Source organism: Carcharodon carcharias (assembly GCF_017639515.1).
Source record: "Carcharodon carcharias isolate sCarCar2 chromosome 37 unlocalized genomic scaffold, sCarCar2.pri SUPER_37_unloc_1, whole genome shotgun sequence".
NCBI lineage: Eukaryota > Metazoa > Chordata > Chondrichthyes > Lamniformes > Lamnidae > Carcharodon > Carcharodon carcharias.
Window position 1 is genome coordinate 198,484 of NW_024470758.1, and position 106,403 is coordinate 304,886.

The 106,403-nt window shown below is 51.9% G+C and overlaps 1 protein-coding gene across 3 annotated transcripts; it reads right to left on the reverse strand.

Moving 5' to 3' along the window:
* Positions 1–36,009: 36,009 nt before the first annotated feature.
* Positions 36,010–80,482, reverse strand: LOC121274596 (cathepsin F-like). Of its 3 annotated transcripts, none has more exons than XM_041181931.1 (11): positions 80,395–80,482; positions 76,250–76,316; positions 74,011–74,124; positions 72,360–72,499; positions 69,899–69,998; positions 68,342–68,419; positions 67,743–67,859; positions 65,372–65,436; positions 63,933–64,014; positions 62,593–62,651; positions 36,010–37,066 (listed from the first exon to the last, which is right to left on the reverse strand). In XM_041181931.1, the coding sequence occupies exons 1-11, from the start codon at positions 80,395–80,397 to the stop codon at positions 36,995–36,997; spliced, it is 897 nt and encodes a 298-aa protein (XP_041037865.1). In that variant the 5' UTR covers positions 80,398–80,482; the 3' UTR covers positions 36,010–36,994. The 3 variants fall into 3 exon arrangements, with proteins under 3 accessions (XP_041037865.1, XP_041037864.1, XP_041037863.1); XM_041181930.1 differs by lacking the exon at positions 80,395–80,482 and adding an exon at positions 76,767–76,877 and having other exon boundaries at positions 76,250–76,313; XM_041181929.1 differs by lacking the exon at positions 80,395–80,482 and adding an exon at positions 76,767–76,877.
* Between the last annotated feature and the right edge of the window lie 25,921 nt (positions 80,483–106,403).

Genomic DNA, 106,403 nt, shown 5'->3' on the forward strand with positions numbered 1-106,403 from the left:
GAGAGGGCAACAGGACATGGTGCGAGTTAGGGCATGGGGCATTACGGAGGTCGGGGGTGTCGGAAGCGGCCGGGAGCGCGTTGGAATCGTCAGGTCCCGTTGGGGCTGGGAGGTGGGCACCAAGGCATAGGTGAGGGCTTCGGCAGTGGATAAGCTGAGGCAGGGCCGATGTTACGGAGGTGGAAATGGGTGGCCTGTTGGAGGCCCGATACTCAATCCTGGGGCAGTGCGGGCTGGACACCCCGCCTTCCAGCTTTGCCTGGGATCTGTCAGCCCCTCACTCAGTGATGGGGAATCCAGGCATTCACTGCGCTGTTACTCACTGCGCAATGCGACCTCTCCAACATGGGCGCAGGCTCTGAAAGATGAGGCTGACACTTCACCCCAGCCCCACCTACAGCTTTCAGAGCCCACGGATCACACTGCAGCTTTGCAGATTCCCCAAAATTAAACTGGACTTCAAGGTGTTAAATGACAAGGGCAGCTCACACAGGCTAGGCTTGTATTCCCTCGAGTACAGAAGAGGGAGGGGTGATCTAATCGAGGGGGTTTAATATTATTAAAGGATTCGAGAGGGACGATCGAGAGAAACTATTTCCTCTGGTTGGGGGCAGGGTCCAGGACAAGGGGGCAGAGTCTTAAAACGAGAGCCAAGCTGTTCGGGGGCGATGTCAGGAAGCGCTTCCTCACACAGAGGGGACCGAGTACCTGGAACTCTCTCTCCCCAAATGGCCTCCTCCTCTTTGTGTCTAATAAGGCTCGAGGGGCTGAATGGCCTATTCCTGTTCCTGTGTACCAGGCCTGAGGGGCTGAATGGCCTCCTCCTGTTCCTGTGTAACAGTCTTGTTGGGTTGAATGGCCTCCTCCTGCTGGACAGGCTCGAGGGGTTGAATGGCCTCCTGCTATTCCCAGGGTAAAAGGTTCAATGAGTTAAATGGCCTCCTCCTGTTCCTGTGTACCAGGCTCGAGGGGCTGAATGACCTCCTCCTGTTCCTGTGTACCAGGCTCGAGGGGCTGAACGGCCTCCTCCTGTTCCTGTGTACCAGGCTCGAGGGGCTAATCACCTCCTCCTGTTGTTGCGTACCAATCTCGAGGGCCTGAATGGCCTACTCCTGTTCCTATGTGACAGGCTCGAGGGGCTGAATGGCCTCCTCCTGTTCCTGTGTACTAGGCTCGAGGGGTTGAATGGCCTCCTCCTGTTCCTGTGTACCAGCCGCGAGGGGCTGAATGGTCTCTTCCTGTTCCTGTGTACCAGGCTCGAGGGGCTAATCACCTCCTCCTGTTGTTGTGTACCAATCTCGAGGGCCTGAATGGCCTACTCCTGTTCCTATGTGACAGGCTCGAGGGGCTGAATGGCCTCCTCCTGTTGTGTACCAATCTCGAGGGGCTGAATGGCCTACTCCTGTTCCTGTGTGACAGGCTCAAGGGGCAGAATAGCCTTCTCCTTTTCCTGTGTACCAGGCTCGAGGGGCTGAATGGCCTCCTCCTGTTCCTGTGTACTAGGCTCGAGGGGTTGAATGACCTCCTCCTGTTCCTGTGTACCAGCCGCGAGGGGCTGAATGGTCTCTTCCTGTTCCTGTGTACCAGGCTCGAGGGGCTAATCACCTCCTCCTGTTGTGGTGTACCAATCTCGAGGGGCTGAATGGTCTACTCCTGTTCCTGTGTACCAGGCTCGAGGGGCTGAATGGCCTCCTCCTTTTCCTGTGTACCAGGCTCGAGGGGCTGAATGGCCTCCTCCTGTTCCTGTGTACCAGGCTCAAGGGGCTGAATGGCCTCCTCCTGTTCCTGTATACTAGGCTTGAGGGACTGAATGGCCTCCTCCTGTTCCTGATGTCCATTGCCGCCTAGTTCAGCTGAAGGCTGCTAGCTCAGCCCGGAGCAGTGCCTTAACTGGGCCTGATCCTGCTCCAGGATTAACAACAGCAGCTGACATAGCGCCCAGCTGAGCCACTCTCAGCTTTCCATCACTACCCAGGGATCACTGACCTAGAGTTCAACAACACGGAAGATCTTGCATTTCTATAACGCCTATCCCAACCTCAGGACATCCCATTAGGCTTTACAGCCAATGAAGGCATGTTTGAAGGTTAGACACCGCTGTAAAGTAGGAAACACAGAAGCCAGTTTGCACACAGAAAGCTCCCACAAACAGGAGTGTGATGATGGACCAGTCACCTGTTTTACTGATGTTGGTTGAGGGATAAATATTGGACACTGGGAATAACTCACCCCCTGCACTTCCAGTACTGGCTGTGGGATCTTTTACAAACATCTCAGAGGGCAGACGGAGCCGTGGTTTAATGTTTCAACCTGAAGATGCAACTGTGACAGTGCAGCACTCCCATAGGACAGACCCTACAACTGTGCAGCACTCCCTCAGTTCTGCCCCTCTGACAGTGCAGCATTCCCTCAGTACTGACCCTCTGACAGTGCAGCACTCCCTCAGTACTGACCCTCTGACAGTGCAGCACTCCCTCAGTACTGGCCCTCTGACAGTGCAGCTATCCCTCAGTACTGATCATCTGAAAGTGCAGCATTCCCTCAGTACTGACCCTCTGACAGTGCAGCATTCCCTCAGTACTGGCCCTCTGACAGTGCAGCACTCCCTCAGTACTGATCATCTGAAAGTGCAGCATTCCCTCAGTACTGACCCTCTGACAGTGCAGCACTCCCTCAGTTCTGCCCCTCTGACAGTGCAGCATTCCCTCAGTACTGACCCTCTGACAGTGCAGCACTCCCTCAGTACTGCCCCTCTGACAGTGCAGCACTCCCTCAGTACTGGCCCTCTGACAGTGCAGCTATCCCTCAGTACTGATCATCTGAAAGTGCAGCATTCCCTCAGTACTGACCCTCTGACAGTGCAGCATTCCCTCAGTACTGGCCCTCTGACAGTGCAGCACTCCCTCAGTACTGGTCCTCTGACAGTGCAGCTCTTCCCTCAGTACTGACCCTCTGACAGTGCAGCGCTCCCTCAGTACTGACCCTCCGACAGTGCAGCATTCCCTCAGTACTGGTCCTCTGACAGTGCAGCACTCCCTCAGTACTGGTCCTCTGACAGTGCAGCACTCCCTCAGTACTGGTCCTCTGACAGTGCAGCACTCCCTCAGTAGTGGTCCTCTGACAGTGCAGCACTCCCTCAGTACTGGTCCTCTGACAGTGCAGCACTCCCTCAGTACTGACCCTCTGACAGTGCAGCACTCCCTCAGTACTGACCCTCTGACAGTGCAGCACTCCCTCAGTACTGGCACGGCGAGTGTTGGCCCTGTTAACGGGCTCCAGTTTCCCAAGGGGTGTGTGGACCCATCACCTTCTGACCCAGTGAGTATGGACCGAGCCAGGGCTTGTACGAAAAGGTTGGGACTGGGCAGTGAAGCACAAAGCTTGACCCCAGCGGGTGCCAGCTCACTGATAACCAACGGGGTTCTGTGTGGCATGCTGTCAGAGGGTCAGTACTGAGGGAGTGCTGCACTGTCAGAGGGTCAGTACTGAGGGAGTGCTGCACTGTCAGAGGGTCAGTACTGAGGGAGTGCTGCACTGTCAGAGGGTCAGTACTGAGGGAGTGCTGCACTGTCAGAGGGTCAGTACTGAGGGAGTGCTGCACTGTCAGAGGGTCAGTACTGAGGGAGTGCTGCACTGTCAGAGGGTCAGTACTGAGGGAGTGCTGCACTGTCAGAGGGTCAGTTCTGAGGGAGCGCTGCACTGTCAGAGGGTCAGTACTGAGGGAGTGCTGCACTGTCGGAGGGTCAGTACTGACGGAGTGCTGCACTGTCAGAGGTTCAGTTCTGAGGGAGCGCTGCACTGTCAGAGGGTCAGTACTGAGGGAGTGCTGCACTGTCAGAGGGTCAGTACTGAGGGAGTGCTGCACTGTCAGAGGGTCAGTACTGAGGGAGTGCTGCACTGTCAGAGGGTCAGTACTGAGGGAGTGCTTCACTGTCGGAGGGTCAGTACTGAAGGAGTGCTGCACTGTCAGAGGGTCAGTACTGAGGGAGTGCTGCACTGTCAGAGGGTCAGTACTGAGGGAGTGCTGCACTGTCAGAGGGTCAGTACTGAGGGAGTGCTGCACTGTCGGAGGATCAGTACTGAGTGACAATGCTCACCATTTAGTGGCCAGACCCCCGACAAGAACCAGGAGAGGATGGAGCGGAGTTGAGGGGGGCTGTGTGTGTATCTGAGGAGAGGCCGGAGGGCTGATGTATTGGAAAAGGCATGGGAGCAGCATTTGTTGAGAATGTCGAGAGATCCCAAGACTGCACGGTTATTAATGTCTCTGTTATTTGAGACTGGGTTCAAGTACCTCTTGATGGACAATGGCAGACAGTGAAAGTCACAGCCCAGATATAGCACTGGCTGATCCATCGCAGCATGTGCCACACCAGGTGCAGCAGGGCCAGGCTCCATCATGAGCAGGCGAGAGCAGGAATAACCAAAACCACGTGGCAGCAAGGAGATTAAAGGGCAATAGAAACCAGAGCCAATCTACCGTACTCCTCTGCTGATGTGTCGCAATCCCTAACAGGGCGACTGAGTCTCAATTCAGAAACCGAACCCCCTTCAATTCATGCAGACCTCACAAAACTGCACTGTCGGAGGGTCAGTACTGAGGGAGTGCTGCACTGTACGAGGGTCAGTACTAAGGGAGTGCTGCACTGTCGGAGGGTCAGCGCTGAGGGAGCGCTGCACTGTCAGAGGGTCAGCACTGAGGGAGTGCTGCACTGTCAGAGGGTCAGTACTGAGGGAGCACTGCACTGTCAGAGGGTCAGTACTGAGGGAGCGCTGCACTGTCAGAGGGTCAGCACTGAGGGATTGCTGCACTGTCAGAGGGTCAGTACTGAGGGAGCGCTGCACTGTCGGAGGGGCAGTACTGAGGGTGTGCTGCACTGTCGCAGGGTCAGTACTGAGGGAGTGCTGCACTGTCGGAGGGTCAGTACTGAGGGAGTGCTGCACTGTTGGAGGGTCAGTACTGAGGGAGTGCTGCATTGTAGGAGGGTCAGTACTGAAGGAGTGTGGCACTGTCAGAGTGTCAGTACTGAGGGAGTACCACACTGTTAGAGGGTCAGTACTGAGGGAGTGCTGCACTGTCAGAGGGTCAGTACTGAGGGAGTGCTGCACTGTTGGAGGGTCAGTACTGAGGGAGTGCTGCATTATAGGAGGGTCAGTACTGAGGGAGTGTGGCACTGTCAGAGGGTCAGTACTGAGGGAGTGCTGCACTGTCAGAGGGTCAGTACTGAGGGAGTGCTGCACTGTCTGAGGGTCAGTATTGAGGGAATGCTGCGCTGTCAGAGGGTCAGTACTGAGGGAGTGCTGCACTTTCGGAGGGTCAGTACTGAGGGAGTGCTGCACTGTCGGAGGGTCAGTACTGAGGGAGTGCTGCACTGTCGGAGGGTCTGTACTGAGGGAGTGCTGCATTGTGGTATGTGACGTCTTTCATCTTATACATTGAACCAACGCCCAGCTGCTTTTTTAGGTGGATATGAAGATGCTGTGGTCTGTATGGTGCAGCAGGCGAGTTCTCCCTGGTGTCTCTGCTACCTGTCCCCTCCTTTCCACTGCCCATTTTACCAAACTGGCAATCACCTGTCCCTCATATCTCGGTGGCTCGGTGTCCAAAATCCTTCGAGACTACCCCTGTTAATCACCTTGGGACATCTTACAACGCTAACGGGGAGCGAGTTGCTGACCTGGACATGACACTGACCCCGCCGACCGTTGAGGCCAGAGCAAGAAAACAGATCGCCTGGTTATTTAGAGCAGGCTGCTGGCTTTGGGATCTTGCTGTGCCCCCTGCTTTTCCTGTAACTGGCCCTTGTAAGATGTTTCGAGGTTGTGACAGGCCCGGAGCTTTTCAGACTGCTCTCTTTTTCTCTCCCTGCAGGTCGTCGGACCCCCCCCACCCCACCCCCCAGCTTGCTGACAGGGGCGTTATTTTCGGCTTTCTCCGCCTCCTGCTCGTCCTCGCTCCGAGACAGGGAATTTCCTGTCAGGTGCAAACCGCACCCCACCACCACCGTCACACCCCCAACCAGCTCCCCCCGCCCCCACCGGACTTACAAACCGTGAGGTGAAAGAGGAAGTGGGGTGCCTCTCTTCCTTACACAGCTGGCCGGCGGCCAGGGCGCCGGTGGGTGGGAGGGAGGCCTAGCGACGTTTCAAAAGCCTGCCCAAGGGGAAATGCGGAGAGATGGGAAGCTCGGGGACTGGGGGTGGGGTTGGGGGGGTGGGGGGCGGAGGGGTGGGGGGGTGGGGAGGGGTGGTCACTGATCCACAGGCTCAAGAGAGAAAGAGAAACCACAGTCAAATAATGATCAGCTTGGCAGATCCGTGAAAGAAAGAGCTGCATTTCTATAGCGCCCCCCACCCCCCACCCCCCCCATGGCTTCCCCATGGGCTTCACGGACGATGAAGTGCTTTAGATTTTCAGCCCGGTGGCTGCTGTAATGCAGGAGACCCGGATGAGTGGGGGGCTGGGCCAATTTGCGCAGAGCAAGATCCCACATGTGAGATCACTGTCGGGTCATCTTGTTGCTGGTGTTGGGCGCAGGGTTTAATATTGACCCCAGGGCACGGGGGAGAACTCCCACTCCCCGACACCCACCCTTCCCTGACACACTCATCACCCAATCACATCCAAGGGATGTTTTACACCCACCTGAAAGGGCAGACGAGCCCTCGCTTTAATGTCTCATCTGAAAGGCAGTGAAGCGAACGCTCTGTGCTGGCACTGGGAATGTCTGCCTGGGTTCCAGGCTCAAATCTCTGGAGAGCGACTCGAACCCACCACCTGCTGACTCAGATAGAAAGCATCTATTCCCCAGGAAACAGTGAAATTCAGGCCTTCAGCGGCTCCAATGCTTCATTGGAAAACCCAAAGCAGCCATTTCCTGTGTGGGACCCGTACCCCAGTGAGAGTCAGTGTGTGCGGGACCCGTACCCCAGTGAGAGTCAGTGTATGTGGGACCCGTACCCCAGTGAGAGTCAGTGTGTGTGTGTGGGACCTGTACCCCAGTGAGAGTCAGTGTGTGTGGGACCCGTACCCCAGTGAGAGTCAGTGTGTGTGCGACCCGTACCCCAGTGAGAGTCAGTGTGTGTGCGACCCGTACCCCAGTGAGAGTCAGTGTGTGTGGGACCCGTACCCCAGTGAGAGTCAGTGTGTGTGGGACCCGTACCCCAGTGAGAGTCAGTGTGTGTGCGACCCGTACCCCAGTGAGAGTCAGTGTGTGTGCGACCCGTACCCCAGTGAGAGTCAGTGTGTGTGTGCGGGACCCGTACCCCAGTGAGAGTCAGTGTGTGTGCGACCCGTACCCCAGTGAGAGTCAGTGTGTGTGTGTGGGTCCCGTACCCCAGTGAGAGTCAGTGTGTGTGGGACCCGTACCCCAGTGAGAGTCAGTGTGTGTGCGACCCGTACCCCAGTGAGAGTCAGTGTGTGTGCGACCCGTACCCCAGTGAGAGTCAGTGTGTGTGGGACCCGTACCCCAGTGAGAGTCAGTGTGTGTGGGACCCGTACCCCAGTGAGAGTCAGTGTGTGTGGGACCCGTACCCCAGTGAGAGTCAGTGTGTGCGGGACCCGTACCCCAGTGAGAGTCAGTGTGTGTGGGACCCGTACCCCAGTGAGAGTCAGTGTGTGTGTGCGGGACCCGTACCCCAGTGAGAGTCAGTGTGTGTGGGACCCGTACCCCAGTGAGAGTCAGTGTGTGTGTGCAGGACCCGTACCTCAGTGAGAGTCAGTGTGTGTGGGACCCGTACCTCTGTGAGAGTCAGTGTGTGTGCGACCCGTACCCCAGTGAGAGTCAGTGTGTGTGGGACCCGTACCCCAGTGAGAGTCAGTGTGTGTGGAACCCGTACCCCAGTGAGAGTCAGTGTGTGCGGGACCCGTACCCCAGTGAGAGTCAGTGTGTGGGGGACCCGTACCCCAGTGAGAGTCAGTGTGTGTGGGACCCGTACCCCAGTGAGAGTCGGCGTGTGTGTTACCCGTACCCCAGTGAGAGTCAGTGTGTGTGGGGCCCGTACCTCAGTGAGAGTCAGTGTGTGTGGGACCCGTACCCCAGTGAGAGTCAGTGTGTGTGGGACCCATACCCCAGTGAGAGTCAGTGTGTGTGTGTGGGACCTGTACCCCAGTGAGAGTCAGTGTGTGTGGGACCCATACCCCAGTGAGAGTCAGTGTGTGTGGGACCCGTACCCCAGTGAGAGTCAGTGTGTGTGGGACCTGTACCCCAGTGAGAGTCAGTGTGTGTGGGACCCGTACCCCAGTGAGAGTCAGTGTGTGTGGGACCTGTACCCCAGTGAGAGTCAGTGTGTGTGTGTGGGACCCATACCCCAGTGAGAGTCAGTGTGTGTGGGACCCATACCCCAGTGAGAGTCAGTGTGTGTGGGACCCGTACCCCAGTGAGAGTCAGTGTGTGTGGGACCCGTACCCCAGTGAGAATCAGTGTGTGTGGGACCCGTACCCCAGTGAGAGTCAGTGTGTGTGGGTCCCGTACCCCAGTGAGAGTCAGTGTGTGTGGGACCCGTACCCAGTGAGAGTCAGTGTGTGTGGGTCCCGTACCCCAGTGAGAGTCAGTGTGTGTGCGACCCGTACCCCAGTGAGAATCAGTGTGTGTGGGACCCGTACCCCAGTGAGAGTCAGTGTGTGTGGGACCCGTACCCCAGTGAGAGTCAGTGTGTGTGGGACCCGTACCCCAGTGAGAGTCAGTGTGTGTGTGTGGGACCCGTACCCCAGTGAGAGTCAGTGTGTGTGGGACCCGTACCCCAGTGAGAGTCAGTGTGTGTGGGACCCGTACCCCAGTGAGAGTCAGTGTGTGTGGGACCCGTACCCCAGTGAGAGTCAGTGTGTGTGGGACCCGTACCCCAGTGAGAGTCAGTGTGTGTGTGTGGGACCCGTACCCCAGTGAGAGTCAGTGTGTGTGGGACCCGTACCCCAGTGAGAGTCAGTGTGTGTGGGACCCGTACCCCAGTGAGAGTCAGTGTGTGTGGGACCCGTACCCCAGTGAGAGTCAGTGTGTGTGGGACCCGTACCCCAGTGAGAGTCAGTGTGTGTGTGTGGGACCTGTACCCCAGTGAGAGTCAGTGTGTGTGGGACCCATACCCCAGTGAGAGTCAGTGTGTGTGGGACCCGTACCCCAGTGAGAGTCAGTGTGTGTGGGACCCGTACCCCAGTGAGAGTCAGTGTGTGTGGGACCCGTACCCCAGTGAGAGTCAGTGTGTGTGTGGGACCTGTACCCCAGTGAGAGTCAGTGTGTGTGGGACCCATACCCCAGTGAGAGTCAGTGTGTGTGGGACCCGTACCCCAGTGAGAGTCAGTGTGTGTGGGACCTGTACCCCAGTGAGAGTCAGTGTGTGTGGGTCCCGTACCCCAGTGAGAGTCAGTGTGTGTGGGACCTGTACCCCAGTGAGAGTCAGTGTGTGCGGGACCCGTACCCCAGTGAGAGTCAGTGTGTGTGGGACCCGTACCCCAGTGAGAGTCAGTGTGTGCGGGACCCGTACCCCAGTGAGAGTCAGTGTGTGTGGGACCCGTACCCCAGTGAGAGTCAGTGTGTGTGGGACCCGTACCCCAGTGAGAGTCAGTGTGTGTGGGACCTGTACCGCATCGAGAGTCAGTGTGTGTGGGACCCGTACCCCAGTGAGAGTCAGTGTGTGTGTGTGGGACCCGTACCCCAGTGAGAGTCAGTGTGTGTGGGACCCGTACCCCAGTGAGAGTCAGTGTGTGTGGGACCCGTACCCCAGTGAGAGTCAGTGTGTGTGGGACCCGTACCCCAGTGAGAGTCAGTGTGTGTGGGACCCGTACCCCAGTGAGAGTCAGTGTGTGTGTGACCCGTACCCCAGTGAGAGTCAGTGTGTGTGTGTGGGACACGTACCCCAGTGAGAGTCAGTGTGTTTGGGACCCGTACCCCAGTGAGAGTCAGTGTGTGTGGGACCCGTACCCCAGTGAGAGTTAGTGTGTGTGGGACCCGTACCCCAGTGAGAGTCAGTGTGTGTGGGTCCCGTACCCCAGTGAGAGTCAGTGTGTGTGGAACCTGTACCCCAGTGAGAGTCAGTGTGTGTGGGACCCGTACCCCAGTGAGAGTCAGTGTGTGTGGGACCCGTACCCCAGTGAGAGTCAGTGTGTGTGGGACCCGTACCCCAGTGAGAGTCAGTGTGTGTGCGACCCGTACCCCAGTGAGAGTCAGTGTGTGTGGGACCCGTACCTCTGTGAGAGTCAGTGTGTGCGGGACCCGTACCTCAGTGAGATTGAGCCTATGAACCGAGCGATGAATAGAACGAGTGAAGATTGTATCTGTAGTGTCAGCCTGTATGAAAGCATGCTTGCGATCTGCACTGTTGTTACCAGGAGTTACCCCATCAAACTCTGCCCCCAGTCGACCAGCTTGAAACGCTCGGTCCCGCCGTCAGTGCTGCATTAGCACCTCTCAGTGTCACAGGGCTGCAGGAGGGCCGGGGTACAGCAGTAGCTGCTGAATTCCGCTCCCTGACACCCTCCCAAACCCCCGGACCCTCTACCCCAGTCTCTGGAGTCGCCGGGTCTGACTGAGCTGTGATTATGTTACCGTGCTAACAATGGGAGATCCCCCGTTCGAATCTCCACAGCGACACTCTGAGACCTGGAATTCACGATATAAGACGTACAGGGGAGTCAATTATCTAAATAGTGAACATAAAATGGTTGGCATGACTGATAATCCCCGTTTACACCCCCAACAACCCCCCCATGTGAAGGGAATCAGCTGTCCTTACCTGGTCTGGGCCTGGTGTGACTCCAGTAGCTCGCCAGCGGCTCACCCTTAACTCCCCTCCGAAATGCCTCGAGAGTCACTCCATAAAACCGTCCAACATGGGAGGGCCACTCAGCCCATCGTGCCCGTGCTGGCTCTTTGAAAAGAGATATCCAATCATTCCCACTCCCTACCGCTCTGTCCCCAGATACCTGCAGCTTTCCCCCCCTCAGGTATTTATCCGATTCGCCTTCTGGAATGTTCCGATTGAATCTGCTTCCGCCGTCCTTTCAGGCAGCGCCTTCCAGATCACAACAACTCGCTGTGTAAAAAATAAAATTCTCCTCATCTCCCCCCCTCTGGTTCTTTTACCGATTCTCTTCAATCTGTGTCCCCCTCTGGTTACCGACCCTCCTGCCACTGGGAACAGTCTCTCCCCTTCAAAATTTCAGGGCAATCCACATCCTCCGAATCTATGACAAAAGCAAAATACTGCGGATGCTGGAAACCTGAGACAAAACCAGGAAATTCTGGAAAACCTCAGCAGGTCTGGCAGCATCTGTGGAGAGAGAATCAGAGTTAACATACGGACTCGAAACGTTAACTCTGTTTCTCTCGCCACAGATGTGACAGGGCTGCAGAGGTTTTCCAGCATTTTCTGCTTTTGTTCCTCAGAAGCGACAGGTGACATAAGGTCAAGAAGCAAATCACCAGAGAGACCAATCAGCCCGTCATGGTCAGAGGGTCAGTACTGAGGGAGCGCCGCACTGTCAGAGGGTCAGTACTGAGGGAGCGCTGCATTGTCGGAGGGTCAGTACTGAGGGAGTGCCGCACTGTCAGAGGGTCAGTACTGAGGGAGTGCTGCACTGTCAGAGGGTCAGTACTGAGGGAGTGCTGCTCTGTCGGAGGGTCAGTACTGAGGGGGTGCTGCACTGTTGGAGGGTCAGTACTGAGGGGGTGCTGCACTGTCAGAGGGTCAGTACTGAGGGGGTGCTGCACTGTCAGAGGGTCAGTACTGAGGGAGTGCTGCACTGTCAGAGGGTCAGTACTGAGGGAGTGCTGCACTGTCAGAGGGTCAGTACTGAGGGAGTGCTGCACTGTCAGAGGGTCAGTACTGAGGGAGTGCTGCACTGTCAGAGGGTCAGTACTGAGGGAGTGCTGCTCTGTCGGAGGGTCAGTACTGAGGGAGTGCTGCACTGTCAGAGTGTCAGTACTGAGGGAGTGCTGCACTGTCAGAGGGTCAGTACTGAGGGAGTGCTGCTCTGTCGGAGGGTCAGTACTGAGGGAGTGCTGCACTGTCGGAGGCTCATTACTGAGGGAGTGCTGCACTGTCGGAGGGTCAGTACTGAGGGGGTGCTGCACTGTCAGAGGGTCAGTACTGAGGGAGTGCTGCACTGTCAGAGGGTCAGTACTGAGGGAGTGCTGCACTGTCAGAGTGTCAGTACTGAGGGAGTGCTGCACTGTCAGAGGGTCAGTACTGAGGGAGTGCTGCTCTGTCGGAGGGTCAGTACTGAGGGAGTGCTGCACTGTCAGAGTGTCAGTACTGAGGGAGTGCTGCACTGTCAGAGGGTCAGTACTGAGGGAGTGCTGCTCTGTCGGAGTGTCAGTACTGAGGGAGTGCTGCTCTGTCGGAGGGTCAGTACTGAGGGGGTGCTGCACTGTCAGAGGATCAGTACTGAGGGGGTGCTGCACTGTCAGAGGGTCAGTACTGAGCGAGTGCTGCACTGTTAGAGGGTCAGTACTGAGGGAGTGCTGCACTGTCGGAGGATCAGTGCTGAGGGAGTGCTGCACTGTCGGAGGATCAGTGCTGAGGGAATGCTGCGCTGTCGGAGGGTCAGTACTGAGGGAGTGCTGCACTGTCAGAGGGTCAGTACTGAGGGAGTGCTGCACTGTCGGAGGGTCAGTACTGAGGGAGTGCTGCACTGTCAGAGGGTCAGTACTGAGGGAGTGCTGCACTGTCGGAGGGTCAGTACTGAGGGAGTGCTGCACTGTTGGAGGATCAGTGCTGAGGGAGTGCTGCACTGTCGTAGGATCAGTGCTGAGGGAATGCTGCGCTGTCAGAAGGGTCAGTACTGAGGGAGTGCTGCACTGTCGGAGGGTCAGTACTGAGGGAGTGCTGCACTGTTGGAGGGTCAGTACTGAGGGAGTGCTGCACTGTCAGAGGGTCAGTACTGAGGGAGTGCTGCACTTTCGGAGGGTCAGTACTGAGGGAGTGCTGCACTGTCGGAGGATCAGTGCTGAGGGAGTGCTGCACTGTCGGAGGATCAGTGCTGAGGGAATGCTGCGCTGTCGGAGGATCAATACTGAGGGGGTGCTGCACTGTCAGAGGGTCAGTACTGAGGGAGTGCTGCACTGTTAGAGGGTCAGTACTGAAGGAGTGCTGCACTGTCGGAGGGTCAGTGCTGAGGGAGTGCTGCACTGTCAGAGGGTCAGTACTGAGGGAGTGCTGCACTGTCAGAGCTGCCCACTCCAAGACCAGGGCCGTATCTTCCGCGGTGCGACAATCACAGTCGGATTCCCACCCCCTCACTTTGGCGTCCAACCCCAGCCTGGTGGGGAACGTGCATCTCCGCAGCTCTGGAACGTTCCAGCAGCATCGGATGCCTTGAAACCACACCCCCTTTTTACAGTGCCAGCTGTCGTAAAGCGGGTCAGCCTGCAGGTCCCGGCCACTTTGACAGGAAGGAGGCTGCAGGGGTTGGAGGGCATGGGGGGGTGGGGGCGTTGAGGGGCGAGAGTGGGCCAGGTGGTCAGGAGGGGGTTTCTGGTCAGCCTGTTTGGGGGGGGGGGTGGGGTCTGTGTGGTCAAAGTGGGGGTCGGGCGTTCGTGGCGTGTCAGGTGATCGGGGGGGGGGTTTCTGGTCAGCCTGTTTGGGGGGGGTGGGGTCTGTGTGGTCAAAGTGGGGGTCGGGGGTTCGTGGCGTGTCAGGTGATCGGGGGGGGCGTTTCTGGTCAGCCTGTTTGGGGGGGTGGTGGGGTCTGTGTGGTCAAAGTGGGGGTCGGGGGTTCGTGGCGTGTCAGGTGATCGGGGGGGGTTTCTGGTCAGCCTGTTTGGTGGGGGGTGGGGTCTGTGTGGTCAAAGTGGGGGTCGGGGGTTCGTGGCGTGTCAGGTGATCGGGGGGGGTTTCTGGTCAGCCTGTTTGGGGGGGGTGGGGTCTGTGTGGTCAGTGGGGGGGTCGGGGGTTCGTGGCGTGTCAGGTGGTCAGGAGGGGGTTTCTGGTCAGCCTGTTTGGGGGGGGGGTGGGGTCTGTGTGGTCAAATTCGGGGCTGGGAAGTCAGGGCGTTGGGGGCGATGGTTGGGGGTTCCGGAGCCGTTGGGAGGGATCAGTCTGGGTTTGGGGAGGGGGTGTTAATGGGTGTGGGGGAGTGTCGAGTGTGGGGTTGGTTTGTGGGGGGTGGTTTGGGCAGTAATATAGTTACCCCGGGGGGTGGGTTCGGGGGGGCGGGTGGGGGAGTCAAAGGGGTTTTAATCCTCCTCACATTTCCTGGGTAACTATTGCGCTGAGGGAATGGGAATTGTCCGAAGCCTCCAATTGGACCCGGAGTCTCGGAGGGTTCCCGGTGAAGGGCAGTCGCTCATCGGAGGTTGAACCTTCCAGGGTGGTTCCTGTTCAATCCTTGTGTTGGGTCTTCAGTGGAGATCGCACACCCAGCGCACCTTCCAGAGCACCTCCAGTGATCCAGCGGCTCGGGTGTGGGGCGTGGGTGGGCTGGGGTGTGGGTGGTGTTGGTGTTGGTGGGGGTGGGGGGCGGTGGGGGGGGGGGTCGGATATTCTGGGCTCTGGCCCCTCGAAGGGGAAGTTCGGTCTGTCGGGCTGTTGTTAAACAGGGTGCGAGAGGGAAGCTCACCCCCAGGCTCAGGCTAACGCCATTGTGGAGCTCACCCCCTGTCCCAGAACCTCACCCACCTGAACCCCCCTCACTGGCAGCAATCCGTCCTCCATTTTCCCCTTCCTTCCATCTCTCTCCGTTTGTCTCTATTTCTATCTCTGTATCATTCTCCCTCTGTCTCTCCCTTCTCCCTCTCTCACTGTTTCTCTCTCTCTATCTCTCCTTCTCCCTCTCTCACTGTTTCTCTCTCTCTATCTCTCCTTCTCCCTCTCTCACTGACAGTCTCTGTCTATCTCTCCCTCTGCTCCTTCTCTCTCTGTCTTTCTTGATCTCTCCTTCCCCTCCTTCTCTCGTTGTCTTTCATTCTCTCTCTCCCTTCTCCTCTCTCTCTCACTGTCTGTCTTTCTCTATCTCTCCTCCTCCTGCCTCTCTCCCTCTTTTTCTCTCCATCTCGCCTCCTCCTTCTCTCACTGTCTGTCACTCTCTCTCTCCCTTCTACTCCCTCTCTCGCTGTCTTTCTCCCTCTATCTCTCCCTTCTCCTCTCTCTCTTTCACTGTCTCTCTCTATCTCTCCCTCCTCCTGCCTCTTTCTCTTTTTCTCTCTGTCTCTCCTCCTCCCTCTCTCACTGTCTGTCTCTCTCTATCTCTCCCTCCTCCTGCCTCTCTCTCTCTTTTTCTCTCTGTCTCTCCTCCTCCCTCTCTCACTGTCTTTCACTCTCTATCTCTCCCTCCTCCTCTCTCTCTCACTGTCTGTCTCTCTCTATCTCTCCCTCCTCCTGCCTCTCTCCCTCTTTTTCTCTCTATCTCTCCTCCTCTCTCTCTCACTGTCTGTCTCTCTCTATCTCTCCCTCCTCCTGCCTCTCTCCCTCTTTTTCTCTCTATCTCTCCTCCTCTCTCTCTCACTGTCTGTCTCTCTCTATCTCTCCCTCCTCCTGCCTCTCTCCCTCTTTTTCTCTCTATCTCTCCTCCTGTCTCTCTCACTGTCTGTCTCTCTCTATCTCTCCCTCCTCCTGCCTCTTTCTCTTTTTCTCTCTGTCTCTCCTCCTCCCTCTCTCACTGTCTGTCTCTCTCTATCTCTCCCTCCTCCTGCCTCTCTCCCTCTTTTTCTCTCTATCTCTCCTCCTCTCTCTCTCACTGTCTGTCTCTCTCTATCTCTCCCTCCTCCTGCCTCTCTCCCTCTTTTTCTCTCTATCTCTCCTCCTCTCTCTCTCACTGTCTGTCTCTCTCTATCTCTCCCTCCTCCTGCCTCTCTCCCTCTTTTTCTCTCTATCTCTCCTCCTCTCTCTCTCACTGTCTGTCTCTCTCTATCTCTCCCTCCTCCTGCCTCTCTCTCTCTTTTTCTCTCTATCTCTCCTCCTCTCTCTCTCACTGTCTGTCTCTCTCTATCTCTCCCTCCTCCTGCCTCTTTCTCTTTTTCTCTCTATCTCTCCCTCCTCCTGCCTCTTTCTCTTTTTCTCTCTGTCTCTCCTCCTCCCTCTCTCACTGTCTGTCTCTCTCTATCTCTCCCTCCTCCTGCCTCTTTCTCTTTTTCTCTCTATCTCTCCCTCCTCCTGCCTCTTTCTCTTTTTCTCTCTGTCTCTCCTCCTCCCTCTCTCACTGTCTGTCTCTCTCTATCTCTCCCTCCTCCTGCCTCTTTCTCTTTTTCTCTCTGTCTCTCCTCCTCCCTCTCTCACTGTCTGTCTCTCTCTATCTCTCCCTCCTCCTGCCTCTTTCTCTTTTTCTCTCTGTCTCTCCGCCTCCCTCTCTCACTGTCTGTCTCTCTCTATCTCTCCCTCCTCCTCTCTCTCTCACTGTCTGTCTCTCTCTATCTCTCCCTCCTCCTGCCTCTTTCTCTTTTTCTCTCTGTCTCTCCGCCTCCCTCTCTCACTGTCTGTCTCTCTCTATCTCTCCCTCCTCCTGCCTCTCTCTCTCTTTTTCTCTCTATCTCTCCGCCTCCCTCTCTCACTGTCTTTCACTCTCTATCTCTCCCTCCTCCTCCCTCTCTCACTGTCTGTCTCTCTCTATCTCTCCCTCCTCCTGCCTCTCTCTCTCTTTTTCTCTCTATCTCTCCGCCTCCCTCTCTCACTGTCTTTCACTCTCTATCTCTCCCTCCTCCTGCCTCTTTCTCTTTTTCTCTCTGTCTCTCCTCCTCCCTCTCTCACTGTCTGTCTCTCTCTATCTCTCCCTCCTCCTGCCTCTTTCTCTTTTTCTCTCTGTCTCTCCTCCTCCCTCTCTCACTGTCTGTCTCTCTCTATCTCTCCCTCCTCCTGCCTCTCTCTCTCTTTTTCTCTCTGTCTCTCCGACTCCCTCTCTCACTGTCTTTCACTCTCTCTCTCTCCCTCCGCCTCCCTCTCTCACTGTCTTTCACTCTCTCTCTCTCCCTCCGCCTCCCTCTCTCACTGTCTTTCACTCTCTATCTCTCCCTCCGCCTCCCTCTCTCACTGTCTTTCACTCTCTATCTCTCCCTCCGCCTCCCTCTCTCACTGTCTTTCACTCTCTCTCTCTCCCTCCGCCTCCCTCTCTCACTGTCTTTCTGTCCCTTTGTCTCCCTTTCCCCCTGTCTCTCTCTCTCTATCTCCTCCGTCCTTTCCCTCAGTTTCTTCCCCCCACCGCCATCCTGCTCTACCGCCCCCCCACGCCCCCCCACCTCTCTGCGTTCCCACCCCCACTCACCCCCGGGTGGCCGAGGGCCGCAGCCTGTCTCGACCCCTCTCTCCGGCGCTGCTGCAACCTCAGGAGTGGGGGGATTGGCAGCTCATGTCTGGTCGAGGCCGGGTTCCCAGCAATAAATCTCAGCCTGCCCTAGGGGACAGGGCTCTCGCCCCCTGCAGCACCGGAAGACCGAGGGAGACCCAACACCGGCTCCGCACTGAGCTGCAGGCATAAACTGCGAGTACCTCGCAGAATCCCGCTGTCCCCACCCCTCCCCATCAACACCCCCTTCCTGTCCTCTCTCCCTCGTGTGTCAGTCCAGCTTCCCCCTTAAAATGCATCGACACTGTTCACCCCAACCACTCCCCGTGGGGAGCGACCCCCACATCCTCCCCGCTCTCTGGACTCCCAGGTCCTCCCCGCGCTCTGGGTAAAGACGTTTCTCCTGAATTCCCGATCGGATTTATCAGCCACTGTCTGAAACCGATGGCCCCCCCACACCCCCACTAGCTCTGCTCTTCCCCGGAAGTAGAAACGCTCCGTGCCAATACTGTGTTCGAACCGTGTCATCGTTTTGAAGATCTCTATCTGGGGTTACCTCCCACCCCTCAGCCTTGTCTTTTGTAAAGCAAAGATCCACAGCCTGTTCAGACCTCTCCGACAGTATAACCGGGGTTACAGCCAGGACAGCAGGAGGGTTAAAAAAAGCACAGGGTATCCCTTATTAATAGGGGCATTGAGCACAAGGGCAGGGAGGTTATGCTGAATTTGTACAAGACACTGGTTAGACCTCAGCTGGAGTATTGTCTACAGTTCTGGGCTTCACACTAAGGAACACATCGGAGAGAGAGCAGAAGAGGTTTACGAGAATGGTCCCAGGGATGAGACACTCCGGCTGTGAGGGTAGATTGGAGAAGCCGGGGCTGTTCCCCTTGAGGAGGAGGAGGAGGCCGAGGGGGGAGATCTGATGGAGGTGTTCAAAACCGTGACTCGAGTCGATAGGGAAGAAATGACCCCGCTCGTCCGAGGGGGCGAGGACGAGAGAGGTGGGGTGGGGGGGGGGGCGGGGCGCAGGTTGAAAGCGGTTTGCAAAAGGAAGTGCTTCGGGAGAAAAATCTTTCTCATGCGGCGAGTGGTTGTCGGGGGGGTCTGGAGTCCGCTGCCTGGGAAATGTGGCAGGGGGCAGGTTCGATCAAGGCTTTCCAGAGGGGGGAAGGGGGGGCACCGGAACGATTATTCGAACAGAGAAAAAAAAAACGTGCAAGGGGCTACGGGGAAAAGGCGGGAGAACGGCACTGAGTTGTAATGCTCGCTCGGAGGGCTGAATGGCCTCCTCCTGCTCCACGACGGTCTGGTCATTCCGAACGCGCAGCGGCCGCAGGCTGGACAAGCGCCTCGAGCCTCGAGCGCCAACGGCTGACCAGCGCATTCCTCACGAAAGACACGCTCGCTCGCGTGGCAAGGTGAGCCCCCCACCCTTTCACATGCCCCGATAAGAAACCCGCACACAGCCTTCACTCCTTTAAACCTATTTTCCTCTTCGAGTGCAAATTCCCATTGTTTCACTATTTCTTTGGACTTTACCTCTCTAATAATAAAAATCTCTCATAGCGCTTATTTTACCAGCAAACTTTGGGATAAATAAACACACTGGGGAGAATGTTCTGTATGTCAGGTGGGCTGGTGGGGGGGCGGGCACAGGTGGGCACAGATATGAGGGGTCGGGCGGGGGGGTGGGGGGGGTTAGAAGTTTACAGCCGATGTCGCGGTGGGGGAGGGGCCTTAAAAAGCGACAAGCGTTTCAAAACTCGGCAGGACCGTAAATCCCGCCCTGTGGTTCCGGTGTTAATCCTGGTAAACTGCTTCTCCTGCACCAAGCGGCTCCGCATCATTCCTATAATAAAACCACGGACGGCAGCTCCACGCGTGAACGAACCAACAGGATTCCCTCTGGCTCCTCTTTCGGAGTTACGTTCACCTTTGGAAACACTCGCTGTCGGTACCGATTGGAATCGCCGGGGGCACTTGTACCAGGATTATCCGCCCCTTCCTTTTACCCGCTCCCCAGCGCTCAAAGAAACCGCCATTAACCCGAGTACGTGCGGCCCTCGCTCCTCTGCTGACCCGCCGTCCCTCGACCTTGCCTCCTGCCCGGCAGCGCGTCGAAGGCTTCCCCCGAAAACCCTGGCACCTTCCGCCCGCCGGTCCCCGCTGCTCAGTGAGGGCCGCAGAGCCACTGTGCCCCGGGGAGGCGGAGATGGTCCAAGACGCCCGCCGACCCTCCTGGCTTCTGCCCCCCCAGCCCCAAGGAGATGCAACGGGCGTCGCTGAGGGAAGGGACGTGTCGGAGCTTTTCGCCTCGCACTCATCAGGACACTTTGCGAGAATACCGATGCAAGGGGAAAACAACAATTTGTACTGCATGTGAAGAGAGTGCTGATTGGTTGGCAAGTGAAATCTGATTGATAGAGGCATTGTCATGGAGAATGCACCAGTAATGGTGACTGACAATTAACTGCCAAACATTGTTTGAAATTTAAACCTAGACAGCTCGACCCTGATTGCTCAAGGCATGGCCCTGAGGAATGAACCAGTGAATGGCTGTCACTTAATTTGTTTAGATGTGTGTATGCATTCTTTCTTTCTGCAAAGAACAGGGTCCCGTGTACTAATATAAGTAGCTTCCAGTCCTTGTAAATGCATATTGCTGCGAGCCTGAATGTCTCAGCTCCTGACCTCGGCTCACCCAGAGTTGATGGTCACATTGGGTGCTGCAGAAACATTAGCTCTGTTTCTGTCTCCAGTAGAAGCTGCCACCTGCAGAGTTTTTCCAACATTTCCGGTTTTAATGTCAGATCTCCAGCATCCCACAGTCTTACATTTTTATTTGGGGGTGGGGGCGTCAGCTCGGACCCCTAACCCTCCAGCAGTGCAGATTGGGAGAGTGTCCTTTCTTTTGAAAACTGGAAGGATCTGGGGCTAGGATATCACTCAGAAGTGCAGGCTTCCATAAGGACGCCCTTTACTTGTTTGGCACCCCATCAACCGCCTTCAACACTCACTTCCTCCACCACCGACGCACAGTAGCAGCAGTGTGTGTACCACCTACAAGATGCACTGCAGCAACTCACCAAGGCTTCTTCGACAGCACCTTCCAAACCCACGACCACTACCATCTAGAAGGACATGGGCAGCAGACACATGGGAACACCACCACCTGCAAGTTCCCCTCCGAGTCACTCACCATCCTGACTTGGAAATATATCGGCCGTTCCTTCACTGTCGCTGGGTCAAAATCCTGGAATTCCCTCCCTAACAGCACGGTGGGTGTACCTACACCACAGGGACTGCAGCTGCTCAAGAAGGCGGCTCACCCCCCCACCTTTCTCAAGGGGGCAATTAGGGATGGGCAATAAACGCTGGGCCCAGCCAGCGACACCCACATCCCCGTGAACGAATTATTAAGAATCATGGAGATACCTTCTAAAAGGAGGTTATTAAGTTGCTTTCCGGAACGTAAGTCTAGCCCCCGTCAACACGATAAAGAGGGAGTTTGTAATGGAGTGGTAATCGGACAGGGCTCGTAATAGAGAGGCCAGGAACGAATGATCGGGGTTCAAAACCCACTGGCGCAGCTGGGGAAGTTTAAGGTCAGTTCATGAGATGAAATAGGGATTTGAGATCTGAGTCTCAGTCATGGGGACCAGGAAATGGTTGTGAAAACCCATTTGCTTCATTGATGCCCTTCAGGGAAGAAAATGTGCCATCCTTGCCCCCGCACCGGCACCCACGTAGCTCAATAAATGATGCTAAATGTGGTGCCCCATTTGGAGGTGGCAGTGTGGGCGAGTGAGAGGCTGAAGGGAAGGGGCCGCCATCCTCCATGCAGGCAGCAGGGGGCAGTGTCAGGCCACGGCTGCCCAGCAGAAGGTGACCTGCCCAAAGGGGGAAACTTCAACTCTCAGCAGGCCATGATGGAGAGCTTGGAATGGAGAATCAGCTCGGTCCTCACTGGCCCTCTCGGCCTCCTTCTCTCCTCTCTAGAGTGAGAGCTATTCAGACCCACACCAAAACACTGAGCCCATATCACAGGCCGGAACTCTCAATTTGGTACTAAGGAAGTGTTACACTGTCGGAGGGTCAGTACTTATTAAGTGCTGCGCAGTCAGAGAGTAAATAGTAAGGGAGTGCTGCACTGTCGGAGGGCCAGCACTGAGGGAGTGCTGCACTGTCGGAGGGCCAGTACTGAGGGAGTGCTGCACTGTCGGAGGGCCAGTACTGAGGGAGTGCTGCACTGTCGGAGGGCCAGTACTGACGGAGTGCTGCACTGTCAGAGGGTCAGTACTGAGGGAGCGCTGCACTGTCAGAGGGTCAGTACTGAGGGAGTGCTGCACTGTCGGAGGGTCAGTACTGAGGGAGTGCAGCACTGTCGGAGGATCAGTACTGAGGGAATGCTGCACTGTCGGAGGATCAGTACTTATTGAGTACTGCGCAGTCAGAGAGTCAATAGTGAGGGATGCAGCACTATCGGAGGGTCAGTACTGAGGGTGTGCTGCGCTGTTGCAGGGTCAGTACTGAGGGAGTGGTGTACTGCCAGAGGGTCAGTACTGAGGGAGTGCTGTACTGTCAGAGGGTGAAGACTGAGGGAGCGCAGCACTTTTGGAGGGTCAGTGCAGAGCGAGGGTTGCACTGTCGGAGGCACTGTACTGAGGGAGTGCTGCAGCTTTGGAGGGTCAGTGTTGAAGGAGTGCTGCAGTCTCAGAGGGTGAGTACCGATGGAGTGCTTCACTGACTTATTGTTAGTACTGAGGGAGTGCTGCACTGTTGGAGGATGAGTACTGAGGGAGCGCTGCACTGTCAGGGGGTGAGTAATGGGGGAGAGCTGCACTGTTGGAGTTTCAGTAATGAGGGAGTGCTGTACTGTCGGAGTTTCAGTACTGAGGGAGTGCTGCACTGTCGAGGGTCAGTACTGAGGGAGTGCTGCACTGTTGGAGGGTCAGTACTGAGCGAGTGCTACACCGTTGGAGGGTCAGTACAGAGGGAGTGCTGCACTGTCGGAGGGTCAATACATTGTTAGTGCTGCACTGCCGAAGGGTCAGTACTGATGGAGAGCTGCACTGTCGGAGGGTCAGTACTGAGGGAGAGCTGCACTGTCGGAGGGTCAGTACTGAGGGAGTGCTGCACTGTCGGAGGGTCAGCAATGAGGGACTGCTGCGCTGTCGGAAGTTCAGTACTGAGGGAGTGCTTCACTGTTGGAGGGTCAGTACTGAGGGAGTGCTGCAATGTCGGAGCGTCAGTACTGAGTGAGAGCTGCACTGTCGGAGGGTCAGTACTGAGGGAGTGCTGCACTGTCGGAGGGTCAGTACTGAGGGAGAGCTGCACTGTCGGAGGGTCAGTACTGAGAGAGTGATGTACTGCCAGAGAGTGGATACTGAGGGAGTGCTGCACTGTCGGAGGGTGACTACTGAGGGAGTGCTGCACTGTCGGAGGGTCAGTACTGAGGGAGTGCTGCACTGTCGGAGGGTTAGTACTGAGGGAGTGCTGGTCCGTCGGAGGGTCAGTACTGAGGGAGTGCTGCACTTTCGGAGGGTCAGTACTGAGGGAGCACTGCACTGTCGGAGGGTCAGTACTGAGGGAGTGCTGCACTGTCGGAGGGTCAGTACTGAGGGAGTGCTGCACTGTCGGATTGTCAGTACTGAGGGAGTGCTGCACTGTCAGAGGGTTAGTACTGAGGGAGTGCTGCACTGTCGGAGTTTCAGTACTGAGGGAGTGCTGCACTGTCGGAGGGTCAGTACTGAGGGAGTGTTGCACTGTCGGAGGGTCAGTACTGAGGGAGTGCTGCACTGTCGGAGGGTCAGTACTGAGGGAGTGCTGCACTGTCAGAGGGTCAGTACTGAGGGAGTGCTGCATTGTCAAATGGTCAGTTCTGAGGGAGTGCTTCACTGTCAAAGGGTCAGTACTGAGGGAGTGCTGCACTGTCAGAGGGTCAGTACTGAGGGAACGCAGCACTTTTGGAGGGTCAGTGCAGAGCGAGGGTTGCACTGTCGGAGGCACTGTACTGGGGGAGTGCTGCAGCTTTGGAGGGTCAGTGTTGAAGGAGTGCTGCACTCTCAGAGGGTGAGTACCGATGGAGTGCTTCACTGTCTTATTGTCAGTACTGAGGGAGTGCTGCACTGTTGGAGGATGAGTACTGAGGGAGCGCTGCACTGTCAGAGGGTGAGTACTGGGGGAGAGCTGCTCTGTTAGAGGGTCAGTACTGTGGGGGTGCTGCACTATCTGCAATTCAGTAGTGAGAGAGTGCTGCACTGTCGGAGGGTCAGTACTGAGGGAGTGCTGCACTGTCGCAGGGTCAGTACAGAGGGAGTGCTGCACTGTCGGAGGGTCAGTACTGAGGGAGTGCTGCACTGTCGGAGGGTCAGTACTGAGGGAGTGCTGCACTGTCGGAGGGTAAGTACTGAGGGAGTGCTGCAATGTCAGAGTGTCAGTACTGAGGGAGTGCTGCACTGTCGGAGGGTTAGTACTGAGGGAGTGCTGCACTGTCGGAGTTTCAGTACTGAGGGAGTGCTGCACTGTCGGAGGGTCAGTACTGAGGGAGTGCTGCACTGTCGGAGGGTCAGTACTGAGGGAGTGCTGCACTGTCGGAGGGTCAGTACTGAGGGAGTGCTGCACTGTCAGAGGGTCAGTACTGAGGGAGTGCTGCATTGTCAAATGGTCAGTTCTGAGGGAGTGCTTCACTGTCAAAGGGTCAGTACTGAGGGAGTGCTGCACTGTCAGAGGGTCAGTACTGAGGGAACGCAGCACTTTTGGAGGGTCAGTGCAGAGCGAGGGTTGCACTGTCGGAGGCACTGTACTGGGGGAGTGCTGCAGCTTTGGAGGGTCAGTGTTGAAGGAGTGCTGCACTCTCAGAGGGTGAGTACCGATGGAGTGCTTCACTGTCTTATTGTCAGTACTGAGGGAGTGCTGCACTGTTGGAGGATGAGTACTGAGGGAGCGCTGCACTGTCAGAGGGTGAGTACTGGGGGAGAGCTGCTCTGTTAGAGGGTCAGTACTGTGGGAGTGCTGCACTATCTGCAATTCAGTAGTGAGAGAGTGCTGCACTGTCGGAGGGTCAGTACTGAGGGAGTGCTGCACTGTCGGAGGGTCAGTACTGAGGGAGTGCTGCAATGTCAGAGTGTCAGTACTGAGGGAGTGCTGCACTGTCGGAGGGTTAGTACTGAGGGAGTGCTGCACTGTCGGAGTTTCAGTACTGAGGGAGTGCTGCACTGTCGGAGGGTCAGTACTGAGGGAGTGCTGCACTGTCGGAGGGTCAGTACTGAGGGAGTGCTGCACTGTCGGAGGGTCAGTACTGAGGGAGTGCTGCACTGTCAGAGGGTCAGTACTGAGGGAGTGCTGCATTGTCAAATGGTCAGTTCTGAGGGAGTGCTTCACTGTCAAAGGGTCAGTACTGAGGGAGTGCTGCACTGTCGGAGGGTCAGTACTGAGGGAGTGCTGCACTGTCGGAGGGACAGTACTGAGGGAATGCTGCACAATCGAATTGTCAGTACTGAGGGAGTGCTGCACTGTCGGAGGGTCAGCAATGAGGGAGTGCTGCGCTGTCAGAGGGTCAGCAATGAGGGAGTGCTGCGCTGTCGGAAGTTCAGTGCTGAGGGAGTGCTGCAATATCAGAGGGTCAGTACTGAGGGAGTGCTGCACTGTCGGAGGGTCAGTACTGAGGGATTGCTGCACTGTCGGAGGGTCAGTACTGAGGGATTGCTGCACTGTCAGAGGGTCAGTACTAAGGGAGTGCTGCATTGTCAAATGGTCAGTTCTGAGGGAGTGCTTCACTGTCAAAGGGTCAGTACTGAGGGAGTGCTGCACTGTCAGAGGGTCAGTACTGAGGGAGCGCAGCACTTTTGGAGGGTCAGTGCAGAGCGAGGGTTGCACTGTCGGAGGCACTGTACTGAGGGAGTGCTGCAGCTTTGGAGGGTCAGTGTTGAAGGAGTGCTGCACTCTCAGAGGGTGAGTACCGATGGAGTGCTTCACTGTCTTATTGTCAGTACTGAGGGAGCGCTGCACTGTTGGAGGATGAGTACTGAGTGAGCGCTGCACTGTCAGAGGGTGAGTACTGGGGGAGAGCTGCTCTGTTAGAGGGTCAGTACTGTGGGAGTGCTGCACTATCTGCAATTCAGTAGTGAGAGAGTGCTGCACTGTCGGAGGGTCAGTACTGAGGGAGCGCTGCACTGTCGGAGGGTCAGTACTGAGGGAGTGCTGCAATGTCGGAGCGTCAGTACTGAGGGAGTGCTGCACTGTCGGAGTGTCAGTACTGAGGGAGTGCTGCACTGTCGGAGGGTCAGTACTGAGGGAGTGCTGCAATGTCGGAGTGTCAGTACTGAGGGAGTGCTGCACTGTCGGAGTGTCAGTACTGAGGGTGTGCTGCACTGTCGGAGGGTCAGTACTGAGGGAGTGCTGCACTGTCGGAGGGTCAGTACTGAGGGAGTGCTGCAATGTCGGAGCGTCAGTACTGAGGGAGTGCTGCACTGTCGGAGTGTCAGTACTGAGGGAGTGCTGCACTGTCGGAGGGTCAGTACTGAGGGAGTGCTGCAATGTCAGAGTGTCAGTACTGAGGGAGTGCTGCACTGTCGGAGTGTCAGTACTGAGGGTGTGCTGCACTGTTGGAGGGTCAGTACTGAGGGAGTGCTGCAATGTCAGAGTGTCAGTACTGAGGGAGTGCTGCACTGTCGGAGTGTCAGTACTGAGGGTGTGCTGCACTGTTGGAGGGTCAGTACTGAGGGAGTGCTGCACTGTCGGAGTGTCAGTACTGAGGGTGTGCTGCACTGTTGGAGGGTCAGTACTGAGGGAGTGCTGCAATGTCAGAGTGTCAGTACTGAGGGAGTGCTGCACTGTCGGAGTGTCAGTACTGAGGGTGTGCTGCACTGTTGGAGGGTCAGTACTGAGGGAGTGCTGCACTGTCAGAGGGTCAGTACTGAGGGAGTGCTGCACTGTCGGAGGGTCAGTACTGAGGGAGTGCTGCACTGTCGGATTGTCAGTACTGAGGGAGTGCTGCACTGTCGGAGGGTCAGTACTGAGGGAGTGCTGCACTGTCGGAGGGTCAGTAGTGAGGGAGTGCTGCACTGTCGGAGGGTCAGCAATGAGGGAGTGCTGCGCTGTCGGAAGTTCAGTGCTGAGGGAGTGCTGCAATATCAGAGAGTCAGTACTGAGGGAGTGCTGCACTGTCGGAGGGTCAGTACTGAGGGAGTGCTGCACTGTCGGAGGGTCAGTACTGAGGGATTGCTGCACTGTTGGAGGGTCAGTACTGAGGGAGTGCTGCACTGTCAGTGGGTCAGTACTGAGGGAGTGCTGCACTGTCAGAGGGTCAGGACTAAGGGAGCTCTGCACTGTTGGAGGGTCAATACAGTGGGAGTGCAGCAATGTCAGAGGGTAAGGGTTGAGAGAGTGCTGCACTGTTGGTGGGTCAGGACTGAGGGAGTGCTGCGTTGTCAGAGGAACAGTACTGTGGGAACAATGCACTGTTGGAGGGTCAGTATTGAATGAGATCTGCACTGCCAGACGGTCAGTATTGAGGGAATCCTGAACTGTCGGAGTTTCAGTACTGAGGTAGCGCTGCACTGTCGGAGTGTCATTACTGAGGGAGTGCTGTACTGTCGGAGTTTCAGTACTGAGGGAGTGCTGCACTGTCGGAGTTTCAGTACTGAGGGAGTGCTGCACTGTCGGAGGGTTAGTACTGTGGGAGTGCTGCACTGTCGGAGTTTCAGTACTGAGGGAGTGCTGCATTGTCGGAGGGTCAGTACTGAGGGAGTGCTGCACTGTCGGAGGGTCAGTACTGAGGGATTGCTGCACTGTTGGAGGGTCAGTACTGAGCGAGTGCTACACTGTTGGAGGGTCAGTACTGAGGGAGTGCTGCACTTTCGGAGGGTCAGTACTGAGGGAGAGCTGCACTGTCGGTGGGTCAGTACTGAGGGAGAGCTGCACCTTCGGAGGGTCAGTACTGAGGGAGTGCTGCACTGTCGGCGGGTCAGTACTGAGGGAGAGCTGCACTGTCGGAGGGTCAGTACTGAGGGAGTGCTGCACTGTCGGAGTGTCAGTACTGAGGGAGTGCTGCACTGTCGGTGGGTCAGTACTGAGGGAGTGCTGCACTGTCGGGTTTCAGTACTGAGGGAGTGCTGCACTGTCGGAGGGTCAGCAATGAGGGACTGCTGCACTGTCGGAAGTTCAGTACTGAGGGAGTGCTGCACTGTCAGAGGGTCAGTACTGAGGGATTGCTGCACTGTTGGAGGGTCAGTACAGTGGGAGTGCAGCAATGTCAGAGGCTAAGGGTTGAGAGAGTGCTGCACTGTTGGAGGGTCAGGACTGAGGGAGTGCTGCGTTGTCAGAGGAACAGTACTGTGGGAGCACTGCACTGTTGGCGGGTCAGTATTGAGGGAGATCTGCACTTCCAGACGGTCAGTATTGAGGGAATCCTGAACTGTCAGAGGGTCAGTACTGAGGGAGTGCTGCACTGTCGGAGTGTCAGTACTAAATGGAGAGCTGCACTGTCGGAGGGTCAGTACTGAGGGAGTGCTGCACTGTCGGAGGGTCAGTACTGAGGGAGTGCTGCACTGTCGGAGGGTCAGTACTGAGGGATTGCTGCACTGTTGGAGGGTCAGTACTGAGCGAGTGCTACACTGTTGGAGGGTCAGTACTGAGGGAGTGCTGCACTTTCGGAAGGTCAGTACTGAGGGAGAGCTGCACTGTCGGTGCGTCAGTACTGAGGGAGAGCTGCACTGTCGGAGGGTCAGTACTGAGGGAGTGCTGCACTGTCGGAAGGTCAGTACTGAGGGAGAGCTGCACTGTCGGAGGGTCATTACTGAGGGAGTGCTGCACTGTCGGGTTGTCAGTACTGAGGGAGTGCTGCACTGTCGGAGGGTCAGCAATGAGGGACTGCTGCACTGTCGGAAGTTCAGTGCTGAGGGAGTGCTGCACTGTCAGAGGGTCAGTACTGAGGGATTGCTGCACTGTTGGAGGGTCAGTACTGAGGGAGTGCTGCACTGTCAGAGGGTCAGTACTGAGGGAGTGCTGCACTGTCAGAGGGTCAGGACTGAGCGAGCTCTGCACTGTTGGAGGGTCAATACAGTGGGAGTGCAGCAATGTCAGAGGCTAAGGGTTGAGAGAGTGCTGCACTGTTGGAGGGTCAGGACTGAGGGAGTGCTGCGTTGTCAGAGGAACAGTACTGTGGGAGCACTGCACTGTTGGAGGGTCAGTATTGAGGGAGATCTGCACTGCCAGACGGACAGTATTGAGGGAATCCTGAACTGTCAGAGGGTCAGTACTGAGGGAGTGCTGCACTGTCGGAGTGTCAGTACTAAATGGAGAGCTGCACTGTCGGAGGGTCAGTACTGAGGGATTGCTGCACTGTCGGAGTGTCAGTACTGAGGGAGAGCTGCACTGTCGGAGGGTCAGTACTGAGGGAGAGCTGCACTGTCGGAGGGTCAGTACTGAGGGAGAGCTGCACTGTCGGAGGGTCTGTACTGAGGGAGTGCTGCACTGTCTGAGGGTCAGTACTGAGAGAGTGATGTACTGCCAGAGAGTGGATACTGAGGGAGTGCTGCACTGTCGGAGGGTGACTACTGAGGGAGTGCTGCACTGTCAGAGGGTGACTACTGATGGAGTGCTGCACTGTCGGAGTTTCAGTACTGAGGGAGTGCTGCACTGTCGGTGGGTCAGTACTGAGGGAGTGCCGCACTGTTGGAGGGTCAGTACTGAGGGAGTGCTGCACTGTCGGAGGGTCAGTACTGAGGGAGTGCTGCACTGTCGGATTGTCAGTACTGAGGGAGTGCTGCACTGTCGGAGGGTCAGTACTGAGGGAGTGCTGCACTGTCGGAGGGTCAGTAGTGAGGGAGTGCTGCACTGTCGGAAGTTCAGTGCTGAGGGAGTGCTGCACTGTCGGAGGGTCAGGACTGAGGGAGCTCTGCACTGTTGGAGGGTCAATACAGTGGGAGTGCAGCAATGTCAGAGGGTAATGGTTGAGAGAGTGCTGCACTGTTGCAGGGTCAGGACTGAGGGAGTGCTGCGTTGTCAGAGGAACAGTACTGTGGGAACACTGCACTGTTGGAGGGTCAGTATTGAGGGAGATCTGCACTGCCAGACGGTCAGTATTGAGGGAATCCTGAACTGTCAGAGGGTCAGTACTGAGGGAGTGCTGCACTGTCAGAGTTTCAGTACTGAGGGAGTGCTGCACTGTCGGAGTGTCAGTACTGAGGGAGTGCTGCTCTGTCGGAGTGTCAGTACTGAGCGAGTGCTACACTGTTGGAGGGTCAGTACTGAGGGAGTGCTGCACTGTCGGAGGGTCAGTACTGAGTGAGAGCTGCACTGTCGGTGGGTCAGTACTGAGGGAGTGCTGCACTGTCAGTGTGTCAGTACTGAGGGAGAGCTGCACTGTCGGAGGGTCAGTACTGAGGGAGTGCTGCACTGTCAGAGGGTCAGTACTGAGGGAGTGCTGCACTGTCGGAGGGTCAGTACTGAGGGAGAGCTGCACTGTCGGAGGGTCAGTACTGAGGGAGTGCTGCACTGTCTGAGGGTCAGTACTGAGAGAGTGATGTACTGGCAGTGGGTGGATACTGAGGGAGTGCTGCACTGTCGGAGGGTGTGTACTGAGGGAGAGCTGCACTCTCGGAGGGTGACTTCTGAGGGAGTGCTTCACTGTTGGAGGGTCAGTACTGAGGTAGTGCTGCACTGTCGGAGGGTCAGTACTGGGGGTGTGCTGCACTGTCGGAGGGTCAGTACTGTGGGAGTGCTGGTCCGTCGGAGGGTCAGTACTGAGTGAGCGCTGCACTGTCGGAGGGTCATGCTGAGGGAGTGCTTCACTGTCAGAGGGTCAGTACTGAGGGAGTGCTGCACTGTCGGATGGTCAGTACTGAGGTGCTGCACTATCAAAGGGTCAGTACTGACGGAGTGCTGCACTGTCAGAAGGTCAGTACTGAGGGAGTGCTGCACTGTCAGAGGGTCAGTACTGAGGGAGTGCTGCACTGTCGGAGGGTCAGTACTGAGGGTGTGCTGCACTGTCGGAGGGTCAGTACTGAGGGAGTGCTGCACTGTCAAAGGGTCAGTACTGAGGGAGTGCTGCACTGTCAGATGGTCAGTACTGAGGGAGTGCAGCACTGTCGGAGGGTCAGTACTGGGGGAGCGCTACACTGTGGGAGGGTCAGTACTGAGGGAGTGCTGCACTGTCGGAGGGTCAGTATTGAGGGATTGCTGCACTGTCGGAGGGTCAGTACTGAGGGAGTGCTGCACTGTCGGAGGGTCAGTACTGAGGGAGTGCTGCACTGTCGGAGGGTCAGTACTGAGGGAGTGCTGCACTGTCGGAGGGTCAGTACTGAGGGAGTGCTGCACTGTCAGAGGGTCAGTACTGAGGGAGTGCTGCACTGTCGGAGGGTCAGTACTGAGGGAGTGCTGCACTGTCAGATGGTCAGTACTGAGGGAGTGCAGCACTGTCGGAGGGTCAGTACTGGGGGAGCGCTACACTGTGGGAGGGTCAGTACTGAGGGAGTGCTGCACTGTTGGAGGGTCAGTACTGAGGGAGTGCTGCACTGTCGGAGGGTCAGTACTGAGGGAGTGCTGCACTGTCCTAATTGCGAACAGTTGCGACATTAGAGTGAAATGGGCGTGAAAGATCCCATGTGACCTATTGAAAGGGGTGCATTGAACTTTCTCCCCCATGTCCTGGGGTGACAGGTGTTTGTCCACCAGAGGTATTAAAGGACCTGGGGGATAGGCGGCAATATAGAGTTAGGTCTGAGCTGAGCTGTGGGAATGGTGGAACTGCTGGTCTGGGCCGAACGGCCTCCAGCGATTTGAATGGCTGTGTCATCCGCTGATTAGTTGTGGCGATGTTTAATTAGGGAACTGTAATGAGATTGATCTAGATTTAATTAGAAGTATGTTACCAACGTTTTCTGGCTTGTGGTTGGGAGCAGATTGAGACACCAGATGCCAGTTTGATGAGTACATGTCGGGTGACAGTGCACTTCGTACTTTCTCATTCAGGCTCATCGTCCGAAATCAGCAAAGCTCCTGCACCAAGGGGAAGGAAGTAACCGGGGAGAAAGGAGCCTTCCATTGAGCTCTATCACCGCTCCATTTCCCTCATTTTCCCTCCATTTCCCTCCAAAATGATCAGACGCACTCGCATTTCTAAATCACCACTCGCTGAGTCAGAACACCCCAAAGCACTAGTGAAACCGAGAAAACACTTTGTGAACTGGATCAACTGTTGTAACATGGGAACCATGTCAACAAATAGCTACCAGCAAGCAGCCTCAGTACTGATCCTCCGACAGTGCAGCGCTCCCTCAGTACTGACCCTCCGACAGTGCAGCGCTCCCTCAGTACTGACCCTCCGACAGTGCAGCGCTCCCTCAGTACTGACACCCGACAGTGCAGCACTCCCTCAGTACTGCCCCTCCGACAGTGCAGCACTCCCTCAGTACTGACCCTCCGACAGTGCAGCACTCCCTCAGTACTGACCCTCCGACACTGCAGCACTCCCTCAGTACTGAAACTCCAACAGTGCAGCACTCCCTCAGTACTGCCCCTCCGACAGTGCAGCACTCCCTCAGTACTGATCCTCCGACAGTGCAGCGCTCCCTCAGTACTGACCCTCCGACAGTGCAGCGTTCCCTCAGTACTGACCCTCCGACAGTGCAGCGCTCCCTCAGTACTGACACCCGACAGTGCAGCGCTCCCTCAGTACTGACCCTCCGACAGTGCAGCGCTCCCTCAGTACTGACCCTCCGACAGTGCAGCACTCCCTCAGTACTGATGCTCCGACAGTGCAGCGCTCCCTCAGTACTGACCCTCCGACAGTGCAGCGTTCCCTCAGTACTGACCCTCTGACAGTGCAGCGCTCCCTCAGTACTGACCCTCCGACAGTGCAGCACTCCCTCAATACTGACCCTCCGACAGTGCAGCACACCCTCAGTACTGACCCTCTGACAGTGCAGCACTCCCTCAGCACTGACCCTCTGACAGTGCAGCACTCCTTCAGTACTGACCCTCCGACAGTGCAGCACTCCCTCAGTCCTGACCCTCCAACAGTGCAGCACTCCCTCAGTACTGACCATCCAATAGTGCAGCTCTCCCTCAGTACTGACCCTCCGACAGTGCCGCACTCCCTCAGTACTGATGCTCCGACAGTGCAGCGCTCCCTCAGTACTGACCCTCCGACAGTGCAGCACTCCCTCAGTACTGACCCTCCGACAGTGCAGCGCTCCCTCAGTACTGACCCTCCGACAGTGCAGCGTTCCCTCAGTACTGACCCTCCGACAGTGCAGCGCTCCCTCAGTACTGCCCCTCCGACAGTGCAGCGCTCCCTCAGTACTGACCCTCCGACAGTGCAGCACTCCCTCAATACTGACCCTCCGACAGTGCAGCACACCCTCAGTACTGACCCTCTGACAGTGCAGCAGTCCCTCAGTACTGACCCTCCGACAGTGCAGCACACCCTCAGTACTGACCCTCCGACATTGCAGCACTCCCTCATTACTGACCCTCTGACAGTGCCTCACTCACTCAGTACTGACCCTCCGACAGTGCAGCACTCCCTCAGTACTGACCCTCTGACAGTGCATCACTCCCTCAGTACTGACCCTCCGACAGTGCAGCACTCCCTCAGTACTGACCCTCCGACAGTGCAGCGCTCCCTCAGTACTGACCCTCTGACAGTGCAGCGCTCCCTCAGTACTGATGCTGGAATTGTCTGCCTGAATTATTCGCTCGAGTCCTTGGAGTGGGATTTGAACCGCGAAACCCCCACTTTGTGGAGAATGGCATCTTGACTAAGACAAAACTATTAATCAAGATACTGAAACAGAGAATTGTAAGGCAACCTGAACTCCCGAGGTGAGGCGAGAGTGACTGCCCTTGACACCAAGGCCAAGTTTGACCGAGTGTGGCATCAAGGAGCCCCAGCAAAACTGGAGTCAATGGGAATCAGGGAGAAAACTCTCCACTGGTTGGAGTCATACCTAGCACAAAGGAAGATGGTTGTGGTTGCTGGAAGTCAGTTATCTCAGCTCCAGGACATCACTGCAGGAGTTACTCAGGGTAGTGTCCTCGGCCCAAACATCTTCAGCTGCTTCATCAATGACCTTCCTTCCCATCATATGGTCAGAAGTGGGGATGTTCGCTGATGATTGCTCAATGTTCAGCACCATTCATGACTCCTCAGATACTGAAGCAGCCCATGTCCAAATGCAGCAAGAACTGGACAATATCCAGGCTTGGGCTAACAAGTGGCAAGTAACATTCACACTACACAAGTGTCAGGCAACGACCATCTCCAACAAGAGAGAATCCAACCATCGCCCCTTGACGTTCAATGGCATTACCATCACTGTATCCCCCACTATCAACATCCTGGGGTTACCATTGACCAGAAACTGAACTGGACCAGCCATATAAATACTGTGGCTACAAGAGCGGGTCAGAGACTAGGAATCGTGTGAAGAGTAACTCACCTCCTGCTCCCCAAATCCTGTCCACCATCTATAAGGCACAAGTCAGGAGTGTGATGGAATACTCCCCACTTGCCTGGATGAGTGCAGCTCCCACAACACTCAAGAAGCTCAACACCATCCAGGACAAAGCAGCCCCGCTTGATTGGCACCACATCCACAAACATTCACTCCCTCCACCACCGACGCACAGTAGCAGCAGTGTGTGTACCATCTACAAGATGCACTGCAGGAATTCACCAAGGCTCCTTCGACAGCACCTTCCAACCCCACTACCCCTACCATCTAGAAGGACAAGGGCAGCAGACACATGGGGAACACCACCACCTACAAGTTCCTCTCCAAGCCACTCACCATCCTGACTTGGAAATATATCGGCCGTTCCTTCACTGTCGCTGGGTCAAAATCCTGGAACTCCCTCCCTAACAGCACTGTGGGTGTACCTACACCACAGGGACTGCAGCGGCTCAAGAAGGCAACTCACCACCACCTTCTCAAGGGGCAATTAGGGAGGGGCAATAAATGCTGGGCCCAGCCAGCGAGGCCCACATCCCATGAACGAATAGAAAGAAACAGTGGATCAGCCTGGTGGTTGTGGTTGGGGGGCTAGCACAAACATGTGAAGGGCTGAATGTCCCCTTGCTATATCATAGTTGCAAACTGCTCCACCTTTTTGTGAGCTGCTCATGTCTCTGTTACAGTGCTGATCATGAAACACAACGTTTAGAATATTTGTCAGTTTATTAAACAATATGGAATTCACACAGCTGTCCAGCGACTACAGAAATCATGGGAGTATCGCTATCTAACATTAACAACATCTTGCATTTACCTAGCGCCTGTCACATCGTAACACCATTTTATGGCAAACAAATTTTGACACCGTGCCACATGACGAGACCTCGGGTCAAGCGACCAAAAAAGCATCTTAAAGGAGCAGAGAGAGAGAGGCAGAGAGGTTTAGGGAGGGAATTCCAGAGCTTAGGGCCCCCCCAAGGCAGCTGAAGACACGGCCACCAATGGTGGAGCGTTGGGAATTGGCGGTTGGAGGAGGGATGTTCTAGAGGCCAGAATTGGAGGAGCGCAAGGGCTGTTCGGCTGGAGGAGGTTACAGAGATAATGAGGGATGTAGGGGCTGGAGGAGGTTGCAGAGATAGGGAGGGTTGGTGGGGCTGGAGGAAGTTACAGAGAAAGGGAGGGTTGTAGGGGCTGGAGGAGGTTACAGAGATAGGGAGGGTTGTAGTGGCTGGAGGAGGTTACAGAGATAGGGAGGGGTGTAGGGGCTGGAGGAGGTAACAGAGATAAGGAGTGTTGTAGGGGCTTGAGGAGGTTACAGAGATAGGGAGGGGTGTAGTGTCTGGAGGAGGTAACAGAGATAGGGAGGGTTGTAGGGGCTAGAGGAGGTTACAGAGATAGGGAGGATTGTGGGGGCTGGAGGTGGTTACAGAGATAGGGAGGGTTGTAGGGGCTGGAGGAGGTTTAATTATGTCCCAGCAGAGTTAGAAACCTTATTTAGGGTGTTGCTTTCTCCCCAGGGGCAAATTACCGTGGAGGTTGAGGACATCAGGACTGTCCTCCTCAGAGGAGAGAAGGCAAAGAGGAGATTTGGTGCAGGTGTCAAGCCTGCGGAAGGTATGACCAGGGAATCCCACCAGTTAACCCTGTTCCCCTTTCCACAAACAGCCCCAGGAGGAGATTTATTTTTTGGCCCAGTTCCGGGAAGGGACACTCTGGTGAAAGAATAAGTGGGAAAGATTAAAACATTTGGGATTTTTCCCCTAACGCCCACCTCCCCAACCTCCAACCTCCAACCCCCAACCTCCAACCTCCAACCCCCAACCTCCAACCTCCAACCTCCAACCCCCAAGCCCCAACACCCAATCCCCAACACCCAACACCCAACCCCCAATCCCCAATCCCCAACCTCCAATCCCCAACCACCAACCCCCAAACCCCAACACCCAACCCCCAACCCCCAGCCCCCAGCCCCCAACCCCCAACACCCAACCTCCAATCCCCAACCACCAACCCCCAAACCCCAACACCCAACACCCAACCCCCAGCCCCCAGCCCCCAACACCCAACACCCAAACCCCAACACCCAATCCCCAACCTTCAACTCCCAACTCCCAACCCCCAACCCCCAACCTCCAACTCCCAACCCCCAACCCCCAACGCCCAACCCAACCCCCAACCCAACACCCAACCCCCAACCTAACCCCCAACCCCTAACCCCCAACCCCCAATCCCCAATCCCCAATCCCCAACCCAACCCCCAATCCCCAATCCCCAACCCAACCCCTAACACCCAACCCTCAAATCAACCCCCAACCCCCAACCCTCAACCCAACCCCCACACTGGGACAGAGAAGATTGCAGGAGATTTATTTGCTCGGTTCTCAGAATGAGCTGAGGTTTCCAAGGTGGGTAAAAACCCCAGAAGGGAAAACCAGCAAAAACTGGTCTGACCTGGTCTTGTATACATAAAAATGGAACACCAGTAAAAACTGGGAAATGAGAGTACTGGTCCCAAATGTATTTACCTTCTGTGAATACAAGGAGACACTCTCTCCTCTCACACTAACAACCGATAGCCTTGTTACTGAGGGAATTCGGACATCTGTCAGGCGATTAACTTAAGAGAAAACCATTAACCTTCTTCGCTAAATTGCCTGAGAGATGGGACAGGGAACATATATCAGCAAAATACCGGGGATAAGAGACTTCAGTTAATGTGGAGAGACCGGGATTGTTCTCCTTAGAGTGGAGCAGGTTAAGGGGGAGATTTAATCGAGGCGTTCAAAATCTTGAGGGGTTTGGATAGAGTAAATAAGGAGAAGCTGTTCCCAGTAGCAGGAGGGTCGGTGACCAGAGGGGGACACAGATTGAAGAGAATCGGTAAAAGAACCAGAGTGGGGGAGATGTAGAGAATTTTTAATTTACACAGCGAGTGGTTGTGATCTGGAAGGCGCTGCCTGAAAGGGCGGCAGAAGCAGATTCAATAGGAACTTTCCAGAAGGGGGATTGGATAAATACTTGAAGTGGATAAATTTGCAGGTTTGTGGGGAGAGAGCAGGGAGGGTGTGCGGTATGGGGACTAACTCTTCCAAACAGCCAGCATGGGGGCGGTGAGTCCCATGGCCTCCTTCTGTGCCCTATGAGCCTTTGAACAGCGCCTCGAGCAGTGAGAGATTGACCGCTCCTCCGGAGGTCCAACGCCAGGGGAATTCCAGGATTGAGGCGGTGCTCCCGGAGGTTGGTGCCAGTGGTTGCAAGCAGGTGTACGTGGTTCATTGAGCAGCAGCGAAGCAGAGGGAGCTCAGCTCCTTCCTCAGCACCACCTCTACACTGTGGCTGTCATGGGGTATTCTGCTATTCCGTGGATGTTACCTCCTCGATAAATACGAAAATAGCCCTGCGAGCAGAAATATTGGATTCAGGTTCCCGTACAAAAACATTCCAAACGGGACAGAAATGGTGGGGAAGAGGGTGTGAGTAGAGGGCAGTGCATATCTCTCTCTGGGCTAATGGTTCACTTCATACCCACAGTCAGTTTACCCTGGGCAATGTCAGGGTGCGCACAGGATCGGCAGGGGATAATTTAGAAACTCTCTCGACTTAGAGGGCTTTGCTCAGGGGTTTAAACTGCACGCCAGGCAATTTGTATTATAATCCAGGATGGGGACTGAGGGAGTGCTGCACTGTCGGAGGGTCAGTACTGAGGGAGTACTGCACTGTCGGAGGGTCAGTACTGAAGGAGTGCTGCACTGATGGAAGGTCAGTACAGAGGGAATCCCGCACTGTCGGAGGATCAGTACTGAGGGAGTGCTGCCATGTCGAGGGGTCAGTACTGAGGGAGTGGTGCACTGTCGGAGGGTCAGAAAGGAGGGAGAGCTGCACTGTCAGAGGGTCAGTACTGAGGGAGTGCTGCACTGTCAGAGGGTCAGTACTGAGAGAGTGCTGCAGTGTCAGAGGGTCAGTACTGAGGGATCGCTGTGCTGTCGCAGGGTCAGTACTGAGGGAGTGCTGCACTTCAGATGTTCAGTATTGAGGAAGAGCTGCACTGTCGGAGGGTCAGTGCTGAGGGAGTGCTGCACTGTCGGATGGTCAGTTCTGAAGGAGTGCTGCACTTTCGGAGGGTCAGTACTGAGGGAGCGCTGCACTCTCTGAGAGTCATTACTGAGGGAGCGTCGGAATGTCGGTGGGTCAGTACTGAGGGAGCGATGCAATGTTGGAGGGTCAGTACAGAGGGATAGCTGCACTGTCAGAGGGTCAGAACTGAGGGAGTGCTGCACTGTCAGAGGGTCAGTACTGAGGGAGTGCTGCACTGTCAGAGAGTCAGTACTGAGCGAGCGCTGCACTGTCGAAGCGTCAGTACTGGGGGAGTGCAGCACTGTAGGAGGGTTAGTATTGAGGGAGCGCCGTGTTGTCTGTGAGTCAGTGCTGAGGGAGTGCAGCACTGTTGTAGGGTCAGTATTGAGGGAGCGCTGCGCTGTTAGTGGGGCAGTACGGAGGGAGTGCTGCACTGTCGGAGGGTCAGTGCTGTGGTAGTGCTGGACTGTCTGAGGGTCAGTTCTGAGGGAATGCTGCACTGTTAGAGGGTCAATACTGAGGGAATGCTGCACTGTCGGAGGGTGAGTAATTAGGGAGTGCTGCACTCTCAGAGGGTCAGTACTGAGGGAGTGCTGCGCTGTCAGTGGGCAGTACTGAGGGAGTGCCGCATTGTTGGAGGGTCAGTACTGCGGGACTGCTACACCATACGAGGGTCAGTACTGAGGTAGCGCTGCACTGTCAGAGATTCAGTACTGAGGGATTGCTGCACTGTCAGAGGATCAGTATTGAGGGAGCGCTCTGCTATCAGTGGATCAGTGCTGAAGGATTGCTGCACTGTCAGAGAGTCAGTACGATGGGAGTGCTGCATTGTCGAGGGTCAGTATTGATAGAGAGCTGCGCTGTTAGTGTGTCAGTACTGAGGGAGCGCTGCACTGTCGGAGGGTAAGTACTGAAGGAGTAATGCACTGTTGGATGGTCAGTACTGAGTGAGTGCCGCACTGTCAGAGGGTCAGTACTGAGGGAGTGCTGCACTGTCAGAGGGTCAGTACTGAGGGAGTGCTGCACTGTCGGGGTTCAGTACTGAGGGAGTGCTGCACTGTTGGAGGGTCAGTACTGAGGGAGTGCTGCACTGTCGGAGGGTCAGTACTGAGGGAGTGCTGCACTGTCAGAGGGTCAGTACGGAGGGAGTGCTGCACTGTCGGGTTTCAGTACTGAGGGAGTGCTGCACTGTCGGAGGGTCAGTACTGAGGGAGCGCCGCACTGTCAGAGGGTCAGTACTGAGGGAGTGCTGCGCTGTCAGAGGGTCAGTACGGAGGGAGTGCTGCACTGTCGGGGTTCAGTACTGAAGGAGCGCTGCACTGATGGAGGGTCAGTACTGAGGGAATCCCGCACTGTCGGGGGGTCAGTACTGAGGGAGTGCTGCCATGTCGAGGGGTCAGTACTGAGGGAGTGATGCACTGTCGGAGGGTCAGAAAGGAGGGAGTGCTGCACTGTCAGAGGGTCAGTACTGAGGGAGTGCTGCACTGTCGGATGGTCAGTACTGAGGGATCGCTGCGCTGTCTCAGGTTCAGTACTGAGGGAGTGCTGCACTGTCAGAGGCTCAGTACTGAGGGAGTGCTGCACTGTCAGATGGTCAGTTCTGAAGGAGTGCTGCACTTTCGGAGGGTCAGTACTGAGGGAGCGCTGCACTCTCTGAGAGTCAGTACTGAGGAAGCGCAGGAATGTCGGTGGGTCAGTACTGAGGGAGTGCTGCTCTGTCGGAGGGTCCGTACTGAGGGAGCGATGCACTGTTGGAGGGTCAGTACAGAGGGAGTGCTGCACTGTCAGAGGGTCAGTACTGAGCGAGCGCTGCACTGTCGGAGGGTCAGTACTGAGGGAGTGCAGCACTGTAGGAGGGTTAGTATTGAGGGAGCGCCGTGTTGTCTGTGAGTCAGTACTGAGGGAGTGCAGCACTGTTGTAGGGTCAGTATTGAGGGAGCGCTGCACTGTCAGTGGGGCAGTACTGAGGGAGTGCTGCACTGTCAGAGGGTCAGTGCAGTGGTAGTGCTGGACTGTCTGAGGGTCAGTACTGAGGGAATGCTGCACTGTCAGAGGGTCAGTGCTGTGATAGTGCTGGACTGTCTGAGGGTCAGTACTGAGGGAATGCTGCACTGTTAGAGGGTCAATACTGAGGGAGTGCTGCACTGTCGGAGGGTGAGTAACTAGGGAGTGCTGCACTCTCAGAGGGTCGGTACTGAGGTAGTGCTGCGCTGTCAGTGGGCAGTGCTGAGGGAGTGCCGCACTGTTGGAGGGTCAGTACTGTGGGACTGCTACACCGTACGAGGGTCAGTACTGAGGGAGTGCTGCGCTGCAGTGGGTGAGAACTGAGGGATTGCTGCACTGTTGGACGGTCAGTACTGAGGGAGTGCTGCACTTTCGGAGGGTCAGTACTTAGGCAGTGCTGCTCTGTCATGGGGTCAGTACTGAGGGAGTGCTGCAATGTTGGAGGATCTGTACTGAATGAGTGCTGCACCATCAGAGGGTCAGTATTGAGGGAATGCTGCACTGTCAGAGGGTCAGTACTGAGGGAGTGCTGCAATGTCGGTCGGTCAGTACTGAGGGAGTGCTGCATTGTCAGAGGGTCTGTACTGAGGGAGTGCTGCACTGTCGTAGGGTCAGTACGGAGAGATTGCTGCTCTGTCGGAGGGTCAGTACTGAGGGAGTGCTGCACCGTCAAAGGGTCATAATTGAGGGAGTGGAGCACTGTAGGAGGGTCAGTATTGAGGGAGGGCTGCGCTGTCAGTTGGTCAGTACTGAGGGAGTGCAGCACGATAGGATGGTGAGTATTGAGGGAGAGCTGCGCTGTCTGTGGGCCAGTACTGAGGGAGTGCTGCACTGTCGGAGGGTCAGCACTGAGTGAGTGCAGCACTTTCAGAGATTCAGTACTGAGGGATTGCTGCCATGACAGAGTGTCTGTATTGAGGGAATGCTGTGCTGTCAGTGGGTCAGTACTGAGGGCGTGCTGCACTGTCGGAGGGTCAGTATTGAGGAAGAGCTGCGCTCTAAGTGTGTCAGTACTGAGGGAGTGCTGCACTGTCGGAGGGTCAGTACTTAGTAAGTGCTGCACTGCCAAAGGGTCAGTACTGAGGGAGCGCTGCGCAGTCAGGGGGCAGTACTGAGTGAGTTCCGCACTGTTGGAGGGTCAGTACTGAGGGAGTGCTGCACTGTCAGAGATTCAGTACTGAGGGAGTGCTGCACTGCCAGAGAGTCAGTACTGAGGGAGTGCTGCACTGTCGGAGGGTCAGTATTGAGTGCGATCCGCGCTGTCAGTGTGTCAGTACTGAGGGAGTGCTGAACTGTCTGATGGTCAGTACTGAAGGAATAATGCATTGTCGGAGGGTCAGTACAGAGGTAGTGCCGCTCTGTCGGTGGGTCAGTACTGAGGGTGTGCTGCACTGACAGAGGGTCAGTACTGAGGGAGTGCTGCACTGTCAGAGGGTCAGTACTGAGGGAGCGCTGCACTGTCGGAGGGTCAGTACAAAGGGAGCTCTGCACTGTCAGAGGGTCAGTACTGAGGGAGTGCTGCACTGTCGGAGGGTCAGTACTGAGGGAGTGCTGCACTGTCAGAGGGTCAGTACTGAGGGAGTGCTGCTCTTTCGGAGGGTCAGTACTGAGGGAGTGGTGCACTGTCAGAGGGTCAGTACTGAGGGAGTGCTGCACTGACAGAGGGTCAGTACTGAGGGAGTGCTGCACTGTCGGAGGGTCAGTACTGAGGAAGTGCTGCACTGTCAGAGTGTCAGTACTGAGGGAGTGCTGCACTGTCGGAGGGTCAGTACAAAGGGAGCTCTGCACTGTCAGAGGGTCAGTACTCAATGTGTGCTGCTCTTTCGGAGGGTCAGTACTGAGTGAGTGCTGCAACTGTCAGAAGGTCAGTACTGAAAGAGCGCCGCACTGTTGGAGGGTCAGTACTGAGGGAGTGCAGCACTGTAGAAGGGTCAGTATTCAGGGAGCGCTGCACTTTAAGAGGGTCAGTAGTGAGGGAGTGCTGCGCTGTCGGAGGGTCAGTACTTAGGCAGTGCTGCGCTGTCAGTGGGTCAGTACTGAGGGAGTGCTGCAATGTTGGAGGGTCAGCACTGAGTGTGTGTTGCTCTTTCGGAGGGTCAGTACTGAGGGAATGCTGCACTTTCAGAGGATCAGTACTGAGGGAGTGCTGCGCTGCAGTGGGTCAGAACTGAGGGAGCGCTGCACTGTCGGATGGTCAGTACTGAGGGAATGCTGCACTGTCGGAGGGTCTGTACTGAGGGAGTGCTGCACTGTCAGAGGGTCAGTACTGAGGGAGCGCTGCACTGTTGGTTCGTCAGTACTGAGGGAGTGCTGCACTGTCAGAGGGTCAGGATTGAGGGAGTGCTGCACTGTCAAAGGGTCAGTATTGAGGGAGTGGAACACTGTAGGAGGGTCAGTACTGAGGGAGCGCTGCGCTGTCAGTTGGTCAGTACTGAGGGAGTGCTGCACTACCAAAGGGTCAGTACTGAAGGAGTGCTGCACTGTCAGCGGGTCAGTACTGAGGGCGTGCTGCACTGTCAGAGGGTCAGTACTGAGGGAGTGCTGCACTGTCAGAGGGTCAGTACTGAGGGAGGGCTGCACTCTCATAGGGTCAGTACTGTGGGAGTGCTGCACTGTCGGAGGGTCAGTACTGAGGGAGTGCTGCACTGTCAGAGATTCAAACTGAGGGAGTGCTGCACTGCCAGAATGTGAGTACTGAGGGAGTGCTGCACTGTCGGAGGGTCAGTATTGCGGCGATCCGCGTTGTCAGTGTGTCAGTACTGAGGGAGGGCTGAACTGTCTGAGGGTCAGTACTGAATGAGTAATGCAATGTCGGAGGGTCAGTACAGAGGTAGTGCCGCTCTGTCGGTGGGTCAGTACTGAGGGAGTGCTGCACTGTCGCGGGGTCAGTACTGAGGGAGTGCTGCACTGTCGGAGGGAAGTATTGAGGGAGCGCTGTGATGTCAGAGGGTCAGTACTGAGGGAGCGCTGCACTTTCGGATGATCAATACTGAGGGTGTGCTGCACTGTTTGAGGTTCAGTACAGAGGGAGCTCTGCACTGTCAGAGGGTCAGTACTGAGGGAGCGCTGCACTTTCGGATGATCAATACTGAGGGTGTGCTGCACCTGTTTGAGGTTCAGTACAGAGGGAGCTCTGCACTGTCAGAGGGTCAGTACTCAGTGTGTGCTGCTCTTTCGGAGGGTCAGTACTGAGGGAGTGCTGCACTGTCAGAAGGTCAGTACTAAAAGAGCGCTGCACTGTCGGAGGGTCAGTACTGAGGGAGTGCAGCACTGTAGAAGGGTCAGTATTCAGGATGCGCTGCACTGTTAGAGGGTCAGTAGTGAGGCAGTGCTGCACTGTCAGAGAGTCAGTACTGAGGGAGTGCTACACTGTCAGAGGGTCACTATTGAGGAAGCACTGCGCTGTCAGTGGGTCAGTACTGAGCGAGTGCTGCACTGTCAGAGTGTCAGTACTGAGGGAATGCTGCACTGTCAGAGGGTCATTACTGTGGGAGTGCTGCATTGTCAGAGGGTCAGTACTGAGGGAGCGCTGCGCTGTCAGTGTGTTTGTACTGAGGGAGCGTTGCACTTTCGGAGGTTCAGTACTGAAGGAGTGCTGCACTGATGGAGGGTCATTACCGAGGGAATCCCGCACTGTCGGAGGGTCAGTACTGAGGGAGTGCTGCCATGTCGGGGTGTCAGTACTGAGGGATTGGTGCACTGTCAGAGGGTCAGTACTGAGAGAGTGCTGCACTGTCAGAGGGTCAGTACTGAGGGACTGCTGCACTGTCGGATGGTCAGTTCTGAAGGAGTGCTGCATTTTCTTTGGGTTAGTACTGAGGGAGCGCTGCACTGTCTGAGAGTCAGTACTGAGGAAGCGCTGGAATGTCGGTTGGTCAGTACTGAGGGGGTGCTGCACAGTTAGAGGCTCAGTACTGAGGGAGCGCTGCGCAGTCAGTGGGCAGTACTGAGTGAGTGCAGCACTGTTTGAGGGTTAGTACTGAGGGAGTGCTGCACTGTCAGAGATTCAGCACTGAGGGAGTGCTGCACTGCCAGAGTGTCAGTACTGAGGGAGAGCTGCAGTGTCAGAGGGTCATCATTGCGGCGATCCGCGCTGTCAGTACTGAGGGAGCGCTGAACTGTCTGAGGGTCAGTACTGAAGGAGTAATGCACTGTCGGAGAGTCAGTACAAAGGTAGTGCCGCTCTGTCGGTGGGTCAGTACTGAGGGAGTGATGCACTGTTTGAGGGTCAGTACTGAGGGAGTGCTGCACTGTCAGAGGGTCAGTCCTGAGGGAGTGCTGCACTGTCAGAGGGTCAGTCCTGAGGGAGTGCTGCTCTTTCAGAGGGTCAGTACTGAGGGAGTGCTGCACTTTCAGAAGGTCAGTACTGAAAGAGCGCTGCACTGTCGGAGGGTCAGTACTGAGGGAGTGCAGCACTGTAGAAGGGTCAGTATTCAGGAAGCACTGCACTGTTAGAGGGTCAGTAGTGAGGGAGTGCTGCGCTGTCGGAGGGTCAGTACTTAGGCAGTGCTGCGCTGTCAGTGGGTCAGTACTGAGGGAGTGCTGCACTGTTGGAGTGTCAGCACTGAGTGTGTGTTGCTCTTTCGGTGGTCAGTACTGAGGGAGTGCTGCACTGTCAGAGGGTCAGTACTGAGGGAGTCCTGCACTGTCAGTGGGTCAGTACTGAGCGAGTGCTGCACTGTCGGAGCGTCAGTACTGGGGGAGTGCAGCACTGTAGGAGGGTTAGTATTGAGGGAGCGCCGTGTTGTCTGTGAGTCAGTACTGAGGGAGTGCAGCACTGTTGTAGGGTCAGTATTGAGCGAGCGCTGCGCTGTTAGTGGGGCAGTACGGAGGGAGTGCTGCACTGTCGGAGGGTCAGTGCTGTGGTAGTGCTGGACTGTCTGAGGGTCAGTTCTGAGGGAATGCTGCACTGTTAGAGGGTCAATACTGAGGGAGTGCTGCACTGTCGGATGGTGAGTAATTAGGGAGTGCTGCACTCTCAGAGGGTCAGTACTGAGGGAGTGCTGCGCTGTCAGTGGGCAGTACTGAGAGAGTGCTGCACTGTTGGAGGGTCAGTACTGTGGGACTGCTACACCATACGAGGGTCAGTACTGAGGTAGCGCTGCACTGTCAGAGATTCAGTACTGAGGGATTGCTGCACTGTCAGAGGATCAGTATTGAGGGAGCGCTCTGCTATCAGTGGATCAGTGCTGAAGGATTGCTGCACTGTCAGAGAGTCAGTACAATGGGAGTGCTGCATTGTCGAGGGTCAGTATTGATAGAGAGCTGCGCTGTTAGTGTGTCAGTACTGAGGGAGCGCTGCACTGTCGGAGGGTAAGTACTGAAGGAGTAATGCACTGTTGGATGGTCAGTACTGATTGAGTGCCGCACTGTCAGAGGGTCAGTACTGAGGGAGTGCTGCACTGTCAGAGGGTCAGTACTGAGGGAGTGCTGCACTGTCGGGGTTCAGTACTGAGGGAGTGCTGCACTGTTGGAGGGTCAGTACTGAGGGAGTGCTGCACTGTCGGAGGGTCAGTACTGAGGGAGTGCTGCACTGTCAGAGGGTCAGTACGGAGGGAGTGCTGCACTGTCGGGTTTCAGTACTGAGTGAGTGCTGCACTGTCGGAGGGTCAGTACTGAGGGAGTGCTGCCATGTTGAGGGGTCAGTACTGAGGGAGTGGTGCACTGTCGGAGGGTCAGAAAGGAGGGAGTGCTGCACTGTCAGAGGGTCAGTACTGAGGGAGTGCTGCACTGTCGGATGGTCAGTACTGAGGGAGTGCTGCACTGTCAGAGGTTCAGTACTGAGGGAGTGCTGCACTGTCGAAGGTTCAGTGCTGAGGGAGTGCTGCACTGTCAGATCGTCAGTTCTGAAGGAGTGCTGCCCTTTCGGAGGGTCAGTACTGAGGGAGCGCTGCACTCTCTGAGAGTCAGTACTGAGGAAGCGCAGGAATGTCGGTGGGTCAGTACTGAGGGAGTGCTGCTCTGTCGGAGGGTCCGTACTGAGGGAGCGATGCACTGTTGGAGGGTCAGTACAGAGGGAGTGCTGCACTGTCAGAGGGTCAGTACTGAGCAAGCGCTGCACTGTCGGAGGGTCAGTACTGAGGGAGTGCAGCACTGTAGGAGGGTTAGTATTGAGGGAGCGCCGTGTTGTCTGTGAGTCAGTACTGAGGGAGTGCAGCACTGTTGTAGGGTCAGTATTGAGGGAGCGCTGCGCTGTTAGTGGGGCAGTACTGAGGGAGTGCTGCACTGTCAGAGGGTCAGTGCTGTGGTAGTGCTGGACTGTCTGAGGGTCAGTACTGAGGGAATGCTGCACTGTTAGAGGGTCAATACTGAGGGAGTGCTGCACTGTCGGAGGGTGAGTAACTAGGGAGTGCTGCACTCTCAGAGGGTCGGTACTGAGGTAGTGCTGCGCTGTCAGTGGGCAGTGCTGAGGGAGTGCCGCACTGTTGGAGGGTCAGTACTGTGGGACTGCTACACCGTACGAGGGTCAGTACTGAGGGAGTGCTGCGCTGCAGTGGGTGAGAACTGAGGGATTGCTGCACTGTTGGACGGTCAGTACTTAGGCAGTGCTGCTCTGTCATGGGGTCAGTACTGAGGGAGTGCTGCAATGTCGGAGGATCTGTACTGAATGAGTGCTGCACCATCAGAGGGTCAGTATTGAGGGAATGCTGCACTGTCAGAGGGTCAGTACTGAGGGAGTGCTGCAATGTCGGTCGGTCAGTACTGAGGGAGTGCTGCATTGTCAGAGGGTCTGTACTGAGGGAGTGCTGCACTGTCGCAGGGTCAGTACTAAGGGAGTGCTGCACTGTCGGAGGGTCAGTACGGAGAGATTGCTGCTCTGTCGGAGGGTCAGTACTGAGGGAGTGCTGCACCGTCAAAGGGTCATAATTGAGGGAGTGGAGCACTGTAGGAGGGTCAGTATTGAGGGAGGGCTGCGCTGTCAGTTGGTCAGTACTGAGGGAGTGCTGCACTGTCAGAGATTCAGTACTGAGGGAGTGCTGCACTGCCAGAGAGTCAGTACTGAGGGAGTGCTGCACTGTCGGAGGATCAGTATTGAGTGCGATCCGCGCTGTCAGTGTGTCAGTACTGAGGGAGTGCTGAACTGTCTGATGGTCAGTACTGAAGGAATAATGCATTGTCGGAGGGTCAGTACAGAGGTAGTGCCGCTCTGTCGGTGGGTCAGTACTGAGGGTGTGCTGCACTGTTTGAGGGTCAGTACTGAGGGAGTGCTGCACTTTCAGAGTGTCAGTACTGAGGGAGTGCTGCACTGTCGGAGGGTCAGTACAAAGGGAGCTCTGCACTGTCAGAGGGTCAGTACTGAGGGAGTGCTGCACTGTCGGAGGGTCAGTACAAAGGGAGCTCTGCACTGTCAGAGGGTCAGTACTCAATGTGTGCTGCTCTTTCGGAGGGTCAGTACTGAGGGAGTGCTGCAACTGTCAGAAGGTCAGTACTGAAAGAGCGCCGCACTGTTGGAGGGTCAGTACTGAGGGAGTGCAGCACTGTAGAAGGGTCAGTATTCAGGGAGCGCTGCACTTTAAGAGGGTCAGTAGTGAGGGAGTGCTGCGCTGTCGGAGGATCAGTACTTAGGCAGTGCTGCGCTGTCAGTGGGTCAGTACTGAGGGAGTGCTGCAATGTTGGAGGGTCAGCACTGAGTGTGTGTTGCTCTTTCGGAGGGTCAGTACTGAGGGAGTGCTGCACTGCAGTGGGTCAGAACTGAGGGAGCGCTGCACTGTCGGATGGTCAGTACTGAGGGAATGCTGCACTGTCGGAGGGTCTGTACCGAGGGAGTGCTGCACTGTCAGAGGGTCAGTATTGAGGGAATGCTGCACTGTCAGAGGGTCAGTACTGAGGGAGCGCTGCACTGTTGGTTGGTCAGTACGGAGAGATTGCTGCTCTGTCGGAGGGTCAGTACTGAGGGAGTGCTGCACCGTCAAAGGGTTAGAATTGAGGGAGTGGAGCACTGTAGGAGGGTCAGTATTGAGGGAGGGCTGCGCTGTCAGTTGGTCAGTACTGAGGGAGTGCAGCACTATAGGATGGTCAGTATTGAGGGGGAGCTGCGCTGTCTGTGGGGCAGTACTGAGGGAGTGCTGCACTTTCGGAGGGTCAGTACTTAGGCAGTGCTGCTCTGTCATGGGGTCAGTACTGAGGGAGTGCTGCAATGTCAGAGGATCTGTACTGAATGAGTGCTGCACCATCAGAGGGTCAGTATTGAGGGAATGCTGCACTGTCAGAGGGTCAGTACTGAGGGAGTGCTGCAATGTCGGTCGGTCAGTACTGAGGGAGTGCTGCACTGTCGCAGGGTCAGTACTAAGGGAGTGCTGCACTGTCGGAGGGTCAGTACGGAGAGATTGCTGCTCTGTCGGAGGGTCAGTACTGAGGGAGTGCTGCACCGTCAAAGGGTTAGAATTGAGGGAGTGGAGCACTGTAGGAGGGTCAGTATTGAGGGAGGGCTGCGCTGTCAGTTGGTCAGTACTGAGGGAGTGCAGCACTATAGGATGGTCAGTATTGAGGGAGAGCTGCGCTGTCTGTGGGGCAGTACTGAGGGAGTGCTGCACTTTCGGAGGGTCAGCACTGAGGGAGTGCTGCACTGTCAGAGATTCAGTACTGAGGGATTGCTGCCATGACAGAGTGTCTGTATTGAGGGAATGCTGTGCTGTCAGTGGGTCAGTACAGAGGGCGTGCTGCACTGTCGGAGGGTCAGTATTGAGGAAGAGCTGCGCTCTACGTGTGTCAGTACTGAGGGAGTGCTGCACTGTCGGAGGGTCAGTACTTAGTGAGTGCTGCACTGCCAAAGGGTCAGTACTGAGGGAGCGCTGCGCAGTCAGGGGGCAGTACTGAGTGAGTTCCGCACTGTTGGAGGGTCAGTACTGAGGGAGTGCTGCACTGTCAGAGATTCAGTACTGAGGGAGTGCTGCACTGCCAGAGAGTCAGTACTGAGGGAGTGCTGCACTGTCGGAGGATCAGTATTGAGTGCGATCCGCGCTGTCAGTGTGTCAGTACTGAGGGAGTGCTGAACTGTCTGATGGTCAGTACTGAAGGAATAATGCATTGTCGGAGGGTCAGTACAGAGGTAGTGCCGCTCTGTCGGTGGGTCAGTACTGAGGGTGTGCTGCACTGTTTGAGGGTCAGTACTGAGGGAGTGCTGCACTTTCAGAGTGTCAGTACTGAGGGAGTGCTGCACTGTCGGAGGGTCAGTACAAAGGGAGCTCTGCACTGTCAGAGGGTCAGTACTCAATGTGTGCTGCTCTTTCGGAGGGTCAGTACTGAGGGAGTGCTGCAACTGTCAGAAGGTCAGTACTGAAAGAGCGCCGCACTGTTGGAGGGTCAGTACTGAGGGAGTGCAGCACTGTAGAAGGGTCAGTATTCAGGGAGCGCTGCACTTTAAGAGGGTCAGTAGTGAGGGAGTGCTGCGCTGTCGGAGGGTCAGTACTTAGGCAGTGCTGCGCTGTCAGTGGGTCAGTACTGAGGGAGTGCTGCAATGTTGGAGGGTCAGCACTGAGTGTGTGTTGCTCTTTCGGAGGGTCAGTACTGAGGGAATGCTGCACTTTCAGAGGATCAGTACTGAGGGAGTGCTGCGCTGCAGTGGGTCAGAACTGAGGGAGCGCTGCACTGTCGGATGGTCAGTACTGAGGGAATGCTGCACTGTCGGAGGGTCTGTACTGAGGGAGTGCTGCACTGTCAGAGGGTCAGTATTGAGGGAATGCTGCACTGTCAGAGGGTCAGTACTGAGGGAGCGCTGCACTGTTGGTCGGTCAGTACTGAGGGAGTGCTTCACTGTCAGAGGGTCAGGATTGAGGGAGTGCTGCACTGTAGGAGGGTCAGTACTGAGGGACTGCTACACCGTACGAGGGTCAGTACTGAGGGAGTGCTGCGCTGCAGTGGGTGAGAACTGAGGGATTGCTGCACTGTTGGACGGTCAGTACTGAGGGAGTGCTGCACTTTCGGAGGGTCAGTACTTAGGCAGTGCTGCTCTGTCATGGGGTCAGTACTGAGGGAGTGCTGCAATGTCAGAGGATCTGTACTGAATGAGTGCTGCACCATCAGAGGGTCAGTATTGAGGGAATGCTGCACTGTCAGAGGGTCAGTACTGAGGGAGTGCTGCAATGTCGGTCGGTCAGTACTGAGGGAGTGCTGCATTGTCAGAGGGTCAGGACTGAGGGAGTACTGCACTGTCGCAGGGTCAGTACTAAGGGAGTGCTGCACTGTCGGAGGGTCAGTACGGAGAGATTGCTGCTCTGTCGGAGGGTCAGTACTGAGGGAGTGCTGCACCGTCAAAGGGTTAGAATTGAGGGAGTGGAGCACTGTAGGAGGGTCAGTATTGAGGGAGGGCTGCGCTGTCAGTTGGTCAGTACTGAGGGAGTGCAGCACTATAGGATGGTCAGTATTGAGCGTGAGCTGCGCTGTCTGTGGGGCAGTACTGAGGGAGTGCTGCACTTTCGGAGGGTCAGCACTGAGGGAGTGCTGCGCTGCAGTGGGTCAGAACTGAGGGAGCGCTGCACTGTCGGATGGTCAGTACTGAGGGAATGCTGCACTGTCGGAGGGTCTGTACTGAGGGAGTGCTGCACTGTCAGAGGGTCAGTATTGAGGGAATGCTGCACTGTCAGAGGGTCAGTACTGAGGGAGCGCTGCACTGTTGGTCGGTCAGTACTGAGGGAGTGCTGCACTGTCAGTGGGTCAGTACTGAGGGCGTGCTGCACTCTCAGAGGGTCAGTACTGTGGGAGTGCTGCACTGTCGGAGAGTCAGTACTGAGGGAGTGCTGCACTGTCAGAGATTCAGTACTGAGGGAGTGCTGCACAGCCAGAGTGTCAGTACTGAGGGAGTGCTGCACTGTAGGAGGGTCAGTATTGCGGCGATCCGCGCTGTCAGTGTGTCAGTACTGAGGGAGCGCTGAACTGTCTGAGGGTCAGTACTGAATGAGTAATGCAATGTCGGAGGGTCAGTACAGAGGTAGTGCCGCTTTGTCAGACGGTCAGTACTGAGGGAGCGCTGCACTGTTGGATGATCAATAATGAGGGAGTGTGCCACTCTCAGAGGGTCAGCACTGAGGGATTGCTGCACTGTCGGAGGGTCAGTACTGAGGGCGTGCTGCACTGTCGGAGGGTCAGTACTGAGGTAATGTTGCGCTGTCAGAGGGTCAGTACTGAGGGAGCGCTGCACTTTCGGATGATCAATACTGAGGGTGTGCTGCACTGTTTGAGGTTCAGTACAGAGGGAGCTCTGCACTGTCAGAGGGTCAGTACTGAGGGAGCGCTGCACTTTCGGATGATCAATACTGAGGGTGTGCTGCACTGTTTGAGGTTCAGTACAGAGGAAGCTCTGCACTGTCAGAGGGTCAGTACTCAGTGTGTGCTGCTCTTTCGGAGGGTCAGTACTGAGGGAGTGCTGCACTGTCAGAAGGTCAGTACTAAAAGAGCGCTGCACTGTCGGAGGGTCAGTACTGAGGGAGTGCAGCGTTGTCAGTTGGTTACTACTGAGGGAGTGCTGCACTGTCAGAGGGTCAGTACTGAGGGAGTGCTACACTGTCAGAGGGTCACTATTGAGGAAGCACTGCGCTGTCAGTGGGTCAGTACTGAGCGAGTGCTGCACTGTCAGAGTGTCAGTACTGAGGGAATGCTGCACTGTCAGAGGGTCATTACTGTGGGAGTGCTGCATTGTCAGAGAGTCAGTACTGAGGGAGCGCTGCGCTGTCAGTGTGTTTGTACTGAGGGAGCGTTGCACTTTCGGAGGTTCAGTACTGAAGGAGTGCTGCACTGATGGAGGGTCATTACCGAGGGAATCCCGCACTGTCGGAGGGTCAGTACTGAGGGAGTGCTGCCATGTCGGGGTGTCAGTACTGAGGGATTGGTGCACTGTCAGAGGGTCAGTACTGAGAGAGTGCTGCACTGTCAGAGGGTCAGTACTGAGGGACTGCTGCACTGTCGGATGGTCAGTTCTGAAGGAGTGCTGCATTTTCTTTGGGTTAGTACTGAGGGAGCGCTGCACTGTCTGAGAGTCAGTACTGAGGAAGCGCTGGAATGTCGGTGGGTCAGTACTGAGGGAGTGCTGCACAGTTAGAGGCTCAGTACTGAGGGAGCGCTGCGCAGTCAGTGGGCAGTACTGAGTGAGTGCAGCACTGTTTGAGGGTTAGTACTGAGGGAGTGCTGCACTGTCAGAGATTCAGCACTGAGGGAGTGCTGCACTGCCAGAGTGTCAGTACTGAGGGAGAGCTGCAGTGTCAGAGGGTCAGCATTGCGGCGATCCGCGCTGTCAGTGTGTCAGTACTGAGGGAGCGCTGAACTGTCTGAGGGTCAGTACTGAAGGAGTAATGCACTGTCGGAGAGTCAGTACAAAGGTAGTGCCGCTCTGTCGGTGGGTCAGTACTGAGCGAATGCTGCACTGTTTGAGGGTCAGTACAGAGGGAGCTCTGCTCTGTCAGAGGGTCAGTACTCAGTGTGTGCTGCTCTTTCAGAGGGTCAGTACTGAGGGAGTGCTGCACTGTCGGAGGGTCAGTACAAAGGTAGTGCCGCTCTGTCGGTGGGTCAGTACTGAGGGAGTGATGCACTGTTTGAGGGTCAGTACTGAGGGAGTGCTGCACTGTCAGAGGGTCAGTACTGAGGGAGTGCTGCTCTTTCAGAGGGTCAGTACTGAGGGAGTGCTGCACTTTCAGAAGGTCAGTACTGAAAGAGCGCTGCACTGTCGGAGGGTCAGTACTGAGGGAGTGCAGCACTGTAGAAGGGTCAGTATTCAGGAAGCGCTGCACTGTTAGAGGGTCAGTAGTGAGGGAGTGCTGCGCTGTCGGAGGGTCAGTACTTAGGCAGTGCTGCGCTGTCAGTGGGTCAGTACTGAGGGAGTGCTGCACTGTTGGAGTGTCAGCACTGAGTGTGTGTTGCTCTTTCGGTGGTCAGTACTGAGGGAGTGCTGCACTGTCAGAGGGTCAGTACTGAGGGAGTCTTGCACTGTCAGTGGGTCAGTACTGAGCGAGTGCTGCACTGTCAGAGTGTAGTACTGAGGGAATGCTGCACTGTCAGAGGGTCATTACTGTGGGAGTGCTGCACTGTCAGAGGGTCAGTACTGAGGGAGCGCTGTGCTCTCAGTGTGTTAGTACTGAGGGAGCGCTGCACTGTCGGAGGGTCAGTACTGAAGGAGTGCTGCACTGATGGAGGGTCAGTACTGAGGGAATCCCGCACTGTCGGAGGGTCAGTACTGAGGGAGTGCTGCCATGTCGAGGGGTCAGTACTGAGGGAGTGGTGCACTGTCGGAGGGTCAGAAAGGAGGGAGTGCTGCACTGTCAGAGGGTCAGTACTGAGGGAGTGTTGCACTGTCGGCTGGTCAGTACTGAGGGATCGCTGCGCTGTCTCAGGTTCAGTACTGAGGGTGTGCTGCACTGTCAGAGGTTCAGTACTGAGGGAGTGCTGCACTGTTGGAGGGTCATTACGGAGGATGTGCTGCACTGTCAGTGGGTCAGTACTGAGGAGTGCTGCACGTCAGAGGGTAAGTACTGAGGGAGTGCTGCACTGTCCGATGGTCACTGCTGAGGGAGTGCTGCATTGTTGGAGGTACAGTACTGAATTACTGCTGCAATAGCGGAGAGGCAGTACTGAGGGAGACCCACTTTGTCTGAGGGTCAGAACTGAGGTAGCGCTGCACTTTTGGATGATCAATAATGAGGAAGTGTTGCACTGTCAGAGGGTCAGCACTGAGGGAGTGCTGCACTTTCGGAGGATCATTACTGAGGGAGTGCTGCACTGTTGGAGGGTCAGTACTGAGGGAGTGCCGTACTGTCGGAGGGTCAGTACTGAGGGAATGCTGCACTGTCAGAGGTTCAGTATTGAAGGAGTGCTGCACTTTCGGAGAGTCAGTACTGAAGGAATGCCGCACTGTTGGAGGGTCAGTGCTGAGGGAGTGCTGCAGTATCAGAGGGTCAGTACAGAGGGAGTGCCGCACTGTCAGAGGGTCCTTACTGACGGAGTACTGCACTGTCGAAGGGTCAGTACACAAGGAGTGCTGCACTGTCCGATGGTCACTGCTGAGGGAGTGCTGCATTTTTGGAGGTACAGTACTGAATTACTGCTGCACTAGTGGAGAGGCAGTACTGAGGGAGACCCGCTTTGTCAGACGGTCAGTACTGAGGGAGCGCTGCACTGTTGGATGATCAATAATGAGGGAGTGTGCCACTCTCAGAGGGTCAGCACTGAGGGATTGCTGCACTGTCGGAGGGTCAGTACTGAGGGCGTGCTGCACTGTCGGAGGGTCAGTACTGAGGGAGTGTTGCACTGTCAGAGGGTCAGTATTGAGGGAAGCTGCACTGTCAGAGGGTCAGTACTGAGGGAGTGCTGCACCTTCGGACGGTCAGTACTCATGGAGTGCTGTACTGTGAGAGGGTCAGTACTGAGGTAGTGCTGCAATGTCAGAGGGTCGGTACTGAGGGAGTGCAGCACTGCAGCAGGGTCAGTATTGACGGAGCGCTGCGTTGTCAGTGGGTCAGTACTGAGGGATTGCAGCACTGTCCGATGGTCACTGCTGAGGGAGTGCTGCATTGTTGGAGGTACAGTACTGAATTACTGCTGCACTAGCGGAGAGGCAGTACTGAGGGAGACCTGCTTTGTCAGAGGGTCATTACTGTGGGAGCACTGCACTGTTGGATGATCAATAATGAGGGAGTGTTGCACTCTCAGAGGGTCAGTACTGAGGGAGTGCTGCGCTGTCGGAGGGTCAGTACTTAGGGAGTGCTGCACTGTCAGAGGCTCAGTAATGAGGGAGTGCTGCACTGTCACAGTGTCAGTACCTTGGGAGTGCTGCGCTGTCAGTGTGTCAGTACTGAGGGAGCGATGCACTGTCTGAGGGTCAGTACTGAAGGAGTAATGCACTGTCGGAGGGTCAGTATTGAGGGCGATCCGCGGTGTCAGTGTGTTAGTACTGAGGGAGCGATGCACTGTCTGAGGGTCAGTACTGAGGGAGTGCGACACTGTCGTAGAGTCAATACTGAGGCACTGCTGCACTGTCGGAGGATCAGTACTGAGGGAGTGCTACACTGTTGGAGGGTCAGTGCTGAGGGAATGCCGCACTGTTGGAGGGTCCGTGTTGAGGGAGTGCTGCACTGTCAAAGGTCAGTACTGAGGGAGTGCTGCCATGTCGTTCGGTCAGTACTGAGGGAGTGCTGCACTGTCAGAGGGTCAGTACTGTGGGATTACGGCACTGTCAGAGGGTCAGTACTGAGGGAGTGCTGCACTGTCAGAGGGTCAGTACCTTGGGAGTGCTGTGTTGTCAGTGTGTTAGTACTGAGGGAGCGATGCACTGTCTGAGGGTCAGTAGTGAAGGAGTAATGCACTGTCGGTGGGTCAGTACTGAGGGAGTGCTGCACTGTCGGGGGGTCAGTACTGAGGGAGCGCTGCACTTTCGGAGGGTCAGTACTGAGGGTTTGCTGCACTGTTTGAGGGTCAGTACTGAGGGAGTGCTGCACTGTTGGTGGGTCAGTATTGAGGGAGCGCTGAGCGGTCTGTTGGTCAGTACTGAAGGATTGCTGCTGTGTCAGATTGTACACTTTCGGAGGGTCAGTACTGAGGGAGTGCTGCACTGTCGGAGGGTCAGTACTCAGGGTGTGCTGCACTGTCGGAGGGTCAGTGATGAGGGAGTGCTGAACTGTTGGAGGTCAGTACTGAGGGAGTGCCGTACTGTCGGAGGGTCAGTACTGAGGGAGTGCAGCACTGTCAGAGGGTCAGTACTCATGGAGTGCTGCACCGTTGGTGGGTCAGTAATGAGGGAGCGCTTTGCAGTCAGTTGGTCAGTACTGAGGGATTGCGGCACTGTCAGAGTGTGCACTTTCGGAGGGTCAGTACTGAGGGAATGCTGCACTGTCAAAGTTCAGTATTGAGTATTGCTGCCCTGTCAGAGGGTCAGTACTGAGGGAGTGCTGCACTGTCGGAGGGTCAGTACTGAGGGAGTGCTGCTCTGTCGGAGGGTCAGTACTGAGGGAGTGCCGCACTGTCAGAGGGTCAGTACTGAGGGAGTGCTGCACTGTCAGAGATTCAATCCTGAGGGATTGCTGCACTGACAGAGGGTTAGTACTGAGGGAGCGCTGCGTTGTCAGTTGGTTACTACTGAGGGAGTGCAACACTATAGGAGGGTCAGTATTGAGGGAGCACTGCGCTGTCAGAGGGTCAGTACTGAGGGAGTGCTGCACTGTCACAGGGTCAGTACTGAGGGAGTGCTGCACTGTCAGAGGGTCAGTATTGTGGTAGGGCTGCACTGTGGGAGCGTCAGTACTGAGTGTTGGCTGCACTTTCGGAGGGTCAGTACTGAGGGATTGCTGCACTGCCAGAGGGTTAGTACTGAGGGAGCGCTGTGCTGTCAGTGGGTCAGTACTGAGGGCGTGTTGCACTGTCAGAAGGTTAGTACTGAGGGAGTGCTGCACTGTCAGAGGGTCAGTACTGAGGGAGTGCTGCACTGTCAGAGGGTTAGTACTGTGGTGGTGCTGCACTCTTTATGGGTCAGTAATGACAGAGTGCTGCACTGTCCGATTGTCAGTACTGAGGAAATGCTGCACTGTTTGAGTGTCAGTACTGAGGGAGCATTGCACTGTCGGAGGGTCAGTATTGAGGAAGTGCTGCACTGTTAATGTGTCAGTACTCAGGGAGTGCTGCACTCTCAGAGTGTCAGTACTGAGGGGGTGCCGCACTGTTGGAGGGTCTGTGCTGAGGGAGAGCTGCACTGTCAAAGGGTCAGTACTGAGGGAGTGCTGCACTGTCGGAGGATCAGTATTGAGGGATCGCTGCGCTGTCAGTGGGTCAGTACTGAGGGAGTGCTGCATTGTCGGAAGGTCAAAACTGAGGGAGTGCTGCACTGTCGGAGGGTCAGTACTGAGGGAGTGTTGCACTGTCAGAGGGTCAGTACTGAGGGATTGCTGCACTGTCAGAGGGTCAGTACTGAGGGATTGCTGCACTGTCAGTGTGTCAGTACTGAGGGAGCGCTGCACTGTTGGAGTGTCAGTACTGAGGGAGTGCTGCACTGTCGGAGGGTCAGTACTGAGGGAGTGCTGCACTGTCGGAGGGTCAGTACTGAGGGAGCTCCGCGCTGTCGGAGCCTCAGTACTGAGTGTCTGCTGCTCCTTTGGATGGTCAGTACTGAGGGAGTGCTGCACAGTCAGAGGGTCAGTATTGAGGGAGCGCTGCGCTGTCAGTGTGTCAGTACAGAGGGAGTGCTGCACTGTCAGAGGGGCAGTACTGAGGGAGTGCTGCATTGGCGGAAGGTCAGTACTGAGGGAGTGCTGCACTGTCAGAGGGTCAGTAATGAGGGAGTGCTACACTGTTGGAGGGTCAGTAGTGAGGGAGTGCTGCGCTGTCAGTTGGTCAGTACTGAGGGATTGCTGCACTGTCAGTGGGTCAGTACTGAGGGAGTGCTGCACTGTCGGAAGGTCAGTACTGAGGGAGCACTGCACTGTTGGTGGGTCAGTATTGAGGGAACGCTGCACTGTCATTGGTCAGTACTGAGGGAGTGCTGCACTGTCAGAGTGTCAGTACTGAGGGAGTGCTTCACTGTCAGAGGGTCAGTACTGAGGGAGTGCTTCACTGTCGGAGGGTCAGTATTGAGGGATTGCTGCACTGTCGGAGGGTCAGTACTGAGGGAGTGCTACACTGTCGGATGGTTAGTACTGAGGGAGTGCCGAACTGTCGGAGGTTCAGTACTGAGGGAGTGCTGCACTGTCGGAGGGTCAGTACTGAGGGTTTGCTGCACTGTTTGAGGGTCAGTACTGAGGGAGTGCTGCACTGTTGGTGGGTCAGTATTGAGGGAGCGCTGAGCAGTCTGTTGGTCAGTACTGAAGGATTGCTGCTGTGTCAGATTGTGCACTTTCGGAGGGTCAGTACTGAGGGAGTGCTGCAGTGTCGGAGGGTCAGTACTCAGGGTGTGCTGCACTGTCGGAGGGTCAGTGATGAGGGAGTGCTGCACTGTTGGAGGTCAGTACTGAGGGAGTGCCGTACTGTCGGAGGGTCAGTACTGAGGGAGTGCAGCACTGTCAGAGGGTCAGTACTCATGGAGTGCTACACTGTTGGTGGGTCAGTAATGAGGGAGCGCTGTGCGGTCAGTTGGTCAGTACTGAGGGATTGCTGCACTGTCAGAGTGTGCACTTTCGGAGGGTCAGTACTGAGGAAATGCTGCACTGTCAAAGTTCAGTATTGAGGGATTGCTGCCCTGTCAGAGGGTCAGTACTGAGGGAGTGCTGCACTGTCGAAGGGTCAGTACTGAGGGAGTGCTGCACTGTCGGAGGGTCAGTACTGAGGGAGTGCAGCACTGTCAGAGATTCAGTCCTGAGGGATTGCTGCACTGACAGAGGGTTAGTACTGAGGGAGCGCTGCGTTGTCAGTTGGTTACTACTGAGGGAGTGCTGCACTGTCAGAGGGTCAGTATTGTGGTAGGGCTGCACTGTGGGAGCGTCAGTACTGAGTGTTGGCTGCACTTTTGGAGGGTCAGTACTGAGGGATTGCTGCACTGTCAGCGGGTTAGTACTGAGGGAGTGCTGCACTGTCAGAGGGTCAGTACTGAGGGAGTGCTGCACTGTCAGAGGGTTAGTACTGTGGTGGTGCTGCACTCTTTATGGGTCAGTAATGACGGAGTGCTGCACTGTCCGATTGTCAGTACTGAGGGAATGCTGCACTGTTTGAGTGTCAGTACTGAGGGAGCATTGCACTGTCGGAGGGTCAGTATTGAGGGAGCGCTGCACTGTTAATGGGTCAGTACTCAGGGAGTGCTGCACTCTCAGATTGTCAGTACTGAGGGAGTGCCGCACTGTTGGAGGGTCTGTGCTGAGGGAGAGCTGCACTGTCAAAGGGTCAGTACTGAAGGTGCGCCACACTGTCATAGGGTCTGTACTGAGTGAGTGCTGCACTGTCATAGGGTCAGTACTGAGGGAGTGCTGCACTGTCGGTGGGTCAGTACTGAGGGAGTGCCGCACTCTCATTGGGTCTGTACTGAGTGAGTGCTGCCCTGTCAGAGGGTCAGTACTGAGGGAGTGCTGCACTGTCAGAGGGTCAGTACTGAGGGAGTGCTGCACTGTCGGAGGGTCAGTAGTGAAGGACTGCTGCACTGTCAGAGTGTCAGTACTGAGGGAGTGCTGCACTGTCAGAGGATCAGTAGTGAAGGAGTGCTGCACTGTCAGAGGGTCAGTACTGAGGCAGTGTTGCACTGTCAAAGGGTCAGTACTGAGGGAGTGCTGCGCTTTCAGTGGGCAGTACTGATTGTGTGCTGCACTTTTGGAGGGTCAGTACTGATGGAGTGCTGCACTGTCAGAGATTCAGTACTGAGGGAGTGCTGCACTGTCGGAGGGTCAGTACTGAGGGAGTGCTGCACTGTCGGAGGGTCAGTACTGAGGGATTGCCTCACTGTCGGAGGGTCAGTATTGAGGGATTGCTGCACTGTCGGAGGGTCAGTACTGAGGGAGTGCTACACTGTCGGATGGTTAGTACTGAGGGAGTGCCGAACTGTCGGAGGTTCAGTACTGAGGGAGTGCTGCACTGTCGGAGGGTCAGTACTGAGGGAGTGCTGCACTGTCGGAGGGTCAGTACTCCGGGAGTGTTGCACATTCGGAGGGTCAGTACTGAGGGTGTGCTGCACTGTTTGAGTGTCAGTACTGAGGGAATGCTGCACTGTTTGAGTGTCAGTATGGTGGGAGCACTGTGCTGTTGAAGGGTCAGTACTGATGGAGTGCTGCACTGTCGGAGAGTCAGTACTGAGTGAGTGCCGCACTGTTGGAGGGTCTGTGCTGAGGGAGAGCTGCACTGTCAAAAGATCAGTACTGAGGACGCGCCGCACTGTCGTAGCGTCTGTACTGAGTGAGTGCTGCACTGTCAGAGTGTCAGTACTGAGGGACTGCTGGACTGTCAGAGGGTCAGTACTGAGGGAATGCTGCACTGCTGGAGGGTCAGTACTGAGGGAGTGCTGCACTGTCAGAGGGTCAGTACTGAGGGAGTGCTGCACTGTCGGAGGGTCAGTACTGAGTGTCTGCTGCTCCTTTGGATGGTCAGTACTGAGGGAGTGCTGCACAGTCAGAGGGTCAGTATTGAGGGAGCGCTGCGCTGTCAGTGTGTCAGTACTGACGGTGCGCTGCACTGTCAGAGAGTGAGTACTGAGGGAGAGCTGCACTGTTGGAGGGTCAGTACTGAGGGAGAGCTGCACTGTTGGAGGGTCAGTACTGAGGGAGTGCTGCACTGTTGGAGGGTTAGTAATGAGGGAGTGCTGCACTGTCGGAGGGTCATTACTGAGGGAGTGCTGCGCTTTCAGTGGGCAGTACTGAGTGAGTGCCGCACTGTTGGAGGGTCAGTACAGAGGGAGTGGTGCACTGTCAGAGTGTCAGTACTGAGGGAACGCTGCACTGTCAGAGGGTCAGTACTGAGGGATTGCTGCACTGTTAGTGGGTCAGTACTGAGGGAGCAGTGCACTGTCAGAGGGTCAGTACTGAGGGAGTGCTGCACTGTCAGTGTGTCAGTACTGAGGGAGTGCTGCACTGTCAGAGGGTCAGTACTGAGGGAGTGCTGCACTGTCGGAGGGTCAGTACTGAGGGAATGCTGCACTGTCGGAGGGTCAGTACTGAAGGAGTGCTGCACTGTCAGAGGGTCAGTACTGAGGGAGTGCTGCACTGTCAGTGTGTCAGTACTGAGGGAGCGCTGCACTGTCAGAGAGTCAGTACCGAGGGAGCGTTGCACTGTTGGAGGGTCAGTAATGAGGGAGTGCTGCACTGTTGGTGGTTCAGTACTGAGGGAGCGGTGTGCTGTCAGTGTGTCAGTACTGAGGGAGGGCTGCACTGTCGGAGGGTCTGTACTGAGGGAGTTCCGCGCTGTCGGAGCCTCATTACTGAGTGTGTGCGGCTCCTTCGGATGGTCAGTACTGAGGGAGTGCTGCACAGTCAGAGGGTCAGTATTGATGGAGCGCTGCGCTGTCAGTGTGTCAGTACTGAGGGACCGCTGCACTGTTGGAGGGTCAGTAATGAGGGAGTGCTGCACTGTCCGAGGGTCAGTACTGAGGGAATGCTGCACTGTTTGAGGGTCAGTACTGAGGGAGCACTGCACTGTTGGTGGGTCAGTTTTGAGGGAGCGCTGCACTGTCATGGGGTCAGTACTGAGGGAGTGCTTCACTGTCGGAGGGTCAGTACTGAGGGAGTGCTGCACTGTTGGAGGGTCAGTACTGAAGGAGCACTGCACTGTTGGTGGGTCAGTTTTGAGGGAGCGCTGCACTGTCATGGGGTCAGTACTGAGGGAGTGCTGCACTGTCGGAGTGTCAGTACTGAGGGAGTGCTGCACTGTCAGAGTGTCAGTACTGAGGGAGTGCTTCACTGTCGGAGGGTCAGTACTGAGGGAGTGCTTCACTGTCGGAAGGTCAGTACTGAGGGATTGCTGCACTGTCGGAGGGTCAGTACTGAGCGAGTGCTACACTGTCGGATGGTTAGTACTGAGGGAGTGCTGCACTGTTTGAGGGTCAGTACAGACGGAGTGCTGCACTGTCGGAGGTTCAGTAGTGAGGGAGTGCTGCACTGTCAGAGGGTCAGTACTGATGGAGTGCTTCACTGTCGGAGGGTCAGTACTGAGGGATTGCTGCACGGTCGGAGAGTCAGTACTGAGGGAGTGCTGCACTGTCGGAGGGTCAGTCCTGAGGGAGCATTGCACTGTCGGAGGGTCAGTATTGAGGAAGCGCTGCACTGTTAATGGGTCAGGACTGAGGGAGTGCTGCACTCTCAGAGTGTCAGTACTGAGGGAGTGCTGCACTCTCAGAGTGTCAGTACTGAGGGAGTGATGCACTTTTAATGGGTCAGTTTTGAGGGAGCACTGTGCTGTCGAAGGGTCAGTACTGATGGAGTGCTGCACTGTCGGAGAGTCAGTACTGAGTGAGTGCCGCACTGTTGTAGGGTCTGTGCTGAGGGAGTGCTGCACTGTCAAATGGTCAGTACTGAGGGTGCGCCGCACTGTCATAGGGTCTGTACTGAGTGAGTGCTGCACTGTCATAGGGTCAGTACTGAGGGAGTGCTGCACTGTCGTAGGGTCAGTAGTGAAGGAGTGCTGTATTGTCAGAGGGTCAGTACTGAGGGAGTGCTGGACTGTCGGAGGGTCAGTACTGAGGGAGTGCTGCACTGTCGGAGGGTCTGTACTGAGGGAGTGCTGCATTGTCGGAGGGTCAGTACTGAAGGAGTGCTGCACTGTCAGAGGGTCAGTACTGAGGGAGTGCTGCACTGTCGGAGGGTCAGTACTGAGAGAGTGCTGCACTGTCAGAGGGTCAGTACTGAGGGAGAACTGAACTGCTGGAGGGTCAGTACTGAGGGAGTGCCGCACTGTCAGAGGGTCAGTACTGAGGGAGTGCCGCACTGTCGGAGTGTCAATACTGAGGGAGTGCCGCCCTGTTGGCGCTACTGCCTTTCAGCGGAAAGATGCAAAGGAGGCCCTGGTGTCCCTCTGCCGGGGGCTGTTTGTGGGAGCTTGCTGTGCGCTATTTGACTGCAGGTCTCCCTGCGCCCCAAAACCATCTGCCCTTCCTGGTGCGCTCCGCTGGCTTCACAGGGGTGAACGGGACATCCCGATCCAGGCCCTGATGGGGTCTCTAGCAACGCAGAAGCCTCTCCTTGTCTCCTGCCTGGGGGGGGAGGGGCTTGTTCGCTGGGGGCTGGTCCTTCCTGCTGGCTGCGTCTAAAAACCCACCCAGTGTGGGCCCCGAGCCCAGTGAACTACACCAGGCGCTCAGCTCAGGGACGGGAGGGGGACGCAGGGGTTGGGCAAGCTCCGGCGGACTGACAGGGGCTGGTCTCAGGCGGAGGGGGCAAGCTTAACGGCCGGTGGCAATCGCTCAAAAGGGGGCCGAAGGGCCTCCGACTGGAAATTCTTCCGCACATCGTCGCCTGGGATTTCACTTACCTCCTCTCCCCAGTCTTTTCCCCAGCTGTTCTTTACAATCCAGTACGGGACTTTGGACTCTGTCGGAAACAGATTTACCCAACGGTTAAAGTCACCCCCAAGCCAAGTTTGTGGGATCGTGGTGTCGTCGCTGGGGGCTAGTGTTCCGGAGACCCAGCCTAACGGTCTGGGGGATCCGGGTTCAAATCCCACCATAGTGGCAGGTGGTGGAGTTTTTATTCAATAAATGACTGGAATTCAAGGTCTAATGGTCACCCTGTCATCAAACTATCATCGGTTGTTGCTAAAAGCATAAAAATCCCATCTGGTTCACTGACGCCCCCCTTTAGGGGAGGGAAATCTGCCACGCTTACCCCGGTCTGGGCCTACACGTGACTCCAGACCCCACAGCAAATGGAGTTGACCCTTAATAAAATGCCCTCTGAGCAAGGGGGCCATTAGGGATGGGCGATAAATGCTGGCCTAACCAGCGACCCCCACCTCCCACGAGCGAACGAGAAAAACAAAGTTGCTGGTGAAATATCCCATGTTTTTCTCAAGGGCGGTATTCCTGCTCCATTAGTCAACTGAGGCCCGGCATTGACCACCCAAAACCTGGACGACCTTGAAATCTGGTGGTGGGTCACCAAATGCGAAGGGTGGGTGGGTTGGAGGGGTGGTAGGGGTTGGGGGGGGAGGTGGTCGTAGGTTATTGCGGGGGTGGGGGCGTTGAGGGAAGGGAGAAAGTGCAGCTGAGGCTGGAACAGGTCCGGCCGTGAGCTTATTGAATGGCAGGATAGGCTCGAGGGGCCTGCTCTTGCTCGTTCTCAGGATGTCATGAAGCAGCTTCAGGCAGGATAACCAGGACCGGCAATGGAAACAGAAAATGCTGGAGAAACACGGTAGGTCTGACAGCAGAGAGAGAGAGAGAGTTAACGTGTCAGAGATCTGTAGAAGAGTCATACGGACCCTTTCTCTCCCCACAGATGTGGCCAGGCCTTCATTTATCCCAGCAGCCTCTCTCCTCATTTCCGATTCCCGGCTTCCGCGGTATTTTTGCTTTGACAATGGAGGCCGCAGCTTTCCAGTATCTTTCGGCAGGAGGGTGAAGCAGGGCGCATAAGTGGTTGGCCAACTCGGGGGCCTAGGTGCAGGGAGGCTCAGTGGGGAGATTCACTCTGGGCGGGGGGGTGGGGTTGAAGGCTGGGACCGGGTAGTTGGTCGCAGCGGCCTGTTGCGGTGGGGCAGACTGGATTAGATTTCACTTTATTTTTGGAGCAGGGGGGGGGGTGCGGTTGGGGGAACGAGCGTTGATTGGACACGCGGAGCAGCTTAGCGAGAGAGCGGGCCGAGATACATACCTACACCGTAGCCAACAATTAGCACTGCGTGATGTTTACCGAGAGAGGGGACTTGGGTTTTGATAATGCCGCAGTTGTAATCCTGGAGGAGACAAGAAGAGATGGTGGCAAGTGTGGAAATCGACAATGTCCCGGACAAGCAACATTTACACGGGTCTTGTTAATCTAAAAGACTCTGAGGCTAAATATCAGGAAGATCCAACAGCTACTCCTGCAAGAGCCGTTAACAACACCGCTTTGCATTTGTCTAGCACCTTCAATACAGTAAAATGTCCCAGGGTGCTTCACAGGGGTGTTATCAAGCCAAATTTAACTCTCTGTATGTTCTGAACCTCTTGGTAATAAATGAAAAAATTCAAAGCATTGTAATCGGGGGACATATTAGGACAGGTGAGTAAAAGCTTGGTCAAAGAGGTGGGTTTCAAGGAGCATTTTAAAGGAGGAGACAGAGAGAGGCAGAGAGGTTTAGGGAGGGAATTTCAGAGCTCAGGGCTCTCAGGCAGCTGAAGGCATGGCCGCCAATGGTGGAGCGATTAAAATCGCCGACACTCAAGGGGCTGGAACTGGGGGAGCGCAATGATCTCAGAGGGTTGTGGGGCTGGAAGGGGACACTTTCTCGAGATGGGTCAGCTGTACCTCAGTGGATAGGGCTCTCTCTCATCTCTGTGTCAGAAGGTTGTGGGTTCGAGTTCCACACCAGAGACCTGTGCTCCGTAATCCAGGCCCCGACACCCACAGCGCCTGAACTGAAGGAGTGTCGCATGGTCAGCGGGTCAGTACTGAGGGAGTGCTGCACTGTCGGAGGGTCAGTACTGAGGGAGTGCTGCACTGTCGGAGGGTCAGTACTGAGGGAGTGCTGCACTGTCGGAGGGTCAGTACTGAGGGAGTGCTGCACTGTCAGAGGGTCAGGACTGAGGGAGTGCTGCACTGTCAGAGGGTCAGGACTGAGGGAGTGCTGCACTGTCGGAGGATCAGTAGGGGGTGGGAGCATTGTAGATCTCTTGAGTATGCTGGGGACAATAATTGCCAGCTTCACTGAGAAAACAGAGGATCTGAAGCATCGTCACATTGCTGGTTGTGGGATCTTGCTGTGCCCAGATTGGCTGCTGCCTTTCCTACTTGACAACAGTGACCACACTTCAAAAAAGAGGCTATGAAACTCTTTGGGATATCCTATGAAAAGTGCCATGGAAATTATTGTTCTTGCATTCCACACTAGATCTCTGTGTCCCCGCTGGTTACCGACCCTCCTGCCACTGGGAACAGTTTCCCCTTATTTACTCTATCCCAAACCCCTCAAGATGTCGGGCGCCTCGATTAAATCTCCACCTTAACCTTCTCTGCTCGAAGGAGAACGATCCCAGCTACTAAATATCCCCATACACATGACCCTGGAGGAGGTTTGAGTTGGATTTTGGCTGTATCCTGCATCTACTGACCTTTAATCCATTCGGATTTACCAGGGTTGTAATGGTCCCATTGAGCGCTACGTACTGTTTCATTGCTGTAATGAAATTGGCATCAAACATTAATGCATCGAGTCTCCTTCGACAGCACCTCCCAAACCCGCAATCTCTATAGGGGAAGGTGGAGGACACCTGTAGTGTATTGAAAGTTGCACTGTGCATTTTGTGCACTTGAGGCCACCATACACACATGTACCAGCACGGGGAGTCTGCTAGGAAGAGTTATTAACGGATACATGTTCAACAGCTTGTGCAGTCCTAATTCTAAATATCTCTAAATGGACAAGGGCAGCAGACACATGGGGAACACCACCAGCTGCAAGTTCCCCTCCAAGCCACTCACCATCCTGACTTGGAAATATATCGGCCGTTCCTTCACTGTCGCCGGGTCAAAATCCTGGAACTCCCTCCCTAACAGCGCGGTGGATGTACCTACATCACAGGGACTGCAGCGGCTGAAGAAGGCGGCTCACCCCCACCTTCTCAAGGGGCAATTAGGGATGGGCAATAAATGCTGGGCCCAGCCAGCGATGCCTGCATCTGTGAATGGATAATAAAAAGCCACAGCCTGTTGAATCTTTACGCATGTTTGTAACAAACCAGGAAAAACCTGTCTCCACTTTGCTCTTAAATGGGTCACATTTTCTCCAGGGGATTAAATAGTACATTTGTGTGCAGTGATGCGCATGTGCCCTGCACCTCAGGAGGTGGCTTTTGGAGAGGGGGGAAGTTGGTGAGGGCGGGGTTGCGGCGCAGGTTCACCAGCATGATCCCGGGAATAAATGGGTTACATTCCGAGGACAGGTCACACAGGCTGGGCTTGTGTTCCCTTGGGTGTAGAAGGTTAAGGGGCAATCGAATCGAGGGGTTTAAGGTTGGTAAAGGATTCGAGAGGGTCGACGATGGAGAGAAACTATTTCCTCTGTTAGGGTGGTGGGGTGGGTGGGGGAGGAGCCCAGAACAAGGGAGGTGGGGGCAGAACCTTAAAACAAGAGCCAGGCCGTTCGGGGGGGTTGGGGGGGCAGGGGGAGGGGGGTGGTGGGGTGTCAGGAAGCGCTTCAGACCGAGGGGAGTGGGAGTCTGGAACTCTCTCCCAAAAAGCTGTTGAGGCTGCATTTGTTGCCCGTCCCTAACTGCCCTTGAGCTGATTGTCTCGCTCGGCCATTTCAGGGGGGCAGTTAAGAATCAATCGCATCATTGTGGGGTCTGGAGTCACATGTAGGCCAGACCAGGTAAGGATAGCAGATTTCCTTCCCTAAAGGGGACATTAGTGAATCAGATGGGGTTTTTATGACAATCAATGATGGTTGTCATGGTCACCATTACTTAGACTGGCTTTAATAATTCCAGGTTTATTAATTGAATTTAAATTCCACCAGCCGCCGTGGTGGGATTCGAACCCACGTCCCATCAGGGTAACTAGCCCAGTGGCTTTACCGTTACACCACCGGCATGGAAGGGGGTCAGGGTTTTGATGACAGAACAATGCTGGAAATGGTTGGGGGAGGGGGGGTGCTGCGAACTCAGGATTGGGGTTTCGTGGGCCCAACCCAGGGCAGGCTGGGATGTGGGATGGCTGGCAAATATGGCATGGGAGGTTCCTGGGCGGTGTGACCGATGCCTTCCTGCAGAGGGGAAGGTGGAGGGTGAGCTGCCCACCTGTAGTGTATTGAAAATTGCACTGTGCATTTTGTGCACTTGAGGCCACCATACACACATGTACCAGCAGAGGGAGTCTGCTAGGAAGAGTTATTAAAGGACACATGTTCAACAGCTTGTGCAGTCTTAATTCTAAATATCTCTGGCGGAATATATAATTTCCTGTCTCAAGAACTTCACAGCCCCTCAGATCCTGAACTGAGCCGCTTAAAAAGCCGATTAAGGGTCTCTTACTGTCTCTGCTGGCATGTTACCAGCTTCAGGGAGCCTGTGCCATGTGGAGCGATGGCCAGGGTAACACTGGCAGACTCCCAGCTGGCGGAGCTGTGGGTGGCACCTTTGGGCACCCTTTAGCCTAGGTAGGGGCCCAGCCAAATAGGCTACCTGTCCTCAGTGACCGCAACACACCCCCTCCCCTCGGCCCAAACCCCTTCCCTCGCCGCCTCGCGGACTGACTGGCATCCGCAGATCGCCCACACTGAGGAACCAAGGCCCTTGAGGATATCATCTCATCTTCCAGGTGCAGTCCTGGCAGTAGCCACCGCCAGCAGTGGTGCTGCTGAGCCACCAGCCCCACTGATTGGTTGGTCAGCCGCGGCCTTGGGCCTTGCCAGATGGAGGCCCCTGCCATCTCTGACAAATCGCGGCCCTGGTAGGTGGTTGCCCCACGCTGTGTCAGACTTACCAGTCTCGTCCTTCACCAGGTACTCACAACTCTTAACCTTCACCACAATTTTGGCATTGTTAATGTGACAGTCATCAATTGTTGCTTTGTACTTATAGTCTTCCTCACTCATGAGGCCTACGAGACACAATAAAAAGCGCAGTCATTTTTAAGCCATGGGCTGCCCACCAGACAATCATTGATGCATCTTGATGTAAAATGGACTCCACACATGGGGGTGGGGTCAGGGTCATGTGACTGATCTCTATCCAGGTGGGACGGTGGCCAATCCCCACCTTGGCACCCAGAGAATTCGTAAAACCCGGGGTGGGAAGGGGGTGGGGTTGGGGCAAAGGGGAGATGAAGGGGCACAGACACCTCCCATTGCCAATTCACCTGTGCCCATCCAAATCGCTTCAGCCCCGAGTAAGCTGGCGCCTCGATTAAATCTCCCCCTTGACCTTCTCTGATCCAAGGAGAACAATCCCGGCTCCACCAGTCTCCCCAAATGAACTGAAGGTCCTTGTCCCTGGTAGGACTGTGCTGCAAATGGAGCATAAATGGCTGAGCTCAGGGAAGTTCCGGGAAAGACGCCACTTTGTTTCAGAGTTGTCACTCACCTTTACTGATCAAACTTTTGAAAGCAACATCAATATAACCGCAACTGCAGTTACCGGCTTCTGCACAGTCTAGGACCTCTAAATAAACAAGAAGGTATCAGTCAACTACACAGGTAAAGTACAGCACACTCAAGCACCTCATAAAAAATGGACTCCCAAAAACACTCCCGGGTCAGGTACAGCACGGGGTTAGGTACAGAGAAAAGCTCCCTCTACACTGTCCCCATCAAACACTCCCAGGACAGGTTCAGCACGGGGTTAGATACAAAGTAAAGCTCACTCTACACTGTCCGCATCAAATAATCCCAGGGCAGGTACAGCACGGGGTTAGATACAGAGTAAAGCTCCCTCTACACTGTCCCCATCAAACACTCCCAGGACAGGTACAGCACGGGGTTAGATACAGAGTAAATCTCCCGCTACACTGTCCCCATCAAACACTCCCAGGACAGGTACAGCACGGGGTTAGGTACAGAGAAAAGCTCCCTCTACACTGTCCCCATCAAACACTCCCAGGACAGGTACAGCACGGGGTTAGATACAAAGTAAAGCTCACTCTACACTGTCCGCATCAAATAATCCCAGGGCAGGTACAGCACGGGGTTGGATACAGAGTAAAGCTTCGTTCACACTGTCCACATCAAACACTCCCAGGACAGGTACAGCATGGGGTTAGATACAGAGTAAAACTCCCTCTACACTGTCCCCGTCAAACAGTCCCAGGACAGGTACAGTACGGGGTTAGATACAGAGTAAAGCTCACTCTACACTGTCCGCATCAAATAATCCCAGGGCAGGTACAGCACGGGGTTGGATACAGAGTAAAGCTTCGTTCACACTGTCCACATCAAACACTCTCAGGGCAGGTACAGCATGGGGTTAGAAGGATTGTAAAGTGTCCCTTTGCAGGTCGCAGAAATGTTATGGGATAAAATTTTTCAATGAGCCACATAAGGAGATATTAGAAAATGAGACCAAAAGCTTTGTCAAAGACATTGACTTTAAGCAGCATAATACAGGAGGAGAGGGAGAGATTGAAAGGGTTAAGTGGGGAATTAAAGCGTTTAACAGCCCCAGCAACTGAAGGCAGAAACTCCCCAAGGCTCCTCTGACAGCACCTTCCAAACCCACAGCCACTACCATCTAGAAGGACAAGTACAGCAGACACATGGGGAACACCACCACCTGCAAGTTCCCCTCCGAGCCACTCACCATCCTGACTTGGAAATATATCGGCTGTTCCTTCACTGTCGCTGGGTCAAAACCCTGGAACTCCCTCCCTAACAGCACTGTGGGTGTACCTACACCACAGGGACTGCAGCGGCTCAAGAAGGCGGCTCACCCCCACCTTCTCAAGGGGGCAATTAGGGATGGGCAACAAATGCCGGGCCCAGCCAGCGATGCCCACATGCTGTGAATGAAAGGGAACGGTCTCGTTCTCCCTTTCTGAACTAGCGCGGGTACTACTCTGGTGGCCTTCACCAGGACTCGTGGATTCAAGCATCATGTGGTGGGTTGAACGAGCTGCATGGACTCCAAGATGGAGATAGCACCTACCCTGAGAAGAGAGCGAGATTAGCTTCTTTGTCTTGATGGCCCACTGGGATTCCACGTTGGCGACCACTGCAAATGCCCAGCAGGAATTGCAGGTTTTTCCCTGTGAGAGGCAGAAAGGGACCAGGTTACTGCCCTTTACAACAACAGCTTGCAATTACATAACATGGTCAAACCTCGTCCCTTGATGCCTCACAGTGGAGGGGGACAGACAGGAAATTGGGTGTTGGGGGGTTGGGGGGGGGTGGCGGTGGTGATCATGGGAGCTACTGGAGGCAAATAAAAATGGGGGCGAGTTAAAGCTTTGAAAAGCCTCACATCCGACCCTCGGCCCCATCTTGGGCCCACCAGCTCCTGGCCTTAATGTAGGTGGGACATGGGGGGGTCGCACATTTCTGCTCTCCTCCCCTTCCTGCTGGCTCCTCATTTGCGGCCTGGTGACGCCATCTTCCCCGGCCAACAGGCAGGCAGCCAGTCCCCGTCTCCCATCTCAACGCCTCCCGACGAACATCAGCGTTATTAGGGCAAGTGACTGAAATGTCGGTCAAAGAAGAGGGCTTTAAGGAGAGGAGGAGAGAGAGGGATAGGGAGAGGGATGGATGGAAACAGAGTTAGAGAGAAAGAGAGAGAGCGAGAGAGAGGGGTTTAGGGATGGGATTTCAGATCCTAGTCTATGGAGGGCGGAGGTGGAGGGATGATGAAAAAACTAGGGGTGCGAGGGGCCAGAATTGGAGAAGTGAGATCTTGGAGGGTTAGGGTTAGGGTTAGAGTTAGGCTGGAGGAGGCTACAGGGAGGGTTAGGGTTAGGTGTAGGGGTAGGGCTAGGCTGGAGGAGGCTACAGGGAGGGTTAGGGTTAGGTGTAGGGGTAGGGCTAGGCTGGAGGAGGTTACAGAGAGGATTAGGGTTAGGGTTAGGGTTAGGTTAGGCTGCAGGAGGCTACAGGGAGGGTTAGGGTTAGGTTTAGGGTTAGGGTTTGCTGGGGGAAGTTACAGAGATGGCTAGGGTTAGGGATATGTCAGGGGAAGTTACAGAGAAGCTTAGGGCTAAGCTGGAGGATGTTACAGAGAGGGTTAGGGCCAGGGCTAGGGTTAGGGTTGGGGGTAGGATGGAGGAAGGTTAAGGTTAGGTTTAGGGCTAGTTTGGAGGAGGTAACAGAGAGGTTTAGGGTTAGGGCTAGGGTTAGGGTTGGGGGTAGGATGGAGGAAGGTTAAGGTTAGGTTTAGGGCTAGTTTGGAGGAGGTAACAGAGAGGGTTAGGGTTAGGGCTAGGGTTAGGGTTGGGGGTAGGATGGAGGAAGGTTAAGGTTAGTGTTAGGGCTAGACTGGAGGAGGTAACAGAGAGGGTTAGGGTTGGTGTTAGGGTTAGGATTAGGGCTAGGGTTAGGGCCAGGCTGGAGGAGGTTACAGAGATAGAAGGGGTGAGGCCATGGAAGGAATTGGGAATGTCGAGACTTTTTAAATCAACGTGTTCCTGAATTGATTAAAAACCATCAGCTTGGGACAATTTAGCTTAGCAGGGATTGTCTCCTTAGCTATTTTGTATGATGTGGGCATCACTGGGATCAGAGATTGGCATTAGTTAAGGGATGGTGGGACTGGAAGCCACTAGACGCAATCAGTTTACTTACTCGCGTCGTTAAACCTGCCCAAAATGTGAGATTTAAGATGAGCTGATGGTTCCTGGGTGTCACAGTTACTCCCTTCCCCCATTAGTGTTATTGTATAATGGAGGCTGGACTTGCAGGGCAGTCCTGAGGGAGTGCTACCTTGTCTGTCAGATGCAAATGTCAGACCAAGGCCCTAATCCACGCCTGACAGGATGGGACAAGGGCCCAAACGGCATTACGCAAAGCAGCGAGAAGGTCTCTCCTCACCAACATTGCCAGTGCCAGCACGGAATCAGTCCTTAGTCAAAACCCTGACACCGTCACCAAGGCTCATCCTCTATTTCACAGCCTCGAAGCTCGTCCTGCTGTTATTTTTAACCCTTTGCTGGGATTTCAATGTAAGAGAAGGCAGCGTCGATGTATAGTGATCAGGGCCATTAGGATATAGGGACAGGTGGAGGCCATTCAGCCCCTTGAGAGAAAGGACAATATTCCATTAGGCTTTTTGATTAGCTGCTGTCCAATCCTCTAGCTTTTAGTGAATTGTGTATATGAACCCTGGATTTCTCTTTCCTCTTCTGTAAAGTCCTTGGCTTCTCACTACTGAGGAAAGAGACCGATTGATTATACTCGCGATGGCCTCATGATTTCCCAGAATAAACTCTGTTGGCCACAATTTTGCTCACTCACGTAATCTGCCAAGGTGGAATCTGTTCACTGCCTGATATTAGGTTTCCTTCTCTGCCTGTATAATGAACGGCTCACCCATGCCCCCACTCAAGGGACTGAGATCGCACATTGAGGCTTCTGGTCTGTGCCCTACAGACACAGGAAGGTAGTCAGCTGGTGGTGGTTACCTGGTCTTTGACGTTAGTAACTGAGTTACTATCCCTCCAGTCCTTACTGTCGGGAAGGTTCTCCATCTGGTTATTGGTGTTCACTTTGTGACAACTGAGATGGATGTCTGGCTGGACGCTTCCACCCTTGAACTCAGCCTCTGAGGGAAAACCAAAACCAATTAAGCCAGCCTTGACTTGGTGGTTACTTCTCTTGCTCTTTCTTTCTTTCTCTCTCTCTCTCCACCTCACCCCCCTTCTCCCTCTTTCTCTCTCTCCCCCTCTCTCCATTCCTGTCTCTCTCTCTCTCCCCCTTTCTCTCTCCCTCCCGCACCTCTGAGTCAGAAGGCTGTGGGTTCATGGCCCATCCCAGAGACCTGAGCTCACGTTGTGGACACTCTAAACGCCGTGTCGGTACTGAGGGAGTGCTGCGCTGTCAGAGGTGCTGTCTTTCTGATGTAGACCCCAAACTGAGGCCCCATCTGCCCTCTCGGGTGGAGGTTAAGTATCCCAGGACCACTTTTGGAAGAAGAGCTGGGGTTTCTTCCCACATTGTCTGAGGAGTTGCGAATGGTGCTGAACATTGTCCAATCATCAGCGAACATCCCCACTTCTGACCTTATGATGGAAGGAAGGTCATTGATGAAGCAGCTGAAGATGGTTGGGCCGAGGACACTACCCTGAGGAACTCCTGCAGTGATGTCCTGGAACTGAGATGACTGACCTCCAACAACCACAACCATCTTCCTTTGTGCTAGGTATGACTCCAACCAGCAGAGAGTTTTCCCCTGATTCCCATTGACTCCAGGTTTGCTGGGACTCCTTGATGCCACACTCGGTCAAATGCGGCCTTGAAGGCAAGGGCAGTCACTCTCACCTCATCATCGCTATCATCACTAATGGAATCATTATAATTCATAACTCACATTACTAATAGGGTTTTACAAAGAATTAATTGATTCCACAGTACTAAGCACCGGCCAGCCTAGCTGCTCGGTGTTAGCTTATTGTTCACATGAGCCTCCTCTCACCCTCCTCTTCATCTCCAGCAACATACCTTTCTATTCCTTTCTCCTTCATGTGTTTATCCAGCTTCTCCTTCAATGCATTTATGCCGTTCTCCTCAACCACTCCCTAAGGTAACGAGCTCCACATTCTCCCTGCCCCCTGGGTAAAGACGTTTCTCTTGAATTCCAAATTCAACTTATTAGTGAATCTGTTGTAACTAGTAATAATAGCATCACTAGTATTACCTTATCACTAGTAACAAGCCTTGTCACAAGCCTTCCTGCAGTGTTCAATGGTTTAATTGATCTGTGTTTGATTATGTTATTCTGGTAACTGATCTATGTGCACCCACTCACTTGCTTAAGCTTTCGGGCAAAGATAAACAGCTGAAGGAACTCTCGCCATATAGAAAGTTCTGGAAACAGACCTGGGCTCTGATTAAGACCATGTGTGTAATTTTAAAGCATTGTAAATTAGCCTGTCGTAGATTTAGAACTGGTGTCATCCCAACATTGTTCTGACATAAATCAGATATGTAAAATGTAGAGCAAATGGTGAATATGGGACACTTCCCAACTGCAAAAGCAACACAACCCGAGTCTGAACACAACGTAAAGTTTAACCTCCCTTCTTACATTCGAGGCTGGTGTAGGTGGATTGGTACCTGACAGGTCACTAAATTTGGTGACTCCATATTCCGCAGTCCCTCTCTCCTCTTCCTGCAGCTTCTTGGCCCTCTCCAAGTTCTCCACAAAGATCTTGAAGCGATGTGTCTCTTCTGGATAGAAAATTTGGGCGGCAGAGTCCATACTTTATATTTGCTATGTGTGAGTTATTCACTTTGATCGTAAGAATAGAAAAGCAGAATTTTTTTAAAAGGCCTGAGACTTGTAAATATTGATGTTCAGAGGGACTTGGGTGTGCCCGTACAGGGAACACAAAGTTATCCTGCAGGTACAGCCAGCAATTAGGAAGGCAAATGGCATGTTGGTCTTTACTGCAAGGGGATTGGAGTACAGGAATAAGGGAGTCTTGTTACAGTTGTACAGGGTTTTGGTGGGACCACATCTGGAACACTGTGTGTAGTTTTGGTCTCCACATTTAAGGAAGGATAGACTTGTACTGGAGACGGTACAGTGAAGGTTCACTAGATTGGTCCCTGGGATGAGGGGGTTGCCCTATGATGGGACACTGAGTAAATTGGGTTTATAGTCTCTGGAGTTTAGAAGGATGAGGGGCGATCTCACTGAAACCTACAAGATTCTGAAGGGGCTGTGACAGGGTGGACGCTGACAGATTGTTTCCGCTGGTTGGGGAATCTAAAACACGGGGGACACAGTCTCAGGATAAGGAGCCGATCATTTAGGACTGAGATGAGGAGAAATTTCTTCACTCAGAGGTTAGTGAATCTTTGGAATTCTCTACCCCAGGGGGCTGTGGATACTCCAGTGTTGAATATATTGAAGGCTGTGGGGTACAGAGATTTTGCGTCTCACAGGGAATGATGGGATATGGGGAGCAGGCTGGAAAATGGAGTTGAAGGCCAAGATCAGCCACGATCGTATTGAATGGTGGAGCAGGCTCGATGGGCCGAATGGTCTACTCCTGTTCCTACGTCTTGTGATCCTGTGACCTAGTCCAGTTGTGGAGTGGTTGGATTTATTCGGATGGACAGAATTAGGAGCACCATGTTTACGAACAGCATTCTCCTTTCTGAGCCACTTTCTCTTTGCTAGCGCCATCAGTATCTCTCCCTTTCTCACCTTTGAGTCAGAAGGTTGGGGGTTCGAACCCCACTCCAGAGGTTCGAGCTCACAACCCGGACCGACACTCCCAGCACCAGTCCCGAGGGAGTGCTGCATTGTCAGAGGCACCGTCTTTAGGATGAGTCATTAAATTAAACAAAGCCCTCTCAGGTGGCCCCACAGCCACAATTGGAGGAAGAGCGGTGTGGGGGTTGGGGGGGGCGGAGGGGGGGCAGAGGTGAGGGGGTGGGGGCAGTTCTCCCTTGTGCCCTGGAGCAACGTATGCCCCTCAGCAAACATCGCTTGCAAAAAGATGATCCGGCCATCATCACATTGCTGTCTGCGGGATCTTGCTGTGCCAAAAGCGGCTGCTGCGTCTCCTGCACTGCGACAGTGGCTGCCGTTCAACAAAAGAAAAGTACCCCACTGGCGGTCTAGCACAATTGGGAACATCCTGAGGCTGTGGGAGGCGCTACAGAAATGCACGTCTTTAATTTGAGATGCCCACTGAAATGCAGCACCCGGAGCTAGATTGTGGCCACCTCTCCACAGGCAAAATCCGATACTGAGACGCATAAGGAGAGGGGCAGGTTGGATTGAGGCCCTCAGGAGGGCGTTGGATGGTGATTTAAATAGAAACAGTGCTCAGGGTCACGGGGAGAAAGGCAGGAGATGGGCGCTGGGCTAAGATGCTCAGAGAGCCGGTGCAGACAGGATGGGCCGAGTGGCCTCCTTCTGCACGGTAACAGTTCTCTGGTTCTGTGATGAAAGCCAGGCTGTTCAGGGGCGAGGTCAGGAAGGACTCCTTCACACAGAGGGGAGTGGGAATCGGGAACTCTCTCCCCTCCCCGCCACCCCTTGACAAAGCTGTTGAGATTGGGAGGGAGGTTTGACTGAAAATGGTCAAAATTGCGATTGGTTGGTAGATTTTTGGGTAAGGGGGGGGGTTAAGGGTCAAGGAACCAAGGGGTGGTTGGGGGGGGGGTGGGGGGTTGTGGGTGGGTGGCGGGGGGGGTTAAAATACAGGTCGGCTGCAATCTGGTTGAATGGCGGAGCAGGCTCGAGGGGCTGAATGGCCTCCTCCTGTTCCCGTGAGCTCTTGAGGACATAGCGGCGAGCACAGTATGAGGTAAAATTGTGTCAAGGCCCGAACCTTACCTTTCTGGTCCTTATAGATCTTGCCGTAGGTTTTCATGAAGTCATAAAACATCATTGTCAACTCCTTCTGGAAAAGCAAATTGAAACAAGGGGGTTTTAATAGAGGCGTTTGCCCGACTCACTGGGAATGGCCTGCAGAGAGGCCTACGCACTTCGATCAACCACCAGTCGGGCAAAGCTCTGGTCGGCTGCCCGTGGAAGGTTGCCTGATCAAGGAGCCAAGCGCTGAGAGAAAAGGGGGCAGAGTTTGAGCGACTGAAGTAACACCCAGGAACAGGAGGAGGTCATTCAGCCTCCTCCGCCCCCCCAGCACTCCGGGCTTGCTCTACCATTCGGTCAGACCCTGGCCGATCTGCACCTCAGCTCCAGAGACCCTCCCTTGGGTTCCGCAAGCCTCGGTGGCCGTGGTGAGGCAGGTTTGTGGCCCTGTGAGGGAGTCTGCAGCTGCAGCAGCCACGGAGCTCGATTCGGGCGCTGGCCCGCTTGTTGCTCAGCGGGGCCCGGCCCACACACTTACTCCATCCAGGGTCTGAGTAGGACATGGGCCCCCGTCTCCGCAGGGGTGTCCCTCGGAGGGCAGCGAGACAGAGACCATCAGAAGACACGCAACGCAGAGCCTCTCCATCGCCCTGCCAGATCGGAAAGTATCAGCTAAAGGTACTGGAGCTGAGGTTTTATACAGGCAGCTGGCTGATTCGCTCAACCCAGGGCTAAGATTTGGGTGTGATAAACAGAAGCCACAAGGGGACTTTTCTGTGTCAGGTCTTGTTTGAAAGGTAGCGAGTTCCACATCCTCACCAACTCCCTGGGTATAGAAGTTTCTCTTGAAGCCTCTGTTAGATTTCATATCTTAGACTATCTTATATTTATGATTCTGGCCTCATCCATAAGAGGAATCACCTTCTCTATGTTTAGCCTCTCTCAAACCACCGCAGCACCCCCCTCCCCACCCCCCAACCACCCGCCGTCTTTCTAGGTCGCCCCTTAGCCTATTGGAGAGAAATGAGGCCCAGCCAGTTCAGCCTTACCTGATAATTGTGACCTCTCAGCCTTGCTATCATCTTTGTCCACTACTTTTGACTTCACCTTCTCCAGCCCCATCTGTAGCCTTTTTATCATAACTGTGCACAATAACCCAGAGCGAGGCCTGCTTTCCAATGCTACCCTTCTCCAAATGAACCCCGGCTCGTTTGTTATTTAGCGTCCTCACTAACTCCTGTCAATATTGGTAGCGATTTGTGAATCTGCCCAACCCCTCTGCCCATCTCCCCCACTTAGACCATAAGACCATAAGACATAGGAGCAGAAATTAGGCCATTCGGCCTATCGAGTCTGCTCCGCCATTCAATCATGGCTGATAAGTTTCTCAACCCCATTCTCCCGCCTTCTCCCCATAACCTTTGACCCCCTTACCAGTCAAGAACCTATCTATCTCGGTCTTAAATACACTCAATGACCTGGCCTCCACAGCCTTCTGTGGCAATGAATTCCATAGATTCACCACTCTCTGGCTAAAGAAGTTTCTCCTCATCTCTGTTCTCAAAGGTCTTCCCTCTACTCTGAGGCTGTGCCCTCGGGTCCTAGTCTCTCCTACTAATGGAAACATCTTCCCCACGTCCACTCTACCCAGGCCTTTCAGTATTCTGTAAGTTTCAATCAGATCCCCCCCCTCATCCTTCTAAACTCCATCGAGTATAGACCCAGAGTCCTCAAACGTTCCTCATATGTTAAGCCTTTCATTCCTGGGATCGTTCTCGTGAACCTCCTCTGGACCCTCTCCAGGGCCAGAACATCCTTCCTGAGATACGGGGCCCAAAATTGCTCACAATATTCTAAATGTGGTCTGACCAGAGCCTTATAAAGCCTCAGGCTCTTATCATCTGAGGAATGTCTGACCATCTGGTTCTTCCTACCCAAACGCACCACCTTGCCCTTGTCTGGAGTCCGTACGACAACTCCGCACCTGTCCTGAAGGCTTATTGCTGTCCCTCTCTATTTCGTCATCCTCAGTGTTAACGACACCCTTCAGTTTGGGTGACACTAGGAATTGTGCTTCTGATTCTCATGTCGAAATTGCTAGTGCGGATAACGGAGAGCAGTGGTCCCAGTGCCGATACGTGTGGAATTGTATTCTCACCTTTTTTCTCCATCTGAATAGCTACACTTAAGGCCTGCCCTCTGTTCTTCAGCCAGCTTGCTATATATTCTGCTACTTGTCCCTTAACTCCACAAGTTCCGACTTAGGGACCTTAAAGAAAAGCCTTATTGAAAACCCAAATATATTACATCGGCCGTCTACTCTTTCAGCTACTTTTTCAAAGCACTCAAGAGGGTTGGTATCGTACGAGCTTCCCTTTTCCCTTTAAATCTGGAGGACTGGAGCACAAGGGGGTAGGAGTCAGGCTTCAGCTGTACAAAGCCCTGGTTAGGCTGCACCTGGAGTCACTGGCAGCAGCTCTGGGCACCACACCTTAGGAAGGACATATTGACCATGGAGGGAGCGCAGTGTAGATTTATCAGGATGATACCTGGAAGCCAAGGGTTAAATTACGAGGAGATGTTACACAAACTGGGGTTGTATTCCTTGGAATTTAGAAAGTTAAAGGAAGATTTGGTCAAAGTTTTCCAGATGTGAAGGGGAACAGATAGGGCGGATAGAGGGAAACTATTCCCGCTGGTTGGGGGAGTCTCGGACCGGGGGTGGGGGGGGGGGGGGCAGAGTCTAAAAATGAGAGGCAGACCTTTCAGGAGTGAGATTAGGAAACTCTTTCACGCACAAAGGGCGGGAGAAGTTTGGAAACTCTCTCCCACAAACGGCAGTTGATGCAGGATCGGTTAATTTTAAACTTGAGGTTGATAGGTTTTTGTTAATCAAAAGCCATAAGGGATATGGGGGCAAAGGTGAGACTGTAGGTCACAGATCAGCCATGATCCGATTGGCAGGACATGCTCGAGGGGCTGAATGGCCTCCTCCTGTTCCTAAATTCCAATCTAAAGGTGGCTAGAAAAGATTCAGAAAGGCTGTAGGCTGGAGGGGGTCGGTGGGGGGGTGGGGGGGGGTGTGTGCCTGGGGAGCGGGGCAGGTGGGGGTGGTGGATTTGTAGGGGGTGTTTTCTTATTTGTGGTCCATATTGGAATCAGGAACATGGGCAAGGTTAAGGGTGAGATGCTGCTAACGGAGTATCAGGAGTCCGAAGCTGAACTGAAAAGCAGGACCTCACACGTATTGAACGCAAGATTATTACCCAATCCATATGCAAATTGACATATGGATCAACAGATTTGGAAAATACTATATGAACAGAAGCACAGACTCAATGGGCAGAATGGCCTGCCTCCCTGTTTCATCTTCTATATAATTCCACGTGAAACATTTACACGCTCCTGGTGAATCTTGCAAATGTAAACACACGAGGGAGAAATCGGGCTCTTTATTGCTATTGTTTACCTGGCTTCCTGGCTCTCCAAGAGGGCACCCAGGATGGCGTTCAAGATGGTGCCCAAGATGGCATCTCAGATGGCATCCAAGATGGCATCCAAGGTGGCGTCCAAGGTGGCATCCAAGATGGCACCCAGGATGGCATCCAAGATGGCACCTAAGATGTTACCCAGGATGGCATCCAAGATGGTGCCAAGGATGGCATCCAAGATGGTGACAAAGATGGTGCCCAAGATGGAACCCAAGATGGTGCCCAAGATGGCACCCAAGATGGCATCCAAAATGGCATCCAATATGGTGCCCAAAATGGCACCCAAGATGGCTTCCAAGATGACATCCAAGATGGCACCCAAGGTGGCATCCAAGATGGCGTCCAATCTGGTGTCCAAGATGGCAACCAAGATGACACCCAAGAACCCAAGATGGCGTTCAAGATGGGTGCACAAGTTCCCATTAGGAATTGTGGCGTGCGGCATTGTCTCAAAGGCATTTGTGCGTGCCCCTACCTACCACAGCACGCAAAACAGGGAGGTCATGACACCACGTTACTGTGTGCATTGGCTAATTTGATGCCATTTTGGAACACTGCACTCCAGCCTGTGTCCTTGTCTTAAGTCCATACAGCTAAACACAACGTTAAATGGCTTGAAGGAAACCCCCATTCACCCCAGCCCTTGCCCTACCAGCGCCATTTAAAAGGGCTTACCATTCAGCCGTTGAATGACTCTTTCTGGATCATGGGGCAATGATAAGTGTTTTAGGAGCTTCTCTGCACTTGCCTCAAGCACCAATAGCCTAGCGGGAGGGGTCTGGCTGGCTCTTTTTTGTTCCTTCATTGAGAAGTTTGGTGCAGACACAAGTTGCTTGCAGGCATGGCTGGCCAGGTAGGCCTTCCCCTAGGAATCAAAAAGGTAAATGAAGAGAGGTCACGCAAGATGGCATCCAAGATGGCATCCAAGTTGGCACCCAGGATGGCATCCAAGATAGTGCCAAAGATGGTGCCCAAGATGGCGTCCAAGATGGCACCCAAGGTGGTGTGCAAGATGGCGCCCAAGATGGTGCTCAAGATGACACACAGGATGACTTCCAAGATGGTGTCCAAGATGGTGTATCCAAGAAATGAAGAAAGGACTAGATGTTGAAAGAGGAAGGAGAGAGAGACAGAGTTAGTGTTAATGTTTCTGTGGGGTGAGAGAGAAAGAGTTAGTGTTAATGTTTCTGTGGGCAGTGAGTGAGGCAGAGCTAGTTTTAATGTTTCTCTGGGGAGATAGATGAAATTAGTGTTAACATTTCAGTAGGGAGAGAGAGACAGAGTTAGTGTTAATGATTTGGTGGGGAGAGAGAGACAGAGTTAGTGTTAATGTTTCTTTGGGGTGAGAGAGATAGAGTTAGCGTTAATGTTTCTGTGGGGAGATGGAGAATGAGTTATTGCGAATGTTTCTATGGGGAGAGAGACAGAGTTAGTGTTAATTTTTCTAATGGGAGATAGAGAAAGTGTTAGTGTTAATGTTCATGTGGGGAGAGTGACAGGGTTGGGTTAATGTTTCTGTGGGGAGAGACACAGATTTAGTGTTAAAGTTGCTGCGGATAGACATGTAGAGTTAATGTTACTGAGGGGACAGAGAGACAGTTTTATTGTTAATGTTTCTGTGGGGGTAGAGATTGAGTTATTGTGAATGTTTCCACGGGGAGAGGGAGACAGAGTTAGTGTTAACATTTCTGTGGGGAGAGAGACAGAATTATTGTTTAAATTTCTGTGGGGAGAGAGAGACAGATTAGTTTTAATATTTCTCTGGGGAGAGAGTCTTAGTTGGTGTTAATGTTTCTGTGGGGAGACAGAGACAGAGTTAGTGTTAATGTTTATGCGGGGAGAGAGAGATAGAGTTAGTTTTATTATTTCTCTGTGGAGAGATACAGTCAGTGTTAATGTTTCTGTGGGGAGAGCGAGACAGAGTTAGTGTTAATGTTTCTGTGGGGAGAGGGAGACAGAGTTAGTGTTAATATTTCTGTGGGGGGAGAGACAGCGTTAGTGTTAATGTTTCTTTGGGGAGAGAGAGACTTATTTATAATATTTCTGTGGTGAGAGAGAAAGTGTTAGTGTTAATGTTTCTGTGGAGAGAGAGAGACAGAGTTAGTGTTAATGTTTTTGTGGAGAGAGAGAGAGACATGGTGTTTGTGTTAAAGTTTCTGTTGAAGGTGAGACTGTATAAGTGTTAATGTTTCTGTGTGGAGAGAGAGACAGCTTTAGTGCTCATGTTTCTGTTGGGAGAGAGAGAAAGTCTTTTAATATTTCTGTGGGGAGAGAGACAGTGTTAGTGTTCTTGTTTCTGTAGGACAGAGGCAGTTTTAGTGTAAATGATTCAGTGGGTAGAGAGAGGCAGAGTTAGTATTAATGTTTCAGTGGGGAGAGGGTAGATAGAGTTAATGTTAATGTGTCTCTCGTGAGAGAGAGAGAGATAGCGTTAGTGTTAATGATTCTCTGGGGAGAGAGACATTGTTAGTGTTAATGTTTCTGTGGGGAGTGAGAGACAGAGTTAGTGTTAATTTTTCTGTGTGGAGAGGGAGTCAGATATAGTGTTAATGTTTCTGTTGGGGAGAGAGACATAGTTAGTGTTAATATTTATGTGTGGGGAGAGACAGAGTGATTGTTAATGTCTCTTTGGGGAGAGAGAGATAGATATTTAATATTTCTGTGGGGCGAGAGACAGTCTTAGTGTTAATATTTCTGTAGGGAGAGAGAGATAGAGTTAGTGTTAATGTTTTTGTTGGTACAGAGAGAGATAGACTTAGTGTTAATGTTTCAATGGGGCGGGGGAGATAGAGTTAATGTTAATGTGTCTCTGGGGAGAGAGAGATGGAGCTAGTGTTAATGTTTCTCTGGGGTGAGAGACAATGTTAGTGTTATTGTTTCTGTGGGGAGAGAGACAAAGTGTGTGCCAATATTCCTGTGGTGAGAGAGGGACAGAGTTAGTGTTAATGATTCTGTGGGCAGTGAGTGAAGCAGAGATAGTTTTAATGTTTCTGTGTGGAGATAGACAAAATTAGTGTTAACATTTCAGTAGGGAGAGCAAGACATAGTTGGTGTTAAAGTTTCTGTGCGGTGAGAGACAGAGTGACTCTTAATGTTGCTGTGGGGAGAGAGACATAGGGTTAGTGTTAATATTTATGTGGGGAGTGAGACAGATTTAGTGTTAATGTTTCTGTGTGGAGAGAGAGACAGAGTTAGTGTTAATGTTTCTGTGGAGAGACAGAGACAGAGGTAGTGTTAATGTTTCTGTGTGGAGAGAAAGACAGAGTTAGTGTTAATGTTTCTATGGGGAGAGGTTGACAGAGTTAGTGTTAATGTTTCTGTGGGGAGAGGGGGACAGTGTTAGTGCTAATGTTTCTGTGGGGAGTGAGACACAGAGTTAGTGTTAATGTTTCTGTGGGGAGAGAGAGAGACAGAGTTCGTGTTAATGTTTCTGTGGGGAGACAGAGACACAGTTAGTGTTAATGTTTCTGTGGGGAGAGAGAGACATAGTTAGTGTTTCTGTGGGGGAGAGAGACAGATTTTTAATATTTCTGTGGAGAGAGAGACAGTGTTAATGTTAATGTTTCATTGGGTGGAGAGACACAGTTAGTGCTCATGTTTCTGTGTGGATAGAGACAGTGTTACTGTAAATGATTCAGTGGGTAATGAGAGACAGAGCTAATTTTAATAATTCTGTGGGGAGAGTGAAATAGTTAGTGTTAATGTTTCTGTGACAGGAGGGATAGAGTTAGTGTTAATGTTTCTGTGGGGAGACCGAGACCGATTTAGTGTTCATGTTTCTGTGTGGAGAGAGACAGTGTTAGTGTTAATGTTTCAGTGTGGAGAGAGACAGAGTTAGTGTAAATGATTCAGTGGGTAGAGAGAGAGATAGATTTAGTATTAATGCTTCTGTGGGGAGAGAGACTGTGTTCGTGTTAATGTTTTTGTGGGGAAAGAGATATAGTTATTGTTAATGTTTCTGTGGGGAGAGAGATATGGTGTTAGTGTTAATGTTTCTGTGGGGAGAGAGATATGGTGTTAGTGTTAATGTTTCTGTGGGGAGAGAGATATGGTGTTAGTGTTAAAGTTTCTGTTGAGGGAGAGACTGTGTAAGTGTTAATATTTCTGTGGGAGAGCAACAGTGTTAGTGTAAATGATTCAGTGTGTAAAGAGAGACAGAGTTAGTGTTTCTGTGGTGAGAGAGAGATAGAGTTAATGTTAATGTGTCTCTGTTGAGAGAGATAAGATTAGTGTTAATATTTCTCTGGGGAGAGAGAGATTTAGTGTTAATATTTCTCTAGGGGGAGAGACAGTGTTAGTATTAATGTTTCTGTGGGGAGAGAGACAGAGTTTCTATGAATGTTCCTGTGGTGAGAGAGAGAGACAGTTTAGTGTTAATGTTTGTGTGGGGTGAGAGAGACAGAGTTAGTGTTCATGTTTCTGTGGGGTGAGAGAGACAGAGTTAGTGTTAATGTTTCTGTGGGGAGAGAGAGAGACAGGGTTAGTGTTAATGTTTTTGTGGGGAGAGAGAGACAGAGTTAGTGTTAATGTTTCTGTGGGGAGAGAGAGACAGAGTTAGTGTTAATGTTTCTGTGGGGAGAGAGAGTAGGAGTTATTGTGAATGTTTCTGTGGGGTGAGACACGGAGTTAGTGTTCATGTTTCTGAGACGAGAGGAAGACAAGTTAGTGTTAATGTTTCTGTGGGGAGAGAGACAGTTAGTGTTAATGTTTCTGTGGGGAGAGAGAGACAGAGGTAGTGTTAATGTTTCTGTGGAGAGAGAGAGAGACAGAGCTAGTGTTAATGTTTCTGTGGGGAGAGAGAGACAGAGGTAATGTTAATGTTTCTGTGGAGAGAGAGACTGAGTTAGTGTTAATGTTTCTGTGGGGAGAGAGAGTCAGAGCTAGTGTTGATGTTTCTGTGGGGAGAGTGAGACAGAGTTAGTGTTAATTTTTCTGTGGAGAGAGAGAGACAGAGTTAGTGTTAATGTTTCTGTGGGGAGAGAGAGACAGATTTAGTGTTAATGTTTCTGTGGGGAGAGAGAGACAGAGTTAGTGTTAATGTTTCTGTGGAGAGAGAGACAGTTAGTGTTAATGTTTCTGTGGAGAGAGAGACAGTTAGTGTTAATGTTTCTGTGGAGAGAGACAGTTAGTGTTAGTGCTTCTGTGGAGAGAGAGACAGTTAGTGTTCATGTTTCTGTGTGGAGAGAGACAGTGTTAGTGTTAATGTTTCAATGTGGAGAGAGACAGAGTTAGTGTAAATGATTCAATGGATAGAGAGAGAGACAGATTTAGTATTAATGCTTCTGTGGGGAGGGAGACTGTGTTAGTGTTAATGTTTTTGTGGGGAAAGAGACATAGTTATTGTTAATGTTTCTGTGGGGAGAGAGACATAGTTATTGTTAATGTTTCTGTGGGGAGTGAGATATGGTGTTAGTGTTAATGTTTCTGTGGGGAGAGAGATATGGTGTTAGTGTTAATGTTTCTGTGGGGAGAGAGATATGGTGTTAGTGTTTAAGTTTCTGTTGAGGGAGAGACTGTGTAAGTATTAATATTTCTGTGGGAGAGCAACAGTGTTAGTGTAAATGATTCAGTGTGTAAAGAGAGACAGAGTTAGTGTTTCTGTGGGGAGAGAGATAGAGTTAATGTTAATGTGTCTCTGTTGAGAGAGATAGAGTTCGTGTTAATTTTCCTGTGTGGGGAGAGAGACAGATGTAGTGTTAAAGTTTCTGTGGAGAGAGAGAGAGAGACAGAGCTAGTGTTAATGTTTCTGTGGGGAGAGAGAGACAGAGGTAGTGTTAATATTTCTGTGGAGAGAGAGACAGTTAATGTTAATGTTTCTGTGGGGAGAGAGAGACAGAGGTAGTGTTAACGTTTCTGTGAGGAGAGGGAGACAGATTTAGTGTTAATGTTTCTGTGGTGAGAGAGAGACAGAGTTAGTGTTAATGTTTCTGTGGAGAGACAGTTAGTGTTAATGCTTCTGTTGAGAGAGAGACAGTTAGTGTTAATGTTTCTGTGAGGAGAGGGAGACAGATTTAGTGTTAATGTTTCTGTGGGGAGGGAGAGACAGAGTTAGTGTTAATGTTTCTGTGGAGAGAGAGACAGAGTTAGTGTTAATGCTTCTGTGGAGAGAGAGACAGTGTTCATGTTTCTGTGTGGAGAGAGACAGTGTTAGTGTTAATGTTTCAGCGTGGAGAGAGACAGAGATAGTGTAAATGATTCCGTGGGTAGAGAGAGAGACAGGTTTAGTGTTAATGCTTCTGTGGGGAGAGAGACTGTGTTAGTGTTAATGTTTTTGTGGGGAAAGAGACATAGTTATTGTTAATGTTTCTGTGGGGAGAGAGACAGAGTTAGTGTTAATGTTTCTGTGGGGAGAGAGATATGGTGTTAGTGTTAATGTTTCTGTGGGGAGAGAGATATGGTGTTAGTGTTAATGTTTCTGTGGGGAGAGAGATATTGTGTTAGTGTTAAAGTTTCTGTTGAGGGTGAGACTGTGTAAGTGTTAATATTTCTGTGGGAGAGCAACAGTGTTAGTGTAAATGATTCAGTGTGTAAAGAGAGACAGAGTTAGTATTTCTGTGGTGAGAGAGAGATAGAGTTAATGCTAATGTGTCTCTGTTGAGAGAGATAGAGTTAGTTTTAATATTTCTCTGGGGAGAGAGACAGATTTAGTGTTAATATTTCTCTGGGGGGAGAGACAGTGTTAGTGTTAATGTTTCTGTGGGGAGAGAGACTGAGTTTCTATGAATGTTCCTGTGGTGAGAGAGAGAGACAGTTTAGTGTTAATGTTTGTGTGGGGTGAGAGAGACAGAGTTAGTGTTAATGTTTCTGTGGGGAGTGAGAGACAGAGTTAGTGTTAATGTTTCTGTGGGGTGAGAGAGACAGAGTTAGCGTTAATGTTTCTGTGCAGAGAGAGAGAGACAGGGTGAGTGTTAATATTTCTGTGGAGAGATGGACTGAGTTAGTGTTAATGCTTCTGTGTGGAGAGAGAGTAGGAGTTATTGTGAATGTTCCTGTGGGGCGAGACACAGAGTTAGTGTTCATGTTTCTGAGACGAGAGGAAGACAAAGTTTGTGTTAATGTTTCTGTGGGGAGAGAGACAGTTAGTGTTAATGTTTCTGTGAGGAGAGGGAGACAGATTTAGTGTTAATGTTTCTTTGGGGAGAGAGAGAAACAGTTAGTGTTAATGTTTCTGTGGGGAGAGAGATATGGTGTTAATGTTAATGTTTCTGTGGGGAGAGAGATATGGTGTTAGTGTTAATGTTTCTGTGGGAGAGCAACAGTGTTAGTGTAAATGATTCAGTGTGTAAAGAGAGACAGAGTTAGTGTTTCTGTGGGGAGAGAGATAGAGTTAATGTTAATGTGTCTCTGTTGAGAGAGATAGAGTTAGTGTTAATGTTTCTGTGGGGAGAGAGAGACAGAGGTAGTGTTAATGTTTCTGTGAAGAGAGAGAGAGACAGAGCTAGTGTTAATGTTTCTGTGGGGAGAGAGAGACAGAGGTAGTGTTAATGTTTCTGTGGAGAGAGAGACAGTTAGTGTTAATGTTTCTGTGGGGAGAGAGAGACAAAGGTAGTGTTAATGTTTCTGTGAGGAGAGGGAGACAGATTTAGTGTTAATGTTTCTGTGGGGAAAGAGAGACAGAGTTAGTATTAATGTTTCTGTGGAGAGACAGACAGTTAGAGTGAATGCTTCTGTGGAGAGAGAGACAGTTAGTGTTAATGTTTCTGTGAGGAGAGGGAGACAGATTTAGTGTTAATGTTTCTGTGGGGCGAGAGAGACAGAGTTAGTGTTAATGTTTCTGTGGAGAGAGAGACAGTTAGTGTTAATGCTTCTGTGGAGAGAGAGACAGTTAGTGTTCATGTTTCTGTGTGGAGAGAGACAGTGTTGGCGTTAATGTTTCAGTGTGGAGAGAGACAGTGTTAGTGTAAATGATTCAGTGGGTAGAGAGAGAGACAGATTTAGTATTAATGCTTCTGTGGGGAGAGAGAGACAGGGTTAGTGTTAATGTTTTTGTGGGGAAAGAGACATAGTTATTGTTAATGTTTCTGTGGGGAGAGAGACATAGTTAGTGTTAATGTTTCTGTGGGGAGAGAGATATGGTGTTAGTGTTAATGTTTCTGTGGGGAGAGAGATATGGTGTTAGTGTTAAAGTTTCTGTTGAGGGAGAGACTGTGTAAGTATTAATATTTCTGTGGGAGAGCAACAGTGTTAGTGTAAATGATTCAGTGTGTAAAGAGAGACAGAGTTAGTGTTTCTGTGGGGAGAGAGATAGAGTTAATGTTAATGTGTCTCTATTGAGAGAGATAGAGTTAGTGTTAATATTTCTCTGGGGAGAGAGACAGATTTAGTATTAATATTTCTCTAGGGGGAGAGACTGAGTTAGTGTTAATGCTTCTGTGGGGAGAGAGAGACAGGGTTAGTGTTAATGTTTTTGTGGGGAAAGAGACATAGTTATTGTTAACGTTTCTGTGGGGAGAGAGACATAGTTAGTGTTAATGTTTCTGTGGGGAGAGAGATATGGTGTTAGTGTTAATGTTTCTGCGGGGAGAGAGATATGGTGTTAGTGTTAAAGTTTCTGTTGAGGGTGAGACTGTGTAAGTGTTAATATTTCTGTGGGAGAGCAACAGTGTTAGTGTAAATGATTCAGTGTGTAAAGAGAGACAGAGTTAGTGTTTCTGTGGTGAGAGAGAGATAGAGTTTATGTTAATGTGTCTCTGTTGAGAGAGATAGAGTTAGTGTTAATATTTCTCTGGGGAGAGAGACAGATTTAGTGTTAATATTTCTCTGGGGGGAGAGACAGTGTTAGTGTTAATGTTTCTGTGGGGAGAGAGACAGAGTTTCTATGAATGTTCCTGTGGTGAGATAGAGACAGTTTAGTGTTAATGTTTCTGTGGGGTGAGAGAGACAGAGTTAGTGTTAATGTTTCTGTGGGGAGAGAGAGACAGAGTTAGTGTTAATGTTTCTGTGGGGAGTGAGAGACAGAGTTAGTGTTAATGTTTCTGTGGGGTGAGAGAGACAGAGTTAGTGTTAATGTTTCTGTGGGGAGAGAGAGAGACAGAGTTAGTGTTAATATTTCGGTGGAGAAAGAGACTGAGTTAGTGTTAATGCTTCTGTGTGGAGAGAGAGTAGGAGTTATTGTGAATGTTTCTGTGGGGCGAGACACGGATTTAGTGTTCATGTTTCTGAGACGAGAGGAAGACAAAGTTTGTGTTAATGTTTCTGTGGGGAGAGAGAGACAGAGTTAGTGTTAATGTTTCTGTGGGGAGTGAGAGACAGAGTTAGTGTTAATGTTTCTGTGGGGTGAGAGAGACAGAGTTAGTGTTAATGTTTCTGTGGGGAGAGAGAGAGACAGAGTTAGTGTTAATATTTCGGTGGAGAAAGAGACTGAGTTAGTGTTAATGCTTCTGTGTGGAGAGAGAGTAGGAGTTATTGTGAATGTTTCTGTGGGGCGAGACACGGATTTAGTGTTCATATTTCTGAGACGAGAGGAAGACAAAGTTTGTGTTAATGTTTCTGTGGGGAGAGAGACAGTTAGTGTTAATGTTTCTTTGGGGAGAGAGAGACACAGTTAGTGTTAATGTTTCTGTGGGGAGAGAGAGACAGTTAGTGTTAATGCTTCTATGGAGAGAGAGAGAGAGGCAGAGTTAGTATTGATGTTTCTCTGGGGAGAGAGACAGTTAGTGTTAATGTTTCTGTGGGGAGAGAGAGACAGAGTTAGTGTTAATGTTTCTTTGGAGAGCGAAACAGTTAGTGTTAATGTTTCTGTGAGGAGAGCAAGACAGATTTAGTGTTAATGTTTCTTTGGGGTGAGAGAGACAGAGTTAGTGTTAATGTTTCTGTGGAGAGAGAGAGAGAGACAGGGTTAGTGTTAATATTTCTGTAGAGAGAGAGACTGAGTTAGTGTTAATGCTTCTGTGTGGAGAGAGAGTAGGAGTTATTGTGAATGTTTCTGTGGGGCGAGACACGGATTTAGTGTTCATGTTTCTGAGACGAAAGGAAGACAAATTTTGTGTTAATGTTTCTGTGGGGAGAGAGACAGTTAGTGTTAATGTTTCTGTGAGGAGAGGGAGACAGATTTAGTGTTAATCTTTCTTTGGGGAGAGAGAGACAGTGTTAATGCTTCTGTGGAGAGAGAGAGAGAGACAGAGTTAGTGTTAATGTTTCTGTGGAGAGAGACAGTTAGTGTTAATGTTTCTATGGGGAGAGAGAGACAGAGTTAGTGTTAATGTTTCTGTGGAGAGAGAGACAGTGTTAATGCTTCTGTGGAGAGAGAGAGAGAGAGACAGAGTTAGTGTTAATGTTTCTGTGGAGAGAGAGAGAGAGAGACAGAGTTAGTGTTAATGTTTCTGTGGGGAGAGTGGGACAGAGTTATTGTTAATGTTTCTATGGGGAGAAAGAGACAGAGTTAGTGTTAATGTTTCTGTGGAGAGAGAGAGAGACAGGGTTAGTGTTAATATTTCTGTGGAGAGAGAGACTGAGTTAGTGTTAATGCTTCTGTGTGGAGAGAGATTAGGAGTCATTGTGAATGTTTCTGTGGGGCGAGACACGGAGTTAGTATTCATGTTTCTGAGACGAGAGGAGGACAAAGTTTGTGTTAATGTTTCTGTGGGGAGAGGGACAGTTATTGTTAATGTTTCTGTAGAAAGAGAGAGAGACAGAGATCATGTTAATGTTTCTGTGGGGAATGAGAGACAGAGTTAGTGTTAATGTTCCTGTGGTGAGAGAGAGACAGAGTTAGTGTTAATGTTCCTGTGGTGAGAGAGAGACAGAGTTAGTGTTAATGTTTCTGCGGGGAGAGGGACACAGCATTGTTTTTGTGAAGCACATTGCAAACTGGAGGAACAGCACCTCATCTTCCGACTAGGCACTTTACAGCCTTCCGGACTGAATATTGAGTTCAACAATTTTAGATCATGAACTCTCTCCTCCATCTCCACCCCCTTTACGACCCCCCCTTTTTTTCCAATAATTTATATAGATTTTTCTTTTCCCACCTAGTTCCTTTATTTTTAAATGTATTTCCATCCATTGTTTTATCTCTACCCTTTAGCCTATTTCAATCCCTTCCCCCCCCACCCCACCCCCACTATGGCTATCTGTACCTTGCTTGTCCTGCTTTCTACCCTTAATTAGCATATTCCTTTAGATAATATCACCTCCTTCAACACCTCTTTGTCCTTTTGTCTGTGACATCTTTTGGTTACCTCCACCTTTCACTGGCCCTCTATCCAGCTCTACCTGTCCCTCCCCCTTTAAACCAGCTTATATTTCACCTCTTTTCTATTTTTCCTTAGTTCTGATGAAGAGTCATATGGACTCGAAAGGTTAACTGTGTCCCTCTCTGCAGATGCTGCCAGACCTGCTGAGTTTTTCCAGGTATTTTTATTTTTGTTTTGGATTTCCAGCATCTGTAGTTTTTTGCTTTTATCTTAGTGTTTACTTGACTACCAATTCTCTTCAAGAAATGCCTACCTTGAGGAAGTATTGCTCTTCTCTCCAACAAGATTTCCGTATCTCTCTTTTGCCTTGTTCACCTTCATTGCTTTCCATTTCTCTCCTGTTGTTTGACAAGGTGTTTACTAAAACCCACTTTCACAGCCATATCTCCTTTCTCAGTGACTGTCTCCATCTCTGACTTAACCCAAGTGGATTTCAACTGAAATTCCACCCCTCATGTTTCGAACCCACCCAGGATTACAGGTATCTCCGGGACATACAACACTCCTCAGACTGCTGTTCTCGATGCATTCTGAGATCCACACTCAGTGCCATGCGCCGCCTTATGAACACACTCAACCTCTCCCTCCAGCAGGACTGCTGTACCCTATTTCTAAGCTGCGCGTGCCCCCAGTTTCATTTCATCTTCGGCTCATCCGACGCCTCAACAAGAAACTTTTTCTCTTTCTCTCAAGTGCTAAGGAACGCAAGCTCCAACAACTCATCGACACCAACATCCATCTAGGACCCTCCACCCCTGCCCGTCCCTCCGTCCCCACCCTTTCTTCCAATCCCAGCCCCAGCTGTGTATTCACTATACCCCCTGACCTTCCCCTCTCCGATGCTGAACGTTCAGTGCTCAGCAAAGGACTTAGTTTCATACCCTTACGCCCTCACCTCAATGAATTTCGGGCTCGGCATGATACTGAACTCTTCTTCCGCTGTCTTCGTCTCCGGGCTCACTTCTTTGGGCAGGAGTCCTCTCCCAGTTCAACGGATCCTTTTACTCATCTCCAATATTCTTCCTCCACCTGAACCCCTCCCTCTGGATTCTTACCTTCTCTCGATCTTTTCATTGAGAACTATCGGCGCAACATTACTCAATTTCTCTGCTCCTCTCACCCATTCTATCCTGTATCTCTCTGAACTTACTGCACTCCGTTCTCTCAGGTCCAACCCTGACATTGTCATCAAACCTGCTGACAAGGGTGGTGCTGTTGTTGTCTGGCGCACTGACCTCTACCTCGCAGAGGCTGAGCGTCAACCTCCCCCTGGACCATGACCCCACCACTGAACATCAAGCCATTGTTTCCAGGACTGTCACTGACCTCAAATCCTCTGGGGATCTTCCTCCCACAGCTTCCAACCTGATAGTCGCCCAACCTCGGACGGCCCGCTTCTATCTCCTACCCAAAATCCACAAACAGAACTGTCCCAGCAGACCGATCGTGTCAGCTTGCTCCTGCCCCACAGAACTCATTTCTTGCTATCTTGACTCCCTTCTTTCTCCCCTTGTCCAGTCCCTTCTCACCTACATCCGCAATTCCTCTGACACACTACATCATATCAACAATTTCCAGTTCCCTGGCCCCAACCACTTCCTCTTCACCATGGACATCCAATCCCTCTACACCTCCATCCCCCACCAGGAGGGTCTGAGGACCCTTAGCTTCTTCCTCGAACAGAGGCCCGAACAATCCCCATCCACCACTACTCTCCTCCGTCTGGCTGAACTTGTTCTCACGCTGAACAATTTCTCCTTCAACTCCTCTCACTTCCTCCAAATAAAAGGTGTGGCTATGGGTACCCGCATGGGCCCCAGCTATGCCTGTCTCTTTATGGGGTATGTGGAACATTCCTTGTTCCAGTCCTACTCCGGCCCCCTCCCACAACTCTTTCTCTGGTACATCAATGATTACTTCGGTGCTGCTTCATGCTCTCGTCGGGACTTGGAAAAATTTATTAATTTTGATTCCAATTTCCACCCCTCCACCATTTTCATATGGTCCATCTCTGACACTTCCCTTCCCTTCCTTGACCTCTCTGTCTCAATCTCTGATGATAGACTGTCCACCAATATCCATTACAAACCCACCGACTCCCACAGTTACCTCGACTACAGCTCCTCACACCCCGCTTCCTGTAAGGACTCCATCCCATTCTCTCAGTTCCTTCGCCTCCGTCGCATCTGTTCTGATGATGCCACTTTCTAAAACAGTTCCTCTGACATGTCCTCCTTCTTCCTTAACCGAGGTTTTCCACCCACGGTGGTTGACAGGGCCCTCAACCGTGTCCGGCCCATCTCCCGCGCATCCGCCCTCACTCCTTCTCCTCCCCCCCAGAAACATGATAGGGTCCCCCTTGTCCTCACTTATCACCCCACCAGCCTCTGCATTCAAAGGATCATCCTCCGCCATTTCCGCCAACTCCAGCATGATGCCACCACCAAACACATCTTCCCTTCACCCCCACCCCCACCGGCGGCATTCCACAGGGATTGTTCCCTCCGGGACACCCTGGTCCACTCCTCCATCACCCCCTACACCTCAACCTTACCACACGGCACCTTCCCATCCAACCGCAGAAGATGCAACACCTGCCCCTTTACTTCCCCTCTCCTCATTGTCCAAGGGCCCAAACATTCCTTTCAAGTGAAGCATTTCACTTGCACTTCCCTCAGTTTAGTCTAATGCATTCGCTGTTCCCAATGCGGTTTCCTCTACATTGGAGAGACCCAACGCAGACTGGGTGATCGCTTTGCGGAACACCTTTGGTCTGTCCGCAAGCATGACCCAGACCTCCCTGTCGCTTGCCATTTCAACACTCCACCCTGCTCTCATGCCCACATGTCCGTCCTTGGCCTGCTGCATTGTTCCAGTGAAGCTGAACGCAAACTGGAGGAACAGCACCTCATCTTCCGACTAGGCACTTTACAGCCTTCCGGACTGAATATTGAGTTCAACAATTTTAGATCATGAACTCTCTCCTCCATCCCCACCCACTTTCCATCCCCACCTATTTTTTCCAATAATTTATATAGATTTTTCTTTTCCCACCTATTTCCATTATTTTAAAATTTATTTCCATCCATTGTTTTATCTCTACCTTTTAGCCTATTTTGATCCCTTCTCTTCACCTCACCCCACCCTCACTAGGGCTATCTGTACCTTGCTTGAGCTGCTTTCTACCCTTAATTAGCATATTCCTTTAGATAATATCACCACCTTCAACACCTCTTTGTCCTTTTGTCTATGACATCTTTTGGCTATTTCCACGTATCACTGGCCCTCTATCCAGCTCTACCTGTCCCACCCCACCCCCTTAAACCAGCTTATATTTCACCTCTTTTCTATTTTTACTTAGTTCTGTTGAGGAGTCATATGGACTCGAAACGTTAACTGTATCCCTCTCCGCAGATGCTGCCAGACCTGTTGAGTTTATCCATGTGTATTATTCTAATTAGAGTTTCTGTGGGGAGAGAGAGAGACAGAGTTAGTGTTAATGTTTCCAAGGGAAAAGAATGTTAAAGTTCTTTGGGGAGAGGGAGACGGAGTTAGTGTTAATGTTCCTGAGGGGAGAGGGAGAGAGAATTAGTGTTAACATTTCTGTCGGGAGACGGACAGATTTAGTTTTGATGTTTCTATGGGGAGACGGAGACGGAGTTAGTGTTAATGTTTCTGTGAGGAGAGAGAGAGAAAGAGCTAGTGTCAATGTTTCTGTGGGGAGAGAGAGAAAGAGTTAGTGTTAATGTTTCTGTGGGGGAGACAGAGACAGAGTTATCGTGAATGTTTCAGTGGGAAGCGAGAGACAGAGTTTGTGTTAATGCTTTTGTGAGGAGAGAGAGAGACAGAATGAATGTTAAATGGTTCTGTGGGGTGACAGAGACAGAGATAGTGTTCAGGTCTCTGTGTGAAGAGAGACAGAGGTGGTGTTAATGTTGCTGTGGAGAGAGAGACAGAGTTAGTGTTAACGTTTCTGTGGGGGGATAGACAGTCTTAGTGTTAATGTGTCTGTGGGGAGAGATAGAGACAGAGCTAGTGTCAAAGTTTCTGTGGGGAGAGAAAGATATATTTTTAATATTTTTGTGGGGATAGAGACAGTCTTAGTGTTAATATTTCTGTGGGGAGAGAGAGACAGAGTTAGTGTTAATGTTTCTGTGGAGAGAGGGAGACAGAGTTAGTGTTAATGCTTCCGTGAGGACAGAGTGACAGTGTTAGTTTTATTGTTTCTGAGGGGAGGGAGAGAGACAGAGTAATTGTTAATGTTACTGTGCGAAGAGAGAGAGACAGAGCTAGTGTCAATGTTTCTGTTGGGAGAGAGTGACAGAGTTAGTGTTAATGCTCCTGTAGGGACAGAGTGACAGTGTTATTGTTAATGTTTCTGTGGGGAGAGGGTGACAGTGTTTGTGTTAATGTTTTTGAGGGAAGAGAGAGAGACTGAGTTAGTGTTAATGCTTCTGTGGGGAGAGGGAGACAGAGTTCGTGTTGATGTTTCTGTGGGGAGAGAGTGGCAGAGTTAGTATTAATGTTACTGTCGGGAGAGAGAGACAGTGTTAGTGTTAATGTTACTGTCGGGAGAGAGAGACAGAGTTAGTGTTAATGTTTCTTTGGGAAGAGAGACAGTGTTAGAGTTAATGTTTCTGTTGCGGGAGAATGAAAGATTCAGTGTTAATGTTCCTGTCAGGAGAGAGAGAGAGAGAGACAGAGTTAGTGTTAATGTTTCTGTGGGGAGAGGGAGACAGAATTAGTGTTAATGTTTCTGTTTGGAGACAGATAGATTTAGTTTTAATGTTTTTGTGGGGAGAGGGTCTGAGTTGTGTTAGAGCTTCTGTGGGGAGAGGGAGAGACAGAGTTAGTGTTAATGTCTCTGTGGGGAGAGAGACAGAGTTAGTGTTAATGTTTCTGTGGGTGGAGGGACAGAGTTAGTGTTAATGTTTCTATGGGGAGAGACAGAGTTAGGGTTAATGTTTCTGTGGGGAGAGAGAGACAGAGTTAGTGTTAATGTTCCTGTCGGGAGAGTGAGACAGAGTTAGTGTTAATGTTGCTTTGGGAAGAGAGACAGTGTTAGAGTTAATGTTTCTGTTGCGGGAGAGAGAAAGATTCAGTATTAATGTTACTGTCAGGAGAGAGAGAGAGAGAGTTAGTGGGAATCTTTCTGTGGTAAGATAGATAGTGTTAGTGTTAATGTGTCTGTGGGGAGAGATAGAGACAGAACTAATGTCAATGTTTCTGGAGAGAGAGAGACAGTTTGTGTGAATGTATCTGTGGGGCGAGTGTGAGACAGAGTTAGTGTTAATGTTTTGTGGGGAGCAAGACAAAGTACGTGTTAATATTTCTGTGGGGAGAGAGAGACAGAGGTAGTGTTAATGTTTCTGTGGGGAGAGAGAGACAGATTTAGTGTTAATGTTTCTGTGGGGAGAGAGAGACAGAGTTAGTGTTAATGTTTCTGTGGAGAGAGAGACAGTTAGTGTTAATGTTTCTGTGGAGAGAGAGACAGTTAGTGTTAATGTTTCTGTGGAGAGAGACAGTTAGTGTTCATGTTTCAATGTGGAGAGAGGCAGTGTTAGTGTTAATGTTTCAATGTGGAGAGAGACAGAGTTAGTGTAAATGTTTCTGTGGGGAGAGAGACAGAGGTAGTGTTAATGTTTCTGTGGGGAGAGGGAGAGTGATTTATTGTTAATGTTTCATGGGAGAGAGAGACAGATTTGGTGTTAATGTTTCTGTGGAGAGAGAGACACAGAGTTAGTGTTAATGTTTCTGTGGGGAGAGGGAGACAGAGTTAGTGTTAATGTTTCTGTGGGGAGAGTGAGACAGAGTTAGTGTTAATGTTTCTGTGGTGTGAAAGATTCAGTTAGTGTGAATATTTCTGCAGGGAGAGAGACCGATTTAGTGTTAGTGTTTCTTCTGAGTGAGAGATGTAGTTAGTGTTAATGTTTCTGTGGTGTGAAAGATTCAGAGTTAGTGTTAATGTTTCTGTGGTGTGAACGATTCAGAGTTAGTGTTAATGTTTCTGTGGGGAGAGAGATACCGATTTAGTGTTAATGTTTCTTCTGAGTGAGAGATGTAGTTAGTGTTAATGTTTCTGTGTTGAGAGAGAGGCAGAGTTCGTGTTATTCTTTCTGTGGGGAAAGAGAAACAGAATTTGCGTTAATGCTTTTGTGGTGAGACTGACAGTGTTAGTGTTACTGTTTCTGTGAGGAGAGAGAGACAGAGTTAGTGTTAATGTTTCTGTGGGGAGTGAGAGACGGAATTATTGTTAATGTTTCTGTGGGGAGAGAGACAGAGGTAGTGTTAATGTTTCTGTGGGGAGAGAGACAGAGTTAGTGTTATTGTTTCTGTGGGGAGAGAGAGACAGAGGTAGTGTTAATGTTTCTGTGGGGAGAGAGAGACAGAGTTAGTGTTAATGTTTCTGTGGGGAGAGGGGGACAGTGTTAGTGTTAATGTTTCTGTGGGGAGTGAGAGACGGAATAATTGTTAATGTTTCTGTGGGGAGAGAGAGACAGAGTTAGTGTTAATGTTTCTGTGGCGTGTGTCAGAGACGGAGTTAACATTAATTATTTTTGGTGAGAGAGGGAAACAGAGTTTCTGTTAATGTTCCTGTGGGGAGAGACACAGCAGTGTTAATGTTTATGTGGGGAGAGAAAGAGGGAGTCAGTGTTAATGTTTTTGTGGGGAGAGGGCGAGTGATTTATTGTTAATGTTTCTATGGGAGAGAGAGACAGATTTGGTGTTTATGTTTCTGTGGAGAGAGAGATACAGAGTTAGTGTTAATGTTTCTGTCGGGAGAGAGAGACAGATTTAGTGTTAATGTTCCTGTCGGGAGAGAGACAGAGTTAGTGTTAATGTTTCTTTGGGAAGAGAGACAGTGTTAGAGTTAATGTTTCTGTTGCAGGAGAGAGAAAGATTCAGTATTAATGTTACTGTCAGGAGAGAGAGAGAGAGAGTTAGTGGGAATCTTTCTGTGGTAAGATAGATAGTGTTAGTGTTAATGTGTCTGTGGGGAGAGATAGAGACAGAACTAATGTCAATGTTTCTGGAGAGAGAGAGACAGTTTGTGTGAATGTATCTGTGGGGCGAGTGTGAGACAGAGTTAGTGTTAATGTTTTGTGGGGAGCAAGACAAAGTACGTGTTAATATTTCTGTGGGGAGAGAGAGACAGAGGTAGTGTTAATGTTTCTGTGGGGAGAGAGAGACAGAGGTAGTGTTAATGTTTCTGTGGGGAGAGAGACAGAGGTAGTGTTAATGTTTCTGTGGGGAGAGGGAGAGTGATTTATTGTTAATGTTTCATGGGAGAGAGAGACAGATTTGGTGTTAATGTTTCTGTGGAGAGAGAGACACAGAGTTAGTGCTAATGTTTTTGTGGAGAGAGAGATACAGAGTTAGTGTTAATGTTTCTGTGGGGAGAGGGAGACAGAGTTAGTGTTAATGTTTCTGTGGGGAGAGTGAGACAGAGTTAGTGTTAATGTTTCTGTGGTGTGAAAGATTCAGTTAGTGTGAATATTTCTGCAGGGAGAGAGACCGATTTAGTGTCAGTGTTTCTTCTGAGTGAGAGATGTAGTTAGTGTTAATGTTTCTGCGGTGTGAAAGATTCAGAGTTAGTGTTAATGTTTCTGTGGTGTGAACGATTCAGAGTTAGTGTTAATGTTTCTGTGGGGAGAGAGAGACCGATTTAGTGTTAATGTTTCTTCTGAGTGAGAGATGTAGTTAGTGTTAATGTTTCTGTGTTGAGAGAGAGGCAGAGTTCGTGTTATTCTTTCTGTGGGGAAAGAGAAACAGAATTTGCGTTAATGCTTTTGTGGTGAGACTGACAGTGTTAGTGTTACTGTTTCTGTGAGGAGAGAGAGACAGAGTTAGTGTTAATGTTTCTGTGGGGAGTGAGAGACGGAATTATTGTGAATGTTTCTGTGGGGAGAGAGACAGAGGTAGTGTTAATGTTTCTGTGGGGAGAGAGACAGAGTTAGTGTTATTGTTTCTGTGGGGAGAGAGAGACAGAGGTAGTGTTAATGTTTCTGTGGGGAGAGAGAGACAGAGTTAGTGTTAATGTTTCTGTGGGGAGAGGGGGACAGTGTTAGTGTTAATGTTTCTGTGGGGAGTGAGAGACGGAATAATTGTTAATGTTTCTGTGGGGAGAGAGAGACAGAGTTAGTGTTAATGTTTCTGTGGGGAGAGAGAGACAGAGTTAGTGTTAATGTTTCTGTGGCGTGTGTCAGAGACGGAGTTAACATTAATTATTTTTGGTGAGAGAGGGAAACAGAGTTTCTGTTAATGTTCCTGTGGGGAGAGACACAGCAGTGTTAATGTTTATGTGGGGAGAGAAAGAGGGAGTCAGTGTTAATGTTTTTGTGGGGAGAGGGCGAGTGATTTATTGTTAATGTTTCTATGGGAGAGAGAGACAGATTTGGTGTTTATGTTTCTGTGGAGAGAGAGATACAGAGTTAGTGTTAATGTTTCTGTCGGGAGAGAGAGACAGATTTAGTGTTAATGTTCCTGTCAGGAGAGAGACAGAGTTAGTGTTATTGTTCCTGTTGGGAGAGTGAGACAGAGTTAGTGTTAATGTTTTTTTGGGAAGAGAGACAGTGTTAGAGTTAATGTTTCTGTTGCAGGAGAGAGAAAGATTCAGTGTTAATGTTACTGTCAGGAGAGAGAGAGAGAGAGTTAGTGGGAATATTTCTGTGGTAAGATAGACAGTGTTAGTGTTAATGTTTCTGTGGGGAGAGAGACAGAGTTAATGTTAATGTTTTCGTGGAGAGAGAGACAGAGTTAGTGTTAATATTTCTGTGGGGGAGAGAGAGACACAGTTATTGTGAAGGTTTCTGTGAGGAGAGGGAGACAGAGTTAGTTTTAATTGGTCTGTCGGGAGAGGTTGACAGAGTTAGTGTTAATGTTTCTGTGGGGAGAGAGAGACATAGTTAGTGTTAATGTTTCTGTGGGGAGAGAGAGACATAGTTAGTGTTAATGTTTCTGTGGGGAGAGAGAGTCAGAGTTAGTGTTAATGTTTCTGTTGGGAGAGAGACAGATTTAGTGTTAATGTTTCTGTGGGGAGAGAGAGACAGAGTTAGTGTTAATGTTTCTGTGGCGTGTGTCAGAGACGGAGTTAACATTAATTATTTTTGGTGAGAGAGGGAAACAGAGTTTCTGTTAATGTTCCTGTGGGGAGAGACACAGCAGTGTTAATGTTTATGTGGGGAGAGAAAGAGGGAGTCAGTGTTAATGTTTTTGTGGGGAGAGGGCGAGTGATTTATTGTTAATGTTTCTATGGGAGAGAGAGACAGATTTGGTGTTTATGTTTCTGTGGAGAGAGAGATACAGAGTTAGTGTTAATGTTTCTGTCGGGAGAGAGAGACAGATTTAGTGTTAATGTTCCTGTCGGGAGAGAGACAGAGTTAGTGTTATTGTTCCTGTTGGGAGAGTGAGACAGAGTTAGTGTTAATGTTTCTTTGGGAAGAGAGACAGTGTTAGAGTTAATGTTTCTGTTGCAGGAGAGAGAAAGATTCAGTGTTAATGTTACTGTCAGGAGAGAGAGAGAGAGAGTTAGTGGGAATATTTCTGTGGTAAGATAGACAGTGTTTGTGTTAATGTTTCTGTGGGGAGAGAGACAGAGTTAATGTTAATGTTTTCGTGGAGAGAGAGACAGAGTTAGTGTTAATATTTCTGTGGGGGAGAGAGAGACACAGTTATTGTGAAGGTTTCTGTGAGGAGAGGGAGACAGAGTTAGTTTTAATTGGTCTGTCGGGAGAGGTTGACAGAGTTAGTGTTAATGTTTCTGTGGGGAGAGAGAGACATAGTTAGTGTTAATGTTTCTGTGGGGAGAGAGAGACATAGTTAGTGTTAATGTTTCTGTGGGGAGAGAGAGACAGAGTTAGTGTTAATGTTTCTGTTGGGAGAGAGACAGATTTAGTGTTAATGTTTCTGTGGGGAGAGAGAGAGACACCCTTAGTGTTAAGGTTCCTGTGGGGAGATGGAGATGGTTTTAATGATTCTGAGGGGACTGAGAGACAGAGTTAGTATTTATGCTTCTGTGGGGAGAGACACAGGTTTAGTGTTAATGTTTAGTGGGGAGACAGAGACAGAGTTAGTGTTAATGTTTCTGTGGGAAGAGAGAGTCAGATTTAGGCTTAATTTTTCTGTATGGAAAGGGAGACATATTTAGTGTTAATTTTCTGTGGTGAGAGAGAGACAGAGTTAGTTTTAATGTTTCTATGGGGAGAGTGAGACAGTGTTAGTGTTAATGTTTCTATGGGAAGAGAGAGAGACAGAGTTAGCATTAATGTTTCTGCGGGGAGTGAGAGACAGAGTTAGTGATAATGTTTCTATGGGGAGATTGAGACAGAGTTAGTGATAATGTTTCTATGGGGAGAGTGAGACAGATTTGGTGTTTATGTTTCTGTGGAGAGAGAGATACAGAGTTAGTGTTAATGTTTCTGTCGGGAGAGAGAGACAGATTTAGTGTTAATGTTCCTGTCGGGAGAGAGACAGAGTTAGTGTTAATGTTCCTGTTGGGAGAGTGAGACAGAGTTAGCGTTAATGTTTCTTTGGGAAGAGAGACAGTGTTAGAGTTAATGTTTCTGTTGCAGGAGAGAGAAAGATTCAGTGCTAATGTTACTGTCAGGAGAGAGAGAGAGAGAGAGAGAGTTAGTGGGAATATTTCTGTGGTAAGATAGACAGTGTTAGTGTTAATGTGTCTGTGGGGAGAGATAGAGACAGAACTAGTGTCAATGTTTCTGGAGAGAGAGAGACAGAGTTTGTGTGAATGTATCTGTGGCGCGAGTGTGAGACAGAGTTAGTGTTAATGTTTTGTGGGGAGCAAGACAAAGTACGTGTTAATATTTCTGTGGGGAGAGAGAGACAGAGGTGGTGTTAATGTTTCTGTGGGGAGAGAGAGACAGAGTTAGTGTTAATGTTTCTGTGGTGTGAAAGATTCAGAGTTAGTGTGAATGTTTCTGCGGGGAGAGAGAAACCGATTTAGTGTTAATGTTTCTTCTGAGTGAGAGATGTAGTTAGTATTAATGTTTCTGTGTTGAGAGAGAGGCAGAGTCCGTGTTATTGTTTCTGTGGTAAGAGAGAGAAACAGAATTTGCGTTAATGCTTTTGTGGTGAGACTGACAGTGTTAGTGTTACTGTTTCTGTGAGGAGAGAGAGACAGAGTTAGTGTTAATGTTTCTGTGGGGAGTGAGAGACGGAATTATTGTTAATGTTTCTGTGGGGAGAGAGACAGAGGTAGTGTTAATGTTTCTGTGGGGAGAGAGACAGAATTAGTGTTAATGTTTCTGTGGGGAGAGAGAGACAGAGGTAGTGTTAATGTTTCTGTGGGGAGAGAGAGACAGAGTTAGTGTTAATGTTTCTGTGGGGAGAGGGGGACAGTGTTAGTGTTAATGTTTCTGTGGGGAGTGAGAGACGGAATAATTGTTAATGTTTCTGTGGGGAGAGAGAGACAGAGTTAGTGTTAATGTTTCTGTGGGGAGAGAGAGACAGAGTTAGTGTTAATGTTTCTGTGGCGTGTGTCAGAGACGGAGTTAACATTAATTATTTTTGGTGAGAGAGGGAAACAGAGTTTCTGTTAATGTTCCTGTGGGGAGAGACACAGCGGTGTTAATGTTTATGTGGGGAGAGAAAGAGGGAGTCAGTGTTAATGTTTTTGTGGGGAGAGGGCGAGTGATTTATTGTTAATGTTTCTATGGGAGAGAGAGACAGATTTGGTGTTTATGTTTCTGTGGAGAGAGAGATACAGAGTTAGTGTTAATGTTTCTGTCGGGAGAGAGAGACAGATTTAGTGTTAATGTTCCTGTCGGGAGAGAGACAGAGTTAGTGTTATTGTTCCTGTTGGGAGAGTGAGACAGAGTTAGTGTTAATGTTTCTTTGGGAAGAGAGACAGTGTTAGAGTTAATGTTTCTGTTGCAGGAGAGAGAAATTTTCAGTGTTAATGTTACTGTCAGGAGAGAGAGAGAGAGAGTTAGTGGGAATATTTCTGTGGTAAGATAGACAGTGTTAGTGTTAATGTGTCTGTGGGGAGAGATAGAGACAGAACTAGTGTCAATGTTTCTGGAGAGAGAGAGACAGATTTTGTGTGAATATATTTGTGGCACGAGAGTGAGACAGAGTTAGTGTTAATGTTTTGTGGGGAGCAAGACAAAGTACGTGTTAATATTTCTGTGGGGAGAGAGAGACAGAGGTGGTGTTAATGTTTCTGTGGGGAGAGAGAGACAGAGTTATTGTTAATGTTTCTGTGGTGTGAAAGATTCAGAGTTAGTGTGAATGTTTCTGCGGGGAGAGAGAGACCGATTTAGTGTTAATGTTTCTTCTGAGTGAGAGATGTAGTTAGTATTAATGTTTCTGTGTTGAGAGAGAGGCAGAGTCCGTGTTATTGTTTCTGTGGGGAGAGAGAGAAACAGAATTTGCGTTAATGCTTTTGTGGTGAGACTGACAGTGTTAGTGTTACTGTTTCTGTGAGGAGAGAGAGACAGAGTTAGTGTTAATGTTTCTGTGGAGAGAGAGTGAGACAGAGTTAGTGTTAATGTTTCTGTGGGGAGAGAGACAGAGTTAGTGTTAATGTTTCTGTGGGGAGAGAGAGACAGAGTTAGTGTTAATGTTTCTGTGGGGAGAGAGACAGAGTTAGTGTTAATGTTTCTGTGGAGAGAGAGACAGAGTTAGTGTTAATGTTTCTGTGGGCAGAGAGACAGAGTTAGTGTTAATGTTTCTGTGGAGAGAGAGACAGAGTTAGTGTTAATGTTTCTGTGGGGTGTGAGAGACGGAATTATTGTTAATGTTTCTGTGGGGAGAGAGACAGAGTTAGTGTTAATGTTTCTGTGGAGAGAGAGAGACAGAGTTAGTGTTAATATTTCTGTGGGGGAGAGAGAGACACAGTTATTGTGAAGGTTTCTGTGAGGAGAGGGAGACAGAGTTAGTTTTAATTGGACTGTCGGGAGAGGTTGACAGAGTTGGGTTAATGTTTCTGTGAGGAGAGAGAGACAGAGTTAGTGTTAATGTTTCTGTGGGGAGTGAGAGAAGGAATTATTGTTAATGTTTCTGTGGGGAGAGAGACTGAGTTAGTGTTAATGTTTCTGTGGAGAGAGAGAGACAGAGTTAGTGTTAATGTTTCTGTGGGGAGAGAGACAGAGTTACTTTTAATGTTTCTGTGAGGAGAGAGAGAGACAGAGTTAGTGTTAATGTTACTGTGGGGAGTGAGAGACGGAGTTATTGTTAATGTTTCTGTGGGGAGAGAGACAGAGTTGTGTTAATGTTTCTGTGTGGAGAGAGAGACAGAGTTAGTGTTAATGTTTCTGTGTGGAGAGAGAGACAGAGTTAGTGTTAATGTTTCTGTGGGGAGAGAGACAGAGTTAGTGTTAATGTTTCTGTGTGGAGAGAGAGACAGAGTTAGTGTTAATGTTTCTGTGGGCAGAGAGACAGAGTTAGTGTTAATGTTTCTGTGGGGAGAGAGACAGAGTTAGTGTTAATGTTTCTGTGTGGAGAGAGAGACAGAGTTAGTGTTAATGTTTCTGTGGGGAGAGAGACAGAGTTAGTGTTAATGTTTCTGTGGAGAGAGAGACAGAGTTAGTGTTAATAGTTCTGTGGGGGAGAGAGAGACACAGTTATTGTGAAGGTTTCTGTGAGGAGAGGGAGACAGAGTTAGTTTTAATTGGTCTGTCGGGAGAGGTTGACAGAGTTAGTGTTAATGTTTCTGTGAGGAGAGAGAGACAGAGTTAGTGTTAATGTTTCTGTGGGGAGAGAGTCAGAGTTACTTTTAATGTTTCTGTGAGGAGAGAGAGACAGAGTTAGTGTTAATGTTTCTGTGGAGAGAGAGAGACTGAGTTAGTGTTAATGTTTCTGTGGGGAGTGAGAGACGGAATTATTGTTAATGTTTCTGTGGGGAGAGAGACAGAGTTGTGTTAATGTTTCTGTATGGAGAGAGAGACAGAGTTAGTGTTAATGTTTCTGTGTGGAGAGAGAGACAGAGTTAGTGTTAATGTTTCTGTGGGGAGAGAGACAGAGTTAGTGTTAATGTTTCTGTGGGGAGAGAGACAGAGTTAATGTTAATGTTTCTGTGGAGAGAGAGACAGAGTTAGTGTTAATATTTCTGTGGGGGAGAGAGAGACACAGTTATTGTGAAGGTTTCTGTGAGGAGAGGGAGACAGAGTTAGTTTTAATTGGTCTGTCGGGAGAGGTTGACAGAGTTAGTGTTAATGTTTCTGTGGGGAGAGAGAGACAGAGTTAGTGTTAATGTTTCTGTGGGGAGAGAGTCAGAGTTACTTTTAATGTTTCTGTGAGGAGAGAGAGACAGAGTTAGTGTTAATGTTTCTGTGGGGAGTGAGAGAAGGAATTATTGTTAATGTTTCTGTGGGGAGAGAGACAGAGTTAGTGTTAATGTTTCTGTGGAGAGAGAGAGACTGAGTTAGTGTTAATGTTTCTGTGGGGAGTGAGAGACGGAATTATTGTTAATGTTTCTGTGGGGAGAGAGACAGAGTTGTGTTAATGTTTCTGTGTGGAGAGAGAGACAGAGTTAGTGTTAATGTTTCTGTGGGGAGAGAGACAGAGTTAGTGTTAATGTTTCTGTGGGGAGAGAGACAGAGTTAGTGTTAATATTTCTGTGGGGAGAGAGAGGCATAGTTAGTGTTAATATTTCTGTGGGGAGAGAGAGACATAGTTAGTGTTAAGGTTTCTGTGGGGAGAGGGAGACAGAAATAGTTTTGATAATTCTGAGGGTAGTGAGAGACAGGGTTAATGTTAATGTTTCTGTCGGGAGAGGGAGGGAGAGTTAGTGTTAATATTTCTTTGGTTAGAGAGAGACAGAGTGAGTGTTAATGTTTCGGTGGGGATAGAGAGTCAGAGTTAGCATTCATCTTTCTGTGTGGACAGAGAGGTAGAATTCATGTTAATGTTTCTGAGGGGAGAGTGAGACACTTTTAGTGTTAATGTTTCAGTGTTGGGAGAGTCAGCGTGAATGATAATGTTTCTGTGGGGGGAGAGAGACAGAGTTATTGTTAATGTTTCTGTGGGGAGAGGGAGACAGAGTTAGTGTTAATGTTTCTGTGGGCAGAGTCAGACAGAGTTAGTGTTAATGTTTCTGTGGGGAGAGAGAGACAGTGTTAGTGTTAATGTTTCTGTGGGGAGAGAGAGACAGTGTTAGTGTTAATGTTTCTGTGGGGAGAGTCAGACAGAGTTAGTGTTAATGTTTCTGTGCGGAAAGAGACAGTTGGTGTTAAGCTTTCTGTGGGGAGAGAGACAGAATTTGTTTTAATGTTTCTGTGCAGAGTGAAAGGCACAGAGGTAGATTAATTTTTCTGTTGGGAGAGAAATACTTATTCAGTGTTAATATTTCAGTGTTGAAGAGAGGGAGTCACAGTTATTGTTAAGGTTTCTGTGAGGATAGGGAGACTGAGTTAGTGTTAATTGTTCTGTGGGGAGAGAGACGGAGTTAGTGTTAATGTTTCTGTGGGGAGAGAGAGAGAGTTAGTGTTAATGTTTCAGTGGTGGGATTGAGAAAGAGTTTGTGTCAAT

What these genes read in the sequence shown, in the direction of transcription:
- LOC121274596 (XM_041181929.1), bottom strand. Translation starts at nt 76,874, where the DNA reads ATGGAGAGGCTCTGCGTTGCGTGTCTTCTGATGGTCTCTGTCTCGCTG. An exon ending in TTACTAACGTCAAAGACCAG is followed by an intron (nt 69,999 to 72,359) that starts GTAACCACCACC and finishes TGCCTCTCACAG; the next exon opens with GGAAAAACCTGCAATTCCTG. An exon ending in CAAAAGTTTGATCAGTAAAG is followed by an intron (nt 67,860 to 68,341) that starts GTGAGTGACAAC and finishes TGTGTCTCGTAG; the next exon opens with GCCTCATGAGTGAGGAAGAC.